The sequence below is a fragment of the Rhipicephalus microplus genome, unplaced genomic scaffold (genome assembly GCF_043290135.1).
Source record: "Rhipicephalus microplus isolate Deutch F79 unplaced genomic scaffold, USDA_Rmic scaffold_65, whole genome shotgun sequence".
Taxonomy (NCBI): Eukaryota; Metazoa; Arthropoda; class Arachnida; order Ixodida; family Ixodidae; genus Rhipicephalus; species Rhipicephalus microplus.
The window spans coordinates 1,270,801-1,414,979 of NW_027464638.1; the positions used below are offsets into that span (position 1 = coordinate 1,270,801).

Below are 144,179 nucleotides of genomic sequence, written 5' to 3' on the forward strand. Positions count from 1 at the left end.
TCATGTCATATGCTTCGAGCAACATGGATTCAGGGCGCATCATTCGACCTCCACTGCTGTACTATCACTATCACAAAAAATTAATGCAGCAATACATAATAACCTCCTTGTAGCAGTAATTTTGCTTGATTTAAAGAAAGCATTCAATACGGTTGATCATGATATCTTATTAATGAAATTTAAACACCATGGCTTTCACGGTAAAATATATGACTTATTTGCCAGTTACATGAGCAAACGACAACAAATGGTCATCATGAGTAATCTTACCTCCTCCTCATTAAATATAAACACAGGCGTACCGGGTCCATTCTCGGACCCTTGTTGTTCTTATTGTACTTAAATGATCTACCAAACATTCTAACATCATCAGAGACACTAATGTACTCAGATAATACAGCTCTTCATAAATGAAAATTTTATTGAAGCACACTAAGAAACAAACAGACAAAAGAGGCTGACAAAGGACAACACTTGCTATCACAATTGAAAGTTTGTTATTCAGAAAAAAGGTATTTAAAGCGTATACATGATCTTTCGTGCATGTGCATTAGAACAGGGTGCAACAAAAACCACTCTTGTCAGGATTACAAAAAATTGTACATATTATATATTATTTGTTATATTTTACAAGTACTAAGTGTCGCGATACGCATACTCTTTATCATGCAGCACAATCGTAGCTTGGCTAACACAGTCATGTCTCCTCTTGAACTAGCCCAACTTGCCATCTTGCTGCAATACAGCTCTTATAGTTACTGCCGAGAATATCAAAGATCTAGCGCTTAAAATTTATGCTGAACTAAAAAATATTTGTCAGTGGTTCTCGGCGAACAAATTGAGAATTAATGCTAAGAAGACTACATATACTCTCTTCCACTCTCGTTACAGAGATATAAGTAACGGGCCCATGTGTATTAATATAAGTGAATGCGTACTTGAGCAGACAAAACATTTTAAATATTTGGGAGTAATTTTCAATTGCCATTTAAGGTGGCAAAACCATATTACGTCAGTATGTGCTAAACTACGATATGGTTGCAGTATGCTATTGATTGTTAAAAATTATTTTCAAAGCAATACTCTCCGAATGCTTTATTTTGCTTTCTTTTTTTTCATTGTCATGTATCATATTGCATAAATTCATGGGGGTGGACTTTCAAAACATATCTGGAACCCATATGCATTCTGCAAAAACGAGCACTTCGAATTATAAATAATGCTGGACATGATGATCATAGTGCGCCATTGTTTCATAAAATGCAAATAATACAAAAGACCGCTCTTACTGTCCATAACATCATTCGTAACAATGTTACCTTTTATATATCGATATTTTCATCTTCCTCCTGCCTTACCAGACGCCACAGTAAACAATTTCAATCTTCCACCTATTAATAATGTTTATGCACAGTAATTAATACAATTTGCAGGTGTTAAGATCTGAAATGATATTCTGTATCAAATAAAAGAAAAAGTTTTTCCTGTGTGCTAAAAAAGTACTTTTTTCAAAAAAATTAAGTTACATCAGCACACACATTTCCTGAATGACGTATTGATTGTATATTGTACTTGACGTTGTTCTGTATATATTTATATTTGATCCAACGAATAGAAATATTATGTTGCATGCATATCCATGCCTTGTTACGCGGTATTGCTATTTCCCTCGGAGCATGCTTTTAAGGCAATGGCACTATGATTTCTTTTTATGTTTTGCATCATTTATTTTCTCCCTATGAATAAAGTGTACTTTTAACAGCTGCTTTGTTTGAACAAACCTGTTCCTTTAAATGTATATTTCATTAGACCCCTTACTAGCCAGCGGCTATGGGTCTAACAAGTGTTGTGTATTTTCATGTACTAATAAGAACTTGTATCAATAAATAACTTGAAAAGAAGGCAGCAAAACGGGAAATGGAATTGGGGCATTTATACATAAAAGTATATATAACATTTATAGTCAAAAGGGAAAGTAGCTGAGCAGATGACACTCCTTGGTTTGGTGTACTTGTGGACGGGAGCAAAGGCCAGTGAGGAAAACCAAGCAATGATGGAGTGTATATCAAAGAAAATTGAGGAATTAGGAAGAGAGTGCGAGATGATTATACTAGGAGATATGAATGTGCACATAGAAGATATAGATGGGTATACTGACCGAACAGGCAAAATGATCATGGATGTGTGTCAAAGGCATGACTTGATCATTTGCAACAGTACTGAGAAGTGTGAAGGGCAAATAACATGGGAGGTAGGAAGGCTGCACTCGACGATAGATTATGCACTACTGTCACATAGAATGTATGATAGGCTCAGGGGAATGCACATAGATGAAGGTGGCTCCAGAAGTCTGGGTAGTGATCACAAACCTATCAAGCTATGTTTTGGAAGAGCAGTGAAAGTGGGAAGGAGACAATATGAGCAACTACAGGAAAAATCTTATTCAGAAAAGCGAATAGAAATAGCTACTAAACAAATTGAGAAAGTAATCAATCACTGAGAGTAATAAAACAGTGTAGATATACATGAATCTAATTAGACTATTTGAGCTAGAGCTTGCTCAGGCACGTGACAAGTCACCCCGGAAAAGGAGACACAAACCTAAGAGTTGATGGGATGAGGAAGTTAAGAGAGCCATAGCAAAGACAGATGATGTTGAAAGAAAGTGGGACATCTTTCTAAGCAGTAGAAAAGAAGCATCCCTTCTTATCAATCAAAAGATTAGAACAAATGGGGCTCAGTGGCTGGCAGAAGTACATAAAAAGTATAGAAAGGCAGCTGCAAAATTTTGGAACCATCTAAACTCCCTAAGAAATGAGACAAGCCTAGAGCAGAGGTTTATAACTACAGCTTATAGTGTTAGGCTAGAAGGGGACAAAGTGATTTAATATGTAAGAACAAGGGTGACAGAAACATTTCAACAAAGCTGTGCTATGCACATTGATATACAAGGATGGATGAAGTAGCACAGTGGCTCCATTTTCACAACAAAAGAGGGAAACGTCTGAGAAGAGGGTTCCTAGTAGTACATCAAGAGGCCCTGATGGCATCCCAATTAAGCTGATAAAGGAATTGGGTCCCAAGTCTAAGCAGACTTTGAGAGAGCCAGTGAGCAAAACAACAATCGATGGTGAAGTCCCTGATGGATGAAAACTTAGCAGAATGAGCATGACCTTTAGAGGGGACAAAGCTGACATAAACAACTATCGTCCTATAACAGTGACATCAGTGGTTTACCGGCTGGTGATGCAAATTATAAAGTAAAGACTGCAGGCATAAATAGAGAATGAGGGGGTGCTGGGGGAATTGCAGAATGGGTTTCGAAAACAAAGGAGGTTGGAAGACGATCTGTTCTCACTGACGCAGTGCATCGAAATAGCAGAAAAGGAACACAGGCCCCAGTGGCTAGCATTTTTAGATATCAAGGGAGCGTACGATAGCGTGGTTCAAGGGGTCTTGTGGGGAATACTGGACACAAGATGTATAAGAGGGAGTCGCTAATCTTTCAAGAGGTTATTTATAAAAGTAACAAGGTAGTTATAAAATGGGAAAAACAGGGATCCGAGCCCACAGAGGTGAAACGGGGGCTTAGGCAGGGGTGTCCTCTGTCACCCTTGTTATTCATGATGTACCTAAAAAGATTAGAGGCCAAATTAGAGGGAAGTGGACTGGGCTTCAACCTCTCTTTCATCAGACAAGGAAAACTCATTGAACAGGCACTACCAGCATTGATGTACGCAGATGACATAGCGCTAATGGCCCACAAAAAGGAATGTTGGCCCAGATTGATGAACATCTGCGGAAATGAGGGAGATAGTTTAGACTTCAGATTCAGTAAGGAAAAATCAGCAGTCATGATTTTTAATGATAATGAAGGTAGTAAGCTTATAATAAAGGAGGTCACGCTAGAGATAATGAACAAATACAAATATCTGGGTGTATGGATAAGCAATGGGACCGAGTACCTTAAAGAACATGAAATATACATAACAACTAAAGGTAACAGGAATGCAGCAATGATGAAAGATAGGGCATTGTGGAATTACAATAGGTATGATGCGAGAGGAATATGGAAAAGGGTCATGGTTTCTGGGCTGACATTCGGCAATGCGATCTTGTGCATAAGATCAGAAGTTCAAGCAAGATTAGAAATTAAGCAATGTGGAATAGGTTGGCTTGCTTTAGGAGGTCACGGGAATACACCAAATCAGGGAGTGCAAGGTGATATGGGATGGACATCATTTGAGGGCAGGGAAGCTAGCAGCAAGATAAAATTTGAGAAGCGATTGAGAGAAATGGGGGAGGGGCATTGGGCTAGGAAGGTTTTCCGCTACTTGTACATGAGGAATGTCGATACAAAATGAAGGAAGCGAACCAGTAAATTTATGGGTAAATACTTAGATAAGAGCAGGGGGCTAAACCAAAAAGAACTATCAATTAAGAAGAAGGTGAAAGAAACGGAGACCGACATGTGAAGAATTGACATAATTGAAAAGTCTGCACTAGAGATCTATTGAACTTTTAAGCAGGAAATTGCCAAGGAAAGGATCTATGATAACACTCGGGGTAGTTCTCTACTGTTTGAGGCCAGGAAGGGAGTATTGCGAACCAAGACTTATCGGGCCAAATACGAAGGGGGAGACACAGTGTGCAGTACGTGTGGAGAGGAGGAGAAAACTGCCGAACACCTGATAATGTTCAGTAAAGAGCTTCACCCTTTAGTTCAGGATGATGGCCTAGAGTTTTTCAAAGCACTGGGGTTTAGGGAAAGGGAGGGCAAAGTCAATTTTAAGTGGGTAGAAATGACTAGAAGGAGGTTATCTGATTGGTGGCTAAAATCAAGGTACGAGTGAAAATTAACTCCTTCACTGCAAGTACCAGTCCTCAACTTAACTATTTAAAGGTGGGGGAAAAAAGATAAATCTAGTCTGCGGATCACTAAGTATGATGGCTAGGTGGCGTTAGTCGCCACCCCATCTAAAGGGTACAGCCATATCCATCCATTCCGACTAGGGTCACATAACACCTGGGTTGGGTGCCTCGATGTGCTTTTTTTAATGTTGCTTCTTTGGAGAAGGGTGGAGACACTGCTTTTGTGCGATGCAAACTACAAATTTTCACACAGTGTTGCCAACCCAAATTTATCCCTAAACCAGAAATCTCCAGATTTATCCCTAAATCTGGAGATTTTTCATTTCATTCAGGGATTTGGCGTCTTTTTTGTTGAATTTAGAGATTTTTATAAGGCTGTGGAAATCTGACATTTCGCGGCTCGATTAAAGGCATTACTAAGTGACCACTCTCTTTCAACTAGAAAGGCTGTAAAAAATGATAATTTAGGCTCGTTCATGTTATTTAAGATAGCCTTGGCGTTCTAATGAATTGTGTGAAGGGGATAGCAGTTTTGTAATGTGAGATTGTTATAGTCTGAATATTGTGGAAAATTAAGCTATGAAGTCGAAAGAGTTAAGCACGCGCATAACATGAGCTCCCTGAGTGATTGCTGCACTGTGAAACAAAAATAAATTGTGTCTTGTAGTGCACATAAACACGTGTCAAGACTACGTTAACGCTCATTGTGTGCCTTGACCGAGCAATGTCTCCATGTGAATTACGTAGGAATATTATAGAAGAACAGAGCGAAATAAGACTGAAGATTTGGTAAGGTTGTAGGGGTTCAATATTCCGCAAACGCTGCGATGTCTGTTCTAGTGTTTCAGCCTTTTCGTCATGCCCTTTACATGAAAGCGTAAAAGTGGCGGATAGATTTCGATGAACGTGGAGCTCATCGAAAGTGCAGAAAAAAAAAGGCGTAGCTATAAGCCAGTAATAGAGCGCCCACTTACATTTTCTGAAAATATTCCAACAGGGATTGCAAATGTGGAATTAAGAATAGAGCACCAGCTGTCAAGCTACAAGCACAAGAAAGGCGCAAAAAGCTTGCGGTTGACCGAATGATCGCATCTATATCTTCAATGCATGTGCAAAGTGAATTTGACATGCAAATCCATCTCGGTGACAACAGGTGCCATTTGCAAGCAATTTATATGCAGCTCCGCAGAAAGTGTAAAAAAAATATCCTAGAAGATTATTAATGGTTTTTACATTTAACAAGGTTCAGAAGAACTTGGTCACAGAGCACACTATCTTAATACTTTTTTAAGAGTCAATTAGTCTGAATAATGACATTAAAGGTATGTTTTAGAGATTTTTTTGTAATCTAGAGATTTTTCGAGGGTCAATCTAGGGATAAAATGCCTCCATGGGTTGGCATCACTGGTTTCGCGTTCGCTGGCATTGCCTGGCATGCAGAGAAGGATGGCTTTCACCTAAATACGCGGTAATTTGGCTCAGTTCATGGCCTTTGGTGGTAGGGCTTGCAGTATGATTTTACAAATAGATTATGCACTAATTATTACGCATGAAGCATTGGATGACGAAATAAAGGCATTTAGAGAGTATCGCTCTGTCTCTCTGACTGGCTGCATAGGTCCTCGTGCTCTCGCGGCCGATTGACTTAGTTGACGAGTACCAAAATTGACCTGGCATTACAATAGAATGTAAAAAACATAAATAATTGCTCATTACATAAAATCATGACACGCCTTTAATGCATGCCATAACATATGTGACATGGTCAAGGAGCGGCCGTTTGGTGAACTTCGTGTATATCAAAATTGACGTGGTGTGGCAAGACAATGAGAAAAATTTAGATGACTGGTCATAACACGAAAACCTTGTCATGTAGTCCATAACATACATGACCCGGTCATGAAACTCTTCCGGGACAGCCGCTTTATTATTTTGATGTGCACCAATACTGACACGGCATAACAGGAACATATGGCTAACATGAATGACTGGTCATAACACGGAAATCATGTCATGGATGTGACGCGCCCTGACACAGTCAAATGTTCTAACGGGTGTTTTATTAACTTTATGTATGCCAAAACTGACAGTGCACGATAACAGTGCAACATGAAAAAAATGACTGGTCATAAAATAAAAAAATGTCAAGCATGTCATGACGGCATGACATATATGAGCCGGTCAAGGAGCTCTAATGGCAGTTTTATTAACTTGTTGAGAATCCAAATTTACATGGGATGATAACAGATTATGAATAACATAAATAGCTGATCATAACAAGAAAGCCTAGTCATGCATGTCATATAGACCACGATATACATGACCTGGTCATGAAGCTCCTAAAGCCACTTTATTGACGTGTACCAAAACTGCCATGACATAATAGGAGCATATGACTAACATGAATGACTGGTCATAACGTAAAAATCATGTCATGCATGTCATATGCACTATGATATACATGGAAGTCATAATGTTCTAATGAGTGTTTTATTAACTTCATGTATGTCAAAATTTACACGGCATGATAAGTATCAGATGTCGGAAAAAAAAATGACTGGTAAAAATACCAAAAAATGACATGCATGTCATGACACCATGACATATGTGGCCCGGTCATGGAGCTCTACTGGCGGTTTTATTAACTTGAGTACTAAAATAAAAAGACGGACGGGCAGACAGATGCATGGACACTCGGACGCGTGGACACATGAATGGATGGGCGCTCGGGCAGACGCACGGACGGACAGATGCACACACGAATGGATGGACGCTTCGCCCCACTCATCATCATTCAATTCATGGATATGCTGTGATCAATGAGTATCAAAAAGTATTGATTTGTATCGATTATTATTGATTGTTTTGACTGCATTTATTTAGCATGAACTGTGATTAACTTGCTTTGACCAAGCTTATCTAGGCTCATTGGCAAGGTAGCCAAGGCATCTATTCACTCCGCACAGCTTAATGCAAAGCTTACCATCCTGTTTGTAAGTGCAGTTTTACAAAGCAAGAATTTTCATTCAGCGAACTCATGGCACAGGAACACACAGACAAAAAAGCACGCAGCATGAGCGCTCGTGCACTAACAACTGGTCCCGTGCTCCAAGTTCACTTGAACGAATATGAACTACCAACGTACCAACTACCACATACCTTTCTATTATGAAGCAAGGATTTCCTTAACGGCATTTTAAGTTACAGTGTTAAAGCGACGAAAACAGAAGGGACCCTAACGAGCACTGTGTGCATCGTTTTCGCGCTAACCAAAAATTTAACCGTACCAACTAGCCCAACTTTCAATGCTTTAACAGCATGCACACTGACAGTGATTGAAAATGCACAGCCACACGCTGGACATGTCAAAAGCTAACCTTGCATATCTTGGTGCTGGCAAAGGTGCAAAAGCCGAAATACAATTTTGAGCAGAAAATTGTTACTTTTGAAGCACTAAACTCCCAATTTGGAGCAGGTTACAGGGAAAAAAACTTGCATTTTTCAACATGAAATACCAAACTTGGAGCAGTATGAAAAAGGTTTACATTTAGAAAAAAAAATGTATGAACCATTCAACAAAACCTAAATCGTGCAGTGTGAACATGAGCACTGCTATTTCAATGAAAGTAGTATTCTGAAACACCCCGCTGAGCAATGATTAAGTCCTTATTAGAATTTGCTACAGCTTTCGAATCATTTGACAGACTTTGTGAATTTAAATATCAACCTGCCAAGCTCACGACCTTGAAATTTTGGAGATTTGTCAAACCAAGGAGCATGGGTGGCAAAAAAAATATGGCGCATTATTTAGTTTGCTTTTTTTAGGGAAGCAGAAATGTCATACATTGCTTCAAATGATTGTCAGTAGCTTATTTGGTCGCCAGTAGTTATACAGGTACTCAGAATTGTGCGGCGTACAAACGCATGAGTAACTGAGCAAAATGTGCAATGTCCCACTGCTAACAGCCCCTTCCAAATATCAATGCGCTTTTCTGCATGGCACCAGTGTACTGCGGCGAAGGTGGCTTAAGCAAAATTAGAACCTTTAGAGCCAGGTTGTACGAGACAGACACGTCTTTCCAGTAACGTCTACTTTATTCTGGCAACCAAAGAGTCGAAAATAGAGCAGGTGCATGCAGTGCACCAGAAGTTGCAAGAGTGAGAGACGAAGGAGAAACAAGAGAAGAGAACAGCACGTTGCCCGGAATGCTGCTCCGCAGGTTTTTATGACCAAGCGATGCGCGGTGGCGGCATTGTCGCTACATATTGCTCCCCCCATACACAGGAAGCTGGTGCGACGAACAATTTTCAGTTGAAGTGTCATTGCAGTGAATGCGGCACAAAAGTGGGTGGTGACACTGGCGAAGAGCCCCCCCCCCCCCCCCCCCCGTCCAGCAGAGGGAGGCATGGCGAGGCAATTAAGATCCGACGCTTCACTGAACGCTGCCTTGAGCTGCTCGAGCGAGATTGTATCGCCTGCCCCATTGATATCGACGAAAAAGTTAGCAGGCCAGCGCTCTAACACACGGAAGTGGCCGAGGCAGTGTGGTTGAAGCAAGGCGCGCACAGGGCCGTACCACACGAACACGTGTGCCGCTGTTTTTAGGTCCTGAGTGATGTACGCTGCACGTGGCTGGCTGTGTGTAGGCTGCAGACGAATGTGTCGAAAGGCGTCGCGCAGCTGGTCGACGTACTCTGTTGCTCTTAGCTGGGAGGAACTGCCGCTTTCTTCGAAGAAATCGGCAGGCAGGGGAAGCGAAGTGCCATAAACAAGCTCGGAAGTGGAGCAGAGAAGTCCTCCTTGAAAGAAGATAGAATTCCGAGTAGCCTGAGCGGGGGGCGGTCAACCCATCTGTCGGGGCAACGGTGTGTTGTGACTGTGAGTGCTGCTTTGAGGTGCCGGTGGAATCTTTTGACGAAACAGTTTGTTTGCGGATGGTATGATGCTGTGCGCAAGTGTGAAACACCAAGAAGTTTCAGGAGCTCCAAAAAGAGAGAAAATTCGAACTGGCGACCTCGGTCCGATACAATCGTTGTCGGACAGCTAAATAGGGATATCCAGGTAGCAACAAAAGCTGCTGCGACGGTAGCTGCAGACATGTCGGGCATAGGAGTCACTTCCGGCCAGCGGGTGAAACGATCTACACATGGTCAGAAGGAAGCGATAGCCTTAACATGGGTGTAACGGGCCAACAATGTCAATATGCACAACGGCGAAATGTTCGTTGAGTTGCAAGAAGGGCTTTAATGGAGGAACGGGGTACTGTTGAACTTTGGCGGGCTGACACGATGCACACTCACAACCTGATCTCTGATGTTGGCGTTTATGCCGGGCCAGACAAAGCGTGAAGAAACAAGCTTTTGGGAAGTGCCAATTCCGGGGTGAGAAAGGCTGTGATAGGCGTCGAATATTTTCTTACGAAAAAGATTGGAGAAATAGTCTGGATGTGCCTGTGGAGGAGTCACAAATAATTGGCACATCTTCAAAGGCGACGAGTTCGAGCTGAAGTGATGTGGACGCTTCGCGTAGGTGTTCAAGCTCAGTGTCTTTTAACTGGATTACAACCAGATCCTGGAGTTTGAATGGAAAGGATGTTGAGATGGAGGTTTTGGAGCGACTGTGGGTGATGACATCCATGCGACTGAGAGCGTCAGCTGGCGCGTTGTCAACACCGCTGATGTGGCGTATATCAATTGAAAACTCCAAGATGAAGGCGAGCTGGCGCATCTCACGCTGTGCGTATAGTGAATCAGATTGGCCGATTAAATAGGTGAGAAGTTTGTGATCAGTGAAAATTGTAAATGAGCAGCCTTCAAGTAGGTGTCGAAAATGGCACACGGCGAGAAAAATGGCAAGCAACTCATGGCCGAAAATGCTGTAGTTTCTTTGGGCAGAGGTCACACGCTTGGAGAAAAAGGCAAGGGGCTGCCACTGATCGTTCACTTTTTGCTGAAGTACGGCCCCAAATACAGAACAGGATGCATTCGTCATGAGTGCCAAGGGTTAACTAGGACTGTGGTGCGTCAGGAGTGTGGCTTCAGCCAAAGCGTTCTTTATGGAGTTGAAAGCTTCTTCCGCCGCAGCGTTCCATGGTAGTGCAGTTTCCGAGGGCTTGCCACAGAGCAAATCGTCGAGGGGCTCCACCAACGTAGCACAGTTCCTAATAAATCAGCGGTAGAAATTTACAAGCCCTAGAAACTGGCGTGACTTGGTTATTAATGTAGGCTTGGGGAACTCGACGATTGCTTGCACTTTGTCAGGAAGGGGGCCAAGCGATTCCACTGCTGTCCAAGCGATGACCCAGAAAATCAAGAGATGACACTCCGAACTCATCTTTTACAGTGTTCACAACGATTCCGTTGGCCGACAGGCGCTCGAAAAGTTGACTGAGATGTTGGAAGTGCTCCTCGTGAAATAAGCTTGCCACCAGCAGGTCGTCGACGTAGGGGAACACAAACGGCAGACCACGTATGACCGTGTTGATGAACCGATGGGACGTTAGTGCAGCATTACGGAGGCCAAATGGCATTCTCAGGTACTTAAAAAGGCCAAATGGGGTGGTAGTTGCCGCCTTTGGAACATCTTCTGCAGCAACAGGAATTAGGTGAAAGGCTCTGACTAGGTCGATTTTAGAGAACACTATTGTGCCATGTAGAGCCACAGCCCGGGCTAGACTGCACCTGCGCGCTTTCAACTGTTTCGGCGAATTTGACGGTTTCGGCGCAGCTTGGCGCAACAGTCAGGAATTGTATCAAATTGGTGCAGCTGTTACACTCCTGAAAAAAAGGAAGGAAAAAAGAAGAAAGAAATAAAGGAAGAGAGAAGGAAAGAAAGGATGAAGAAAAAAAGGAAAGAAAGAAGAAAATGAAAGAAAGACAGGAAGGGAAATAGAAGGAAGGAAAAGAAATTAGGAAAGAGATGGAAGGAAAGGCAGACAGAAAGAATGAGGGAAAGAGAGAAAGAATGAAAGAAAGAAATAAGGATAGAAAGAGAGAAAAGAGAAAGCAGAGAAAGAAGGGTGGAAAAGAAAGATGGAAGGAAGAAGAAAGAGAGAAAGAAATGAAAGAGGGAAAGAAAGAAATAAAGAAGGAAAGAATGGGGGCAAGAAAGAAAAAGGGAAAGAGAGATAGAAGGATGGAAAGAAAGAAAAAAAGGACAGAAAGACAGATTGAAGGGAGGAAAGAGTAAGAGAGATAAAGGAGGAAAGGAAAGAAACGATGGAAAAGTAGAAAAAAAAGGACAAAAAGACAAAATGAAGGAAGGAAAAATGGAAAGAGATAGAGGAGAAAAGAAAGAAGGAAAGAAAGAAAGGATATAAAGCAAGAAAAAGAAAGAAAAAAGTAAGGAGCTGTCTATGGGATGCCAGCGGTCGCATTTCACTTGAGCTTCCCATTTTTTTTTCTTCGCTTGCTGTTCCGAGAAAAGCGAAACATCCGCTGGCATGTGAACCAGTACACAAAGGCACACAGGAGCCTGTCACAAGAGCAAAGGACCACCCCACTTGGGTCACGCCCCCTAAAACTTCGCTCCAGCGGTCCCTGCCACCTCGGGCGCCTCCATTGCTGCGGCTGCCACCAACACGGACGTTTGTCGCGTCGCCGTCAAACTTCTGCCGTTTTGGGCAGAGGCGCCTGACGTGTGGTTCACTCAAGTCAAGGCGCAGTTTTCCACGGCACGCATCACCCAGGACCGGACGCGCTATGACTATGTCGTCGCCCATCTAGACTCTCGCTATGGGGCTGAGGTTCGCGATATACTTGCGAATCCTTTGGCTGATGACCGTTACCTACACCTGAAGAGGGAACTGATCCGCCGGCTCTCACCGTCACAAGACGAGAAGGGGTGTCACCTACTCCAGCACGAAGAACTCGGTGGCCGCAAGCCATCGCAGCCGCAAGCCATCGCAGCTCTTGCGTTACATGCGTGACCTTTTGGGCAGCACCCAAGTCGACGAGTCCCTCCTCCGTATCATCTGGCTTCAGCGTCTACACTCACATGCGCAGGTCATCCTCCAGGTGCAGCCGAATCTGCCGCTGGACCAGCTCTTTCACATCGCTGATCAAGTCATCGAGATTCCGTTGCCAGCATCGCCTCTCACCGTCAACGCCGTTGACACCCGACAGTCCAGCAGCGAGCTCGCGCACCGTGTCGACGAAATCACCCGTCAGCTGGACTCAATTCAAAGGCACCTGGATCAAAGCCTGAAGCTGCGTCCACAAAAGCGCTCCCAAAGCCAAGACAACAACGCCACTTCATCGCACGGAAACGGTAACGGCCCCTGCTACTACCATCGCCGCTTCGGGAACAAAGCCCGGAAATGTCAACCACCTTGCTCAGCTGGACATCAGGGAAACTTCAACGGCAGCCCATAGAGATGGCCGCGAGCTGGCAACTTAGAGGCCGTTGCATATTCGTCACCGACCAAGTCACAAAGCAGCGGTTCCTCGTCGACTGTGGCTCCGACATCTGTTGCTTTCCTCGAACCTTCCTGCGTGACAAGCGTCCTTGCACGTCCTTTGAGCTCAACGCGGCGAACCATTCGACCATCAAGACCTACGGCTCGATCCGCCTTAACATCAACTTCAAAAACCTGTGTCGAGATTTTTCATGGAATTTCGTCATTGCCGACGTCGCAGAGCCGATCATCGGGTCCAACTTCTTGGCGTACTACAATGTTCTACCTGACTGCCGATATGACCGACTTATCGACGCTACAACAGGCCTCTGCACGCCGGGCCAACGTGCAACCACCAAACAGCCTAACGTCAAGGCACTCACCATTGGGAACCAGTCGCCATACCATGGCATCCTCGCAGAATTTCCCGACCTGACTCGACTTAGCGAGCATCCGCGAGAGGTGCGCCACTCAACCGTGCACTACATTCGTACTACTCCCGGTCTCATGCTGCGCCTGTCGGCTAGCCCCGGACTGCCTACGAATCACACAGGCCGAATTCGAATCCATGCTCCGTGAAGGTACTGCCCGCCGCTCGGAGGGACCTTACGCCTCACCGCTTCATCTGGTACCAAAGAAGACCAATGGCTGGCGCCCCTGCGGAGATTATCGCGCCCTCAACGCCCGCACCGTCCCCGACAGGTACCCCGTCCATCATATACAGGACTTTGCACACCGCTTAGACGGCAGCACCATCTTCTCAGTGGTGGACCTCGTAAAGGCCTACACACAAATTCCTGTAAACCCGGATGACGCCCCAAAGACCGCAATTATCACGCCTTTCGGCCTATTCAAATTCCCTTTCATGAGTTTTGGTCTCCGCAATGCGGGGCAAACCTTTCAACGCTTCATCGACGACGACGTCCGCGGCCTGGACTTCCGTTTCGTCTACCTAGACGACATCTTGATCTTCTCCCGCAACAAAACGGAATATCGCCAACACCTTCGTCAACTGTTCCAGCGCCTCGACGAACACGGCTTACGCATAAACGTTCAGAAGAGCACGCTCGGCGCCCCCGTCGTCACGTTTCTTGGCCATGAAATCTCTTCAGAAGGAACTAGACCCTTGCCTGACCGCATCCTGGCCCTGCAAAATTACGCGCTTCCTGCCACAGCAAAGGACCCCACCGTTTCCTGGGCATGTTCAACTTTTACAGGTGCTTCGTGCCTAAAGCGGCCACATATCAGGCCCCTCTCCATGATGCGTTGGTCGGCCAACGCGGCAACCATCCTGTCACTTGGACCCCAGCCTTAACGCAAGCATTCGAAGACTGCAAAACTGCCCTCTAAAACGCTACGCTGCTCTCCCATCCCAAGCCAGAGGCGCCCCTGTGTCTTCTCACAGACGCTTCTAGCACCGCCGTCGGAGCCTCTCTCATGCAGCGTGTGGGAAACAACTGGTGCCCCTTGGCGTTCTTCTAGAAAAAACTCTCTTCCCCGAAGCCACCCCCGCCTTCCAGCAGCATCGGCGATGCAACCCCGCCCCCTGCGGAGACGACCTGGCCAGCCTACTACAGAGAGCTCCTCGCCATCTACGAAGCAGTCCAACACTTTCGCCACATTCTCGAGGCACAGCACTGCACCATATACACCGACCATAAACCTATCACTTATGCCTTCTCTTAACGCCGCGAAAAACTTCCATCGGTCTAGCAGAACCAGCTGTCCTTAATCGCTCAATTCACCACAAATATCCGCCACATCAGCGGAAAGGAAAACGTGGTCGCCGACGCACTCTCTCGCGTCTCAGCTGTCGAGCTACCAACCGTTACAACCGACACCAAACTCCAGCAGCTCCTCGAGAATGACTCTTCCCTTCAACTTCAAAAAGTTACCATCCCTGGGTCAACGGACGCTCTCTACTGTGACATATCAACAGGACGAGTGAGACCATACGTCCCTTCTTTGCATCACCAAAGCCTCTTCAACCAGTTACACAACCTCAGTCATCCCGGCATCCGAGCTTCTACACGCCTCGTGACTGACCGGTACGCGTGGCCCTCAATGCAACGGGACTGCCGTACCTGGGCACGCACATGCGTTCAATGCCAGCGCGCCAAAATCGCCCGGCATGTCACGTCGCCACTCGGAGAATTCCCCCTCTCGACGGAACGGTTACAGCACATCCACATCGACATCATTGGCCCCCTCCCACCAGCCAGCCCTTACCGCTATTGCCTCACCGCCATCGATCGTTACACTCGTTGGCCCGAGGTGTGGCCGCTCTAAAGGATCACAGCAGAAGACGTCGCATCAGCCTTCTTCTCCGGCTAGGTTTCATGCTTCAGCACTCCTCGTCGAGTCACCACCGATCAAGGAAGGCAATTCGAATCTCAACTCCTCAGGCTCCTCGGGCTCTCCACCGGGTTCGAGCGTTCACGGACAACTAACTACCACCCTTGCGCAAACGGGATGATTGAACGGTTTCACCGGCAGTTCAAGGCAGCCATCATGTGCCACCCTCACTTAACCTGGCTCGAAGCCCTCCCCGCCGTCGCTCTCGGTCTGCGTGCAACTTTCAAGCCAGACATTCAAGCCACGCCTGTGGAACTCGTCTACGGGGAGCCGCTTCGCCTACCTGGAGAACTCCTCTCCGCTCCGACCTCTAATGTAACCAGCTCGGACCCTGCAGACTTCGTCGCTCGACTCTGTCGCACAATGGCCGCGCTGCGCCCCTCACCACCAGCGACTCGCCACACCAAGCCGACCCCGTTCGTGTTTAAGGACCTAGCAACATGCTCGCATGCCTTCCTCCGCGACGACACCGTACGCGCACTTTTCCAGCCGCCTTACTCCGGACCTTACAAAGTCATCTGTCGTGACGACAAAACATTCACCCTGCAAATCAGTGGAAAGGATGTACGCATTTCCATCGACCGCCTAAAGCTATCATACATCCTTTCCCAGGAGCCTACCAATCCCCGCACGCCTCTCGTAATTCGCCGACAACAGCCCGCAACGCCTAGGCTCGCACCCTACACCACCCGCCTTGGACGCCAGGTGCGGGTCCCCAATCGTCTTCAACCCTGACGGCTCCTATCTGCGTGGGGGGGTGGTGTGGCAAAACGGGTCGGCGCCGCTTCTGCGCCTGCGCGTTGCGGCGATGCCTCCAAACACGGGCGCCGGTGATAAGAACACTCTCGCCCGAAAGAAGCAAGAAAACTGTGTGTGTGCTCCGATTCAGCGACAGTCATTGTAGAACCTTCAGTGCAAAAACATTAAAGTTATGTTATCCCACAGGCACTTCCTCAGCACGACCACTGACTGTGTGCGTCACCGCGTTTTTTTTTGCGGCATGCCAACTCACGCTCATGAGTACACACTCACGTACACACTACTCACACTCATGTGTACTTATTCACGTTCATGCTCACGCCTACTCGATCACCCTCATGTGTGCTCACTTACTTTTACACTCACGACTACTCAAAACTACGAGGGCTCACTCACGTCGACTCACACTCACAAGTACTCACCCACATTCATACTCACAACTACTCACACTCGGAGTACTCACTCACGTTCATATACTTACTCCTACTCACACTCATGAGTACTCATTCACGTTCATACTCACTCCTCCTCACACTCATGAGTACTCACTCACGTTCATACTCACTTCAACTAACACTCGAAGTACTTACTCAGGTTTGTACTAACTTTTACTCACACTCTGAGTACTCACTCATGTCCATACTCACCTTTACCCTCAGTCACTCTTACTCACTCACATTCATAATCACCCCTACCCACACTCACCACATTCAAATGAATATGAGCGAGTGTGAGTGAGTGTACTCATAAGTGAGTATGCTGAGCTGTGTATATATGTATATTTTTGTTGTACTGTAACTCCCATTCCATAGAACATGTGAGCCTCTTCAATTTTCACATGTGAGCGCTTGTAGGTGTTTTTGCAGAAAACATTTATTTTTGTAAAAGTGCTAATATATACTTAGGCTCCTTTTCAGCGCACATTGACCCCGAGTAGAAGCAAAAATACTTAGCCGTGGCTCAGGCATTGTAACGTGGCTGTGACATTGAAGAATGAAACAGTTGGCGAGTGTAAGATGAAACTATTTATTTGGGTGAACCTTTGCCCAAGAAATGCGAAGTTGGACTACAAATGACACACACTGTGCACTGATAGCCTCGCACAGAGTGTGAATCGTTGATAAACAGATCATTGCGGGGTCGTGCTGTCTTTGATGCTTCATGCATTGAACTTTCCAGCCTGCCCCGCCCCGATGGTCTAGTGGCTAAGATGCTCGACTGCTGACCCGCAGGTCACGGGATCAAATTCCGGCTGCATAGCCTGTATTTTCGATTAAGGCAAAAATTCTGTAAGCCCGTGTGCCCAGATTTGGGTGCACGTTAAAGAACTCCACGTGGTAGAAATTTCCGGAGCCCTCCACTACGGTGTCTCCCATAATCATATGATGCTTTTGAGATGTTAAACCCCACATATCAATCAATTGATCAAACTTCCTCGCTGAGTCAACTTCGTCCTGCCATACCAATCACGAAAAAAAAGTCATAGCTTTGCCGCAAAGGTGAAGCAATGAATGCGATAGCAACGAATTGAAACGTCACGTGAAAAATGGCAAGCAGATCGAAATGTGCCCTACATTGCTCATGCACAAATGATGCACAAAACGTACGCACAGGTACAGATGAACGTGAATAAGTGTCTCAGTTGTTACTTTGCCGTGTCTGAAAAGTGCGCTCTTTTCGCAAATCCAGACAGTGCAGCGAGTGCAGTAACCTTTGTGCGCCCGGTAACTACAATCGTTCCGGTTAAAGCCCAAGGCGTACGATTCTCCCCACCGCGAGATAAGCGCGCGTGCGCATAAGCGTCTACCAGCACCCCAACCCCCCCACCCTCTGCAGGGTGTTATGCCTGCGAGTCCGCAGCAAACGTCCATGCCTCGGAAAAAAAAAATCTTTGTCAAGGCCAGCACGCGAGCCCGCCTGACGCGATGAACAGCTCAACGGTGTCAACACGCGACGGCACCTTTCTGTCGCCCACGCACAGTGAGTCACCTCAGCAAGCGAGCCGTCGAGCAAGCAATCGGCGTCTTCCTGCCTGGGGGGGGGGGGTGACGCAATGCCTGGCGACGTCACTTGTCCTTGGGTGCAGCCATCTGCAGCGCAGCCTCTCCAGATTCGATGAGAAAGAATGACGCGGCCCAGCGGCGACCCCATTGGAGGATCCTGACCTTACGACCAGCGGCGCTTCGGGTTGGACATTTGGGTTGGACCCGGTGCATATAAAAGAAGCCCTGCGGCGCGTTGCGAGCAGCAGTCCTATGTTAGCAGCAGACATGTGTGTCAGAGAAAAGAGCTATGTGATAGACAGTGGAGCTGTGTGTCAGAGAAGAGAGCTATGTGATAGAGAGTTGAGCTGTGTGTCAGAGAAGAGAGCTATGTGATAGAGAATGGAGCTATGTGTTAGCAGACCCATTTGAGAGCAGACCTATGTGTTAGAGAGGAGAGCTCGGCTCTTCGAGTCTCTGTCAGCCCCAGTGCCGAATTCGTAACGCCTCTGTATATATGCTGTACATAAACCTTGTTTAACTCACCGTCGTCTCGTCCACTCGTCTATCAGCTCTGCGCAGAAGCATTCGCGAGCTGAGAAACCTACGCTACCAAACGGCTGGTGACCTTCTCGGCGGAGTTCGAAGCAGTGGCGCCTTCGGGACCGTGTTGGCGTCGCCGTCTTTCGCAACAGTGGTTGCAGCGGTGAGATTCGTAGCGCTCTTCGTAACGTCGTCGGAGGCGTGCTTCGCAACAAGGGCAAAGTATGCGTGAGAGATCAATGCATGAGCACGCATTGCTGCGTCGTGACGATCTGACGACGCAGGCTAATTGCGCCATCTCACTGGTACTGCTCAAAACACGATAATCCCCCCGAGATGGGCATCGCCAGCGGTAAGTAGTAGATATAAAAAGATAGCCGTTTCAACGATGAAGGAAGTGCTACTTCGTGGCTCAGTGGCTAACGCCATGCACACACAAGCAAGAGGTCGGACGTTTGATTATACGCGCCAAAGACTTTTTCCAGACTATTTTTCTTTCTTGTGTTTTAATATAGCACATAGATACATATACATATAGAATGAATGACGGGAGACGACGACGACGGAAAAAGCCAGCCGAGAGTGTCCATATAATTGATATCGCATTAAAATCAGCGCAAGTGAAAAAGAAACTGCCGTTCAAGAGTTCAAGTGAATGAGCCGTAATTACGACGAAATACTATTCTTCATAACCTTTAAAACTTTAAAGTTCTTGTACGTTTTAACAGTTGACAGCATGACCCGATATAAACATAAGAATATGAGCATCAGGTGGACCTTTACAGCTCATTGACAACTTCACCTTGTTCACCGAGAGGTCGGCATACATTGCGTTACCGAACAATTTCAGCTATTGGGCATCATCTATGGCTTTCATTTATCGTTTCTATTCCTAATTACTTTTTTAACTATATGCGACACTCCTGCTTTTGTATTCAGTGCAGAATTATGGCTCGCAAGTTCAAAGCACTTTTGAAATAATTTCTTTCATTATTTCTGCGCTATACCTTTATAGTTCTGTCCACATGGTGCTTCCGCGACATGTTCACCCAAGGACATCACAGTTTCTGCGATTGTGCAGCATGTTTCTTTGCCTTATTTTGGACATTATATATAATGATCTTTGCTCAGTTATTGACATCGATTGCATATTTAAATGCACGTTTGCAAGCTTTTGTGTAAGCATACTGCTCACTGTGTTTCCGGTGGACTAGGTTTTGCCAGTAATCGAAATGTACTTTCCCATTCTTGTTTTTTCCTGGCCGCAGCATGAGTGCAAGGAGATTAACATTTTTGTTTAAAGAATCTGCAATAAAGTAGTTGTCCTCGTCCTGGTTAATTTGTGGGGTTTGTTATTTTGTTATCAGGCTCTTGAGTTTAAAATTAATGCAGTTTCAAAGATTATATAATAATCCTGATATTTTGTTTCTTTCACATATAAAAAAACACCTTAATTGAAAAATATTGATGACAGTTATTTCTGAAAAGATTTTGGGCGCATGCCATCATAATATTTCTTATGAATATTTTTTCTTGTTCTAGATCATGCGCCACATTCAAGAAGTGATTTGCAGTATCGAATACAAATTGGTACTGATAATGCATCTGTTATTCATGTACTTAGTGTTTCGAAAAATTCAATGAACAGGCCGTGCTGGAATGTAAGCCTCCTTCCCCCCCCCCCCCCCCCGAACAACATTCCTGGGGACACCACTGGTAGAGTTGGCCTTGGTAAGCAGAGTTGAACAAATCAAATTCATTGGCAAAAAATACTACATATTTATTGACTCTTTTTCATGTTTTTGATGTAAGAAACTTGGTTCCAAACACATAAAATAAAGCCATAAAATAAGCAACTAAAATGCACCAAGAGGTAATCAAACAATATTACTCCATAACTTGACTATTACAGTTGCTGTGTCACCAAGTTACTGTGGTACTTGTATTATAAGCTCTATAGCATTATCAGAACAAAAAACCAAGGCCCTTAGCTGCATTGTCTGACATTCTCAGATACCAAAAAACTGCTCACTAAATATTAAAGATAAGTATCACAAATTTAAATGATCAACATAGAGTACAAAGTCATAGAATGTCTCTCAATGAAATGGAACATGAAACCTGGATGAAGAACAAGCACATAATTTACATTTTGTCTTCTACTCCTTCCTTTTTGCACAAAACAGTAATGTCTATCACAATGCACTAGACTTCAATGTCAAAGGCTTTGCAGATGATGACAAAATGGATGAGATTAACACATTAGAATAGCAATGCTCCTTCAGATAGTCAGGACCTTTCTCTTCATACTCTGCCCTTTTGATAGCGAACTTGCTGAGAAAATCTCTTTGCATAGCACATTGCCTTGCACCTCTCCAGCTATCTGAAGCAGGGTTTTCTGAAAATGGGAAAGGAGTTTTACATAAGTAGGGCAGCATTACTAATAATGTGCAATGGCAGCATAAAAACAATGCAGAGCACTTCTGCAGATAAAACAAATTTGGGAACACGGAAGTCCAATCGAAACATAGGATTCCAGATGAAACGAAAGCAGCTTTACCTTGTAGCCAGTGTTCTGACAAGGCGACATTTATTTACCAGGTTGATCGAACATGCGTGTCCGTACTATATTTTTGTTTTGTCTCATTTTTTATATGCTATGTCAGTATATTTGAGGTGCACGGAATCGAAAACATAATTTCCAAAAACTGACCACAGCGCGCCAAAAAAGATGTATGAAGGTGACAGCGCCCGCGTCTCGCTATTCCTTGCCACAACGTTTTTTTATTTCGGATGTGAAATAAGTGCACACTATAAACGTTATATCAAAAATTTTCTATTCTTGTTTTAATACACATCACAGTGAATTATAACCATGCTTTTTTAAAGCTGTCTACAAAACCAAAAATTTATGAAAAAATGGCATACTCGGTCAAAATAAAAAAGTTTGGTATCTTTGATGCACGTTGACACATTGCTTATTTCACACAAAATGATAGTTATAATGCGAGAACTGAACGATGACAAAGAGACAAGAAGGACACGAGCGTTTGTCTCTTTGTCGTCGTTCAGTTCTCGCGTTATAACTATCGTCATGTCATACCAACTAGCCGAAATGCCACACTTCTAAGTTCAGGCAAAAATTTTTAAAAAGTGCCAATATAGAGCAATATCTTTTTCAACATTCCTACAACAGATTGTTTCCTTAGATGCAGCATGATGGAAAAAAAAAGTCAATGAAGCCAATTTTTTCAAAAAGAGCTCATTTTTGAAAAAGGAAACAAAAGAAAAACCCCGGTCCAAATTTTAACCTAAATTTTTATCCAAGTTTTCTTATGTCACTCAATACATGGTTTGAATAATATATGTCCTCATTTGCTTTGTTCATGAGATACAGCAGGCCAAAGTGGCCTTTGCTGAGGGTGCTTGGTTCATGGCCCTTAATGGTTGTCCATGAGCCTGCATTCTATGACCCTGCATGAGCCTGCTATGTTGTAACAGTGTTTGGTGTGGAAATCTCAAGGTGGCGTCTCTGTCCACATTTTCTTGTATACCGAGCATCATGTCGCAGTAAAAGTGGTGTTTTTGAGATCGTGAAATGATAATTCACTAACATGCGAAAAATCGTTTTGCTTTTTGATGCCCCTTTAAGGATTTGTTCTAGTTTTTGCAAGCATTAAAGACGGTCTACTTCAGCGACTAAAAACAGTTTGAGGCCAAAGTACCATAATAGCTTTAGAATTCAGCTGCACAACTCAACAGCACCTTGGGGGGGAAAAAAAAGACAAAAAAGGCTCAGCAAAAACATAATGGTGAATTTAAGTGCAAAAGGAGCCCTGACTACGTTTTATTATACATAGAAGAGGATCTGCTGAGCTTCCAGGCAGGTCACCCAGCCTCTATCTTGTACGAATGGCAAAGTAGCCAGCACATTGTTAATCACAATGTTACCTTCGCAAAGCAGTTATATTTGCTAGCATCATCACTATTGGGATGAGGCTAACACCCCTGTCACATGGGCCCCCGCGAACACCGTTTAGCTCCTTCGTCCTTACGACAAGGGAGATGCAGTCCGTGTCACATGGCAACCCTTACGCAAACAAAGGTAAACGGAGCATTTCGCAAAGGACGTTCGACGATCTCCCTTTGTAGCGGAATAAAATACTCTCGTTGCCAGTATCGGCAGGTCAGAAAAAAATTTTGAGCACTAAACTGCCGCAGTGACAACAATAAATACATTTTGGCAATATTAAACGTTCTTTTGTTGCAGTACTCATAACGTGTATTTCTTTGGCGCATTGTGGAGGGCATCGTCCATGCATGTGGTTGTTGTCGCCGTGTTTGCGAGGACCCGGGAGCGGAATGGCTGACAGCGCTGCATCATTGTCCTCTGCTTCGACGACTGCAGGAATGGGTAATGGGACCAGACCTAATTCAAGGGTGACTTGGAATGCGCTCAAGAGGGAAGGAAACACAAAAACTTTGGTACACGGGCTACAAAACCAACTAGTCGTCGAGCACAGCGCAATTATAAACAAACATAGCGTTAGGCACAAGGTGGCCAGTGTCGCTGCCAGCATTGCTACAAATAGCGAATGTGTTTCTATTTGAAATAATCTTTAATGCTTTGTTGCCTTCAGATGTATTTAATATTGTGTTTTTGTAAAAACCGCATAAGGAAGGTTGACAAAAAAAGCACCCAGAGATGAAATTGGGATACTTTTGTGAAGCTCAAACAGTGCCGTCTGAGCTCCCTCGCAGCAACTATTGCAACCTTGTCATTGCCGTGTGACACTGATACAACTTCATCTCCGTCGAACTAACTAGTGGAGCTTTACATTGACAGAGTTTAACAGAGTTCGGTGGTGGCCGTGTCACAGGGGTATTAGTCCAGCAACTACTGTGATCATTTAGTTTCAATGTTTCCTTGATTCTGAATTTCAAGCATATGTGACCAAGCACACTCTACTTACTTGCTAATGTTATTGTGAAGAGAGACTGAAAGGGACGCATAGCCAGGAGTTCTGCACACAAACGTTCACGAACACCTGGAAGCTGTGCTGGGCTACCGGTCACAAACACATTCTGCAAAAAGAAACCCCAACACATGGTATGCAACAGTAACACTGAGAAATCGGTGTGACCAGAGAAAGAATTACTACGGAATGGTTACGTACTTCAGCACGTATTATAAGCTTGAGCCCTTCAATAAGTAACTAAATAAACATTGCAACATTAGACTTTCCTTGAGAGCCCTACCAACTTTTATTTCAATAGCATACAACTAACTTAACCAGGCAGCAGGCAGCACTAAAGTGCATTGAATTCCAACTGCAACAAACACATCAATGCACAAAAGAAAGTTATATATATATATATATATATATATATAAGGAAAGAAGTGTAGTGTATAGCCAAGGGCTCGTTTTTCCGTGTTTTTACACAATATTAATGAGATCTAACAGACAATAATGCCAAAGAAAGTATAAGGGAAGACATTAGACCGAATTGTAATGTGAATAAATAGGAGCCGCCGAACACATGAGGGTCGAGTTTTTCACTAAGGTGAAAGTCTCAAAGGATCAACACAACTAGTAGAATCGATTTCAGTTAAAACAACTTGCGTATGTCGTCTTTGGACACACGTGAATAAACGGGACGGCGCAGCTGGCTGCCGCAAAAGCGCAGGTCAAAGCTTTGCTCAACACTAGATTCTTTTGGCAGGAACGCCGAAATGCGTCTGGCCCCTTTTTATTGCGATAGCAATTATATAGACAGTCCAGGCTTTTTTTCTCTTTTTTTTTACCGTCGCCACCATTGTCATTCTTCACTGTATATGTATACGTACCTATATGTATGAACACTTAAAGAAAAAAAGCCCCCTGCGCTCGCTGCCGCGCTCATTGTGATGCGCCGACGCTTGCTTATCTCTCCCGTGTACTTTGCCCCATGGATGGATGGATGCCTGTGCAATCATGTGCCTTCGGCTTTGACTGAAACGAAAGTGTTAGTTGCCGGGGCCACAAAGGTCACGTTCTCTGCACAGGCCCCTTTTGCGAAAACAGCACGCTTTATTACACAGCGAGGTATAACAACTGGGACACTTGTTAGTTTGTACTCATCTGTACCTGTGACTACGTGTCATGCATCATTTTTGTTTAAACAGTGCGTTACGTGTTGAGCGGTAAACGTTGTTAGTTCGCTCTCGTCCTGCAAGTATCGTTTTCGTGCGTCATTTGTGTGTGAGCAGTGCGCTGCACGTTTCGATCTGCTTGCCGTTTTCAATAATACATTCCAAGTTGTTGCTGTCGCACTTATTGCTTCGCGCTTGCAGGGAAACTGTAACTTTTTTTATTTTTACGTATTTACTGCCTTTAACCTACCGCTGCGTGCCCTCGGAGCTCATAGATCGCTATCGTGTCGCCGCGACCACGGTTTCGTTCGCAGCGGTTGCGGCAAATGGTAGATCATTTTACAACTCCCATGCGCTTGGCTGCGCACGCGCCTTCAAAAATAAGTCGTTTTATGCCATCTAAGATAGCATCTGCCGCAGAGTTTGCGTAAAGCAGTGCTGCACTGGTTGAGCGCACACTTTCGGGGTTCTGTCAGTTACGTCGTCATCATACATGATCGTGTCAAGAGCGACCGCGGTTTCGTCCACAGCGGTTGTGGCAACGGCAATCACACGCACTGTAAAAGACAGTGCGTGCGCCGGTCGCACGCGTACTTGCGAAGCTTCGAGTACGCTGCTCTCGGCCATCGTTCGACGGCTTCCGTACTAAAGTACGTATCACCCGCCGCGATTAGGAAATGTTTTCGGAACGTTCAAATATAGGCCCAATGAACATAGTGGAATTCGGCTTGGGGATTTTCAAGCATTCATATCTGCCGCGGTTTCGCATCACTGAGATAATACTCTTCGTTTACATGAACGCCTTTTAAACTCATAATAAAATGGGGTAGGTTCGAAAAGCCTGGAGCCGATTGAGCTGCTTTTTTGTCAATGCCGCCAGATCACGCACAGAAATTTCGATTTCTGGGAGATTTTAACGACAACCGTACAACCTGAAAAAAAACGGTCGAATTCCGGGTGTCTCCCGGCCAATCCGGGATACTTGGCAAGTATGATTCTATTTTCTGAATTAATTAGTCACTAACGAGCTTTTTACTATATCATAAAAAGAAGAAAAAAAGGAAAGATTACAGTATGTTGTGGTCAATAAATGACAGTGCAGGTGTGCTAGTTTAGTTTCCATTGTTGATATTTTTGTATTGCTCTGTGTGTTACTGCAAGTTGATAAATATCTTATGTGCTCCCAACTCTGGCCCTTTCATTGTGTTCAATTGCATAAGAAATAATTAATCGGCTAGTCAAAAGTCCCTGTCACTGTCAACGTGGTAGTATTTCAGCTAAATAGTGATTCCCATGGTAGTGTTTCATGAACAATATGCAGCACAGTGGCAGTTAAATCAATACAAAGAGTATGGAGGGGGTTGAATTCAACCGATGACTTATGTCCTCTGCCTTCTTTTTTAACACTTCATGGTCATGACTTACAAGAACAAAAAACGTTTATAAACTTGTATGGTGCCTGAAGATAACACTATTAAGAATAATGTAGTTATGTAAAGCATGTAAGCAATGTCTCTTAGTGTGATATGCCCTAGAACCTTACATCTGTTTTGTCAACACTTACAGCAGTCATTCTACTGAATTAAAACGAAACTATCATAATGAACAATTATTAGCATGACACTGCTTCAAAACAAAAATAAATAACTACTGTTTTTTGTTTTTTTTCTTCTCGCGAACGATGCAGTCATATTGATGGAAACATGGAATACAAAAGTGAACTTATTACCTGAGCCAGGAAAGACTGCTGTTCTTTAGTGTATCTGGAGAACACAAACTCCAAGGTCTCGGCAACGCCTGCCTGTTCCACGCCAATTATGCTTGGCTGAAAAAGAATCTCTGTTGCCCTGGAATACATACACAGAAGAAAAAGCCACAGTAAGCAATCTCTAAATTCTTGAATTCTTGTGACCTTTTAATGTTATGCCTGAATCAACAAAACTTCATTACTGAGTCAATTTTCAACACTAGTACAAATGCGACTTGTGCTTATAACCTCGACAGCGTTTGAAAACAGCACAGAAAAGCACTGGGTATGTAAGGTTGAATCAATTTTTACTTGTCTCCCAGATTATTTTATGACTTGTTGGAAGCACACTGACAACATAGAGAAAAGCCCATTGCACCCCTTTTGCCTTGTCTCTCTGCTGCTTTTACTAACCCACATAGAATGCAACCCATTCCCCAGACACGCAGGAAGGGCCATCGATCTGTCTTGACACGAGGACAACCTTCTCGATCTTGAAGCAAAGAAAGGAGTAAAATGGAAGAGTGGCGCCGAAAGAGAGATGCCCTCTCTGGTGTGGCCTGCCTACGTTACGGTCACTTATTGACCCTCACGCATGATCGATTGACCTCATCACTTGAAAAACCTCTGACAGTGAAAGCTTTGTTTGAGACTTTTTTAAAGCAATTTGAAGCTTTGCATCAGATAATAGCAAAATTGAATCGTAAATGCCTAAATGTGTTATATAATTAATGCTGGCATCAATAATTCAGACTGATTCTGCATAAATTCAAAACGCCCACCTAAATACCATGAGAGACTGGTGCCCCACTGTGGAGAAGCATCCGAGACTTATGTAACTCAAGCTCTGATGCCGCTGAACGCGCTGTTTTCAAATAGAGAGACCCGTTGGCAGTGAATAATGAAATGATGTGGGTGCTTTGAACTTGTCCCCTTCAGAAAAAAGAAAAGCCTTCCTGGTGTAAGCACCCAAAACCACCTTTAAGAGCAGCCCAACTACCAAGTGGGAGGGGTGACAAACAATGGTCCTCGCCCGGTGCCAGTCAGGGTATTGCACGCGCCCCGCAAATGTTCTCCGACGTCGACAATACTTGCCTTACTCATGCAATGTCACGCGAGGCCTCTGTCTACGTCAAACCAGAGATGATGTCAATTGGTGCTGATAACTGAGACGAGCGCTTGCCCTTGCTTTAAAACCAAATTCAATTATTTTAAAGGCAATGCTAGTCACTAATAATTGGTCAGAAGTTCCACCGCATGCAAGACTGTCGACAACATAAGCATATAAAGTTTCCAAATCTGGTGTCAGAGGTTCTCTAAATGTACCAGTTGAATGAAGTAAGCCTATTTTTATTGCATATATAGAGTGGAGTTCAACCAATGTTGTTTATTTTACTTCTCTAGTAGCAATGAATTGTTATTTAAATATGCACTGCAGGTTGCATGCATTATTAGATTAAACCCACCATGGCTGTGATTGCTTGCACTGCGGGTTGGGGATGCAGGATCTACGAACTAGATCTGATCAGGCAACCAGCAGGGTCAATTCAAACAACAGTGTACTGCAACAAGAGCAATAGCAATACTAACAGACATAGAGGAAACATGCTTTCTAACTAGGATAACTCAGCTGACTTGGCAAAGCAACGAGGTTGCCCCACATTGGTAGCAGCCAGCTCGTATCGGTTTCAGTGGTCCACATTGCACCAGGAAATACAAGTTTATCTTGGGCACACTATTTCATTTTTATTTTTATTTCCTTCTGCAAAGTGGCTTTTCTCCCAGCAAGACAGACATCCTCCCTCACGAGTATGCCGGAAGGGGAGCACGTGTTGCAATGTGACAAGGGTTACAAAGACACTAAAGAAGCGTAGCGTATCTTTCCCCATGTCACTACTTGCTTCTCTTCAATGCAGGCTGCAATATGTGATTGCGGCAACATGGTGAACTTCGTCTGCATGTGGGGTACAGACAGACTATTATGTCATGAGCAGCTTTTTTTTTTAACCAAAATGTTTTTGTGTTTAGTGCACACAGGCATGGTCATATAAAAACGCCTATTAAGGCTTGACATTTCTTAGAATAGAAGTTAAGAATGTCTTTGTAGTGTGTATTCCATGGGATGTGTCATTGCTGCCAGTGGCAAGGCAAAAGGGGGAACCTTAAAAGTAAAGTCTTTTTGGTTAAGGGAAAAGATTACTTCAAAAACATTTTCAAAAAGTTCTGAGTGGATCTTAAAGGGACACTAAAGGCAAATATTAATTTGATGTTGATTGCTAGAATAGCAGTCCAGAAACCTTGTAGTGCTACTTTTGTACCAAGGAAATGCTTTTTTAAAAATAAAATCACATTTTAGTGATTCGCACGGCATTAGTGCACTTCAATTCACCCGCCTGAAAATGGGCCTCGTGACGTAGGAGTTGCCTTGCCTAACGTTGCCCGCCTTTACTGCATGGTTGCCGACACTAGTAAGAGCAGAGCGAAAGTAGCGGGAGCCACAGCAGCAATAACAGCCACTGAAGGTTGCCACAAGAATGTCGATGTTCAACCTGAAAATGAGACATTGGCTCGCGCAGAGGCATGGCGGTCAGCCGCTCCGAGTGTAGGGGTTCGTTTCGCAGCATCCAGTGGAAAGCCGCGTCTGTTTCTCTGCTGCTACTCAAGCGTCGTACACAATTCATCACCATCATCGTCAGCTTGACAACACCCACTGCAGGACAAAGGCCTCTCCCATATTCCGCCACTCAACTCGGTCCTGTGCTTGCTGCTGCCACTTTATACCCGCAAACTTCCCCATCTCATCTGCTCACCTAACTTCCCGTCTCCCCTCAACCGCTTGGCTTCTCTTGGAATCCAATATGTGATCCTTGATGACTAGCAGTTATCTTGCCTTCACACTACGTGCCCAGCCCATGACCATTTCTTCTTCTTGGTGTCGACTATGATGTCCTTAACACCCGTTTGTTCCCTGATACACACTAATCTCTTCTTGTCCCTTAGGGTTACACCTATTATTTTTCTTTCCATCGCTCACTGCGTCGTCTTCAACTTATAAGTCTAACCCTCTTGGTCATTCTCCAGGTTTCTGCTTCGTAGGTAAGTACTGGCAAGATGCAGGTATTTCTACCTTCCTCTTGAGGTTTAGTGGCAATCTACAAGTCGTGGTTTGAGAATGCTTGCCGAATGTGCTCCACCTCATTTTTATTTTTCTAGTTACTTCAATATCGTAGTTCCGCTTCGCGGTTACTACCTGTCCTAAGTATGCGTACTTTTTTACAGCTTCAAGTGCACTGCTACTTTTTTGAAGCACTGTTCTCTTCCGAGGTTGTTGTACATTACTTTCATTTGCTGCAGATTAATTTTAAAAACTACCTTTCTACTCTAATTGTCTAACTCCATATCATGAGTTGCAATTCGTCCCCTGAGTTAATCAGCAATGCAATGTCATCGGCGAAGCCCAGGTTACTAAGGTACTCTCCATTAACTCTTATTTCTAAGTCTTCTCATTCTAGGCTTCCGAAAACCTTCTGTAAGCATGCAGTAAATAGCATTCGGGAGATCGTATCCCCTAGTCTTACACCCTTCTTTTTTTGATATTGTTACTTTCTGTATGAAGCACCATGGTGGCACTTTATCCTCTCTAGATTTCTTCCAGGATGTTTATATGTGTTTTGTTGATGCCCTGATTCCACAGCGTCTGCATGACTTCTAATATCTCTTCTGAATCAAATGCCTTACCGTGATCTATGAAGGCTATGTATAATGGCTGGGCGTATTATGAGCATTTCTCGATCACCTGATTGATAGTATGAATGTTGTCGATTATTGAGTAGCCTATTCAAAATCATGCTTGTTTTTTTTGGTTGATTATATTTTAATGTAGTCTTAATTTTGTTAGCAATTAACTTTGCACATAGCTTGTATACAATGGACAGCAAGCTGATCGGCCTGTAATTCTTCAAATCCTTAATGTCCCCTTTCTTATGAATTAAGATGATGTCGGCATTCTTCCAAGATTCTGGTACCCTCATCGTCAGGAGACACTTCGTAAACAGGGTGGCCAGTTTTTCTAACCTAATTTGTCCTGCGTCTTCCAGCAGATCTGATGTTACCTGATCCTCACCAGCAGCTTTGCCTCTCTGCATTCCCTCCAAGGCTTCTTCTGACTTCTGTTATCACTGGTGGGATGTCATCTGGTTTACTGTTAGTTTTTACATCGTAATTGTCCCAGCTACTGTACAGATCTCTGTAAAGCTTTTCTGCTATTTTTATTAACTATCCTATCTATGTTCGTAGTTACTTTGCCTTTCTTATCCCTTAGTGCATACATCTGGTTTTTGCCTATCGCAAGTTTCCTCTTCACCTCTGTGACGCTTCTTCCGTTCTTTAGAGCATGTTCAATTCTCTATTTTACATCTTCTTACATCAGATACCTTAAGCTTATTAATCAATTTCAAAAGCTCTGCCAGTTCTATTTTGTCTGCTGTGTTTGAGGCTTTCATGCTTTGACATTTCTCAATTAGGTTCTTGGTCTCCTGGGATAGCTTGCTTGTGTCCTGTCTAACTACTGCATCTCTAACTTCCACTGCACACTCTGTAATGATACTCGTTAGATTATCATTAATTGCATAAACGCTAAAACCGGCTTCCTCGATAAGAGCAGAGTATCCATTGTGAAACGAGATTCTTAATTCCTGTGCTTTCCCTCTCAGTGTGGGGGTACCCACGTTAGCGCAGCAAAAGCAGACGTTTACAAATTTTGAGTGCGCATAACACGTATAAGAGCATATTTTTAACAGTTAACCTTTGACGGGAGGGTAAAATAAGGCCTGCACGGTGGTAGAAAATTCGTTAATGCGGGATCGCTGTCCAAAAACATTTCGTTGCTGCGAGATACATAATACATCAGCTTCTATGAACTTTCGTCAGCATCCGGAAATATGGTATTTCGTTGCCGCGGGGATTTCGTACTCGCGGGGTTTTGTTATTACGGGTTTCGACTGTACATCCCATTTAACACCCTCTAGTTCCACAAATAGCTCAGCTAGACTTGCCTGACTAGATAAGGTTCTAGAGTTAAACGTTGCCAAGTTCAGGTTCCAAAGCCGGCCTGTCCGGACCAAGAAATTCTTAGCACCCTGTGCTGCTTCGCAGATCTGACCACCACCACGGTCAGTTGTTTCGCAGCCACTGGGGACTGAGGGCCGAGGGTTAATTGCCGTATATATGTGGGAGTTAGTGGCCAGATACTGCACCAAGGTGAGGGAGTGCGTTATCAGCGGTAGTTACCAGTAAGACCGCACCTCAGGACCCTTAATGTAATTCCATTGTCACGTGAATAATTTAAAAAAAAATCCATTTGGGGAATCGCACAGCGCTAGGATTCAAAGCGCGGACCTTTTTCATGCAAGGCTGATACTCTAACCACTACGCCATCGTTGCATCTGAATGCGCATATATACCCTATAAAGTGGACGGGGGGATGACCGCCACTGTAGCTCAGTGGTAGAGCAGCGAATGCATTATTTGAAGGTCGCAGGTGCAGATCCTGCCAGTGGCAAGTTATCTTTTTGTCCACTTTTCTTTCTTCACCTTTACATTACAATTATTTCGAATAACATCCCCTTACTTTTCCTGGCATTATTGTTTAATAGTTCTCATTAATAAGCTGTGACGATTTTACAAAAATCGGGACAAAGAAAAATGTGATTCAGAAGCACAACCACATATGCAAGAGGCCCCAATTTTTTTTTTGTGTGTGTGTGAGAGAGCAATTTTCATACTGTGAACATGACTCAATGGTACTTCAGAGTCTTACTTCACTAAAAGGGAAGAAACTTTCAGAAACCCTACATTTCCACGGTTGACATAAAATTCACCATGAACGAAGCTGTACTTGACTCCATGCCAACATACTAAAATCCCTGCATTTTGCATTTCCTGGCAACCACAAGTTTTCATGTAAACTTGCACCTTGTAGCAGCACAGCATACAAACAAAAATAATAAAATGACTGCCACAGGTCATTGGTACTCTGAAGAAAAAAAAAGGACATTTCACGACAAGAGTGCGCAAAGGTTTTAAAAAGACAGTTGTATAGGCTCAAACAAACCTGATCCTTTCCGTTCCTAGTTGAAGTTGATAATGCTCTGCAATGCTTGTACCTACTTGATCAGCACCAAGTTGTTTTCTGAAACAAAGACCAATAATGAAATTGTTCAAGACACCATGCTACCTCAAATTAATAGTGAGGCCCTCAATAATATGTATCACAGGCAAACAAAAACTGTGGGTTCCACTTAAGAAAACAGCTACTTTTTAGGACTCTCTCAGACATACAGTAGGATCTCGATGATACGAATTCGAAGGGAGCACGTAAAATATTCGTACCATCCTGAATTTGTTTGAACCAAAAACTCATGAAGGTGAACAAGAACTTTATTGGGGTCAACTACTTCTCACTGAAAAAAGTTCATGGTGCTCTTTCGAACTTTCCTGCCTTCACTGCCTCTAAATAATTAAGTGCTGCGGTTTCCTCACTCATGCTGCTGGTGCTTAACTCTTGTGTTACCACGCCTATTCAAATCGATCACCAGTGATCGACATTGTGGATTGTCGATTTTGGCATTTTAAATTTGCTTCTGGTGTTCCCAGCACTTTCTGGTATTTAGTCCAGCCACTCAACTTTCAGGATCAATCTGAATTAGCCCGTTTTGGCAACATGGTGATTTTTGGCAGACCTTTGTGCACGCCAATGTGCGTGTGTTGTTGGAAATATGCACAAGGCTGGTGAACTTGACAAAAGTGCATCTCCCTTGTGATTATGCTACTGTAACATCGAAATTATGTAATAAAAGGATCTTTGCAAGCCAAATATTGAATTAAAGTGTGAGCTTTGCAATTTGGCAGTGTTGAGCAGTAATAATTGCCAGGAATTTATGCCAGCTATTCAATAGAGAGCGGTTGCTAGGAGTCGGGGAAAATTTATTATACAAATAATATTTCCAAAGGTCCGCCGCATGTTGAAAGAGTTGAGGAGGCCTTCTCAGCCAGTTTTCAGCAGCTTTGGTTTTGCTTGTATTGTTATATTAGACACAGGTTTGCATCTAGTATCACTAGTCGCTCCTATGGCGTCATCGTCACGCGTGCATGGGCGTGCACTAGCGCTGAAAAACACACGTGCCGCTCGAAACTGCCACACCTGAATTGAGTGAGGAGAGTTTAGAGTTTGAGGATGACAGCACCTCAGCTTTAAGTTTTATGGCTACGGTGTTTTGCGTCAGCCTCAGACATCTGCTGCCGTTCATGGGTTTGTTTTGTTTACGATGTCAAGTTGTCTCCTCCTCTGCATGTGCATAGCTGCGGACCTTTGTGCGCAATCCTATAGTTAGTCTGGTTGCTTATGAGGTCGACACTTCACCAGGGAGCGGTGTGCTGGCGCCAGCTGCAGAGCTTCTCCTAACGACATCAAGACCACGGGAGCACATCTTGGCTCTGACTATGGAGCAGTACGAAACATTTTAGAACTGCGGGTGATATTCTTCTTTCTTTGATACGATGTACAAAATGCTAAGAAATATGCTTGGATGCATATCTCAACCTATGCAGAGTAAGCTGGTTCATGGATAGAAGTGACGCTAGACAAAATAGCAAAGTTCATAGGACATTTGATTTATAGAGGAATTTTTCACATCATGGGCATCTGCCTATATTAAAAAACCTGAAGGCTCTTATCACAAAAAAAAAAACACCGAGAAAAGTGTACGAGTTCACTTGTGTCTCCCAAAAAACCAAGCAAAGCTTCACCACAAGGCACAAGCAAGGAAGCAGCACCTCAGTTCTGATTTTCTTTGTCTATTTGAATAGAAACATACTGTTCTTGGGTCATTTATCTTCAAAATGTATATTCTCAATATTATTTGTTATGAATATTTTTGTATTTAGTGTTTTTTATTGTACTGTTTACCAGCTGGAAACCGAAAATCACACACTTTTCACATTTTTATTCACTCCAAAATATTTTTGTTGCTCCAGAGCATATATTTTTTGGAAAGAGCATTTCATTGAGTAAAACTTGGTATGTTGCAATGCGTGCTTTAGTTCTTTTCAAACTGACAAAAACAATCTTCCTGAGACATATAAAGAATAACCATTTTCACATAACGAAAGAGTTAAAACGCATTGACATTTGACATCAAAGGGAGGGAAAGCGGCAAAACATATTAGAAATTCACTCGCTTCGCTGCTTAAGTCGCCAGAAAAACACCTCGCGAGGTCGGCAAAAAAAACACAAAAAACAAGAAAACAGTCACACGGGATAATTTAAGTGAATATGACAGAGTGGCCGTAAAACCACATTCGCACCCGTCGAAAATTATCACATCTGTTCTGCCGACCGCCACCGCCTTCACCGCTTCGGAATTCATTCCATTTGGCACATTTCCTGAGCATTAAAATTCGTACCGAGTTCTAGTTATGCATTCAAAGCAACAAAAACAACAGTTTACACTTGTACAAACATTGTTTCAGGAGATATGCCAGCAGAAATGACACAAGCGGATGCACCAGCAGCGGCGGCGACAGATTCAGCCGGCGGTAGAAAAGCGAGACAGGTTACGGCATGCCGACTCACTGCTGCTGCACCTTCTTCTACATCTGGTGTTCGCGGTAACCATAATCTAAACCAAGCTCTCGATGAACGCATCCTTGTCAAGTCCGTGAGCTTTGTCGTGCTGTGTGGGTAGTTCGCAATTGCGCAGGCGCGAGCCACCGGCGATGCCTTTGCAGCCACGTTCAATTTGCAGCTCGTTTACATTACCTTGTTTGAGAGCTAATGCAGCCAGTGTAGCGAAAGCCACAAAGCTAAAAGGCGATCTGCTATCGCGTGGGGGAAAAGTTGGTCTCGGGCCGATTTATTTCCGGCCACCTAGGTGGCGAAGCAAGGGAAATTCTCGTGAGTTTTGCCACGTTCACTGCCTTCATGGCCCAGTGTGAACAGGCCTTCCTCCCCCAGACAAGCCAAGTTGTGCAGTTCACGCGCAGCGGTCAATCGCGCATTAATATCATTCGCGGTGGCTGGAGAAATCGTTGATGTAACACCGAATCAACATATTTTATATAATATAATTCATTCAAAGCAACCTTCGAATTTGCATCATCGCGAAATTCATATCAACCGTAATCATATCATTATGATTCTACTGTACCAGAAAATTTCCCAATATGGTAGTTTAATTATGGGAATACTTTGGGTCTGAATTCGCATTTGTGCTTCCATGCCTTTTAGTGTATTTATTAGCATGCTGGCTCTGATCCTTTGGCTATAGTATCAGGTCTAGCTGCTTCTGTTCAATTCACAAAGTAGCCTGGGAGTAGCCATAGTAGCCTGGTAGTTGCATATGATTCACTAATAATAACTGATGGGGTTTAACGTACCAAAACCACAATATCATTATAAGGGATGCTGTAGTGGAGAGGTTCGAAAGTTTTGACCACTTGAGGTTTTTCAACATGCACGTAAATCAAAGTACACATGACTCAACCATTTTTGCTTCCATCAGAGATGCGGCCTCTGTGCGACCTTCAAGTCAGCAGTCAAGCACCATAGCCAATAGACTACTGTGGTGAGTTACACATCATTCATGCCCAAGCTGAACTTTATAATGAGTAGAAAAGTAAAACCTTACTTTTTGAACTCCCTCTCAAACTCGGCAATAATCTCTTCCACCTCTTCTCCTTCCTCTGCATAATCTGCATCGTCAAGCTCACTGTCCGAAAACTGGGACTCCTAAACATTTCAAATAAGAATGAATAAAAATGGTGCCCCCATAAAATAATGTGAATACCAGCTACTGCAGACAGCAAATGCTGTATCATTTCACACTCACCCTCTTTTTTGATTTTCCTTTCTGACCTGAAAAAAATAAATAAATAAAAATATGCCCACCTATATAAACAAAATATCAACAGGCAGCTAAATATATGTCAAGAAAAAATGTTAAACAAGAAAACAATGCAAACATGCTGCATCATACAGTTCACCTAAAAAGCACAGAATTTCTTATATATACCAGCATTGTGTGCACGCTCCAGAAACATTTGCTGTTGCAGTATCTTCTTTTCTTTCAGATCCTGCAGAGAGCAGAGCCATAAACATTACCCAAGATCTGCCAAGGCTGTCAGAAAGCAGTGCCCTTTTTCCCCCGAAGTAGAATTCACTGCTTTGTGAAAGAGCATTGTAGGAACTTGACAAAATTATAAAACAGTCTAACCCGGTATTAAGACCTAATTTAGGTGATGTACATAATGCCCATGAATAGTAACACCTTGCAACTTGATGTACTATTTGAATGGTGAAAAAACATGAGAAATTGACAAAGCAAATGACACAAAAAACCATATCCTATACCTTTTCCAATGCTGTTACATACACTATCATTTTTGCTTGTTTGTGCTGTGTTCTCATTCAGAAAATAACGAGAAGGCCACATTGCAGCAAGTTCATGAGGACTTTGACGTATCTTCCAAGATTCACTGCAAACACAGTCCTACAAATAAACGGAAGAAATGATCGAAATCCAGGAGTCTCCTGGCCAATCCAAGAGACTTGGCAGGTACATATCTGTGCCAAATTTTGCAAAACTTGATGCCCAAAAAGTAAGGATGTGCAAGAATGAAGAAAAAAAAAGGAATGGTGCATAAAATGTACTAACCTCCCTTCTCTTTCTAACCGCTGATATCCATGCATCAGGTTCCGTAAAGAAACGAGGATCTAGATCTGAGCAAAATCGCTTCATTGCGCACTCCTGTCATGAACAAACAAAAACAAAATCATTTACAAATGGCAACCTTACTTTACCATAACAGTTCAGTTCAAGTTAAGACATACTAAAAAAGAGAAGTAGTGCCTTCCAGTAACATGCAAGTATACACAACAGTTTGAAAAAGAGCCAGCAGAAACAGAAGAAATGCATGCCTGTGCACAAAAGTTCATACCTAAATGCAGAAAGCGCACAAGAAGTTTGAGCGCTTTGCAGCATAAGCATTCAGAGTTCAGTTGAAGAATACATTCTGCTTGTGGGTGGACAGGAATATGAACATCGATCCCTCAACTACTCCAGGCTGCATGCTTTCACAACTCCTGCACTACTAAGTTTTGTATACAACAGTGGCTTACAATAGTACCATTAGAGATGGAAATTTTTGAACACGCAACGCTGCTAGAGCCTGCAACACCCTGTGTTTACACATTTTTCATCTCTTCGAGCTTCCATATTTTCTTGAACTTCTGCCTTTCTTTAATGATCCTATTAGCGACATTGTGGCAAGGGCTGCATGCACATGCTAGCAGTTAATAGGCAATTATAGTTTAACGGGCTTAGAGGGATAGCGGCTTACCGGGATGGAAGTGCCTATGTGCAGTAACGTATGTGACCCTTTTTTTTTTTTTTTTCAGATTTAACATTACCGTGTTAGTGCGGTTTACGTACTACAAGTAAAACATGGCGGCATTTTACACAGCCGCTTTGATGTAATTTTGGCATAGTTGTTGAAAGATTCACTTTGTTCACAGCAAACGACGTTTTAAAATGGCTTCACTTGCTTTCAGTTAGGGTAGATGACAGAGTATTATGGGTAAGTTAGCATAGCTTTTGAGAGAGCTTCTCATTTCGAATGTTTCTAGGCCTAGATAGAAGATCGATGTAAACAAATCAGCTACATAAATGTTTTTCCTTGTGATTACTAAATAAAACTTATAACATTGCATTACGTGGTGACACAGGCAAACATTCTTGTTTTCTTTTCCCCCTTTTGACTGTTCTTTAACTTGCTCTCTGATAGGTGGCGCCACCGTCCAAACTGGGGCACGCACGTAAACAACGTATTCGCTATCCCGCTAAACTATAAGGTGGTGTCTGGAATGAACATGTGCGGCATGGTAACGCTTTTCCCTTAACCCCCGCTATAACGCTAACGGTAAAATATAACTGTCTAATTACATTACATTTTTACCTTGGGAGCCCTTGCCAAGATATTTCTTGCGAATAAAAAACAATACTGGCCAAGAATCTCATTATTAGAGGTTTGTTCTGTATCGGGTTTTCAATGATAAAGTCAAGAATAGGTTTGTCTCATTCTATAATAATTTGACTTTGCACACTACCAAAGTTTTACAGATAAGGTCTGAGGGAATTAGGAGAAGAATTGGAAGTGACCTTCGTTCGCATTCTTCTTGTCATCACTGTCCCAGACACTGCTAAGCCACCATCATCCAGATAGGATTAACCAATATAAAGAATTTATGATACACAAGAATGTAAAATAAATAGTAAATAATTTTCTACAACTGCTTCTTTCCGTATCATGCAAATGTTCCCAGTTATTCCCACAGTTCAAGCAGAAAGTTATTTTTGTGGAACACGAGTGACTTGCCATGAGATCAGGGTCTACATTATTCCCACTGGCAAGCGTATTCTTCACTTGCTGGACTTGTCGCCGTAGCTCGTTGATGACAAAGCCAAGCTCTTCAATGCTGGAGAATCCCAACTCTTGCAATGTGCTCTACAAAAGGCAAACAACATAGATGAGTTGCAGGCGCAAGAGAACATAACATAAGTTCATACTGTTTATTAAATATTAACTTCCTTCAGTGAAACACAGATCTATTCTTGTTCAAATTGCCATGAATAATTACGTAATGCTTTCCCACTCATGTGCAACCACGCTCACTGATCAACAATTGTTGATCATTGAGCCATTGTTGATCAAAAATAGTTGAATGGTTGATGAAAAATGGATGAGCTTCCCATGAAAATACTTAGGTTGTCAGCCAAGTCCATGTTTCGAAATGCACCCTTTTCGTAAAAGGGCGCCCCAAGCAATCTTTATGCGAACTACTTCAAGCAGCCATGCATAGGGTGCTGCGGCAGACGATTCTGTATGCGACTAAAGTGGCTGTCTAGCGCGACAATTTGCTAGCGTGACAGCATGCCTGCACATTGTGGATTGTGCTGCAAACGCATTGCTAAAAATAGTTGGAGAGTGCTTGTCCTGTTCCGATGTGTCACCATTGAGCCTGCAGCGATGAGATAGGAAAGGTATGTGTGACACCCCAATGTAAATAGCATCCATGTCGCATATCTGCACACAGTGCTTGCATTAAATGTGATTATGGTCATGGAAGTGCTAGGCCACGTAGGCACACTGTGGATTTGTATGTAAAATGCTTGTTTTCACGATGGATGATGCGATAGCAACCACAGTAGGTTCATTACAGTAGTCTTCGTACTTAACACTGATGACATGGAATACCAACATCGCTAGCTTTACGGGAAAATGGGAAGTATTTTACTGGCAGTTCAACGCCACGAAGCCTGCGGAATAAAACTTGCAGTCTGTTGGTGTAGCCGAAAAAGTAGAACATGGTAGCGAGAGCAGCGATCACACCAAGCCACAGTAACAAGCGCATACAGTGCACTTTGCCACACAGAATGCTGTAGGCCACCATGTTGTTGTGATGCCTAGGCAGATCTGACTACACTCAGTTAGACACATCAAGTGCAATTCTGTTGAAGCTGTGCAAGAAGTTCGGTCAGCAAAATGTATAAATACATACATACATGTTTTCTTCAGTTTACGCAATAGTTAATGCTCGTGTGGGCCAAGCCTGCGTGTGAGGCGTCGTGGCCGACTACAAATGAAATATCTAAACAACGAAACATCCAGTGATGCAAAACACCACATTAAATGCCATATAACTAGGCTTGCGTGATTATTTAAACGCTTCAAATATTTTCAAGAATACTACAGTATGCAAACTCAATACGATTCGAACAAATAAACGTATATTAACCCAGCTGTAACCCCTGTAAAGGTGGTTTTATTGGAGCAGAGGAGTGCTAAGCCGCAAAAACACCTGTGTACATTAGTTTGCATGTAACCCCCTGTAAAGGTGATTTCACAGCAGTAAAGGAATGCTAAGCCATGAAACACTTACCCAGGAGATATTTGACTGCCACAAAGCTTTACTTCAAGGTTAAAAGCCAACTGCAACAAAATTTTACTTGGGCCGAAACGGCTATAAATACGTAGTATTGTCACAAGGACACAGGGACGTGGGCACAAAACAGGGCATTTACTTTCGGTACAAAAGGCCAAAAGTGAACACCAGAGCACGCGCCCACAGAACTACTTCATTATCCTCCTCAGAGGCTGACCACTATAGTTGCCAGCCTACCTTGTGTCGATTCCCCCATTTCCAAGAGCGACCATCCCGGTCGATTGACTACGATGCTGGAGATGACCATGGAGAAAGATGGTCACATCAACAACAACAAAAAAAGAACCTGCACTGTTGTAGATAATAAATAAATGTTCGAAGTGTTCATAACTCCGAACGTGGTATGGTTTCATCCGTACTATGTGGACTACTTCTGGACGTGGACGTCGTCGGTTTAAACTGGTATGAGAGCTTTGAAAAACTACCTCATAAATTATGTCACTGAGGCAGCGCACAACTTTGTAAGGGCCAAAGTAGCGTCATAATAACTTCTACGAGAGCCCACAATGTCGGTTCGGTGTCCAAACCCATACATAATCGCCTGGTTAATAGTGGACGTTCCTTCGACCTTGGTTGTAGCGGCGAGCGGCGGTATCTTGCTGCGTGCAAATGCGGTTCCGTGCAAGCGGGCGGGCTTCCTCAGCTTTCTGAAGAAAGTCGTCAACGCTGTCATTTCCGCTGGTGTCTTGGTCTACGGGTAGCATAGCGTCTAATGGTGTTGTGACGTAACGGCCACAAACAAGCTTGAATGAGCTTAAGTCTGTGGTCTCTTGCACAGCAGTATAAGCAAACGTATTGTGATGACGCGGAATCGACGAGCATACAAAGCAAATTGAACAAATACACTTTATCGATCAAGGGACAAAGACTGCAACGTCTTCTTCGTCTCAGCTCTCGGCCAAGGACACTCGCCCTGCTTCGTTGTCACCGCTACTGGCACATACACGCGTCATTATTCGCCCTTTAAAAAAACATCGCCCCGATGTTAAACCTTCCAAAAGCAAGGTAAAACCAAAACTGCAGCGTTAGTCACTGAAAGTAAGGCTTCATCCGAAGCACGTGTACAATCTCTAGTGAATGTCTGCGGCGCTTTGAACACTGAACGCCGTCCGGAACAACCTCGTAGTTGACGTCACTGATGCGTCGCAGAACCTTGTACGGTCTGTCCGAAGTACTTTTGCAACAGCTTTTTGGAGAGCCCACACTGACGAATAGCTGTCCAGACCCACACTTTGTCACCCACGTTGTATGTGACGGTTCTGTGCCGGAGATTGTCACGTTTGGCGTCATCGTCTTGTTGTTTGGTTATTTGCAACCTGGCAAGTTGTCTGGCTTCCTCTGCTCACTGGGTAAACTGTTCGACGTCCGTCTCATTACCATCATTTTCATGAAGGAGCATCGCGTCTAACGTTGTCTGACTTCGCGTCCGTAAAAGAAACTGAAGGGTGTCTTCCGAGTGGTCTCCTGACGAGCCGTGTTGTACGCAAATGTGGCGTAGGGCAATATGTCATCCCAGTTATTGTGCTCTACATCTACATACATGCTTATTATGCCAGCTAGTGTCTTGTTGAGACGTTGGGTGAGCCCGTTGGTCTGGGGATGATACGCCGTTGTCTTCCTGTGAGCTGTACCACTTAGTCGGAAAATGGTGTCTAAACGCTGGGCCATGAACGCAGTACCTCTGTCGATGATGACTGTTGCGGGAGCACCGTGTCTTAAAACGATGGCTTCGATGAAAAATTGCGCCGCTTCAGCTGCTGTTGCGCGTGGCAGACCGCCTGTCTCCGCGTTGTTATGCCTGCGAGTCCGCAGCGAACGTCCATGCCTCGGAAAAAGGAAATCTGTGTCAAGGCCAGCCCGCGAGCCCGCCTGACGCGAACAACTCAACAGCGTAAACCCGCGACGCCGCCTTTCTGGCGCGCACGTGCAGTGAGTCACTCGAGCAGCCCGTCGAGCCAGCAACCGGCGGCGCCTTCCTGTCTGGCAGGTCTGACGCAATGCCTGGCGACGTCACTCGTCCTTGGGTGCAGCCACCTGCAGCGCAGCCTCTCCAGATTCGATGAGAAAGAATGATACGGCCCAGCGGCGACCCCCATTGGAGGAGTCTGACCTCACGACCAGCGGCGCTTCTGGTTGGACATTTGGTTTCTCAAAGAATCCACCCGGCGCATATAAAAGCAGTCCTATGTGAGAGCAGACATGTGTGTCGCAGTAGAGCTATGTGATAGAGAGTTGGGCTGTGTGTCAGGGAAGAGAGCTATGTGATAGAGAGTTGAGCTATGTGTGAGCAGACCCATTTGAGAGTAGAGCTATGTGTTATAGAGAAGAGCTCGGCTCTTCGCGTCTCTGTCGGCCCCAGTGCCGAATTTGTAACGCCTCTGTATATATGCTGTACATAAACCTTGTTTAACTCACCGTCGTCTCGTCCGCTCGTCTATCAGCTCTGCGCAGAAGCAGTCGTGAGCTCAGAAACCTACGCTACCACACGGCTGGTGACCTTCCCGGTAAAATTCAAAGCAGTGGCGCCTTCGGGACCGTGTTGGCGTCGCCGTCTTTCGTAACAGCGTATCGAGTCAGGTAATCTGTGGCGACAATTATCCACCTGTTTTCAGTGGCAGACTTTGGGGAGGGGCCCAGAAAATCCATGCCAATTTGTGCGAACGGTGTCGCCGGCACTCGGACAGGCTGCAGCAGGCCGGCTGGTTTGATGGATGGTGGTTTACGACGCTGGCAATCTAGACACGCCTGCACGTAAGTTTTGACAACTCCGGCAAGTCTTGCCCAGTAATAGTTTTGCCTTATCCTCGCCAATGTTCTTGCGTAGCCCAAGTGACCAGCAGTAGGTTCGTTGTGGCATGCTTGCAGTACCTCACGGCGAAGCGAAGAAGGAATGACGAGCAAGCAGCTGCTCCCGGCGGGTGAGGAGTTCTTCTTATAAAACATGTCATTTTGCAAGCAGTACGACGGCAGCCCTCTCGAAAATAACTTCGGCACGTTATTCGTTCGCCCTTGTAGGTAATTTATGAGTGGTAGCAGTTCAGGGTCGTCTGGCTGCTGTTGAGAAAAGGCGGCAGAGACCACAATTCCCAAAAAGGGTGTGTCGTCATCTGGGGATGCCGTCCCAACAGGAGAGCGAGAAAGACAGTCGGCATCAGTGTGTCGTTTTCCCGACTTGTAGGCAACAGTGAAGTCAAATTCTTGGAGCCGAAGACTCATTGATTGATTGATATGTGGGGTTTAACGTCCCAAAACCACCATATGATTATGAGGGACGCCGTAGTGGAGGGCTCCGGAAATTTCGACCACATGGGGTTCTTTAACGTGCACCCAAATCTGAGCACACGGGCCTACAACATTTCCGCTTCTATCGGAAATGCAGCCGCCACAGCCGGGATTTGAACCCAAGACCTGCAGGTCAGCAGCCGAGTACCTTAGCCACTAGACCACCGCGGCGGGGCTGGAGCCGAAGACTCCAGCATGCAAGACGGCCAGACGGATCTTTCAAGTTGATTAACCAACAGAGCGAGTGGTGATCGCTGATAACGGTGAATGGGCGGTTGTACAAATAAGGACGAAACTTCAGGACTGCCCACACTATTGCAAGACATTCTTTCTCCATCGTAGTATAGTTAGCTTCTGATCGGGACAGCGTCCTGCTGGCGTAGGCGATCACCTTTTCCATGTTGTCCTTCGACTGTAGGAGCATTGCTCCAAGACCCACATTACTGGCGTCTGTATGTAGTATTGTTGGCGTGTCTTCATCGAAGTGGTCAAGCACGGGCGGTGTTTGCATGCGCTGACGAAGCTTGTGAAATGCCTGCTGCTGGTCTTCGTCCCATGTGAAGGGGATATCTTCTCAAGTAAGCTGTGTCAATGGCCACGCGATGCGCGAAAAATTGGCAATAAACAGTCGGTAATAGGCACAGAGTCCCAAAAAAACGTCGCACTGACTTTTTGTCTGATGGCAACGGGAAATTCGCTACTGCAGCAATTTTATCCGGGTCGGGTCGGATCCCTTGGCTACTGACGACGTGACAGAGGAATTGAAGTTCGTGGAAGCCGAAGTGGCACTTTTCGGATTTTAGAGTAAGACCGGCCAAGCGTATCGCTTCAAAGACTGCTTCAAGCCTTCGTAAGTGTTCCTCGAAAGTCGCCGAAAAGACAATCACGTCGTCGAGGTACACCAAGCAGGTTTGCCACTTAAGTCCCGAGAGAACCGTGTCCATCAGACGCTAGAATGTTGCTGGCGCCGAACACAAACCGAAAGGAAGTACCTGAAATTCATAAAGTCCATCGGGCGTAACAAAGGCGGTCTTCTCGCGATCTCTCTCATCCACTTCAATTTGACAGTAGCCACTTTTCAAGTCTGTGGACGAAAAGTAGAGTGCGTTTCGTAGTCTATCCAATGAATCATCAATACGCGGCAGAGGATAGGCATCTTTCTTTGTGATCTGACTTAGCTTCCGATAGTCGACGCAGAAACGCAAGCTGCCGTCCTTGTTTTTTTTTTGACGAGTACTACTGGTGATGCCCAAGAACTGTTAGATGGCCGAATAATACCATCTTCCAGCATCGTTTTCACCCGTTTTTAAATTGCTTCATGCTCTTTTGGGGCGACACGATAAGGATTTTGCCGGATGGGTCTGGCATCGGAATCCGTGATGATGCGGTGTTTCGTCAGTACCGTTTGACGAACTCTTGATGTGGATGAGAAGCAGCCAAGGAACTTGTTGATCAGCGTGAGAAGGCGGTCTCGCTCAATGGGAGATAACGTTGGACTAATGTCGACAGATGTCGGTGTAGTGATAGTAGACACTGCTGCTTCTTCCACTAAATCACAATCTTCTATTTGAGCGAGTTCGTCAGAATAGGCAATAGCTGTACCTTTAACTATGTGTTGGCGTTCTCTGCTGAAATTTGTCAACAAGAGTTCAGTGCATCCGTCAATAACAGTGATGACAGCCCTGGCAATAGAAATGCCGCTAGTGAATACGAGCCCCTTGATGTTTTCAGCTATGCCAGTACTGTTTTGCAAGATGTCGCAGTGCACGGATACAAGGGAGCAACTTCGTGGCGGCAGTATGACGTCGTCATTGGCAATATGGAAACGAGGTGGCTGGTGTTCCTCATCAGTAGCAGTGTGCGAGTTCATAGCCAACGTTATGCTTCTTTCGCAGAGGTCAATCACAGCCCCGTATTCGCCCAAAAAATCCATTTCCGATATGAGCTGTTTACAGCACCCGTGAAGAATGACGAGGGTGGCGACAAAGGCGGAACCAGCGATGAAAATTCGGGCCGTGCACTTTCCAACCGGTGTCATCAACTGACCTCCTGCAGTTCTTATATTAGGTCCGTGCCATGGAATCTTCACCTTCCTTAGTCTTTCGTCTACCTGTAGGCTTATTATAGAAAAGTGGAAGCCAGTGTCCACAAGAGCCGTCACTTGGTGGCCGTCAATGTGAACGACGAGGTCAGCGCTGATAACGTCGGTTACGTCGGCAGTTGTCTCATTCGTCGAATCAGTCGTTGCTGTCGTCTTCTTCGGTATCGGTGGCTTCGAGCTGTCATTTGTCTGCAATGGGGGCTGTTTGGAATTTCCATTATTGGCAACCCCACCCCCCGAGGTCGCTGCATCTAGTTTCCCCATCACGGGCTAGGGGACCTGCCCCTGGTGACGTCGGCAAAACTGCGAGGATTAGGTGAACTGGCCCGCGCAGGAGATGGAGAACGTGATCTGGGCATTACTCGATTCTGCGGCGGTGTGTTCACAGGAGCGTCGTTGTACATGCGTCGATCGTCGTACGCAGCGTAATCAGGGTAGCGAGGAAATCTCGAGTACTGAGCGTTGCGATAACGGCAAACTCTGTAGACGTGTCCAGCTTCGCCACAATGAAAGCATACCGGTCGACGGTCAGCGGTACGCCACAAATTGGTTTTCGACGCTGGTAGGTAAATGGTGACTCACTACTTGGCCACGTTGTGGGGCATGTTGGCTATACGGCATTCGTCTTGTCAGAGGAATCGGAAAGGTTGAGAAAGTGGTCGGCGCTAAGAGTGGCTGTGTTTGCAGGGTTGGTGGTGGTCCAGTCATTGGAGTTCGCTGTGTCGAAGGCACGAAGACGCGGCGTCGGACTGCATCAGCATAAGTAAGATGCCGTCACACATCACCATATCCGGATGAAGAGAGAGCCTGACGGACCTCATCCCGGACAACATCGGCGACAAAAGACAGTGCCGGCGTCGGTTCGGTTGCTGGAATTAAACCAAGCTGCCAAAGCTCCTCCCTCAAAATTTCCCGGATGACTTCCTGCAGAGGCCTGTCGTTGTCGGAGAGGCTCACCGCAGCCGTAACAAGACTACTCGTTCAAAAGTTGACCGAGTTCTGCTGGCGGTACCGTTGCTGTAGGGCCCGTTGAATAGCTGTGGCTTCTAAGCCCAGCAAACAGTTGCTTCTTCACGCCTCGCATTAAATATCGCAGCTTTCTGTCTCCCGGCATCTCGGGATCTGCCCTGCCGAAAAGACGGGTCATGCCCTCGGCGAACATAGCAACGCTCATTTGGTTTCTGAAATCGAACTTCCAAAAGGCGTTGCATATTTTCCTTTCTGTCGAGACTGATAAACGTGTCAACCAGCTGGTTGCGGAAGTCGTCCCACGTAGCCAAGCTTCTTTTCCCGTCGATGTACCACGTCTGGGCGTTGTCCTTCAGGTAGAAGTACACACTCGCAAGCTTGTCTTCTGGAGTGGCCCACTGGTTGTACTTCGCACAGCGTTCGAACTGGTCCAGCCAGTCTTGGGCGTCTTCATAAGTCTCACCATGAAAGCAATTAGGAATCATGGGATTCTGTAGTGTCATGTGCACTGGAGCTGCAGTGGCCATGGTGGTTGAAGGAGGCAAGCGATTGCTGGCAGTTTCTCGCAAGGGATTCAGCTCAGGAGCCAGGCCTAGCAGACGGCGACAAACGGTGGACTGGTGTGTCGACGCGTAGTAGCGATTCTGGGCTCGAATGTTGGGTCTGCGAAGGCATGCCAAGCATGAAGACTACCCCGCACCTCTACCAGTGTGACGACGTGGGATCAACGAGCACACACAGCACCTCGAGCACACACAGCTTTATCGATCACAGGAAAAAGACTTCAACGTCTTCTTCGTCTCTACTCTCGGCCAAGGACACTCGCGCTGCTTCATTGTCACCGCCACTGGCACATACGTGCATCAGTATTACCGTATTTACACGATTGTAAGACGACTCGAATGTAAGACGACCCCCCCAAAATCGCATCTCTAAAAAAAAAAAAACAAGAATGCACGCATTTTACACAAGGGAAATTTATTCACATGGTTGCGGAGGATTATTCATCGTCGCTGGAGTCGTCCTCGCTGGTGCTGCTGCCGTCATTGCTGCTGCAGTCCCACAGCACGTCGTCGTCAAGTGTGAGTCCACACTTCGCGAACGACCGCACCACGGCATCGCGTGGGACGGCCGCCCATGCGGAGAGGACCCACCCGCACACAGTAGCCAGGGAGGCTCTCCTCACACGCCCGCTTGGCGTAAGTTCGCGGCTTCCTGACGAAATCCACTCGTTGTATTCGCGGCGCAGGATGTCTTTAAAATTGTTGACCCCCACGTCGAGAGGCTGAAGCTGCCCCGACAAAGAGGAGCTCTTCCGTCAACTACCAATACCCCCCTACGGCGGCTCTTCCATCGATTACCGGTGCTCCCTCAAGAGTTGTGCGCTCGTCATAAAGGCACTCGTAATGCGCGCAGTAGATGCTAAAAAAAGAAGAGCTTTTGTATAAGCACGCGGAAAACTATGCGTTTGGGTTGAGCGGGAAACTATTCGAGATGACAATACATGGTTTGATTTCGATGCTAAGGTACATGGTTCGATTTCGATTCTAAGACGACCCCCCAACATTGGATTGTCAAATTTGAAAAAAAGGGTCGTCTTACAATCGTGTAAATACGGTATATATGTTTATACATTTATTACAGCATTATAAGCAAACGTGACGTACGGCAAAATTTCATCCCACGTTTTGTGCTCTACATCAACATACATAGATGGCATGTCGGCCAGTGTTTTGTTTAACCGCTCCATTAAGCCATTCACCTGGAGATGATAAGGTGTTGTTTTTCGGTGGTTAGTATGCGTCAGCTTGGCGACCTGTTGTAAAAACTCTGCCGTAAATCCTGCTCCGCGATCGGTTATGAGAGCAGCAGGTGCACCCAGGCACCGCTTTGGTTTCTGCATAGCGAGTCAGATAGTCATTTGTGACAATTACACTTATTTTCTGAGGATGACGTAGAGAATGGACAGAGAATATCCATTCCCACTTACTGAAACGGTGCTAGAGGAAACCAGCTGGCTTCACAGGTGGAACTTTATGCCTTTGACAGTCACGGCAGGTTCGAACGAAGCGCTGCACGGACGAATACAGCTGTGGCCAGTAGTACTTCTGTTGTATGCGCGCTATTTGTCCTAGAAAAGCTTAAGTGACTGACAGAACGATCGCCGTGGCATGCCTGCAAAACTTCCCGACCTGCAAGACTAAGTGAGCGGCGTCTCGGAGCGCCGCAAGAATAGGCTGGGCTTGGTGACCTGTAGCGAGCAAGCGACGACGAGCGGGGCTCGTGTGACCGATGTTCGATACTGCGTCGATTCGAGATGAAACTTTCTATTTCCAGTTGTCACTCACCAGGTCGTGGTCGAGGGGCATTTGGCGAAAATCCACGGAGACTCACACGGCGGTATGGACATGTTCGGTAGACGTGTCCGACTTGCCTGCTGTGGAAACAAAGGGGCCTGTGGTCGGGTGTACGCCAGATGTCACTCTTCCTCGGTCGTGCTTCAGCGATCCAACGGCGGCTGCGAGGACTGAAGGCTACCTCCATTTGCCGAGTGCGATGCTCACTGGGGTAAAACACGCTGGGTGCACTGCACGATGGAGGACACCTAACTGCTTCCACGTAGCTCATTTCGACGCAGTGCCGCTGCTGTGGCGCCTCGGACTGTTGGGGAGCGTGAACGGCTTGTCGTAGCTCGGCACATACCATCTCCACAACGTGGAGCTGACCTACAGGTGAAGCAGTCACCTGCATCTTCTGTAGCTCCTCCTTGATGAGAGCTCTGATGAGCTCTCGCAGCCCGCTGATGTTGTTACCAAGAGTGACAGAAGTGACCTCGCTTGGATGTACATCACGATTATACTGCCTGGCACGCTGTCTCCATGACAGTGGCTTCCTCATGGAACTCCGCAAGTGTCGCAGGCGGGTTTAGAATCAGGCCAGCAAAAATCTCTTCTTTTACACCACGCATTAAGTGGAGAACTTTCTTGAATTTGGTCATCGAGGGCTCCGCACTCCTAAAAACTCGATTCATGTCTTCTATGTAGGTCGTCACCCTTTTGTTAGGGCCTTGCAACCTTTGCCTCTATAGCACGCTCCACTGTCTCTTTCCTGTCCTCTCGGGCAAAGGCCTTGAGGAACTGCCGGTGAAACTCATCCCATTACGTAAGCATTGCTTCGTGGTTCTCAAACCACGTTTTCGCGGCGTCTTCGAGAAAGCAATACACAAAGCGTAGTTTACGCTCTGGGGTCCAATCGTTGATGACGGCGACCCGGTCGAAATGCTCGAGCCAGTCGTCGGCATCTTCAAAAGCAGCTCCGTAGAATGTCTTCGGCGTCTTGGGTTGGTTGACAACCAGGTGCGCTGGTGCTGGCGCGGTAACGTTAGGGGGTGTTTGGGTCATAGTCCTCGGTCATTTAGGCAGCAAACCGTGCTGTAGCTCAAGTAGTCCCTGGAGACGACGACTAGAACGTACGTGCACAGGGGTAAGCTCGGCTGAGCTACTCGATGGGCTTGCATCTGGGGTGCTCTCTGAGGGCCGTATCATCTACCGCACCCAGCACTTCCACCAGAAAATGTCACAAGGACACAGGGATGCGGGCACAAAATAGGGTGTTTGCTTTCGGTACGAAAGGCCAAAAGCGAACACCAGAACATGCGCCCACAAAACTACCTACTTTGTTATCCTCTTCAGAGGCTGGCCACTATAGTTGCCAGCCTACCTTGCGTCACTATATATACGGTAAATTATGACAACCACAGTGAAAAATGTTGCAGTCACGTATTTAATTTATAATTGGTACTTTGATTGCCAGCAAGCAGACGACGCAGAGCTCTAGCGGTGTGCCCAGGCAATTATGAAACAGAACCGGATATGACGATTACTACAGAACGTCGCCACGTCGCTCCTTGTGAGCAATCCTCCCTGCCACTGAATCGATGCTTCCTGCGTTGAAACCACTTTCAATGCAGCGCATTTGAAACGCGTCTGGGTGTTTGTACTGCCTTGGCACTGCCTAAAGACAGCCCGTTCAAAATGCCTTCAGCTGCATTGAAGTTGATGGCAAGAAAAGTTCAAGTCAAGCAGAATTTCTGAATACGGGGGTGAGACACTGCAAACCCACCAGCCCGGACCAGCGTTCGATAAGAGGCATGTTTACGCAGCTTTCTTAACATAGAAAAAACACACACACTAAGGGGCGCGGCCGCGATGTGTGGTCGAGAAGTGCAGAGCAGACGATTTTTCTGTCGTTAACCTCACTTCTGGTCAGCTGTAATGGTGTCGTTTTTTTTTTTCTAGTTTCGGTCTCAAAAACACCGTCGTTTGCAAGCTTTTTCTAAGGTAAGCGCTTGTATTTCAAAACGCCGTTTGACAGGCAGCACTACCTCTAGCTAGACTACCTATACATTGACTTTTTGCGGGGTGCCAAATTTCGTTGCAGTTGGCCTTTAAATAAGCATACTATTCTCACATCGATTCATCATTTTCTCAAGTTTAAAAGTTGTTACACAGGCTTACATGCTGGAAGTATAGTAAATTTTGAAATGTAACGTATTTTACAGGTTATCACTTGTATTCTACCAAAAGTCAAATCCCGCTACGATACAAAGGCCCACTTTCTTTGAGAGTTTAAAAAAATGACAGGCCTTGCTCTTCAATATTTAAAAAAATATTGTGCACATTAGTTAGGTCATGACAAATATGCCCATTTTAAAAACGATAGTCTTTCTTAGGGACCTTCGACGAAAAAATTTTGGTCTGTCTGTCTGTACATTTGTCTGTCCGTCATAACGATACCTCAAACGGCATCAAACGGCCGACCCCATCCGCAGCGCCCACCAATATTGCTCAAGATTTAACATTCCTACTTGTGCGATTGTCAATTAAAAAAAAACAAGTGTTGCACATATCTGAGGTGCCATAACAACGCTTCAAAGTTTCGTATGTCTGCCTTTATACTAGAAGAGGCACAGAAGTAACTCTAAGGAATGTAGCGTTTATCGCACTGCTCTGACAGTGCAACGCGATGCTCAAAAAGGTGTTTCCAACGCTTTGCTACAACGTCACGGTGGTGGCACCGGCCCGTCGCTTTGCGTTCTACACCTTATCACCTACGAGACTGGCGCGCATCTTTCTCTGCGGGCTGCACACCTTCGTTTTTGAAGATAACTGCCAGATGGCGCTTGTGTCCGGCGTGCCACAATGCGCTCGTTCGCCTCCGCTACACGCTCGAGGCACTCTAATGCAGCGCCTCCAGAATACCATTTACCGATTTTCTTGCGCAGAACATGAAATAAACATTTTGTCCACTCTCTCCAGACGCAAGACTATCGTCTTTCGACGACATTTGTGGTGCAACATGCAGATTTGGAACCGATTTTTTCTTATAATATGTAATATATACTCTTCGACTTCGATTCGAAATTATTCGACCAAAATCAGTATTCGCTTCAAACCTAAAACTCACTATTCGCATAAGCCTCCACATAACTGATGTCTGAGAGTTCTAATTACGGCACGAATAATCCTTATGTATTACTCAATCTGAAAAAGAAAAGGAAATCCCAGTCTGGCAGTACAGTCATTGAACTATTACAGACACCCCTTTTCTCAGTCTCGCTAGACTGTACTGCATTGCAACTGTTGTATGGGACAGAGCCCGCAAAAGCACTTGGCATTGGTTATTCGAGACTTCAGGCCTGGCATGTTTACCTCATTTTGCAGGCTGACCACTATTGTATTGATCATCAGCAATGCTGCTACAGTTACACGGATGTAAATTGCCATCAGCAGCTTCTAGCTCTGACGAGAAGTATTCGTTGTTGCCGGCTACTGAGACAAGGCTGGATGGGCTAGCGTCCCGGTCGACGAGTCATTACAACACCCAAGTCAGTTGTGTTACCTTTTAAAACAAGGCCCGAGCACATTCAACTATAAAAATTTCAGAGATGGTGAAATGCAGCCATCTGGCACCTCGCACGGACACACTACACGTACAGATAGCCACACCCCCTTGCCCTAAACATGACGGTTTCTATCCCAGGACTCTATGAAAAATCGAAAGTGACGAAAAGCCTATCATCACCTGGGCTTCTCTAACGTGCACCCAGATCTGAGCACATGGGCCTACAGCATTTTAGCCTCCATCGAAAATGCAGCCATCACAGCCGGGATTCAATCCCGTGCCCTGTGGGTCAGCAGCAGAGTACCTTAGCCACTAGACTACCACGGCGGGGCATTTGTTTGATGAAATATTGCAGCTTTGATTTATCTGAACATTAACATTTTTAACAGCTTGTTCCTAAAAATCCCACAATAGCCTTTCATACACAAGAAATATTTTTTTTTAGTTTACAAATATGCAACATTAAACTATGTCCATGGCTTGCAGTACTATATAATGGCATAATAGTGCAGCTCTGCCCTGCCGTCTAGTTTCATACTCATCTATTATAAGAGGATACTTCTGCTAGATTTCTGACCTGAAATGTCGCCTCATCTTCATATTCCAACAGCTCCTGAATACTAATCAGCTGCTGCAGCTTTTCTTCATCATCTGCAAGCTGCAAAGAGACAAATACTAAATAAATCACAGGAAGTACGTGGCCACTTTCACTTATATGTCTGCAGCACACCATTTATACACACTGACCGTATTCTGTTTCTTCTTGGCTATGGACTCCTGTACTCTCTTCACAATGTTGAAGCAGATGTCCATTTTCCCAACTCCAGAGCCGCCAACAGCACCACTGGAAGTCTGAAAGAAGGGTTGAAACAAAAGCACTTTTTATTCACACTACTAAGGTGTTGTCATCAGCACATATACAAATGATATGTAGCTTTGACAAAATACAAGAAAAAGAGAAATGGTGAGAGTTAAAAAGCAAAAGGTAACACTTCTCAAAATATACACTGGATTGGATTGATGGATGGATTGATATGGCTGTACCCTTTAGATCGGGCTGCGGGTAACGCCATCAAGCCATAATACTTAGTGAACCGAAAAACTAGATTTATTTTTTTTCCCTTTAAATAGCGAGGTTGAGGACTTGTACTTTGCAGTGAAGGGTTTATTTTCACTCGTGCCTTGACTTTAGCCATCAATCAGATAACTTCCTTCTAGTTAATTCTACCCGCCTAAAGTCTATTTTGCCCTCCGTGTCCCTAAACCCCAGTACTTTGAAGAACTCTGTGCCATCATCCTGAACTATAAGGTGAAGCCCTTTACAGAACATTATCAAGTGTTTGTCAGTTTCCGCTTCCTCTCCACAGGCACTGCTTACCGAGTCTACCCCTTCGTATTTGACTCGATATGTCTTGGTTCGCAATACTCCCGTCCTGGCCTCAAACAGTAGAGAACTACCCTGACTATTATCATAGATCCTTTCCTGGGCAATTTCCTGCTTAAAGTTCGACAGATCTCTAGTGCGGACTTCTTAATCATGCCAATTCTGGACATATCGGTCTCAGCTTCCTTTACCTTCTTCCTAACCGATAATTCTTTTTGGTTTGGCCCCCTGCCATTTTCCAAGTATTTACCAGTCATTTTCTCGTTCACTTCCTCCAATTTGTATCGACATTCTCCATGTACAAGTAGCTGAATACCTTCCTAGCCCAACGCTCCTCCCCCATTTCTCTCAATCGCTTCTCAAATTTTTTTTGCTGCTAGCTTCCCTGCCCTCAAATGATGTCCATCCCATATCACCTTGTACTTCATTGTACATTGCTACACATGTGCAGTGCCACCTTTTAAACCTAGCCTGCATTATAATATTTATCACTTAATGATCACACTTTAAGTGCAAAAGCATTAAAGAGCCCATGCCAGAGAAACTAGTGTCGGTGTCATTCGTTGTGAGTTAAAAATCCAGCAGAGACAAAAAAATAAAAATTATGGGTCTGAGCCAGAATCAAACTCAGGCCTTTTGTGTGCCAGGCGGTTCAGCCACTGGCAGGAAGGACGAGTCGCCTTAATTTGGCATATTCAATGCCTTAATGTATGCTATATCCCCATCTTACCGCAGCTGATTTTTTCTGTTCATACCAGCATATTTTAGAATTTTCCAAAAATTGCATGGCCTACCGGACTCCATTCCTTCCTTTTCATGAAAACAAGGGTATGAGCTACACTCGTTTGCTAATTCACACAGCAGTCTTCTCTCCTGACTTTAAACTTTTATTCTTTCTTTTTTTGCTTATTGCATAGTTGTGCGCTTTTTTTGCACAACTATGCTTTGCTTTTTTACTTATTTTGCAGGACAGTAGGTAGCTGATGGTCACATGTGACCTGGTAATTCCTTCCATACAAGATCCCACTTATTTTTGTTTTTCTGTAAATTTTTATCTATCCCCTTTATGAGCAATTTATGAGCAAGTGGATACAAGTTGGTGATAATTATTATTAAAAACCATCAATCAGGACAAGCATGAAAATACAGATGCAATGATGCTAAGAGACAGACTACTACCACCTCCGATGAGCAACACTCTGCACAGCTTTACACACATTGGACAAATGTAAGTAGTACTTCTTCAAATGTAAAATACTTGACCAGATATTTCTCTTAGTACAAAACTAGAGAAAGGAGACAGAAATGAAGCAATATTCTCACCATGTTGTATGGAAGTTGAACTTGTCGACAATGCTTATCAAAATAGTCAACATCAGCCCACTTTTTCAGTTCTTCAGAGTAATTCTCTGCGACGTAACAGTGCTGATGAACCAAGTGCTGCAAGCAACAGTTTTGTTTTTTTAATTTTATTCTTCAGCAATCACCACGAAACCAGCTGCCATTCTAAACTGAAAAGAGCTACAGGTAACCGAAAAGCCATAGTGCAAGCTATCTGGCCTAATCTAGGCTCCCTCAGATGCACAATCACAGTACAAGAAAACAGTCTCCTCAATCAAAGATTGCGCAGCTGTGCTAACCTGAATCCTACCGTGCTGCTTTGCAATCATTCTAGCTACAGATGCTTTAGCCTGGCAGCTTTTCAAAATATATAGAACATGTAGAGTTCACAACCAGAACAAGACTCTGTGCTATAGGCCGTGGAATTGCCCATGATAAAATTACAGGGGATGTTTTTACAATCACGCAATCAACCAATGACCACATCCATGCCACCAACTGTGTAGTTCGTCAACAGGTGAGCAAGCTTTGCCTGTCTTTGAAATGATTGTTTGTAACGAACTACTGCTCTAAAAGCGACTTGGGTTATTCTGCGCCAAGGGCAAACTGTCATGGGGGTCAAAGGTAAAGGGGAAAAACCAGCGTTAGATCCGTTGACATAGCCTGCTTCATTAAAAAAATTCATAACATTTGAGACAGGCACAAGTAAATCATCCCCTAAAACAATGAATGGGTGTAAAGGTGAGTGCGTTCTATATAATCCCTAGAGGTGTTTCGGTCTTTGCATTTCGATAGCAGGGTATCTGATTAGAATGTGCTATAGTGTCAGTGGAGCATAACAATTTTCACATATTGGCTTTGCTTCTTTTGTGAGTAGATAACTGTGTGTAAGGTATGTGTGCCCTATTTGAAGTTAGGCTAATATCACCTCAATGAAGCATACTAGGTAATAGCACGTTTTCAATTCACCTAGAACTGAAGTGATGAGATGCAATTTGCTATACTCAGTGACAGCTTTTCTTGACAGCAGCATGGAAGCAATAGAACTGAAGAGCATGAGTGTTATCATGCAAAAAAATTGTGCTTAAGTTTACTGATAGTTTTCTCATCAGCCTAGCTGAAATGAATGCTGCTTTATTTATCAAGAAATTCAAATTGTTTCGGGAAGTTGTTGATAAAATACAGTAAAACCTCCTTAATTTGAAGTCATTTGGGCCATGAGAAAGCTTCAAATTAAGCGGGTTTTCGAATTAACAGAACATACAAAAAGTGGGATGCAAGGAACTTGGAACTATTAAAAGTATTCGGTGCTCGTCGTTTGCTGTGCCAGCTAGCTTGCGGCTCCAAAGGTTATGTTTTCTAGCAATACCTCGTCTTTATTTTGACGCGAACATGGAAGAATGGTGGACCTTGCTGCTGCCACCGAAAAAAAAAAAAAAGAAAACACGGTCGTGACCGAATTGCGCACCTGCTGAAAACAAGACATCTTCACTGCAACACAGTAGTGACATGCGGCAGCATATCGCTTGCTCCCTGCTGCGCCAACACGTCGTGATGCGACCATTTGCACATTATTTCTATTATAATTATGAATTGAATAATGGCCAGAATGGCGAAGCTCACAATGTGTTTTGGCTGGAAAAAATTATCTTTGAAACTTTCTATTTAGTTTTCGAAGTAGGTGTTGCTGGCAAGAACTCCGCCAGCATATAGTGGTTTTGGGACGTTAAACCCCACATATCAATCAATCAACTCCGCCAGCAGTGCAAAGACACAAATTGCTGGAGCAACCAGCAATCGGAGGTTCGCATACATCGCGATTTCCGTTAAAGTGTCTTTTATTCTTTACAATCCCAGGAAGAATGGGTAAACCATGACCCGTTGACGTTGCATGACACACAGTGGTGCCCTCGTGTCACCACTGTGTTGCAGTGAAGCATAGCTCAATTTCCACAGGCGCACGTTTTGGTTGACCATGAAACCGTTTTCTTTCTTTTTTTTTTTTTTGTGCTGGAAGTAGTGAGACTGAGGTGCTTCAGGTTCCACTCATTAGTATCAATACGTTGCATTGCCTTGTGGCAATTAATGGCCGTCATTTCCGCAGATTCGCGGTGAAATTGGCATCTGGAACTGGCACATGGCACCCAAAGTTTTCGAATTAACTGGACTGCTGCCAGCCGCCACTTCAAATTATCCACTTAAACTTAAATTGCAAAATACGGCACCGCAGAAATCCTTCAAATTAAGCAGGATTTCAAAATAACCAAGTTCAAATTAACGAGGTTTTACTGTACAATTCATACTCAAATTTTGGCAGCGCCAACTAGCAGCACACAGAAAGCGGAAACAAGTGCAGACTGAAACTTGGATTAATTCACAGAATATATGCCCGCAAAACACGAATACAAGAAGGATGTATCCACCATAATCAAGCGTCATCCAGAAACAAGAATTCACAATCTGTAGTGATGCAAGCTAATTCCCAGCATGAGCATTTATTTGAAGATTTTTGTCTGCATAACAACTATAGTTTGTTTCTTAATTTATAATGCTGGTTACTCATGTTATTCCTATGTACTACAGGATGTTAATTTTGTTCTCCTTTTTTGCACGAATGATATGTATCCTGTGACACCGTCTCTGTAATGACCCCAAGCACGGGGTTAATAGTATCAAACAAATAAAATAAAAAGCGATATAGAAGGTGAGCTGACATAACTTCTCTGAATAAATCCAAGTTTCAGTCTGCACTTGTTTGTGTCCTCTTTCTGCGTCCCCTAAGTTTGCGCTGCCAATATTTAAATATCAATATATACCAACTAGCCAGGCTTTCAAGCCTTCTAAAATACAATTATTGCTCACTTTACAATAATGCCTTCCTTTTCTTTCAACTTCATAGACAGCACCACCTTTTCAGCACACCCGTTTTCTAAACTAAACATGGCATCCATGACGTAGTGGGCCAGCGTGTGGCCGCAAACACGCTCAGTTCTCCAAAGCTCGTAATATGGCACTAGAATGTGCACTCCAACAATCAAAATGTTTCTACCATTCCCATTTTTCGTGTATGTGTTTTTCTAAATGCATTAACGATGCAAACAAGCAAAATCAAGCTCATTCTCAAGCTGCAGTACTACTTGTGAAGCAACGCGAATGTCTGCCTCCGTAGCATTCGCTCCAATGTCAAGACAAGTTGCCGCCGAGTATAGTACAGTTCCTGTTCCATAGCCTCTGCCAGTTCTCGCTCAGAATTCTGCGAATAGCTCGAAGACCGTCCCTCAAAGGTATTGTTATGTTTTGATACAATTTGAAGTTTGGCACTAGCAGACCTCATTTCTGCCTTTTCATTTCCTGAAATTTCTTCGTAACTTGGAACCTAACAAAAACTAATTGAGTGGTTTAGATTACACCTGAAGAACTTGGAGTAAGCTTAAACTTGACCTTCAAGAGTAGACTGCGATAGCGTAATTGGGCCCCATGTGCATCACCTTCTCAATTGCTGGCCTAGCTTCAGTACTTGGTATATGCCTCAACTACACCATATAAAAACAAACAACTGTGCGTGTAACAGTGGCCATTTCCAACTATCCTAGGATATGCCTACAGAAAGTACTGTTACACTACGCCGTAATTCTTCCGTTTGCAAATCAGCAAAGGGTGCACTACACAGAGGTGCAACAACCAAAATAGAATTAGGAGAAATTTTTAGAACAGCATAATGTTACTTTTGGAGCACTAAAATGCAAATGTGGAGCTGATTATGGGGAACAAAACATTTATTTCAATCACGGAAGATCAAATTTGGAGCAGTATGAAAAAGGAGGTTTACATTTAGATTAAAAAAAGTACAAACCACTCAACATCCTCTAAATCGTGCAGAGTAGGCATGAGCACAGCTAGTTCAATAAAAGTAGTATTTTGAACCACCCCATTCAGCAAACAATGATAAAGTCCACATATGCATTTGCCACACCTGTGAAATCCTGACAGACTCTGAGGATTCAAATGTGGATCTGCAAAGTTGGCGACCTTGAGATTCGGGAAATTCACAAAACTGAGAAATAGGGGCGACTAAAAAAAAGTTATACATCATTTCCCCCTACAGGCAACCATGGTGAGACGCGAAAGCATTGCGGGGGCTTCGTGGTCAACGATGACTCTGGCAGCAAAATCGCATTGCCTCGTCACTTTGGGATCGGAAGCTGCTGCTAGAAGCTACCATTGTGCTTAGACTTCCTGAGCCCGCAGTTCGGGGTCGTCTTAATAATGCTGATGCTCCATTTAAGCGTGCTATGCTTGTGTTGCTTTCGTAGAAGTTTCCTGCCGACGTTGACATTTACGTTCAGCTTTCCTGACCCGAAGTTCGTGGTCAGCTTGCCGATATTTTCAGCTTCTCTGATGAGTAAAGGAAAGGCACGAGGCGCGTGCTGATGGTGCACGAGAAAAAAAAGTCACCCCGGGGCATGCACACCAGCCACTTCGACGCAGGAGATTAGTAGAAAAAGAAAAAAAAAAAACTCATGGCACGCGACCCGAGCCATGAGCACGCGACCCGAGCCAGAAATATCCCAGTGGATGATCTGGCACTGTGCGTTTGGGCTCCGAGCTGCGAAGACGTGAAGAACAAGCGTCGCTACAGCAACGGGAGCAGCAGAGCCGCCCGTTTCTGAAGATGTCGGCGTGAGAAGCCCCGAAAGTGGCTGTCGACCTTTGGGGGTCCCGAGTGAGGCTGCCCGAACTTGCCTCACCTTTGCCCGGCAGTTCCTTTGACTTTCAGCTATCCCACTTCGCACCAGAATGGCAGCAGCTCACACCAGTCAGTAGAGTGGACATGTTATCAGGGGAGTCCATGACGAGCTAGCCTAAAAATGCTGAAGATTGAGGCGAGGAGCGGGACACCGGCAATGAGTACGAGCGGCTGGTTCGATGGGATGGACCGACGGTGACCGTAAGAAGTGGAGCAGCCCATCAACAATGAAGGACTTGACTAAGTGTCAACACAGCAAAAAGCAACGAGTCGCAACGCGATGAACTGTAAGAGCCTTCCATTGTTGAGGCGCTATATTGGGATAGGACTAGGGGCTAGTCCTAACCCAATAATAACCCAATGTAGTAATCAATTTACACTGAGCTACAGTCAGTGTGGGTTTGACTATGTATGCGAATTGTTATTGAGTGTTATTGAGTTAGTGATTTATTGAGTGCTTTAACACAAATTCTGTGTATTGGTTTTGTCCCTTTAGGGTATAAAGTGTATTTGTCTTGCCACGCACGTCTCCGGTTTCTTTCAAATCTATACTTCGCAATAGCTCCTGAGATAAAATTCCTGAGAGCTTCCCGAGCCTTCTTCTGCTCCGCGGCGGTGGCGCTGCCGCTGCAACTAGTGCTGATGCTGATGTTGTTCATGGTTTTGCACACCATTGCACAGAGAGAGAATAACAGAAGCACAACAAACACGCGCTTTGTACTGCGGTGTGACACTTCCGCCGCCTACCAGCGTACACTTAGAGAGAGGGGGAGACAGTGAGAGTTATATGAAATGATTTGCTGCGCCACATCTGCGGTTGCGAGGGGGAGTAGGCGAGCCCACACACGTGCGAAGAAGAGAATGAGGGAGAGTGGTACATGAGCAGTATGGGTGCAGATGCCGAAGAACGGACACTGCCCCGAGGATAACATGCTCTTGTATCTAAAAAAAGTGGCACGCAGTTTTTTTTTATTTTTCAGGGCAGCAGTAATGTCATTTCCAGAAACTTTTTTAGACATCAGCGATAATATTACTACTCACAATTATACAGCGTATACACGCATGAGTACTAATTGAACAAACTGTGCTGTGTCACGTGACTTGTAACAGCTCTGCACAGCTCTGCACAAAAATGGGGAATTGTATCAAATTGGCGCAGCTGTTTCACACCTGACTAGGCATCCGTAAGGCAACATGTGAACCTAAGCAGCTGTTCACCCTGTTGATGCTGTTGTAGCTAATAATTTGAATATGTTAAAACGCTTTCTCATGGGTGCACCTTTAAAGCACCCACTCATTGTTCAAATCACATGTTTTGACGCCTAACGTAATTTTACCGCTCTGCCACACAATATTCAAGAGACTTCTTCCTCTACATGACATTCATATACAATAGACTCTCTATAAATGAAACCTGAAGGGACCAGATAAATATGTCTCGTTTAAAATGAGTTCCGTTTACTGAAAGATGTCCAGGGGAGCAGAATGCAAGACCAAAACCAATCTTGTCAGAAGCACTTGTTCCACTTAAGCAGCAGTTCCGCTAAACAGGTTTCAGTTTACTGTGAGTCTACAGTGTTATTTTTTTGAAGCAATTCGCAATGCCCATGGGTTATAGGTGGCGGGCCATGCAATCGAAGATGGCTGCGGGTGGAGGGTCATCTAAAGCCCCTGAGACTTCACAAAGTAGCGACACTCTCCTCCTCCACACGCTCCTTTGCACTCGCATTTCGAACATGATGCCACCTGCCTTGCTCCTGCGTAGAAGGCGCCCTTTTGCAAAGAGAGCGCTTGCTTGGCAGGCAGTGTGCTGAAACCATTCGCGACAGTCGTCTATTCATCCTAAGATTATCTTAATGAGTGTAACATTGGTCTATGACAGCTCTATTTGGTGCTACGTAAGGTATACAATATGTGCAGAGAGCATTCATGGGGACTGTCATGCAGTGGAAGCAACAACTCGCATTGAGCGTAGATGCCAATTCAGTGTTTGGTAAGGCATCTAAGGCTTTCACCTCGATAATGTGTCAGAAAGCGTACATAATTTAAAGGGGTCGTGAAACAAAGATGAAACTTCCCTGTTGCAATTTCCCTGATTTAATAAGGATTAAACATACCAATCCCAAAATATTTCAGTACAATATCCATTCTGTAATTAATGACGGCCATTTGAAATCGCAGTTTTTTGGGGATCGCTAGCGACGATGCGCGACCATCGGCCGCTATAGACACTAATATGTTACATCAGTGAAATGTCACTTTAAGAGAAGTTAAAAACACAGCGTTCGGATTATTTTGCTAACAGAGCAGTTTTTGCGCTTTCAGTTGTATGTCGTGGAATTACAATGAGTGATCTGCCCAGTAGGCATCCAAAATTTGCTGAATGCAGCTGCACGGCAACCTGACCAGTCTGGCGACCGCAGCTAGTGGCAGGGTGGGAGCGTGACAAGGGGTGCTACTGGAGGGCACCTGTTGCAAGTTTTTTCCTCACTGCTCTGATAGCCCCGACCGCCTTGGTATTTGTGGATATCATCGTTGCCGGCAGCAATGGAAAACATTGGATAAACTATTTCTGATGAGAAATAGCTCATGATTGAATAAAGTGATGCTTGAAGTGTGCTTTTTCTGCAAGGCAACGTCCGTTTCCGAACTACCAACGCGATACTGAGCCATGATGGAAGGCCATTTCGCAGGTAAACGAATAGTGGCACTGGCCGTCTCGATGAACCGGCTGGCTTCAATCCCACCTTTGCTCTTTACTTCGAGGCCGTCAACAAAACTAGTCGCACGGGTAAAGCATCATATAAGTGTACAAGTTTTTACCGTGTCGGCGAAAAGAAGTGCTCGACGATGAGCTTACATTGGAAAGCGAGCGGCGCTACTGAGAACGTCGGCCTTGCTAGGCTTACGCTCGGAAGAATGAATGTGGCCTGTGGTGATGTTTGTCGCTCGCGAAGACGCAGCTTTGTTAGCAATGTTATTAGACAATGAACCATGACTGTGTGAGGTTGTTTATTCTGTGCTTGATATAGAGAATACGATGTCTTCCGAGTGTGCAAGCTTAGGTGCTGTAAGTGGGTGGAGCCTGAGCAGTGATGGCTCGTTCGCCCCATGTGTCGTGAATCGTCGTTAAGCCGCATGCGGCGTCGCACGCCGGAACGGATGCTAAATCGCATTATGTATCCAGCGCTTAGTCCTCGCTACATCAACCATGTGCGTCGTCAGACAGTGCAGCACGCACAACAAGTGCAAAAAACGTTCGCTCTCACAAGCGGCCGAATGAGCCACAGCATGGAGCAGTGCTTTGGACTATCTACTGCGATGGCCCCCCGATGATATGGGCCCACAGTCGATACTCATGGTCGGGGCTTCCGCAAGCAGAGGTTCTGCCATGTAGTCTCGATACGAGTGCTTCTAGGGCGCAGGCTTCTTTGCCGTTGTCACCACCGCCACCGCCTTGCACTGACGATGGCCGATCTCGAACTCACATGATTGGGTCAGGGTACAGCTCAAAGCCCAAAAGCTGACTCCGCTTAAGCAGACGATGTTGTAGTTCGGGAAAGTCGGATGGTGGTGACGGCACCAAACAGTATCATGCTACGAACCAGTCAACTAAAGCTCAAAAACATCGCTGCGTCACCATGTTTTGTCGGCGACAGAGAAACTTCACTGGCTGTCTTAAAGCGACGCCAGCTGCACAGTGACAGGGACGTGAGCAAGGAAACGAAAATTGTGCTTTTTTAATGTATTTGTTAAGCAAAGACGATCAAACGAGTTGAGGTATAGTATTGAATGGACTGCCAGGATTCTGAAGACACACATAGTTTAAAATTTTTGGAGAACGTTCCACGACCCCTTTAAAGTTGATGCATATGAACAGCTGCATTTTTTCGTGAAGTGGTTAGACGCAGCAATCATATTTTGGAAGTGTGCCTTGTGGATGCACCTTACACACAAACTGCATCGCTGAAAAAACGAGCTAGCATATGAATGAACTAGCATGCCACCGTACGCGATTACTTCACGAGAGCTCAAGTCGTGGATATAAACCTTCACACGAAATAGCAACTAAACTGTCATGCAAAATGGCATGCATATGTATGAGGTTCTTAAACAGTGGCATCTCTCATAATCATATGGTACTTTTGTGACGCTAAACCCCACATATCAATCCTAAACGGTGCACCCACCCAACGACTCTATAATATGCACGCTTTGCATAGCTGCCCTCACATCGCAAGTTCGCCGGCTGATCAGTCGCGCAAAAGAGCACAGAAAGCAATTTTCTCTGAAATATACAAGCACGCAACAAAAACCAACGGAGAGTACCAATCTTGACGTTCTTGAATTGCAGTTTTCCTTATTTAAAACAGAAGTGCTGAATCTCTGCAATTTCGCTATCACAATTTCGATTGTCTTTCCGCATGCATACTAAGCGCACAAACCAGTACCGCGAACTCAAACCAGTCAGCCATAACGACAAGCAGAATACATAAAAAGTGGTATGTTCATTAAAAACAGTTCCCATTGGAGTGTTAATGAAACCTGAGTAAAAATGGTGACATACTGCACAATTAACTACGATTTGTCTACGGCATTAGAGCAAGCATCGAATTGAGCAAACATAGAAGCATATTCATAGTGAGAGACATGCAACTGACTTCGCAAAGTGGATACGAAAATGTCAGCTTGAAGTTCTCACTTCCTATTCTACGCAACCGTGGCTTTTGTTGCAGCTGCGCTTAACAGGCGGTATCATGAGCATTCGGCTGTCACTAGGCTTGTTCTGGCAACAGAAGATGCAACAGCTGCCCACGGCAATGGACAGAGATGCCATTGTTCGGTGAAACAGCACAGCTTGCACGTAAGGACAAGTTTGTATCCGTCAAAACAGCTGCGCTGTAACCCAGCGAGTCGCGCCTTGAGAGCAAATATGGTAGTCGCGTATGACTGTATGTTAACAAACCATTCTTCATAACACAGAGCACACAAAACACGGGACAGAAAGAGACAAGCACTCACTATCAACTGACGTTTTATTGTAGAATCAAAGCGTATATAAGCATCCAGTGAAGCTGCAATAAAGAGAAGAAGAGATAAAAAAAAGAAAACCAGAACGAAAAAGCATGTGTCTATGCCAAAAGTTCGTGTTTTTTTACAGATAACAGAATGGACGAGATACTGACGCATCTGTTACCTGCCCTCAATATCTCTGCCACCTCTACGATTTCTCTAGTCGTTTTTTTTTTTCCTGATGCCGATACAGTACAACTGTCTGACTGAATAATGGAACACACTGTGGCCTTGCAGCAGCATTACTGCAAGGCCACAGGTGGTCATTCTCGCATAAAAATAAGTTATACATTTATAAATTACTTACCCCTACATGTAACTTGCTGAATTCAGATATTCGCAGATGACTGCATGATTTACCATACCATTAGTAATAGCACAGACACAGATTCATTGCAGCAAAACCTCAACGATGAGCAGTTTTGGTGTTCCCAGTGGCTAACGAAGCCTAATACGAAAAAATATACACAATAACTAAAAGCCCTATCAAAACAGTCAGATCATTCAAATACTTGGGGGTCTCGATTTCATTTGATCTTGACTGGGGTGCACACATCAACCCCATACTCTCATTTTCAAACCAATCACTCGGCTTTTTGAGACACCAATTCCGTCATGCCCACAGGACGTGAGACTACAAGCGTACGCATGACTAATCAGACTTGAAGTCAAATATTCTTCACCAATATGGGACCTATATCAAAAATACCTCATCAATGCTCTTGAGTCTTTTCAAAATCGCGCAGCAAGGTACATTCCTTTATCTTACTCATATGATGTCAGCATATCCACCCTAAAAGAAAAATCTGGGTTATACTCACTCTTGCACTGTCGTATAATAGCCAGCCTTGGTCTCTTTCATAATTTTTTCTACACTTCCCTTAATCAGATGCCGTACATCACCACACCCACAAGAATATCGCAACGTACTGTTTTAATACAAGGTCACCATTTAACCTGTGTGTTTATTCCTACGGTTTCTAGTTGTCCTCGTGTTATATTTATTTGTATAGTATTACTCAAGTGCAATATTTTTGGTAGAAACATTTATTTACTACCAGTTGTTTTTCTTATTGTTATCCAATTGATGAACTCTTTAAGACATTCATTTACTTAGCACGTGTTATCATTTGCACGAATCGCAGGTTATTAACTGGGTCATGACACCGAATTTTCAGCCTTAATCTGTGTTGTGTGGGTTCATTCTTGTACGTTCATAGACAAGCTGGCGAAATTTGAGTGAATTCGGCCGAGCCGCTAATTTATAATGGAATATTTTTATAAATGAGTGCGCGGCCTGAGAGTCGGGCAAAGCTGGCACGCTCGCTAGCCGTGAGGTTACGAACTGCTTGCTGGGCGAGCTGCTGCATGGTCTGCATTACGGAGGACAATCGTGTTCCGCGGTCAGCTGCGCTTGCAATTGAACGTTTTCTTCGTTGTTCAACTTGCCACTGGAACTAAATTATTTCCAGGGGCTGAAACAATGCCACTGCTTCCCCCATGTAGTGCTGGTACTTGCAGCAAGCAATTTAGGAGGTCAAAAAGTGTCTTGTGAATGTGCAATGTTGGTGTTTGCCCCTACGGATAAATATTTATTGAAACTCTTCGCAGGTAGTGCTATGGTTGAGCGTCACATTTGCTACTTTTTATTGGAACCGAATGCAATTGACATAGTTAAAGCAAAGATTCGGCCAAAATGTATATCAAGAGTAACCCTAGCATCACACTTACATGCCGTTCGCTTCGGCTTATGTTTACATATGCCGCACAAAAGAAGCGATGGAAAAACAGCAGTTTCAACGCGCAGCATTGCTACGACCAGTTATTTATTATGCTCAACACTGAAAGTCGTACATGCACGCAGGGGCGTAGCCAGAAGGTTGCACACCGTGCCCGTGTACCCCCCCCCCCCCCAATTTTTTCTCTATGGCATAGAGAGCGAAAAATGACTGTTTTAAGGGGGTGCCATTCCCGAAATAATGAAAATGCCCCCCCCCCCCCCTTGTATGCATGCTAGCCCACCAAAACTTACACGATGCTGTCGCTGCATACAGTGATGACACCGGTAACACATTGCAACACTTGCAACCCACTGACACGTGCGGACCACGTGGCAAGCAACACTCGCAACACTGACCGCGTGCAGAAGGTGCTGTTTGGTAGGAAACGACAACACTGCTCCTTTGGCTTGTGACGTCACGCAGGCCATGACAAAATGGCAGTCGCCGGCTGTGGGCGGAGCTTAGAGCCAATGACTTCTATGGCATGTTTTGGATTGAAATAAACTCTTACAGTCCAGTTCTCACGCATGTACAAGCATGCTTGTCCCTCTACCTTCGTTTTTTGCTGAGAACCATCAATTGTTGGGTGACCACGTCATGACCCCTTTAAGGTACTCTCCATTAACTCTTCTCTTCTTCTCAATATGGGTCTCTGAAACCTCCTGCAAACACGCTGTCACAAACAAGCCCCCAAGAAAGCGAGCGCCTCCAGATTCTAACGGCTATGTGAAATATAGGCACCGAACAGACGTGATAGACTCCAGCGTAACGAAGAAAAAAACCATCAAAAGACGCCACACGCGCGCCGATTTCCCCCCTTGAAAACACCGCCGCTATGCAAACCAACCTCCTTGTATCTATCGCCGAGTGATCTCTTGAAATATCGAGAAGGAAGAGGTGAGTCACTCCCTAGTTGCCCCGTCACAGGTCGCAGAGATTTCAAAAAAGGTACCGCCCCTTCTCCAACTTTGGCTGTGCAGTGCGCAGGCAATACTTCCGAGAACCCAGGGCGAGCGTATATAGGCAGCCGGCGGAGGAAGGCCAAGCAAGTGATAAAGAAGTGTTTTCCACCTGCGGCTGAAGGCTTGTCTTACAAGCAGGACATGAGGGTGTGTTTACACTCAGCGAGCGAAGACGTGTTCTGCAGTAGGAGCGCATGAGTGGCCAATGTGTTTCTGGTGAAGAAGTTTTTGTTAATGATGTTTTGTCAGTTGACGGCACGAGAGTTTTCTGGAAGAGAAACCTCAGACTCAGCACGACGACAACTGGCACTGGACTTCGAATGTTTTCTTGAAGAGAAGCATTCAAGCTTTATTCCAAGAACTTTGGACTGAATACGTTTGACAAACATTTTAGTTTATAAGTGTCTTGGTTAGTTAATGCAAGAGATTGCATTGTAGCACGTGTTGTTGTTTGTACCCATTGTTTTGAGTGTATTCGAGTATCTTGTGATTGGTGTCCTACTGTATCTGACAACTGCCGAGTGTACACGTTTGTGTGTTGATTGTTTTGCCTTATTTGAGAATATATTTCTGGTTTTGTTATCAACTCGCGGCTCTGCGATGTTTTTTGGACCACATCCAGCGTTTGCTGGCACACCAAAGGGACCAATACTAAATTGTCCACGCTTTCGTGGTGAAGTTCGGGGGGTCGCTACGTCAACCCTCGGAATCAGCCCGGCGATTGCCTCCCTAATTAAGGGACCAGTGAAACACGAAGTGAATAACATTAGAGAGATCGTGTCTCCCTATCTTACACCTTTCTTTATCGGGATCCTGTCGCTTTCCTTATGGAGAACTATGATGGCTATGGATCCACTATAGATTTCTTCCAGTGTGTTTATATAGGGTTCGTCGATGCCCTGATCCCGTAGTGCCTGTATTACTGCTGATGTCTCGACTGAGTCAAACGCGGTCTCGTAATCTATGAAAACTATGTATAGAGGCTAGTTGTATTCCGCACATTTCTCTACTACCAAATTGATAGCATGAGTATGGTCTATTGCGGAGTAGCCTGTAAGAAATCCTGCTTGGTCTTTTGGTTGATTTAACTTTAATATCATCTTAATTCCATCAGTGAGTTATGCTAAGAGCAGCAAGTGAATATTGGTACAGTACAGCCACTCCATACTATGAAGCATGCGCAGTAAACACTGAAATTTTTTTTACCGTTTCCTACAGATGGCGTAGTGGTTAGAGCATCCGCCTCGCACGCAAAAGGTCCGTGGTTCAAATCCCAGTGCCGCGCAGTTCCCAACCGGATTAAAAAAAAAAATCCGCGTGGTGATGGAACTGCATTACGAGGCCTGGGGTGCGGCCTCACCGGTTACCACTGCCGGGAAAGCACTCCCTCACCAGAGAAGGATTGGCCACCCTGGTGCAGTATCTGGCCGCTACCTCTCACATGCATATGTCAAATTCTATCAGCTATCATTTTTCTAAATAGTTTGTAGAGAATGGACAGTAACCTGAGTTTGTAATTTATCAAGTCCTTGACATCTCCTTTCATATAGATCAAAATGATGTAGGCATTCTTTCAAGTGAACTTGGCGGCACCGACCAGAGGACGATGCTCATCCCTTCTTTTCTTGTGGTGCAGGTTTCCCTGTGCTTTCAACTACGAGTACGGCTACAAATGCACCTGTGAAGGGGAACATGCCGACAAGAACAGCGATAAGGATGACAAGCGAACAGCAAGCATGGCCAACGATCGAGAATGACACATGCCCGCAGCGTAGCTTCTACGTCACCGGGACGATCACGCCATCTCGTCAAGGCAATGGACTCGGCTATACAAGCATAGCTCGCACGCAAGAGCCCTTCAGTGGACTTGGCGGCACCGACCAGAGGACGATGCTCATCCCTTCTTTTCTCATGGTGCAGGTTGGTGCTAACATCCCTGCTTATTCTATGCGAAATGATAATGTAACTCTATTGGTGCTGCCAAGTCCACACTTCTTGATCCTTATGTTTTATGAGTGCTATAACGTGGTTAAGATGCGCTTACTAACATCAGGAGATGTCGAACTCAATCCAGGCCCCCACTCAGACTCCAATACGCAATCCAGCAGCGAGCTTCTGAAAAAGATTCTTAAAGAGCAGGCTACAGCAAACAAAACATTAAAAGAGCTGGTTGGCAACATTAGAAAGATAGAAATAACTGTTGATAGTATGGAGACTAGGCTAACTACAATTGAAAACGAAATGTCACGACTTAAAAAACAGGAAGAAAAAATAGCCGCGCTGGAACGAAATCGCCTCGATACGGAAAAACATATTCACGAACTAACTATGAAGCTTGATGACCTAGACAATAGGAGTCGACGCAATAACTTAGTCCTTTACGGTATCCCAGAGGAGCTCGAGGACGATATGAAATTACTTGAACACACCGTGACGCATAATATCTTCAAGGAGATATTGGGCCTTGAGGTCAAATCCCTCGAACGCATACACAGAATAGGCACTTGAAATGATGACCGAACTCGTCCAATAATTATCCGATTCTTTGACTTTTCTGAGAAATCGAAAGTCCTTTCTAGTTGCTCCAAACTTAGAAAGGCAGATCGTTTTCTATTTCCGAGGATTTTCCGAAAAGAGTGAAAGAACCAAGAGCTCGATTGTGGCAGTCTTCAGCAAGTGACAGAGCAAAAGGTGCGAAAGTGAAATTGATCTTCGACAAGCTAAAGGTTGACGAAGAAATATTTACTTGAAACCCAATAAAAAATGTCAGGATTGAACTAAAGCAAAATGTCCGGTCCAATCGGAGGGCCAGCACCACTTCATCCACGCGCAGAGGACGCAATAAAAATAACACGAAATGACAGCACACGGAAAAAACAATCAGAGTTCTTTCTCTGAATGCTCGGAGCGTTGTCAATAAATTCAATCAACTAGAGCAGTTAATCCTAACACACCAACCCCATATTTTAGTAATAACTGAAACGTGGCTGCATCCGGGAGTGCAGGATTCTGAAATAGTTCCACCTTCATACAGACTACTTCGTAGGGACAAAGAATCAAGAGGAGGAGGAGTGGCAGTCGCAATTAAAGATAACTTAAAATGTTCTGTATTAGATGATATTCCGGACCACGAAAGCCTATGGTGCAGAATCACGTACGGTGACAAGAGCGTAAGAGCTCCGAATTCAGAACCAGAATACATTGAAAAGATGCACGACTATCTTTCAAGGCACACTAATTCAAGATCTAAAATTATCATCGCGGGGGATTTCAACTTACCCGGAATAAGCTGTAACAATCCTTCGCATGATGTACGGGAAGCACGAAGCTCTGATCTACTGTTGTCCACCGCGTTCAGTTATTCATTAGATCAACTGGTTACTGAACATACCCGAATAACTGCATCTTCATCATCACTCCTTGACTTAATATTTGTGAGTAGCTCGCTACACGGATGCACAGTGTCCACAACAAATGACATTTCAGATCACAAAGTGATCATCTTGTCCTGTCCCCTATCAACAGCCCGAAAACACAAAAAACCATTGCCAATATACGTAGCAAACTATGCACATGCAGACAATCCTGCCCTGTTCAGCTTCCTGGAGACGAATTTTGCGGCCTTCAATGAATTCAAAGATGTGAACGAACTATGGTCATGTTTCAAACGCATTGTTTCTTTTTGTGAAACTAATTTTATACCGCAAAGAAAAAAGCGTATTATTTCAAGTGTATTATTTCTCGAGTAACCCTTGGGTTACTAGAGAAATAATACACTTGAAAAGAAAAATAAAGCGCCGGCGGAAAAAAGGGAGGCAACGCTGACACCTACAGCCTTATCTCCACTTTACAACAGAAGGTCACGGATGCGCAGTCACGCTTCAACGAAGTAACTTTACCTTCCTTTACGACGCACAGTCCTCAGAAATTTTGGCGACACTTAACTGACAAAAGCGAAGCCATTTCACAAATAAAAATGCCCGATCGCATTATTTCCAAACTACAGGATATTGCACAGGAACAAAACGTGTTTTTTCAATCTGTTTTCACTAAATCTGCTTCTAATGCCCAGCTAGAACCATATGCACTGAGATTACCCATGCCGCAATTGACCATAAACGAAGAAGGTATCTTTTGTCTTCTAGAAAACCTAGATTTGAAGAAATCTCCAGGTCCCGACAATATCACAAATTCATTTTTAAACCGATATGCCACATGGGTAGCTAAATATCTGCATAAAATATTTGTCACCTTTCTTGAGTCAGCGACGTTACCAGACGATTGGCGCAGCGCTAACATAATTCCGTTCCACAAATCGGGTTCAAAATTTGAATTAAATAATTATCGTCCAGTCTCACTAACGAGCACTTGTAAATCAATGGAACATGTAATCTTTAAAGCCATAATACTGCACTTAGAAAACAACGAACTACTTTACAGCCGGCAACATGGATTTAGATCAGGCCCTTCAACTGTAACACAGCTCACTGAACTGAAAGATGAAATTGCTACTGCAATTAATGATGGATACCAAATAGATGTGATTTTTTTAGGCTTTTCGAAGGCCTTCGACATCATTCCGCATGAAGATTTACTCACAAAGCTACTCGCATTTGGAATAGACAGTAAAATAATTTCCTGGATCTCCAGTCTACTAACAAAGCGAACACAACGCGTGAAGATTGGAAAACATGTTTCACAACAACTTAAGGTTTACTCAGGGGTTCCTCAGGGGTCCGTTCTTGCTCCAATTTTGTTTCTTATGTACATTAATAATATTCATTTCAAGGTTCATGGAACTACTCAAATGCGTCTGTTTGCCGATGACTGCGTAGTATATAGTGTAGCCCGCCATCGGAATGACCAAATTCAACTGAACAACTGCTTACAGTCTATCTGTTCGTGGTGCAATACATGGGGTATGAGACTTAATGCATCAAAAACCAAGTGCATCACATTCACCAATAAAAAAATTTTCATTGATTTCACATACCCTCTTGGCAACATTGCACTCGAAAAATGTCATCAGGTAAAATACTTGGGCCTTATCCTCACCTCAACTCTTAACTGGGATCCTCACATCTCCTTCATCTGCCAGACTACCGAACGCAAGCTATCATTCTTACGAAGAATGCTGCACAACACTCCACCAAATTTCAAATTAAATGCCTATAAAACACTCATCAGACCATCATTAGAGTATGCTGACTTAATCTAGAGCCCTAACCAAAAACATCTAACTGAAAAAATTGAGCGCATACAAAAACTAGCGGCTAGATTCATATATTCTGTCTATTCTAGACAATCCACCGTCTCTGAATTATTAGCGAGAGCAAACCTTGAATCACTTTCAAAACGAAGAACTGTTTCAAAGCTTAAATTCATTTATCTCCTGTACAACGACCATTTCGAAATTCCGAAGTCACGTTATTTGCATCATCCTTTCTCACATTCATCAAGAACAAACCACAGAAAAACAATTCAACAGCCTTCTAGTTGCGTCAACCTACATAAACATTCGCTCTTCCCCTCAGCAATTTCTAGGTGGAACAAGTTGCCTGATAGTGTTGTGCAAAGTAGCACCGTGGAATCCTTTGTTTTTAAAGTACAAGCCATTGATTTTTTGTTTATGACTGCTTTTTTTTTTTTGCCTTATGTAACCACTCCTGCAAGGGCCGAGTGAGCCTGCAGTATATTCAAATAAAAAAAAAAGATTCTGGTACCCTTTCCATCAAGAGACACTTATTTATTATTTATTTATTTATCACATACTGCTGACCTGTTTACCAGGTCTTAAGCAGGAATGGGCATACAGAAATGTTTACTACAAAAAACATAATTGATATCACACAGCATACTAACAGTGGTTACAATTCAACACTTTTGTACTAGTTTACAAACAAACTAAAGAAAAACACTACAACAATGGCATAGCTTTGCTGACTTAAACATACTAAAAAATGGAAGCATTGTGTAACTCTGGGCTGCATGACTATACGATAACTGTTAGTGGTTATTGAGAGCATGTAGAAATAAATCAACTGTTGGACACTGTACAGCATCGGGTGATGGGCAATTCCACTCACGGGTAGTTCTTGGAAAAAATGAATAGCTGAATGTGTCTGTGCGGTTTACATAATCTAAAACTTTCTTTGAATGATGTGAGCGCACAGCATATTTACTTATTTGTCTAATGTGCACTGTTTTGTTGATACCAATTTTGTTGTGGAAAATGAGGTAAAAAAGCTTCAGCCTCTCTATTCTTCTTCTCTCCTGCAGTTTTTCGAGATCCGCTTTAATTAGTAGAAGTGAAGGGGAAGTACGCCAACTATAACAATTAAAAACAAATCAGACAGATTTTCGTTGGACCATTTCTAAATTTTTAATATTGAACTCAGTAAAGGGATCCCACACTGCAGCTCCATATTCTAATACTAGTCTAATGAAAGTTTTGTATGCGAGAAGTTTGATGTGTGGTGTGGCATTCACAAGCCTCCTTCGCAAATAGCCAAGCTTTTTCATTGCCTTTTTTTCAATATATTCTGTGTTCATTCCATTTTAAGTCTGATGTGAGTATGAGTCCTAAGTATTTGTGTTTAGTGACTTCGGATAACGCATGACCATTAACGTGATAGGTAAGTAGAAGTGGCTGTTTCTTGCGCGTAACCTACATTGCTACTGTTTTTTTTATAATTATTGTCATCTGCCCATTTTCACACCACGTTTGTAGCGTTGCTACTGCAGTATTTAAAGATTCTTGATCACTGTAACTATAAATATAAATAAGTATATAAGGTGGCCGGTTTTTGTAACGCAATTTCTCCACCATCTTTCAGCAGGTCCGTTGTTACCAGCGGCTTTGCCTCTTTGCATTCCTTCTAGGGCTTTCCTTACTTCTTCTGTCATTACTAGTACTATGTCGAATTCCTCTGGGCTATTATTGCTTCTTATAATATCATTCTAGTTGTTTCGTGTTCAGTACAGCGCTCTGTAACACTTCTTCACCACCTCAACTATCCTATCCATATTGGTGATGAGAGTGCCTTCTTTGTCCCTTAATGCATACATCCAATTTTTGCCTATGCACAAGTTTGCCTTCACAACTTTCAGGCTCCTGCCACTTTTTACAGCCTACTGAATTCTCTCCATGTTATACCTTCCGATGTCGGCTACCTTGCACTTATCGATTAACTTCGAAAGCTCCACTAGCTTTATATTGTCGGTTGCATTTGAGGCTTTCATGTTTTGTCCTCTTAATGAGATTTTTCGTCTCCTGAGGTAGTTTGCCTGTGTCCTGTTTAGTGAATGTACCTCCGACTTCCATAGCACACTCTTTGATGATATTAGTAACATTATCATTCATTGTGTCCACGCTAATGTCGGTTACCTCGTTTAGAGCCTCAAATCTATTCTGAAGCGAAACTTTGAATTCCTGTACTTTCCCTCTCCCTGCTGGATCATTAACTGGCTTCTTGCGTATCAGTTGTGCCTTTGCTTTTGTAAATCTAAGTGACTACAAGCTCCTATCATTCTATGGTCACTGCATCGGATCTTGCCAACTACTACTACATCCTGTACAATGCCCTGAAGGCATACAGAATGAAGTCTATTTCATTTTTAGTTTCGCCATTGGGACTTCGCCACGTCCACTTATGGTTAGCTCGTTTTCTGGGAAAGGTATTCAAGATCTGTAAATTATTACGTTCTGCCAACTCTACCAATGACTTCCCTTTGGCATTTCTAGAGCTGACGCAACATTTCCCTATTAGTCTCCAGCTTATTTCTTGCCTACTTTGGCATTATAAAGTCGCCTATCAAAATAGTATACTGTGTTTTTATTATTGGCTGACTCTACGTCTTCGTAGAAGCCTTCAAACAACTGATCATCATGGTTCGATGTAGGTGTGTAGGCCTGTACCACCTTCATCTTGTACCTTTTCTTAAACTTCATTACGATACTTCCCAACCTTTCACTGACGCTATTAGTATTCCTCAATGTTGCCAGTGATATTCTTGTATATGAGAAACCCCACCCCTAGGTCTTTTCTGTCAACTAATCTATGGTCGCATAGGACGTGTCGGTTCTTCGGCATTGTATAAGCCTCAAATGTTCTCTTAACTTTGCTGAGCCCTACTACATCCCATTACACAGCCTCTAGTTCCTCGACTAGCCCAACTAGACTGGCCACACTAGATAGTGTTCTAGCGTTAAAGGTAGCCAAGTTCAGATTGCAGTTGTGACATATGCTGTGCCAAACAGTTCTTTTCATCTCATTCGCTGGAGCAAGCAAAAGAGAGAAGGGTGAGATAGGCCCCGTTTAGAGTTGGGCACATGTATATTTGGGCAAAACATACATAAATGACACAGCAGAATGCAAGTAAACCAAACAAAAATTCCAAAGAGTAAAAAAAAAATTTTGATAGGAAAAAAGGAGAGAGAAAGAAATAAGAGGGAAATAGGGCGGCTTAAGCGACGCGCCTTGAAGGTCGCGGAGGGATACTATTCGTGAGTTTGGGTGCAGGCCATTACTTGTAGTGAAAGGGGCGACTCCTGCAGAAAGAGCCCCTGATCCGGCCCCTTCTGTGGTCACTTAGGAAGAAGGAGAAACAGGTGTTTCATAGTCCCTTTAGAGTGGGCCATCTAAAGTTGTAAAAAGGGCAACAGCGAAGGCTTGCTATGCGCACGTTTTAGAAAAGTCATGCTACCACAAGATCCAGGCCAGTTTTGATAAGCAGGTAGAATGCCTCACCATTGCTGGATACCCATGTCACGTGATGACTGCTGTGGCTTAATTTTCGTTAAAAGAACAAGAAATGAGTCCAGGTTTACCTGCTCAGACCAATGAAAGTAGGCTGCAAAATAAGAAGCACACAACCTAAAGAGGATAACCGGCAGATGTGACGTTGAGGTTGTTTTTTTCTGCCCCTGAGAAGCTGGCTAGCATGAGTAGAGCTATCAACTTAGTAGCTAGGGAGACCACCACCTGCCCAAATAAGCATTGGAATAAGTTTGTTCCATGCGTACATGGTGTGGTGTATTCCATACCATTGTCCTGTGATAAACAATACATAGGGCAAACTTGGCGATGTTTGAATGAACGTCTCAAGGAACCCACTTACAGCGTTTCCTCGACGGTGTCTGGCCACCTAGGCATTCAATGCCGAAATTGTGGGTGTGCCCCTGATTTTCAGTCATGTGCAGTTGTCAAGCGTCATCGGCACCAGCTTATTCGTGAAATACAGTGAACTCGCTTCAATGAAAATGCCTCATTAACGGAACTAAACGGGCTCATATGGCTCGATTTCTATGGGTTCCGCAGGAAAATTCATCGGTTAAGCGAAACAGAGCTTATTCGTGACCTACGGCTAAACGGCACCAACTCTAAACACATCATAGACTCGCTCATGCCAAAGGTAGTCTCACAACCATGGCAACACCTCGATATTGAGACAAACCAATCCAATAGCCATTCTCGCTTGTGGGAGCCGAGTCGGCGAGTCAATTGTGCATTAGGCCTATTTGTGCGGCTAAGTGCAAAGAATCACGGTGTTATTTCGGCCCTATGGAAAGGAAGCGGCCGCACCATGCGCTCTCACTTGAAAAAAAACTTCAAATTCTTCAGGAGCTCGATCGAAGCGGCCTGCCCAAGACGGAGATGGCGAAAAAATACATTTCGAAATCGACGCTGTCGCCGATCTGGAAAGACAGAGAAAAGATTGAAGGCACTGTTAATAACGGGACCTTTACATCTAAACGGATGCGGACGATGCCTTATGAACAACTAGAAAAAGTTTTTTTTTCTGTGGTTCAAGCGTGCACGAAGTTCCAACTTGCCCATAAGCAAACCTATTCTCGAGCAGAAAGCTCGAAAGATCGCCATGCAAATGGGTGTTAAGGACTTTGTTCTAAGCGACAGATGGCTCAGCTGCTTCAAAACACGCCATGGCCTAGTCTTCAAAGCAATCTCAGGTGAGAGTGGTGCAGCCAACAGGGACATTTGCACCGACTGGCAACAGGGGCGGCCTAAGTAAATTTTGATGAGCTTTGAGCCACGAGACATCTTCACCGTCGACGAGATGGGTATTTTTTATAAGGCGTTTCCATCAGACTCTCACCTTCAAAGGCGAAGCCTGTAGTGGAGGAAAACACAGTAAAGATCCCATCACTGTGCTGGTGCGTGCAAACATGGCAGGGGATGAGAAATTGAAGCTGTTGGTAATAAGAAAATCAAGGCACCCACGTTGTTTCGAAGACATTCAACACCTTCCCGTTGCGTACCATGCGAACGGAAGAGGGTGGGTGACCATGGCCATTTTCGAAAACTGGCTACGGGAGGAAGACGCAAGATTTATGAGGCAAGGCAGGAAGGTTGTCTTCATCGTGGATAATTGCCCAGCCCACGGTCAGGTTCAAGGCCTCCAAGCCAGAACTCTGGAGTTTTTGCCAGCCAATGTAATGGCAGTGATCCAGCCAATGGATCAAGGGGTTATTCAGAACATTAAAGTTCATTACCACAGACGATTGCTCCACCAAATGCTGCTTAGAGCAGGCAGCGGGAAATGCTATAGCATAGATTTATTGGCAGCCATCCACATTTTGGCTAGTGCCTGGGAGCAAGTGAAGGCAAAACAATATGCAGATGCTTTCACCATGCTGGCTTTCAAGCGCCAGAAAGCAGTACCTGATGAAGAAGAAAGCCCTGCTGATGCCTACATTGAGACAGTATTCAGTCAGGTCGTGCCCTCTGCCTCTTTCACGCTGCAGGACTACGAATCAATAGATGAAAATGTTCCTCAACAGTCACTTGTCGTGAAGTGACTGTTGAGGAAATGATTGCCAAAGTGCGAGATGAGGATCAACCTGCCAGCGATGAATGTGATGACAATACTGCCAGTGCAGTGGTGCCACCAGACCGATCAGCTAAAAAGGCTGAACTTTTGCAGCGCTATTTTGAGCATGAGGCTTGTCCAGAATTTCTAGCTAATTTGTCAGGCATGGGTGCGTACCTTACAACTCAAGCTTGCCAAACAAACCACTCTTCACTCCTTTTTTTTTTTTCCTCCTACTCATCCTCATGAGTAAGGTGAAGTTTGTGCAATTTGAATAAAGGTGTTGGTTCACTAAATAGATGTACTTTGCTTAAATGAAACTTATGATAAATGGAACAGTTTTATGGATCACCTTTGAGTTCCGTTTAAGAGGAGTCGACTGTAATAACAGACCTTTATAGTGGCAAGAAACCATCTTGTAAGCTCAGTCGGACAGGAACAAAGAAGCAGCAAGTACATTCCTACTGTCCTCTAAACTGCAGTACAAGTACTATTTTCATTTATCAAGCTTGACTCGGTAGCCATTGTTTTATGCCTCTTAAAATTTAGACTCTGGTCTCAAAATTCACAATGCTAATCATAATGACATCATAAGACCCCAAAACAGCACTTCACCCTTTCTGCCTTGCTGGCAAATATAGCAGTCACGAATAAGAATGCCTCCCACAGTGAACCTGTCCTCATTGTGCCATTGTGTTTTGCCTTTCTCTAATTTTGCCACCAGAGGAATCCACACATGAAACATGGCTGGTTCTTTGTAGCATGGTAATGAAGGAGCACAACAGAGTAAGTACTTTTACATCTCATCATTAAATAGCTCTGTTAAGTTTTGCTTGAAGATGTTCTCATCCGCGGGCTTTGAAGATGAAAATTCAGATGATAGATCAGAGTGAAGCCATGTAGCAAAGACTTTTTCAAGCAATTTTTTTATGCAATTCGTAGAAAGAAAATGCTACTGCATTAAAAGAATGTTGCTACATCATACCAAAAGAAAATAATACACACTGCGCAGAAAAATGGGCTTTGGTGAATTTGGTGCAAATTTCTTTTCTTTTGGTACAGAAACATCGAACAGCTTGTCAGGTTACTACACTGTACAGGCATATTACATTCCGTGTTACATAATAAGTAACTGCATGAACTACCACTGTAAAGAAAGCAATGACCATGGCCAAAAACTTCAAACAATACTAACAGTGCAAAAGGATGCTACCTACCTCAGCTCTGCTCAATGTCACAGCGGCAGACAGATGCGGGTGCTTCAACTGCAGGAGCCGCTGCAAGTATACTGTTATGTTGTTTCCACCAAGACTTATTCTTTTGGCATTCTCAACGTCAACTCGTCCATTCAGCACAGGGATGATGTGTGTTGTGTGATGTCCAAAAGACAACACCATTGCATTCTCTGAACCGGAAGAAAAAGATTGGCCACTGTTCATATGATGAAATAAATCCAACCGTATGGTGCACTTCTCAAGAAACTATGTGCAAGACTTACTTCAGAACAAAATTATGACTTGCTATACATTTCGACCAGAAACAAAGGAAAATGCAGCCGTGGTGAAAAAAGGGGGAAAAAAATGCCCAATGAGACTGCTCAACCTTGCCACAGGAAAGTGGTGCGACAACTGAGTGAAACTAAGGCTGTTTAAATAGACCAACCTGTTGCTCGAAAACTACTCTGAAAGTATTCTCATGCTTTATTTTTCTGTTCACATTGAAGTTCATGAACAAGAAACAGACCACACCCTCTAAAATGCAAGTGTTACTACTTGGACCACAAATAAAGTACAAAAAAAGATAATTATCACATTATCTTGGCCCTCTGTCACATTAGCACCAGTAGCGTCACGGAACATACTGTTACAAGGAAATAACAGAAATCTACTACTATTAAAGCTTTCCAGAGCTTTGACACACATAAGGAGCGACAATTGGGCAAGCTGGTATGATTTCATACTACCGAAACGGCACCACAAAGGAAAACGAAAGCATGCTTTCGTCATGGAACGCTGTGCAAACATACTGTTAGGAATAACAGCAATTCACCCCTACTAAAGCTTGCCAGAGCTTTGACACACATAACACAAGGACCAACAATTTGGCAAGTTTGTATGACTTTATACTATATTGAAACGGCACCACAAAGCAAGATAAAATCACGAGAAAAAACCATGAAACACAAGCGCCGGTGCTTGTGTTTGACGGTTTTTTCTCGTTATTTCGTCATAGAATCCTGTGCAAACATACTGTTAACAAATAACAGCAATCTACTACTACTAAAGCTTGCCAGAGCTTTGACCCATATAACATAAGTACCGACAATTTGGCAAGTTGGTATGACTTCATACTATACTGAAATGGCGCCACAAAGCAAGAAGAAATCACGAGAAGGAACCACGAAACACAAGCACCGGCGCTTGTGTTTCGTTGTTTTTTCTCATGCTTTCGTCATGGAACCCTGTGCATACATACTGTTAAGAAATATCAGCAATCTACCACTACTAAAGCTTGCCAGAGCTCTGACACACAAAACACAAGGACCAACAGTTTGAAAAGTTGGTATGACTTCATACTACACTGAAACGGTGCCACAAAGCGAGACGAATGCACGAGAAAGAACCATGAAACCCAAGCGCCGGCACTTGTGTTTCGCGGTTCCTTTTTGTGCTTTTTGTCTTGCTTTAAGGCGCCGTTTCATGCTTTCATCACAGAACCCTGTGCAAACATACTGTTAGGAAATAACGACAATCTACCACTACTAAAGCTTGCAAGAGCTTTTACACACGTAACATTAGGACCGACAATTTGGAAAGTTGGTATGACTTCATACTATACTGAAACAGCGCCACAATGCAAGACGAAAGCACAAAGGACCACGATACATAAGCGCCTACACGTGTTTCGTGTTTTTTGTTTTTTTTTTTTTTTAGCTTTCACCATGCTTTGTGGCGCAGTTTTAATAGTAGGATAACATAAAGTGGCACATTTTACAGTTATATCAGAGTCCCTTAATACCGTTCTGGTCACGAAACTTCTCCGTCACTCTATGGGAGAGCTTGATATGGTGCCAAGAGCGGCCGCTACGCGGCGCAAGCCGTCCTAGGGGGGCCATCGCCCCGCTGCGCCCGGCGGAACGCACTGGCCGCGGCGGCATCCCGAAGGCGTTGTGTGGTGGCAGCTCGCGGTTTCTGCATCAGCGAAACGCGAACTTCATGTGCCAGTGCACCGTGCTCAAGGTGGACGGCATGAAAATTCGAATGAACAATGCCTAAGACGTGCTGTGTGACGGGTTGCAGCTCCGGATACCGAAGCAACAAAGAAAAGGCGTCGCTCTTCTGTTTCCCAAGTAGCGCCGAACTCCGAGAGAAATGGAAGCGAGCTATACCGCGGTTGGAAGCTGGCGGTTTCAGCTTCGAAAGTAAGAATGGCTAGCACTGGCCAAGCGGCTAGCACTGGCATCAAAAGGAACTTCCAAATTAGGCTGCTGTACTTCCGTTCCCGGAGAAATCATGGGTTGTCGGCCGGTAAATAATAATGCCCTAAACAGTAAACACAAGGAAACGTCAAGCGGCGGGTGTCCCGTGTAAACTGCGTAGAAAGAAGTGATCAATCAAATGTTGGGCACGTTTAGAGCGGTCGCGAAAGCTCTCGGCATCGAAAGTCCCCGCGTCAAAAAAGCGATCGGCGCTCACAAACGTGTGTCCAAAACAACTGCGCATTTGGGTATAAACTCAATTGAAAGGTCTAGAATAAAACTTCTGGCTCAACCATTCAGTTCATTTGAATACTTGGGTAGTAGCGCGCGAGAGGCGAGCCGGATATAAACCAATGTGATTGCTCCTGTACTACCCAGTCGTGTTTCATTTCGTTCACCTTTCTCCCGCTATCAGCGGCCCTACCAGAATATAAAGCTCACCTACCGCATAAACATAATCGCCCTTTGGCCGGGCGCAAATACAAACATGTTGTCGAGCAGATCAAGCAGTAGCTGCTCGCATCAAGAGCATGGAGCATAAGCATCGTCTTTCAACACTTGCGAGCTATAGCTCGCAAGTACCGCTTCGAGGCATCGTAAGTATGCATATAATTGGGCTATGAGACAATTATTGACACAATGCGTTATCGCGCGGTGTGAGAACACTTTTAATGCGCTGCTGTTTATAAGGTGGGCCCGCACTTCCAAGTAAACTACGCGAGCATTCCAAAGTAAACAGCTCTCATTCGTCGTCGACACTGGATCCCGTTTCAACTTATTTATCTGGTGGCATTGATGCGTTCAGAGACGTTTAAAAAAAGGTAACAGTAAGAACAGCACGCACATAATCGCGTCGAAACGTCGGCCGCAGTGCGCATACAAGCCCAGCAGTGGCGGCGGCTTGTGGCCCCCATACGACGGGTGGCGCCTCTAGCGACAGATTTTGTCCCTATATCAACCTTCGGGCGGAGTTTCGTGACCAGAAAAGCATTGAAGGACTCTGGTTATATGAAGATACTCTGTGCAACGACATTTTATTTTAAAAAACTTAGAATAAGAGAGAACTTAGCTAGTTGGTAAGTATTCATTCGTGCAAACACAGACACAAGAAAGAACTCAGAAGTCAGGACACCACAATGCCGCAAGACAGCAGAAGCGTGTTTGTGGCATCTTGACTCCTCTCTTGAGTCCGTGTTTACATGACCTGCCTATTAGAAGGAATTCTCACTTTGCATCATTGCTTTGAATTAACATTGTTCTTTCGTCCTGTCAGGTGAAACTAAAGTTTTTCAGCTACCAGTTAAATATTAATGTGGATATTACTGAATTAAGGGCTTATTAAACACAAATCTCTTCAAACAAGTCAAGTTCCTCTCCGCAAAACCCTAAATGACAAAATCGGATGAGACTAGAAAGCTGCAAAAAAACTGCAAATTTTTCTGGAAGTTTGGCAGGGCCAATATCACATCAACATGAAAAAAAATTACGGCTGTGGATAAGTGCGTGTACATATGTCGGCAAACTCATGAGTCGACTTAGACTCTGATCGAGCCGCGAGTCCGAGCGAGTCCGGGTGAACAATATTTAGGAGAGCCTGAGTCCGATTGAGAAAAGTTTCAGCGAGTCCGACTCCAAGTGAGTTTGGTTGAGGAAAACTTTGATGAGTGCGAGTCCAAATGAACCCTAAGGCGAAGTATATTTCTTGAGTGAGTCTGACAGAGCTCTACATTGTTTTGCAGCCCTGTCTTATTATCTACTAAACTTCAGTATTACTACCGCCCTTCATGTGAACTCACATTTATACTAATTATGTCTACTATACATCAATGCAGTATCGTTAGTATGCGAGCTCAACATTAATTGGACAGATGCATTTGTAATGAAGGGAGGAAATCATCCCTCCAATTTTCTTTCATATGAAGGCCTTGTAAAGAAAACATCTTGTGAGACATCATTTTCTATAAAAAGTTCCTTAGTGGGTTGCAACCACTTAGAGTTCCTACTTAAACATACCGAGATCAAAAGTGCCAAATAGAGCAACGATCATGCAAGATGACATAGCATTGACGCCTTGAACAAAACAGTTAATAGTATGCTAACAGACTCACGAGTTCACTCATTCAGATTCACATCAAACTGACAATCATGCCAAGGAAAGTATAGGGGGGACATTAGTAGGCATAATTGAATGTATATGTAATTTTCTACCACTTTTCTTTCTTTACATTAAAATTACTCCTAATAGCATCCCCTGTACTTTCCTTGGGATTATTGCCTGTTAGACCTTATTAATGTTGTGTCTAACAAAGAAAACGAGCCCTTGAATGTACACTTCTTTTCTTTAGATTCAGATAGAGTTGTGACTATGAGTATGAGTGAGTTCAAATGAGTAATATTTTGGAGAGTCAGAGTACGACTGAGTAAAATTTTAGTGAGTCTGAGTTCAAGAGAGTCCGGTTGAGGAAAACATTGGTGAGTCTGGGTGAGCCCTAACGTAGAGGTATGTTTCATGAGTGAGATCTAATTTATTTGCCGACCCTGTGTGTGTACCATACATTAAAATACTGTGCGAGAAAAAAACAAGTTTATGTGCTTCCTGCATGTAACTTGAAAACATGCTAAATTACTTTTGCTTTCAGCCCTTCACTTCGGTGCATAACAGGGAGGTCCTGGACACACTCCCTCTCTCTCTCTCTCCGTGTGTGTGTGTGTATACATATTATATATATATATATATATATATATATATATATATATATATATATATGCCAGATTCTTTGAACGTCATTCACGCTGGACCAGACGTATTGTATGCAAGAAAGAGACGACGAAACTTTCGTGGAAGCGTCTTTACTAAACCTTTTCAGCTGGTGGACCAGCCTTCGTGTATATATATATATATATATATATATATATATATATATATATATATATATATATATATATATATATATATATATATATATATATATATATATATATATGATATCTACCTGACAATAATGCCAAGGAATGTATAGGGGAAGTTATTAGAACCAATGTAATGTAAATAAGAAGAAAGAAAAGTAGGTGAAAAAACACCTTGCTGTGAGCAGGCAAGTTATTTTAAAATAACTTCCTGCTCACGGCAAGTTAATTTTTCACCCACTTTTCTTTCTTCCTATTCACATTACATTGGTTCTAATAACTTCTCCTATACATTCTTTGGCATTATTGTCTGTTAGATCTCATTATTATTGTGTCAAAACACGGAAAAACGAGCCCTTAGGTAGGTATACACTTCTTTCCTTTATAGTGTGTGTGTGTGTGTGTGTGCACGTGCATGTGTGTGTGCGCACGTGCGTGCGTGTGGACGTTAGGCAGGTTTGGAGGGAGACGAGGAGGAGGAAGTTGTTAGAAATAAAGAAGATGGCTGACCCCCCAGCCTAGTACTGTGTACTATTACAAATTTATTTTTTATTTTCTTCTTTATTTCTAACAACTTCCTCCTCCTCGTCTTCCTCTAAACCTGCCTAACGTCCACGTTATATATATATATATATATATATATAGCTTTTTTACAGCCATTTTCGGTTCACAGGAAGCATGAAAAACACATGCACCTTCCCTTCAATATTGCATACACATGTGTATTTGTTGTATACATTGTACACATAGAATATATGCTATCTGTACAACTGTTTAAACAAAATCGTCTGGGCTCTTTCTACATTAAAATTTGCTATGCGTCTCCCTAATTCTCAAACAATATAGTGGGTCAGCTTATGGAGATTACCAAGAGATCAATTGGGCAAGATCGCATAAAGTGTACCAGCTAGTGAAATGACATTGACATAATGATCAGTATACGGGCCGTACTCAAAGTATCGTGAAAGGCAAAACTCTCGCCTGTGTGACATACGGTCTTATGTGTTCAATAACTGAATCGTAATCATTAAAATGGCCATTGGAGATATCAAACATCACAGAGCACAAGAATTAACACACTGTACCTGTGCAGGGCCACTGGATCTTTGCACCTTTGCATCACCAGCTTCTATAAAGGGGTTACGGGCTTGGCTACTTGAAATACAAGAAGCATTGACATTCTTTCAATGCTTCTTGTATAATTGTTTGAAGCAAAGTATAATATTTTAAGGATGCAGCCTTGCATCAAATGTATCTTTGTTTAGTGTCTAACACATAGCACTTGAAGAATTCAGCTGTGGTGTGCTGCCACACAATAATCCAAACGAGTAATTCACGGCCAACGCTGCTGGCACTTTCAAACTACAAAAGCATACTCAAACCACATCTAGGTAATGCTCGTTGAAACCTCAAGCATTGAAAATGCTGTGCACATCCTTAAGGATTCAATACTAGAAGGCACCATCCATGTCATTGAAATTGTAGACGTGAAGCACCAATCAATGGTGATGAGGTGTGTTTGTTTATTCCAGGCATGTCAAGAACCCCGTGATATCCGACAAAAATCCTAGATGGCGCCATCACTTTTCTGGTTAAGCTCAACAACCAATCAGAGCCCACCAAAGGCGACAATTTAGTGGTTGTATCCTTTTACAATAGTTTCTGAATACGTCCCCAGTTCAATGCAAAATAAAGGTCAGCTACAAATGCATAGTTACCCGATTTCTTGGAGCAGTTGTGGTGCAGGCTGAACAATGCATCAATGCCGTAGAGTACTTGGGGCACACGATAATGTTCGAAGAGCAGTTCAGACATATCTGTAAGGCAGTGTTTATGCAAATGTTACCTCTGATCACCAGGAAATAACGACGGCACTCACTCTGGCGGTAGTAACTAGGGTTGCCAATGACCTCTGTCAATACGATGGGGTGGTCAACTCTATTTTCTGTGGGGATACCAAGGTGGCTGAAGATGTGGTCAAAGATATGCTCCTAGAAATGCAAGCGGGAGTACACGGCAGTATAACATCTGACAGCGTTCAATTGAAGTTTAACTAATTCATTAAAAACCGCTACAGAAAAAGTGCACCTGTATGTCAAAATGTGTAACAACGTTTCGGTCGAACTGGGTCTTCAGGAGCCATCGCACAGCCTCGACGTTCGCTATGTCGTTGCCAACTTGCACCTCGCTCTCCTGCAAGCGAGATAAGCAGTTTACTTAGACGTTACGCATCAGCCCTTAAACTAAAACATGCTTGCTTGCCTTTTTGCCCCTTTGTTTGGCTGTTATGTTTTTAAATATCATTCGCGGTGATTCATCAGAAGCCCAGCCAACTCGGCACTCGTAAGAACCTGGAAACAAACAGTTAGCCGGGTATTCAGCAAATGCGCCACGGTCGGAAGCGCTGATCGTAAGCAACGATGAGAGTGCTTCAACGGTCAAAAGGATTTTAGTGCAATAGCAAATCACGATCAGAAACGCTCACCATTATCGATGACAACTGGTGTTTTCCGCAACCGAACTCCATCAGTGTAAGTGAAAAAGTTGTCCGGCTCTTTGTTCATATTCGGAATAGAATAAACATTTTGTGAAATCATGGCAAACAATTGTCTCAAAGACGGCTAAACGTTCTTGCGCGGGTTTCTGTTGATGCTCGTCGTATGCACAAGATACAAAACCGCAAGCAATGCTGACATCGCCAGCTAAATTCTGTTTGGCCACAGAACACCTGGCCTGGCTAGACCAAGGAGGATACATAAAACTTGCTGGAGTGGAAGCCGCCTATGCGCCGCTACGGGAGAGAGTGAAGCCGCGCCGAGCGTGCGGCGGCCATGTTGCTAGTGGCAGAAAAGAGCCGAGCGCTGCAAATTTAAGCTTCATCGCGCTGCGGGTGAAGTGACTCGTGTGTTTATTAAGCAACGAAAACAAGTAATTCTGGTTGTAAATGTTTATTGCGACTTGTACGCAGCCAAGTGGCATGTAGAAAAATCCATTAAAGTGCATATGCATCAAATAGTGATGCCTAAAGCAAACACATCATCGAAAACATAGGTGCCCTACAGGTGGTTGAAAATTATTGCCCTTGTCAAAAGTGGTCCCAGCTTTATTTTGACCGATTCTCGTTATTTTTTTCTTCGTCATGTGTTGTATCCTCACTTTTACTTATTGTTCGGTGATTTGCCTGCACAAACTGTAAACCTGATTATCAAGCGTATCAAAGTCTAGGACGTGCTGCTCTAGTTTATGGAACCAGTTTTTCTCGGAGGAAGCTCATAGAACTTTCAGGATGAGGTGTTTTGCTCTTGACTTCACCGTTGTGATGGAATCACATTCAGCCTGTAGCCACCTCAGTCCTCGACTTCTTTACAGAGGCTAATGACATCTCACGACGGTGAAACAAGACCACCTCGCCTCTTACATTTAATTAAAGGTGTCAGCTCATCTGAGTGCATGACTGCTATGCACTCTTCACAGGTAGTTGCAGTTCGACCTTTCGAACAATGAGCCTTCTATTTATTTTCCAAATACTGTTAGCCTTTCGGCTGTTACAGGGGTGGGACATACTAAGAATGTATGGCACCGCGGAACCGACAAAAGCAGAAAAGCTTTCGGGCTAGTCAATGCGATGCGTATTGTCGTGGTTATCGGGCTGCAGGACTGGGGCCTTGTGCATGTCAGTGAGATTGCTTCATGGGTCTACCATGGCTGCAGGAGTCGTTGCATTCAATACGGAGAGAACATCTTGGGAGCAGTGTCCAGAACTTCAAGACGTGACTTCCGTCTGAACCAATAGACGCTTGTATGCAGCCATAAACTGCGAAGCTGTTGGGTTGTTGTTATGGCCGCCTCATCCACGTATTGATTCAAAGAAGTTTTCGGCATAGTCTTGACTGAGTTTGTGTGTCATTAAGTATTTCAGCTGACCCTGGCTGACAAGTCTGTCAAACATTCTTTCCGTGCTTGCCACGCGTATCCAAAAACCAATGAATCCGTTTTTTTTTTCAGTCCTTCTGTCACAGCCGGATCTTTCAGCCCGTTTATGTACGCTCGAGTCTCCGCAAAAAACGACTTCCAGAGTGCTTCGTTCCCCTGCCGAAGAGGCGCTTTGTACGACCTTGTCAGCGGGTTCCTGGAGTTTAAGATGTCAAACAAGCGATCAAAAGTTCTAATAAACGTAGATCTTGTGCTGACACTTTTGAATTGCGGCAGCTTTAGCTTTTGTTCGCAGAAGTCCAAAGCGTCGGCAACTGAGGCATTCGATCAGTTGTACAGCATATCATACCATCATTTTCTTGCTTTTCCCATTGGACGTGGACTTTCGTGAGTTTGTTTCCGAGCCACAACCCTTCTTCACGTTGAAGTGCCTTCAATGCCACTTCATAACCCCATTTCACATGCTTCCCTTCAATGTCTAAGAGGTCAAAGCACTCTGGCGCGAAGTGCCTTGAGCGAAGTGATCTCAGATTTCAGTCTTTCGCATTCTACTTCTCACGGCGAACAGCCCACTCCCAGAGGCTCCACGTTACGGGATCTTTAGGAAACCTGTAAAACAAATCCGGACTGTTATGTTTTGCACGCTTAATAGCTCCCTTTAGTAACGAGCGCAGAATGGCTATGTCGAAAACGTTTTCGTGTACGTACAGGTGGAATGTGAGGCCACAACCTTTTTTCAACCTGTTGGCACATCCGTAAACGACGCAAGAGGCAACAATTGTAAACCATTTGTCTTTACATGCCGACAAGGTGAAACAAGAACGAACGAAATCAGCAGCTCGCGATGGCGCCGAGCACGCTTTTTGCCACTGGCAAGATGGCGGCACTGGTTTCACTCGCACAACGCCCCTTCCACTCCAGCAAGTTTCATGTATCCTCCTCGGGCTAGACTGCACATGGATGGATGAATAGGTGGATTGATGGGCTGTAGCCTGTATCTTTTAGATCGGGCGGCGGCCAACGTCACCTAGCCATAATACTTAGTGAACCAACAACTGGATTGATCCTTTTTTTTTCCTTTAAATAGTGAAGTATAGGACTGTTACTTTGTAGTTAATGGTTTATTTTCACTTGTGCCTTGACTTTAGCAACCAATCAGATAACCTCTTTCCACTTAATTATACCCGCTTAAAGTCTATTATGCCCTCACTGTCCCTAAACCCCAGTGCTTTGAAGAACTCTGTGCCATCGTCCTGAACTATTGGGTGAAGCCCTTTACAGAACATTATTAAGTGTTCGGCCGTTTCCTCTTTCTCTCGACATGCACTGCATACCGTGTCTACCTTTTCGTATTTGGTTCGATATGTCTTGGTTCGCAATAGTCCCGTCCTGGCCTCAAACAGTAGAGAACTACCCCGACTATTATTTTAGATCCTTTTCTTGGTAACTTCCTGCTTAAAGGTTCGATAGATCTCAAGTTCGGACTTCTTAATCATGCCAATTCTCTACATATCGGTCTCAGCTTCCTTCACCTTCTTCTTAACCCATAATTATTTTTGGTTTGGCCCCCTGCTGTTTTCTAAGTATATACCAGTCAATTTTCTGGTTCGCTTCCTCTATTTTGTATCGACATTCTTCATGTACAAGTAGCTGAATACCTACCTAGCCCAACGCTCCTCCCCCACTTCTCTCAATCGCTTCTCAAATTTTATCCTGCTGCTAGCTTCCCTGCCCTCAAATGAGGTCCATCCCATATCACCTTGTACTCCCTCTTTTGGTGTATTCCCGTGAGCTCCTAAAGCAAGCCTACCTATTCCACGTTGCTCAATTTCTAATCTTGCCTAAACTTCTGATTTCATGCACAAGACCGCATTGCAGAAAGTCAGCCCAGGAACCATGACCCCTTTCCATATTCCACTCACAAAATCATACCTATTGTAATTCCACAGTGCCCTATTTTTTATCACTGCTGTATTCCTGTTACCTTTAGTCGTTACGTATATTTCGTGTTCCATTAGGTACTCGGTCCCATTGCTTATCCATACGCCCAGATATTTTTATTTATCTGTTATCTCTAGCGTGACTTCCTGTATTCTAAGCTCACTACCTTCGTTATCATTAAAAATCATGACTGCTGATTTTTCCTGACTGAATCTAAAATCTAACCTATCTCCCTCATTACCACAGATTTCCATCAATCTCTGCAAATCTTCCTTGTTGTCGGCCATTAGCACTATATTGCCATGTTCTATTTCCCAAGATTTGTTATCGTCCCAAAACACTACACGATTCTCAGCGCAAACCGCGCCTGCAGTTTTCGAGAAGCTTCCGGACTGTAGTATATATATCATTTCTATAAGATCACGCCCACTCTGCGAACGGTACAGATTATTGTGGAACCTACGCCACCGCCAACGATAACGCTAGAACATTCGACGGCAAGAGTTTAAATGCCGACGCGCTTCCCCGCTTGTCAATTGTTGATCGAAGGCCGACGCTCCGTTCGCCGCTATGAGTCCAACTGCTATCTGTGCAAGACTGCTGCTGTAATTGGACTTTCCGTTTACCGGGCACAGGTTCGCCCAAATAAACAGTTAAATCCGAACACGAAGTCTCCTGTCTTCGGCCACGTCACGACCCCGTGACATCTGGTGTAGGTGCTGTTTCTTCCATGTACCGGACGCCTCCGTCAAGCCGTGAACCCAGCCCACGTCGTGAAGACACCGACGCCAGCAACAAGCAGCGAGTTAGCCGCAGGCAACAAGGTCTGCCACCGCAGTACGGGCTTCTACTGGACAAGGCTGAGAAAACCAAGACGTTGACGTCGACCACGGCGACCATGTCAACACCGGTTCTACCTGCACCACTCCTGCTCCGGCCACCCAAAGAGCCGCCAACTTTTCGCGGTTCGCCACTGGAAGACGCGGAAAGCTGGATCGAAAGGTTCGACCACGTCGCCGCCTTCAATGACTGGACAGACGATGACAAGCTACGGCATGTGTATTTCGCCTTGGAAGATGCTGCTCGGACCTGGTTCGAGAACCAAGAGCGAAGCCTCACAATGTAGGACGCCTTTCGTGCCAGGTTCCTCACCACTTTCGCAAGTGTGGTGTGCAAGGAGAAGGCCGCAGCTCTCCTCGAAACCCGCATGCAGATGCCAAATGAAAACGTGGCGCTATTCACGGAAGATATGATTAAACTCTTCCGCCACGCTGATTCCGACATGTCCGAGGAGAAGAAGGTCCGTCTACTTATGCGAGGAGTAAAGCAGGAACTCTTCGCCGGGCTGATCAGAAACCCGCCAAAGACGGTCGCCGAATTCATTTCAGAAGCATCTACGATAGAGAAGACGCTCGAGATGCGCACGCGGCAATATAACCATAGCTTCTCGTCTGCGAGCGACTCCGGCATTCAAGCGCTAGGAACCACTGAATTTTCGTGAGACGATCCGAGCAATCGTGCAAGAGGAGCTGCGAAAATTACTTCCTTCAGCGCAGCCTCACGTGGAATCCATCACGGACGTCGTGCGCCAGGAGATCCAGCAGTCGCTGGGCGTTCCTCAGCCTCAAGAGCCGCAGCTGCAAGTCATGAGCTATGCTGCTGCAGCACGACGCCACGTCCCTCCTCCACGCGCACGCCAAAACGCCGCCCCATCGCACTTCCGTCGCCAGACGCCACCACCACCACCACCCCCACCAACGACCTACCGTTCGCCAGCGGGCCAGCGCAGTGCGCCGAGGAAAACCGACGTTCGGCGCACCCCTGACCACCGCCCACTGTGCTACCACTGCGGCGAGGCCGGGCACACTTACCGTCGTTGCCAGAACCGACAGATGGGACTGCGTGGCTTCGCCGTCGATGCACCACGTCCGCAGCCAGGGGAACGGCCACGTGACATCAATCCTGCAAATCTTCCTGCAAATCAATCCTGCAAATCTGACATCACCGACTACCTGACAGGAACTCAGTGGACACCACGAAGTCCTTCCCGTCCGCCGTCGCCCAGCCGACGCATGTCACCGCACCCCCGGCAGTACTCTGGCCCAACGCGGGGCCAGTCTCCTCGCCCGTATCCGGGAAACTAAGGGCAGCAACCGATGGAGGTGCGGTTGCTGTGCGACGAACTACCGAAGATCCTCCTCCGACGACGACGCCGCGACGGAGCTTTCCGAACACAACGCCAACCAGGCAAAGCCTCAATTACCGAAGGTGGCCTGACGACGCAACATGGAAGCAGCGAAACAAGCCGACGCCGCCGTGACCCGACGCCACGCCCTAACTGTAATGCGAGACGGCGAACTAGCGACCTGGACGTTCTTATCGACGGCCACAGTGTGACCGCTCTAGTCGACACCGGAGCCGACTATTCCGTCATCAGTGGGTCGTTCGCTGCGAAGTTACAACAAAGTTAGGACAGCTTGGAAAGGCCCTGAAATCCGCACAGCCGGAGGTCATCTCGTAACGCCTGTAGGAATCTGCACAGCGAGAGTCACCATTAACAGCCGTATTTATCCTACAGACTTCGTAGTCCTACAGCGTTGCTCAAGAGATGTCATCCTTGGCATGGACTTCTTATGCCTCCACGGTGCTGTCATCAACCTAAAAACAAAGTCGATAACGTTATCCACAGAAGAAGCACTACTGCCGCGCACGCCGTCAGGAAACCATGCCTTGAATGTGTTGGAAGAACAAGTCACCATTCCGCCTCGCTCAAGCGTCATTATTTTAGTCAGCGCTCCTAAATCACCTGATTTGGAAGGCGTCGTTGAAGGCAGTCAGCATCTGTTGGTCACCCGAAATATTTGCGTCGCAAGAGGAATTGCAGAGCTGCGGGGAGGCAAAGCAACGGTTATGCTCACGAATTTCAGTAATGAGTACAAACATGTGATCAAAGGAACAATGGTCGCATACATCGAAGAAATTGTCGAAGCCACCAGTGCTTTCGCCCTCGCCGATTCTGCGGAACCTGCTCAGAGGAACCAAGCCCCTCCCAAAGCTTTCGACGTCAATCCCAGACTTCCGAACGATAAGCAAGAACAGCTTAAGGCCCTGCTCCTGCAATACGAAGATTGCTTTTCGTCGTCATCATAAATTCGGCAGACCCCAATCACGAAACATCGCATCATAACCGAAGAAAATGCCAGACTACTCCGTCAGAGTCCGTACAGGGTTTCGACGCGAGAACGTGAGGCCATGAACAGACAAGTTGATGAAATACTGCGGGATGACATTATCCAGCCGTCCAAGAGTCCATGGGCATCCCCCGTGGTTTTAGTGAAGAAAAAGGATGGGACCCTACGTTTCTGCGTCGATTATCGCCGCCTGAACAAAATCACAAGAAAGGACGTGTATCCTCTCCCACGAATAGACGACGTACTTGATCGGCTCCATAACGCCAAGTACTTTTCGTCAATGGACCTCAAGACTGGCTATTGGCAAATCGAAGTCGACAAAAGAGACCGAGAGAAGACGGCGTTTATAACACCGGGCGGCCTCTTCGAGTTTAAGGTGATGCCCTTCGGCATTTGCTCAGCGCCTGCAACTTTTCAACACGTTATAGATACAGTACTGGCAGGATTGAAGTGGCAGACTTGCCTTGTGTACTTGGACGACGTCGTCGTGTTTTGCTCGAGTTTTGACGAGCATCTTCGGCGCCTTGAAGCTGTACTTCAAGCCATCAAGACGTCCGGACTCACACTGAAGCCAGAAAAGTGCAGATTTGCGTACGAAGAGCTCATGTTTCTGGGGCACGTTATCAGCAAGTCTGGAGTTCGTCCTGAAAATGTATGCGCAGGCGAACAAGGACAAAGAAAGGAATACAAACTGGCGCAATCTAACAACTGATTTATTAATCGAAAAACATTGACTCTTTTTAACCCTCGAAACAGCGCTCCCTGGTGACCTAAAAAAAAACACACACAATGCACTGCGCACTTACGACAACGATAACAAAAACACAAAAACGATAACAGTTTCATTGATTGACAGACAGGAGCGCGATTTCTTTTGTTAGTAAAGCTACTGAAGGGTGGCTAACACAGTTGTCTTTCTGCTTGTCTATATGATATGCCTCCATTATCTCCCTTGACGTCTTGTTTCTACTCCTATACAGCAAGGTAGTGTCGCTAAAGCAAGGAGAGCATGCGCACTCATTGCAATGCATTGCCAAATGGGTTACAGGCCGACCTTTCAGGCTTGACATATGCTCTCTTAGCCTCGTGTTAATGCACCTGCCAGTCTGCCCTATATATACACAACCGCATGATAAAGGTATGCAATACACCACACTGTGTGCACATTCAACAAACCTGAGCTTATGTCTTATGCTACATCTCTTATGTGCGTTGGTCCCTCTGTCGCATTTCTGGTTGACCAACGCGCACACTCCTCCTATTTTGTTTTTGGCCGAAAACACTACTTTCACATCATACTTTCCAGCCACCTTTTTTAATCTATGTGAAAGCCTATGTACATAAGGGACCGCTACTACCTTAGAGCTAGAACCAGTCATCCCACCTGTTTCCAAACAAGGCGCCGTTTCCCGTCTGAGCTTCTTTAATAACCTAGTGCCTACGGCCAACATCACAGAGAATGGGTACCCCTCGTCCTGGAGCCTAGAGACCTGTTCATGAAACGACGCATGAACAGTATGGAAACAGGATTTAACCAATGCAGACCGAAAACAATTTGTTATAATTCCATTCTTGACCAGCTTAGAATGACATGAAGCGAAACTCATAAGCGGCTTTCCTGCCCTAGGCGAAAAGGTCCAACACACATGATCTGACAAAAAGTCCAGCTTCAAATCCAAAAACTGTAGCTTATTTTCAACCGGTACTTCTGAAGTAAATGTCAACCCCTTTCCTAGAGAATTAAAAGCATTCAATACCGAAACCCTGAAGTCCTCTTTGTGCACATCGCACCCCAACACCAAGTAGTCATCGACATACCTGAAGACCTTGTAGACTACACCTTGTAGGCAAAACGACAAATCTCTATCTATGCTGCCCATGAAAATGTCACTAAGGACCGGCGCTACCTTTGACCCAATGCATACCCCCTTCGCCTGGATGAACGTTTTATCCCCGAACCCCACGTGAGTGTTCTCTAAATAAAAGCTCAGAAGCTCAAGAAAAGACTCGACGGGCATACCACAGGTGTTGCGAAACGTCACTTCATTATTTTCTGTTATGCACTCTAGGACACAATGCATTAAAGGCACATGCGGCAACGAGTAATACAAGTCCTGAGCGTCAATGCTGATACCCCAACTGTTTTTTCTGTTATCTGATGCAAAAAACCCCGTGAGACCCTCAGAATTAGCCAGCAGAAAAGGGTCATTTACTTTCAACGACTTCAACATCTTTTGCAGATACCCCGCAACTAGCTTCTGCCACGCCCCTTTTTCTGAAACAATAGGCCTAAAAGGAACCTCCTGCTTATGGGTTTTTGCTGTGAAAAACACCTTCAATTCCAATCCCTTTGAATTCCCAACATCCGACGCAAGTTTTTCTAAGTTGCATTTCCTTAATAACTCGACAGCCTTCCTCTTCACGCTTTCTACATTCACATGACATTCTTTAAAGCACTTTTGAATTGCCGCAGAGGCTTTATCTACATACATAGTCTCCGGTAGAACAACCAAAAAACCTTCTTTGTCCGCTTGAACAACTCTTAAGTTGTTCTCAACCAAATAACTAGCAACCCGAGCGACATTACGGCAAGGCGTGGTGCTTACCGAAGCTTTGGCGACAACGTCCACACATTCCACTACACATCTGTCTTTTTCCTTTTCGGGTACTTGCCGGGCAATGTCTCTTGTGAGGGATAGCTTGTCCACAAGGTCAAGTCTAGGCTCCACACAGAACTTCGGTCCCAACCTCAGGACCTTTTGTTGGCGCTCTTCCACCACCGCATCACCCAGGAGTAGAAGGCCTCCCTTCGGCGGATCTCTCTTTTTCCTGGGCAAGCCCCGACGCACGTCATTCCACATGGCCTCAGTTAAAATGTTCGCTTGTCTACACCACTCGCGGAAGACCTTGACGTTTAGACGCCCATCAGAAACAGACGAACACGCCACTCTTAGGCAATCCTTGAAGTGCCTAACCTGTCTTCGGCTCTCTGATCGCAGAATCTTGCTGATTCTTCTCGCATGTCCTTCCGATGGAGGCAACCACCCGCACACAAGCAGAACTTCCATAGGGCACTGTGCATTCTTTAGGAACCAGCTCAGCTTGCGGGCTCTGCATTCGCAGACCGCGATAAACGGCACCAGAACCGCCGGGTTAGATAAGTCAAAGTTAGGACATGAAGAAAGAAGGCCGGATGAACTAGAAATAAACTGAAGCAAAACTGCGATTCGGCCTAGTTGGAATCTATCCATCCTGAAAATGTATGCGCAGGCGAACAAGGACAAAGAAAGGAATACAAACTGGCGCAATCTAACAACTGATTTATTAATCGAAAAACATTGACTCTTTTTAACCCTCGAAACAGCGCTCCCTGGTGACCTAAAAAAAAAAAACAAACACACACAATGCACTGCGCACTTACGACAACGATAACAAAAACACAAAAACGATAACAGTTTCATTGATTGACAGACAGGAGCGCGATTTCTTTTGTTAGTAAAGCTACTGAAGGGTGGCTAACACAGTTGTCTTTCTGCTTGTCTATATGATATGCCTCCATTATCTCCCTTGACGTCTTGTTTCTACTCCTATACAGCAAGGTAGTGTCGCTAAAGCAAGGAGAGCATGCGCACTCATTGCAATGCATTGCCAAATGGGTTACAGGCCGACCTTTCAGGCTTGACATATGCTCTCTTAGCCTCGTGTTAATGCACCTGCCAGTCTGCCCTATATATACACAACCGCATGATAAAGGTATGCAATACACCACACTGTGTGCACATTCAACAAACCTGAGCTTATGTCTTATGCTACATCTCTTATGTGCGTTGGTCCCTCTGTCGCATTTCTGGTTGACCAACGCGCACACTCCTCCTATTTTGTTTTTGGCCGAAAACACTACTTTCACATCATACTTTCCAGCCACCTTTTTTAATCTATGTGAAAGCCTATGTACATAAGGGACCGCTACTACCTTAGAGCTAGAACCAGTCATCCCACCTGTTTCCAAACATGGCGCCGTTTCCCGTCTGAGCTTCTTTAATAACCTAGTGCCTACGGCCAACATCACAGAGAATGGGTACCCCTCGTCCTGGAGCCTAGAGACCTGTTCATGAAACGACGCATGAACAGTATGGAAACAGGATTTAACCAATGCAGACCGAAAACAATTTGTTATAATTCCATTCTTGACCAGCTTAGAATGACATGAAGCGAAACTCATAAGCGGCTTTCCTGCCCTAGGCGAAAAGGTCCAACACACATGATCTGACAAAAAGTCCAGCTTCAAATCCAAAAACTGTAGCTTATTTTCAACCGGTACTTCTGAAGTAAATGTCAACCCCTTTCCTAGAGAATTAAAAGCATTCAATACCGAAACCCTGAAGTCCTCTTTGTGCACATCGCACCCCAACACCAAGTAGTCATCGACATACCTGAAGACCTTGTAGACTACACCTTGTAGGCAAAACGACAAATCTCTATCTATGCTGCCCATGAAAATGTCACTAAGGACCGGCGCTACCTTTGACCCAATGCATACCCCCTTCGCCTGGATGAACGTTTTATCCCCGAACCCCACGTGAGTGTTCTCTAAATAAAAGCTCAGAAGCTCAAGAAAAGACTCGACGGGCATACCACAGGTGTTGCGAAACGTCACTTCATTATTTTCTGTTATGCACTCTAGGACACAATGCATTAAAGGCACATGCGGCAACGAGTAATACAAGTCCTGAGCGTCAATGCTGATACCCCAACTGTTTTTTCTGTTATCTGATGCAAAAAACCCCGTGAGACCCTCAGAATTAGCCAGCAGAAAAGGGTCATTTACTTTCAACGACTTCAACATCTTTTGCAGATACCCCGCAACTAGCTTCTGCCACGCCCCTTTTTCTGAAACAATAGGCCTAAAAGGAACCTCCTGCTTATGGGTTTTTGCTGTGAAAAACACCTTCAATTCCAATCCCTTTGAATTCCCAACATCCGACGCAAGTTTTTCTAAGTTGCATTTCCTTAATAACTCGACAGCCTTCCTCTTCACGCTTTCTACATTCACATGACATTCTTTAAAGCACTTTTGAATTGCCGCAGAGGCTTTATCTACATACATAGTCTCCGGTAGAACAACCAAAAAACCTTCTTTGTCCGCTTGAACAACTCTTAAGTTGTTCTCAACCAAATAACTAGCAACCCGAGCGACATTACGGCAAGGCGTGGTGCTTACCGAAGCTTTGGCGACAACGTCCACACATTCCACTACACATCTGTCTTTTTCCTTTTCGGGTACTTGCCGGGCAATGTCTCTTGTGAGGGATAGCTTGTGAGGGTTAAAAAGAGTCAATGTTTTTCGATTAATAAATCAGTTGTTAGATTGCGCCAGTTTGTATTCCTTTCTTTGTCCTTGTTCGCCTGCGCATACATTTTCAGGATGGATAGATTCCAACTAGGCCGAATCGCAGTTTTGCTTCAGTTTATTTCTAGTTCATCCGGCCTTCTTTCTTCATGTCCTAACTTTGACTTATCTAACCCGGCGGTTCTGGTGCCGTTTATCGCGGTCTGCGAATGCAGAGCCCGCAAGCTGAGCTGGTTCCTAAAGAATGCACAGTGCCCTATGGAAGTTCTGCTTGTGTGCGGGTGGTTGCCTCCATCGGAAGGACATGCGAGAAGAATCAGCAAGATTCTGCGATCAGAGAGCCGAAGACAGGTTAGGCACTTCAAGGATTGCCTAAGAGTGGCGTGTTCGTCTGTTTCTGATGGGCGTCTAAACGTCAAGGTCTTCCGCGAGTGGTGTAGACAAGCGAACATTTTAACTGAGGCCATGTGGAATGACGTGCGTCGGGGCTTGCCCAGGAAAAAGAGAGATCCGCCGAAGGGAGGCCTTCTACTCCTGGGTGATGCGGTGGTGGAAGAGCGCCAACAAAAGGTCCTGAGGTTGGGACCGAAGTTCTGTGTGGAGCCTAGACTTGACCTTGTGGACAAGCTATCCCTCACAAGAGACATTGCCCGGCAAGTACCCGAAAAGGAAAAAGACAGATGTGTAGTGGAATGTGTGGACGTTGTCGCCAAAGCTTCGGTAAGCACCACGCCTTGCCGTAATGTCGCTCGGGTTGCTAGTTATTTGGTTGAGAACAACTTAAGAGTTGTTCAAGCGGACAAAGAAGGTTTTTTGGTTGTTCTACCGGAGACTATGTATGTAGATAAAGCCTCTGCGGCAATTCAAAAGTGCTTTAAAGAATGTCATGTGAATGTAGAAAGCGTGAAGAGGAAGGCTGTCGAGTTATTAAGGAAATGCAACTTAGAAAAACTTGCGTCGGATGTTGGGAATTCAAAGGGATTGGAATTGAAGGTGTTTTTCACAGCAAAAACCCATAAGCAGGAGGTTCCTTTTAGGCCTATTGTTTCAGAAAAAGGGGCGTGGCAGAAGCTAGTTGCGGGGTATCTGCAAAAGATGTTGAAGTCGTTGAAAGTAAATGACCCTTTTCTGCTGGCTAATTCTGAGGGTCTCACGGGGTTTTTTGCATCAGATAACAGAAAAAACAGTTGGGGTATCAGCATTGACGCTCAGGACTTGTATTACTCGTTGCCGCATGTGCCTTTAATGCATTGTGTCCTAGAGTGCATAACAGAAAATAATGAAGTGACGTTTCGCAACACCTGTGGTATGCCCGTCGAGTCTTTTCTTGAGCTTCTGAGCTTTTATTTAGAGAACACTCACGTGGGGTTCGGGGATAAAACGTTCATCCAGGCGAAGGGGGTATGCATTGGGTCAAAGGTAGCGCCGGTCCTTAGTGACATTTTCATGGGCAGCATAGATAGAGATTTGTCGTTTTGCCTACAAGGTGTAGTCTACAAGGTCTTCAGGTATGTCGATGACTACTTGGTGTTGGGGTGCGATGTGCACAAAGAGGACTTCAGGGTTTCGGTATTGAATGCTTTTAATTCTCTAGGAAAGGGGTTGACATTTACTTCAGAAGTACCGGTTGAAAATAAGCTACAGTTTTTGGATTTGAAGCTGGACTTTTTGTCAGATCATGTGTGTTGGACCTTTTCGCCTAGGGCAGGAAAGCCGCTTATGAGTTTCGCTTCATGTCATTCTAAGCTGGTCAAGAATGGAATTATAACAAATTGTTTTCGGTCTGCATTGGTTAAATCCTGTTTCCATACTGTTCATGCGTCGTTTCATGAACAGGTCTCTAGGCTCCAGGACGAGGGGTACCCATTCTCTGTGATGTTGGCCGTAGGCACTAGGTTATTAAAGAAGCTCAGACGGGAAACGGCGCCATGTTTGGAAACAGGTGGGATGACTGGTTCTAGCTCTAAGGTAGTAGCGGTCCCTTATGTACATAGGCTTTCACATAGATTAAAAAAGGTGGCTGGAAAGTATGATGTGAAAGTAGTGTTTTCGGCCAAAAACAAAATAGGAGGAGTGTGCGCGTTGGTCAACCAGAAATGCGACAGAGGGACCAACGCACATAAGAGATGTAGCATAAGACATAAGCTCAGGTTTGTTGAATGTGCACACAGTGTGGTGTATTGCATACCTTTATCATGCGGTTGTGTATATATAGGGCAGACTGGCAGGTGCATTAACACGAGGCTAAGAGAGCATATGTCAAGCCTGAAAGGTCGGCCTGTAACCCATTTGGCAATGCATTGCAATGAGTGCGCATGCTCTCCTTGCTTTAGCGACACTACCTTGCTGTATAGGAGTAGAAACAAGACGTCAAGGGAGATAATGGAGGCATATCATATAGACAAGCAGAAAGACAACTGTGTTAGCCACCCTTCAGTAGCTTTACTAACAAAAGAAATCGCGCTCCTGTCTGTCAATCAATGAAACTGTTATCGTTTTTGTGTTTTTGTTATCGTTGTCGTAAGTGCGCAGTGCATTGTGTGTGTTTTTTTTTTAGGTCACCAGGGAGCGCTGTTTCGAGGGTTAAAAAGAGTCAATGTTTTTCGATTAATAAATCAGTTGTTAGATTGCGCCAGTTTGTATTCCTTTCTTTGTCCTTGTTCGCCTGCGCATACATTTTCAGGATGGATAGATTCCAACTAGGCCGAATCGCAGTTTTGCTTCAGTTTATTTCTAGTTCATCCGGCCTTCTTTCTTCATGTCCTAACTTTGACTTATCTAACCCGGCGGTTCTGGTGCCGTTTATCGCGGTCTGCGAATGCAGAGCCCGCAAGCTGAGCTGGTTCCTAAAGAATGCACAGTGCCCTATGGAAGTTCTGCTTGTGTGCGGGTGGTTGCCTCCATCGGAAGGACATGCGAGAAGAATCAGCAAGATTCTGCGATCAGAGAGCCGAAGACAGGTTAGGCACTTCAAGGATTGCCTAAGAGTGGCGTGTTCGTCTGTTTCTGATGGGCGTCTAAACGTCAAGGTCTTCCGCGAGTGGTGTAGACAAGCGAACATTTTAACTGAGGCCATGTGGAATGACGTGCGTCGGGGCTTGCCCAGGAAAAAGAGAGATCCGCCGAAGGGAGGCCTTCTACTCCTGGGTGATGCGGTGGTGGAAGAGCGCCAACAAAAGGTCCTGAGGTTGGGACCGAAGTTCTGTGTGGAGCCTAGACTTGACCTTGTGGACAAGCTATCCCTCACAAGAGACATTGCCCGGCAAGTACCCGAAAAGGAAAAAGACAGATGTGTAGTGGAATGTGTGGACGTTGTCGCCAAAGCTTCGGTAAGCACCACGCCTTGCCGTAATGTCGCTCGGGTTGCTAGTTATTTGGTTGAGAACAACTTAAGAGTTGTTCAAGCGGACAAAGAAGGTTTTTTGGTTGTTCTACCGGAGACTATGTATGTAGATAAAGCCTCTGCGGCAATTCAAAAGTGCTTTAAAGAATGTCATGTGAATGTAGAAAGCGTGAAGAGGAAGGCTGTCGAGTTATTAAGGAAATGCAACTTAGAAAAACTTGCGTCGGATGTTGGGAATTCAAAGGGATTGGAATTGAAGGTGTTTTTCACAGCAAAAACCCATAAGCAGGAGGTTCCTTTTAGGCCTATTGTTTCAGAAAAAGGGGCGTGGCAGAAGCTAGTTGCGGGGTATCTGCAAAAGATGTTGAAGTCGTTGAAAGTAAATGACCCTTTTCTGCTGGCTAATTCTGAGGGTCTCACGGGGTTTTTTGCATCAGATAACAGAAAAAACAGTTGGGGTATCAGCATTGACGCTCAGGACTTGTATTACTCGTTGCCGCATGTGCCTTTAATGCATTGTGTCCTAGAGTGCATAACAGAAAATAATGAAGTGACGTTTCGCAACACCTGTGGTATGCCCGTCGAGTCTTTTCTTGAGCTTCTGAGCTTTTATTTAGAGAACACTCACGTGGGGTTCGGGGATAAAACGTTCATCCAGGCGAAGGGGGTATGCATTGGGTCAAAGGTAGCGCCGGTCCTTAGTGACATTTTCATGGGCAGCATAGATAGAGATTTGTCGTTTTGCCTACAAGGTGTAGTCTACAAGGTCTTCAGGTATGTCGATGACTACTTGGTGTTGGGGTGCGATGTGCACAAAGAGGACTTCAGGGTTTCGGTATTGAATGCTTTTAATTCTCTAGGAAAGGGGTTGACATTTACTTCAGAAGTACCGGTTGAAAATAAGCTACAGTTTTTGGATTTGAAGCTGGACTTTTTGTCAGATCATGTGTGTTGGACCTTTTCGCCTAGGGCAGGAAAGCCGCTTATGAGTTTCGCTTCATGTCATTCTAAGCTGGTCAAGAATGGAATTATAACAAATTGTTTTCGGTCTGCATTGGTTAAATCCTGTTTCCATACTGTTCATGCGTCGTTTCATGAACAGGTCTCTAGGCTCCAGGACGAGGGGTACCCATTCTCTGTGATGTTGGCCGTAGGCACTAGGTTATTAAAGAAGCTCAGACGGGAAACGGCGCCATGTTTGGAAACAGGTGGGATGACTGGTTCTAGCTCTAAGGTAGTAGCGGTCCCTTATGTACATAGGCTTTCACATAGATTAAAAAAGGTGGCTGGAAAGTATGATGTGAAAGTAGTGTTTTCGGCCAAAAACAAAATAGGAGGAGTGTGCGCGTTGGTCAACCAGAAATGCGACAGAGGGACCAACGCACATAAGAGATGTAGCATAAGACATAAGCTCAGGTTTGTTGAATGTGCACACAGTGTGGTGTATTGCATACCTTTATCATGCGGTTGTGTATATATAGGGCAGACTGGCAGGTGCATTAACACGAGGCTAAGAGAGCATATGTCAAGCCTGAAAGGTCGGCCTGTAACCCATTTGGCAATGCATTGCAATGAGTGCGCATGCTCTCCTTGCTTTAGCGACACTACCTTGCTGTATAGGAGTAGAAACAAGACGTCAAGGGAGATAATGGAGGCATATCATATAGACAAGCAGAAAGACAACTGTGTTAGCCACCCTTCAGTAGCTTTACTAACAAAAGAAATCGCGCTCCTGTCTGTCAATCAATGAAACTGTTATCGTTTTTGTGTTTTTGTTATCGTTGTCGTAAGTGCGCAGTGCATTGTGTGTGTTTGTTTTTTTTTTTTAGGTCACCAGGGAGCGCTGTTTCGAGGGTTAAAAAGAGTCAATGTTTTTCGATTAATAAATCAGTTGTTAGATTGCGCCAGTTTGTATTCCTTTCTTTGTCCTTGTTCGCCTGCGCATACATTTTCAGGATGGATAGATTCCAACTAGGCCGAATCGCAGTTTTGCTTCAGTTTATTTCTAGTTCATCCGGCCTTCTTTCTTCATGTCCTAACTTTGACTTATCTAACCCGGCGGTTCTGGTGCCGTTTATCGCGGTCTGCGAATGCAGAGCCCGCAAGCTGAGCTGGTTCCTAAAGAATGCACAGTGCCCTATGGAAGTTCTGCTTGTGTGCGGGTGGTTGCCTCCATCGGAAGGACATGCGAGAAGAATCAGCAAGATTCTGCGATCAGAGAGCCGAAGACAGGTTAGGCACTTCAAGGATTGCCTAAGAGTGGCGTGTTCGTCTGTTTCTGATGGGCGTCTAAACGTCAAGGTCTTCCGCGAGTGGTGTAGACAAGCGAACATTTTAACTGAGGCCATGTGGAATGACGTGCGTCGGGGCTTGCCCAGGAAAAAGAGAGATCCGCCGAAGGGAGGCCTTCTACTCCTGGGTGATGCGGTGGTGGAAGAGCGCCAACAAAAGGTCCTGAGGTTGGGACCGAAGTTCTGTGTGGAGCCTAGACTTGACCTTGTGGACAAGCTATCCCTCACAAGAGACATTGCCCGGCAAGTACCCGAAAAGGAAAAAGACAGATGTGTAGTGGAATGTGTGGACGTTGTCGCCAAAGCTTCGGTAAGCACCACGCCTTGCCGTAATGTCGCTCGGGTTGCTAGTTATTTGGTTGAGAACAACTTAAGAGTTGTTCAAGCGGACAAAGAAGGTTTTTTGGTTGTTCTACCGGAGACTATGTATGTAGATAAAGCCTCTGCGGCAATTCAAAAGTGCTTTAAAGAATGTCATGTGAATGTAGAAAGCGTGAAGAGGAAGGCTGTCGAGTTATTAAGGAAATGCAACTTAGAAAAACTTGCGTCGGATGTTGGGAATTCAAAGGGATTGGAATTGAAGGTGTTTTTCACAGCAAAAACCCATAAGCAGGAGGTTCCTTTTAGGCCTATTGTTTCAGAAAAAGGGGCGTGGCAGAAGCTAGTTGCGGGGTATCTGCAAAAGATGTTGAAGTCGTTGAAAGTAAATGACCCTTTTCTGCTGGCTAATTCTGAGGGTCTCACGGGGTTTTTTGCATCAGATAACAGAAAAAACAGTTGGGGTATCAGCATTGACGCTCAGGACTTGTATTACTCGTTGCCGCATGTGCCTTTAATGCATTGTGTCCTAGAGTGCATAACAGAAAATAATGAAGTGACGTTTCGCAACACCTGTGGTATGCCCGTCGAGTCTTTTCTTGAGCTTCTGAGCTTTTATTTAGAGAACACTCACGTGGGGTTCGGGGATAAAACGTTCATCCAGGCGAAGGGGGTATGCATTGGGTCAAAGGTAGCGCCGGTCCTTAGTGACATTTTCATGGGCAGCATAGATAGAGATTTGTCGTTTTGCCTACAAGGTGTAGTCTACAAGGTCTTCAGGTATGTCGATGACTACTTGGTGTTGGGGTGCGATGTGCACAAAGAGGACTTCAGGGTTTCGGTATTGAATGCTTTTAATTCTCTAGGAAAGGGGTTGACATTTACTTCAGAAGTACCGGTTGAAAATAAGCTACAGTTTTTGGATTTGAAGCTGGACTTTTTGTCAGATCATGTGTGTTGGACCTTTTCGCCTAGGGCAGGAAAGCCGCTTATGAGTTTCGCTTCATGTCATTCTAAGCTGGTCAAGAATGGAATTATAACAAATTGTTTTCGGTCTGCATTGGTTAAATCCTGTTTCCATACTGTTCATGCGTCGTTTCATGAACAGGTCTCTAGGCTCCAGGACGAGGGGTACCCATTCTCTGTGATGTTGGCCGTAGGCACTAGGTTATTAAAGAAGCTCAGACGGGAAACGGCGCCATGTTTGGAAACAGGTGGGATGACTGGTTCTAGCTCTAAGGTAGTAGCGGTCCCTTATGTACATAGGCTTTCACATAGATTAAAAAAGGTGGCTGGAAAGTATGATGTGAAAGTAGTGTTTTCGGCCAAAAACAAAATAGGAGGAGTGTGCGCGTTGGTCAACCAGAAATGCGACAGAGGGACCAACGCACATAAGAGATGTAGCATAAGACATAAGCTCAGGTTTGTTGAATGTGCACACAGTGTGGTGTATTGCATACCTTTATCATGCGGTTGTGTATATATAGGGCAGACTGGCAGGTGCATTAACACGAGGCTAAGAGAGCATATGTCAAGCCTGAAAGGTCGGCCTGTAACCCATTTGGCAATGCATTGCAATGAGTGCGCATGCTCTCCTTGCTTTAGCGACACTACCTTGCTGTATAGGAGTAGAAACAAGACGTCAAGGGAGATAATGGAGGCATATCATATAGACAAGCAGAAAGACAACTGTGTTAGCCACCCTTCAGTAGCTTTACTAACAAAAGAAATCGCGCTCCTGTCTGTCAATCAATGAAACTGTTATCGTTTTTGTGTTTTTGTTATCGTTGTCGTAAGTGCGCAGTGCATTGTGTGTGTTTTTTTTTTTTTTTAGGTCACCAGGGAGCGCTGTTTCGAGGGTTAAAAAGAGTCAATGTTTTTCGATTAATAAATCAGTTGTTAGATTGCGCCAGTTTGTATTCCTTTCTTTGTCCTTGTTCGCCTGCGCATACATTTTCAGGATGGATAGATTCCAACTAGGCCGAATCGCAGTTTTGCTGGAGTTCGTCCCGATCCACGGAAAACAGCCGCCATCGCCGACTTCCCGCCACCCACTGACACGAAGGCGGTGCGCCGATTTCTGGGCCTGTGCGCCTATTATAGGCGGTTCGTGAAAAACTTCGCCCGCATCGCCGATCCGCTCACAAACCTTACCAAGGCCGACGTGGAGTTCAAGTGGGAAACGCCACAGGAACACGCTTTCCAGGAGCTTAAACATCGCCTCCAGACGCCTCCGTTACTTGCCCATTTCGACGAATTCGCCGAGACAGAAATACACACTGACGCAAGCACCATAGGTCTTGGCACCATTCTTGTGCAGAGGGCTGACGGACTTGAAAGGGTTATTAGTTACGCCAGCCGATCGCTATCCAAAGCAGAAGCCAATCATTCCACAACAGAAAAGGAGTGCGTCGCCATCATCTGGGCTACGTCGAAATTTTGCCCCTACCTCTACGGCAGGCCCTTCAAAGTTGTGAGCGACCACCACGCCTTGTGTTGGTTAGCCACCTTGAAGGACCCTTCAGGTCACCTCGCCCGATGGAGCCTGAGACTTCGAGAATATGACATTACTGTCATTTACAAGTCCGGCAAAAAACACTCCGACGCCGACTGTCTCTCTCGTGCGCCTGTCGACCAACCACTGCCCGACGACCCGGATGACGACTACTTCTTGGGAGCGATAACTACCAACGACTTCGCTGAACGACAGCGGGCCGACCCGGAACATAAGGCCCTAATAGAATACCTCGAAGGCAGGACCGCCGAAGTCCCGATGGTAGTCAAGCGCGCACTTGCGTCGTTCTTTCTACGAAACGGTCTTCTACAAAAGAAAAACTTTTCATCGCTTCGAGCTAAGTACCTCCTTGTGGTGCCTTCAGCTCTGCGACCAGAACTCCTGCAGGCCCTGCACGACGATCCGACGGCAGGGCACCTCGGTGTTTCTCGCACGCTCGCGAGGATCCAAGAAAGGTACTACTGGCCACGTCTTACTACCGACGTCACTCGTTATATGATGACATGCCGGGACTGTCAGCGACGCAAGACACCACCGACAAGGCAAGCGGGACTTCTGCAGCCAATTGAACCACCTTTCCGACCTTTCCAGCAGATTGGTATGGACCTACTGGGGCCGTTCCCGACGTCGGCTTTCGGGAACAAGTGGATCGTGGTAGCTACCGACTACCTCACCCGCTACGCCGAGGCAAAAACCCTTCCCAAAGGCAGTGCATCCGAGGTAGCTAAGTTCTTCGTCGAAAATATCGTCCTACGTCACGGCGCCCCGGAGGTTCTTATCACCGACAGAGGAACGGCATTTACTGCCGAGTTAACTCAAGCGATCTTGGCATACAGCCAGACAAACCATCGCCGAACGACAGCGTACCACCCACAGACCAAAGGCCTCACCGAGCGGCTTGACAAGACGATCGCCGACATGCTGTCAATGTACGTCGATGTCGAACACAAGACCTGGGACGCCATTCTTCCGTACGTGACCTTCGCATACAACACGGTGGTGCAGGAGACGACACAGATATCTCCATACAAATTGGTCTACGGAAGGAGCCCGGCAACGACGCTCGATGCCATGTTACTCAATATCACCGATGAAGAAAACCTCGATGTGAGTGAGTACCTTCAACGCGCCGAAGAAGCCCGACAACTCACGCGTCTCCGTATCAAGAATCAACAGAGGAACGACAGCCGCCGTTAAAATCTTCGACGACGCTTCGTGGAATACCAGCCCGGTGAACGTGTTTGGGCATGGACGCCGATACGCCGACATGGACTAAGTGAAAAGCTTCTGCGACGGTACTTCGGACCGTACAGGGTGGTTCGACGTCTCGGCCCACTTAATTACGAGGTTGTCCCCTACAAAATAACGAACTCTCAACGACGCCGATCGCGACCTGAAGTCGTCCATGTCACGCGCCTCAAGCCGTTTCATGCGTGTTAGCAAACTGAAACAGTGTTTTTTTTGTATTATTGTTGTATCGTAATTTATTAATTGTACTTTCTTGCATTATTGTTGTACCTTCATCTTTAGTTAAAGCATCGGGACGGCCCCGCCGCGGTGGTCTAGTGGCTAAGGTACTCGGCTGCTGACCCGCAGGTCGCGGGTTCGATTCCCGGCTGCGGCGGCTGCATTTCCGATGGAGGCGGAAATGTTGTAGGCCCGTGTGCTCAGATTTGGGCGCACGTTAAAGAACCCCAGGTGGTCAAAATTTCCGGAGCCCTCCACTACGGCGTCTCTCATAATCATATGGTGGTTTTGGGACGTTAAACCCCACAAATCAATCAAAGCATCGGGACGATGCCTTTTTCAAAGGGGGCAATGCCACGTTCCATTTCCCAAGTTTTGCTATCGTCCCAAAACACTACACGATTCTCAGCGCAAACCGCGCCTGCAGTTTTCGAGAAGCTTCCGGACTGTAGTATATATATCATTTCTATAAGATCACGCCCACTCTGCGAACGGTACAGATTATTCTGGAACCTACGCCACCGCCAGCGATAACGCTAGAACATTCGATGGCAAGAGTATAAATGCCGACGCGCTTCGCCGCTTGTCAAATGTTGATCGAAGGCCGACGCTCCGTTCGCCGCTATCAGTCCAAGACTGCTATCTGTGCAAGACTGCTGCTGTAATTGGACTTTCCGTTTACCGGGCACAGGTTCGCCCAAATAAACAGTTAAATCCCAACACGAAGTCTCCTGTCTTCGGCCCCGTCATGACCCCGTGACATCTGGTACAAAACTTGGGAAATGGAACATGGCAATATCATCTGCGTACATTAATGCTGGTAGTGCCTGATCAATGAGATTTCCTTGTTTGACTAAAGAGAGGTTGAAGCCAAGTCCACTTCCCTCTAATTTGGCCTCTAATCCTTGTAGGTACATCATGAATAACAAGGGTGACAGTGGATACTTCTGCCTAAGTCCCTGCTTCACCTTTGTGGGCTCGGATACCTGTTTTTCCCAATTTATAACTACCTTGTTACTTTTATAGAAACCCTTTAAAAGATTAGTGACTCCATCTTCCACACCTAGTGTGTCTAGTACTCCCCACAAGTCCTCTTGAACCACGCTATCGTACGCTCCCTTGATATTCAAAAATGCTAGCCACAGCGGCCTGTGTTCCTTTTCTGCTATTTCGATGCACTGCGTCAGTGAGAACAGATTGTCTTCCAACCTCCTGTGTTTTCGAAATCCATTCTGCAGTTCCCCCAGACCCACTCATCCTCTATCCATGCCTGCAGGCTTTCCTTTATAATCTGCATCGCCAGCCTGTAGACCACTGATGTCACTGTTATAGGACGGTAGTTGTTTATGTCATCTTTGTCCCCCTTTCCTTTATAAATAATGCTCATCTTGCTAAGTTTCCATCCATTAGGGACTTCACCATCGATTATAGTTCTGCTCACTGACTCTCTCAAAGTATGTTTAGACTTCGGACCCAATGTCTTTATCAGCATAATTGGAATGCCATCTGGGTCTGTTGATGTACTACTAGGCACCCTCTTCTCGGCTCTTTCCTACTATCGTTGTGAAAATGGAGCCATTGCACCACTTGATCCATCCTTGTCTATTGTGGTGCCTCAGGCACTTCTTAAAATTTGTATTGTTGAAATTTTTCTGTCACCCTTGTTCTTATATATTCAATAGCTTCGCCATCTTCTAGCCTAGTACCTTGAGCTGTAGTTATAAACCTCTGTTCTAGGGTTGTCTCATTTCTTAGGGAGTTTAGATGGTTCCGAAATTTCGCAGCTGCCTTCTTATCCTTTTTATGTACTTCTGCCAGCCACTGAGCCCCCTTCTGCTAATCTTTTCATGGATCAGAAGGGATGCTTCCCTTCTTTAGCTTAGAAAGATGTCCCATTTTCTTTCAACATCATCGGTCGAATCACCCCGCTGCTTAGCATGTCTGTGTTCGCTAGAGGCTTTCTGACGTTGCTTTGGCTCTCTTAACTTCCTCATTCCACCAACTCTTGGGTTTGTTTCTTCTCTTCCAGGGTGAATTACGTGCCTTAGCAAGCTCTAGTTCGAACAGTCTAATTAGATTCGTGTATGTCCACACTGTTTTATTATCCTCAGTGATTACTTCCTTAATGTGTTTAGTAGCTATTTCTATTTGCTTTTCTGAAAAAAAATTTTCCTGTAGCTGCTCATATTGTTTCCTTCCCACTTTCACTGCTCTTCCAAAACTTAGCTTGATACGTTTGTAATCACTACCCAGACTTCTGGAGCCACATTCATCTATGTGCATTCCCCTGAGCCTAGCATACATCCTATGTGACATCAGTGCATAATCTATCGTCGACTGCAGCCTTCCTACCTCCCATGTTATTTGCCCTTCAAACTTCTCAATACTGTTGCAAATGATCAAATCATGCCTTTCACACATAGCCATGATCAATTTGCCTGTTAGGTACTTATACCCATCTATATCTTCTATGTGCGCATTGATATCTCCTAGTTTAATTATCTCGCACTCTCCTCCTAATTCCTGTCTTTTGATATACACTCCACCATTGCCTGGTTTTCCTCTCTGGCCTTTGCTCCCATCCACAAGTACACCAAACCAAGGAGTGTCATCTGCCCAGCTACTTTCCCTCTTAACCATAAATGTTCCGTGCATCCCTGCTTAATTGACTCTTCGCCAACCCATACATTTATACATGAATGCACCAATTCTACCCCCCTTTTTGCTGCCTTTTGTTCTATTGCAATATTCCCATACGTAGTCCGGATTGCAAGGTGGTTGCCCCATGTCCCGAAGATGTGTCTCCACAACCCCATATACCATCAGCTCCTCCTGCCTCAACTACTCTTCTATCCCTTCCTAATTTAACCTATTCCTGCCACCCTGCATGTTAATATAGCCTATGTCTGACTTAACTCGGCCCTTGTGCTAACGTCGATTTCTTTTCTATGGACTCCATGTGGCTTGAATATTTGTGCCCCTTTAGTACCGTCTTTGGCTACACTGTGTGTCTCAGGGCCCTGGGTCCCTCTCAAAATGCTGTGGCTTGACGACCCATTCTATTACCGACCCTCCTGCCAATCGCACAACTATAGTGAATGCTATCTGTGCAAAGGGGCGAGCGCCGGGCTCGTACACGTCTTGCTTCACTTCCATTACACTGTATCCGAGTTGCCGGCTCATACCCTTGATCACATAGTTGGCCTCCACTACCCTCCTTTCAATCCCACGAGACCGCCCCCAGACCTCTGGGACTGTGCATATGGTCACATGCACACTCCCAGAGGCTTCTCGGAGCTTACGCATCCCATCCTCTAATTGTCTCTGATGATTCTTATCCTTGACCTTCAACACATCATTGAGTCCAGCATGAATAATGACATTTTCGCCCTCTATGCTGTCGCTGGATGGATGGATATGTGGCTGTACCCTTTAGATCGGGCGGCGGCTAACGTCACCTAGCCGTAATACTTCGTGAACAAACCAATAGATTTATCTTTTTTTCCCCTTCAAATAGTGAGGTTGAGGATTCATACTTTGCAGTGAAGGGTTTAATTTTCACTCGTGCTTTGACTTTAGCCACCCATCAGATAACCTCCTTCTAGTGATTTCTACCCACTTAAAGTCTATTTTGCCCTCTCTGTCCCTAAACCCCAGTGCTTTGAAAAACTCTGCGCCATCATCCTGAACTAAAGGGTGAAGCCCTTTACAGAACATTAACAAGTGTTCGGCAGTTTCTTCTACCTCTCCACACGCACTGCATACTGTGTCTTCGTATTTGGCCCGATATGTCTTGGTTTGCAATACTCCCGTCCTGGCCTGAAACAGTAGAGAACTACCCCGAGTATTATCATAGATCCTATCCTTGGCAATTTCCTGCTTAAAAGTTTGATAGATCTTTAGTGCGGACTTCTTAATCATGTTAATTATCCACATGTCTGTCTCCGTTTCCCTCACTTTCTTCTTAACCAATAGTTCTTTTTGGTTTGGCAACCTGCTGTTTTCTAAGTATTTACCAGTCAATTTCATGGTTGGCTTCCTCCATTTTGTATCGACATTCTTCATGTACAAGTAGCTGAAAACCTTCCTAGCCCAACGCTCCTCCCCCATTTCTCTCAATCGCTTCTCAAATTTTATCTTGCTGCTAGCTTCCCTGCCCTCAAATGATGTCCATCCCATATCACCTTGCACTCCCTGATTTGGTGTATTACCGTGAGCTCCTAATAAAGCAAGCTTCCCTATTCCACGTTGCTTAATTTCTAATCTTGCTTGAACTTCTGATCTCATGCACAATACCGCATTGCCGAACGTCAGCCCAGAAACCATGACCCCTTTCCATTATCCTCTCACAACATCATACCTATTGTAATTCCACAGTGCCCTATTTTTCATCACTGCTGCATTCCTGTTGCCTTTAGTCATCAAGTATATTTCGCGTTCCCTTAGGTACTCGGTCCCATTGCTTATCCATACGCCCAGATATTTGTATTTATCTGTTATCTCTAGCGTGACTTCCTGTATTCTAAGCTCACTACCTTCGTTATCATTAAAAATCATGACTGCTGATTTTTCCTGACTGAATCTAAAATCTAACCCATCTCCCTCATTACCGCAGATGTCCATCAATCTCTGCAAATCTTCCTTGTTGTCGGCCATTAGCACTATATCATCTGCGTACATTAATGCTGGTAGTGCCTGATCAAAGAGTTTTCCTTGTTTGACTAAAGAGAGGTTGAAGCCAAGTCCACTTCCCTCTAATTTGGCCTCTAATCCTTGTAGGTACATCATGAATAACAAGGGTGACAGTGGACACCCCTGCCTAAGTCCCCGTTTCACCTCTGTGGGCTTGGATACCTGTTTTTCCCAATTTGTAACTACCTTGTTACCTTTATAAATTTCCTTTAAAAGGTTAGTGACTGCATCTTCCACACCCAGTGTGTCTAGTACTCCCCACAAGTCCTCTTGAACCACGCTATCGTACGCTCTCTTGATATCCAAAAATGCTAGCCACAGGGGCCTGAGTTCCTTTTCTGCTATTTCGATGCACTGCGTCAGTGAGAACAGATTGTCTTCCAAACTCCTGTGTTTTCGAAACCCATTCTGCAGCTCCCCTAGCACCCCCTCATCCTCTATCCATGCCTGCAGTCTTTCCTTTATAATCTGCATCGCCAGCCTGTAGACCACTTATGTCACTGTTATAGGACGGTAGTTGTTTATGTCATCTTTGTCCCCCTTTCCTTTATAAATAATGCTCATCTTGCTAAGTTTCCATCAATCGGGGACTTCACCATCGATTATAGTTCTGCTCACTGCCTCTCTCAAAGTCTGTTTCGACTTCGGACCCAATGTCTTTATCAGCATAATTGGAATGCCATCTGGGCCTGTTGATGTACTACTTGGAACCCTCTTCTCAGCCCTTTCCCACTCTCGTTGTGAAAATGGAGCCATTGTGCCACTTGATCCATCCCTGTCTATTGTGGTGCATAAGGCACTTCGATCTTTGTTGAAATTTTTCTGTCACCCTTGTTCTTATATATTCAATAGCTTCGTCCCCGTCTAGCCTAGCACCTGGAGCTGTAGTTAAAAACCTCTGCTCTAGATTTGTTTCCTTTCTTAGGGAGTTAAGGTGGTTCCAAAATTTTGCAGCTGCCTTTCTGTCCTTTTTATGTACTTCTGCCAGCGCCTGAGCACCATTTCTTCTAATCTTTTCATTGATCAGGAGGGATGCTTCCTTTCTAGAGCTTAGAAAGATTTCCCATTTTCTTTCAACATCATCTGTCGGTTCACCCCGTTGCTTAGCACATCTGTGTTGCCTAGAGGCTTCCTGACGTTTTGCTATGGCTCTCTTAACTTCCTCATCCCACCAACTTTTGGGTTTGTGTCTTCTTTTCCGGGGTGACTTCTCACGTGCCTTAGCAAGCTCTATCCCAAACAGTCTAAATAGATTTGTGTACGTCCACACAGTTTTATTATCGTCAGTGATTACTTTCTCAATTTGTTTAGAAGCAATTTCTATTTGCCTTCTGTATGAAAATTTTCCTGTAGTTGCTCACCTAGTCTCCTTCCCACTTTCACTGCTCTTCCAAAACAGCTTGATACGTTTGTGATCACTACCCAGACTTCTGGAGCCACCTTCATCTATGTTCATTCCCCTGAGCTTATCATACATCCTATGTGAAATCAGTGCGTAATCTATTGTTGACTGCAGCCTTCGTACCTCCCATGTTATTTGCCCTTCACACTTTTCGGTACTGTTGCAAATGATGAAATCATGCCTTTCACACATATCCATGATCATTTTTCCTGTTGAGTCAGTATACCCATCGCCTCTAAGGCGCCGCAGCGCCGCCTAGTGGTTTCCGTGCAAACGGCCTCTCCAGGAGGACCAGCCTCTCTATTGTTGACTGCAGCCTTCCTACCTCTCATGCTATTTTCCCTTCACACTTTTCGGTACTGTTGCAAATGATTAAATCATGCCTTTCACACATATCTATGATCATTTTGCCTGTTAAGTCACTATACCCTTCGCCTCTAATAGGGTTCCTCGATGCGCGCTCTCCCCTCCACCGCCCGCGCGAATCGAGGAACCCTAGCTAGGGTGGCTAGAATGGGGAGGTGTGATGACCGGCCTCCGGAGGCTGGCCCAAAAGCGCGTTCCTGCCGCGCGGTGGCGCTGCCGGTGGGGGCGCTGTGCAACGTGGAATAGGTAGGCTTGCTTTAGGAGCTCACGGGAATACACCAAATCAGGGAGTACAAGGTGATATGGGATGGACATCATTTGAGGGCAGGGAAGCTAGCAGCAAGATAAAATTTGAGAAACGATTGAGAGAAATGGGGGAAGAGCGTTGGGCTAGGAAGGTTTTCAGCTACTTGTACATGAAGAATGTCGATACAAAATGGAGAAAGCGAACCAGGAAGTTGACTGGTAAATACTTAGAAAACTGCAGGTGGCCAAACCAAAAAGAACTATCGGTTAAGAAGAAAGTGAAGGAAACGGAGACTGACATGTGGAGAATGGGCATGATTAAGAAGTCCGCACTAGAGATCTATCGAACTTTTAAGCAGGAAATTGCCAAGGAAAGGATCTATGATAATACACGGGGTAGTTCTCTACTGTTTGAGGCCAGGACGGGAGTACTGCGAACCAAGACATACCGGGCCAAATACGAAGGGGTAGACACAGTATGCAGTGCGTGTGGAGAGGAAGAAGAAACTGCCGAACACTTGATAATGTTCTGTAAAGGGCTTCACCCTATAGTTCAGGATGATGGCGCAGAGTTTTTCAAAGCACTGGGGTTTAGGGACCGGGAGGGCAGAATAAACTTTAAGCGGGTAGACTTAACCAGAAGGAGGTTATCTGATTGGTGGCTAAAGTCAAGACACGAGTGAAAATTAAACTCTTCACTGCAAAGTACGAATCCTCAAACTCATTTTTTAAGGAAAAAAAATAAATATAGTTTTTGGTTCATTAGGTGTTACGGCTTGGTGGCGCTAGCCACCGCCCGATCTAAAGGGTACAGTCATATCCATCCATCCATGTGCTTTTCTCGCGTCGTCTTCTTGCCTCTGGGCGGGTAAAAGATTCGACCGCGCTCAGTTTTACCGCTGTAGTCTTTTCAATTATGTTGTTGACGTCGAGAAACTTGCACGTGTAATCTACAAGCGCAAACCACGCAGCCGATACGGAGCGTGGGTTTCCCGGCCACTTCTTGCGAGGTGGGCGCGCTTGTCACGCGAAAAATAGTTTAGAGGAATCTCTCCCGCAGACCAGCAGGTGGCAACAACCCTGCGTGTGTCGTTCGCATATTTGTTATACATTTTCGATTGCAATAGTACTTTAAAGAGTGGAAGTCAATGCAGTTTTTATGCAGTGTGGCAGAAGAATGCAATAAAGTACAAGACTACAAGACTGGTGGCTTGATACAAGTTTATTGGAAACAGTACTATAAAACATTACATAACACAGGGCTTCACCTTCTTGGCTTTATTCTGCACAGAATACTGGTTTAGCCCTTTCAGCAGAAAATGGACACGCGTAATGCTGTAGAACCTGACAACCGATGTTGTTAAAGAAGCTGGATGCTCACTGCAGCCAATTTGTGGCACATTAGCTGCTAGGCGCAAAAAATCCTTCACTACTTTGGTGTACAAGCACGTGGTGCTAAATGCACGAGTTAGTCTATTCTCAAGGGTTTTGGTTAGACTATATAGACGGACAGAGGGGTAAAGAAGGCCCCCCATGTCCCACTTTTTACACGCTTCTGCTGGCAATTGATCCGTCACACTATCACGTGTGACGAGGCAGGCATCCTTGCAAGCTTCGCATTGGGTTGAGAAGATCCGCTTCCTGGCTACATATCCTGCAATATAATAGGTGAGGCGGTCATCACTGCGTTCTTCAACGTAGTCAGCGTGGTCAATCGCAACCTCTGCTGCTTCGACAGGTAGTGTAACGTCGTCACAAGCTGGTGCTTCATTTTCAGACAGCAGATGGTCCTCGGACAGCAGGGCCTCCAAAAGTCCAGGAGATACGTTTGCTCCCTTGGGGCTTTTCGCCAAGCTATAAAAGCTTATGCACCTGCATATATACATGTAAATTATAAAAATTGATACTTTGGATTATATGCTTTGTATTTCAATGTACAGGACTGAAAATGCACAAGCATACTTGATTATGATAATGAACTGCGCAGGAGTTGGGTGATCGTTAGCTCCACTGGCCTGTCTGACGATACCAAAGGAACGCTCCAAACAGTCTTGACTGAGACGGGAGGTCATCAAAGACCTAAACCCAACCATTTCAGTGAGGTACTTCAGTAGGTCCTTCGCAGAGTGGATCGTCACACGTAGACCTTCTGCCGTGCTCTTGCTTAAGAAGCCGAGCCCTCCTGCATGGGCCTCCCACTGGTCGAGAAATTCCAGCATGTTGTCAAGTGCAGTTTCTTTAGTGCTGCCACGTCTGAAACATGAAAAGTATTTACGTCTTCACATGAAAATGAGCCCAGTTGGTGTACATACCTCAGAGCTTCTGCTGGAAACCGCGACGTCATGGCGTCAATTGTTTGAGCCATCATGTTGATAAATACTTTTGTTGGCTCCAGATTTGGGTACTGTTGCTCAATTTTTTCTTTGTGAAAATCCATCGCGTGCTCAACTGCGCTACTGAAAATATAAAAAGCCAGATTGACCCTCATCTTTTCGAACCCACTAGGATATATGTGATAACGTGTTAACTTGGGTGCAACTTTCAATGTGAAGGGACTGCTGTCGACCTTCCAAGTCATTGCCACATGTTCCCAAAGAACCTGCAAGAGTTCATAATGGTTAGTAAACCAGCTTTACCAGGTACCCAACATTTCAAAATATTATGAGAATAAAATAACACGCTTACTCGGCCCTTGTAGGTGTTGAAGCCATGCTTAATCATGATGTTTCGCACACATTTCGCAAGATGAGGGAAGTCCGAAATAAAATAGAGGAAGCGCTTGTCGTCGCATGGATGTGTGTGTAACCTTACATCGTACATGTTTAGCATTTCCATGAACACCCATGTTGTGCCACATGGCACGGTTCCATGACGTGCCGTCCGTGCAGATGTAGTCCACATAAAGATTAGCTTTCTCGCACAGAAGAACTGCTTCTAAAATTATCTTTGTACCGATGGTAGTCGAAGACCAAAAATGAAGTGTTTCCGAGGTACTTCATCGTTGACTATGTCCAGTTCGTCATGAGGAATGAGCTGAACCGATTCGCGTTCTGAATCGTCAATGTCCTCGCGGCTCTTCTTTGCAGGCACGGAAGAGCCCTGTCCCATTCTCCTCTTCCTCTCTTTTGGCAGAGTTTTCGTCATATACTTTGGAAGGTTCGGGAAAATTGTTAGAATAGCACTCTCCTTAAGGGCAGGCACATCGCGTGGTATATGGACCTCCTTTCCATTCACAATGTGCACGTAGTGTCTCATGATAAACCTGAAAACATAATAAAAAGTGAGCGTAGCCTCTGTAATGAAGACACTTCGGATTTCCAAGCAACGAAACAACAATTAATGCATGTGCTGCAGCGTTAAGTGACACACATCTAGCCGCGGGTCGATGGAGGCAGAACGCAAAACGCGCCCACGTGGAGCAACATGCCAATGTAAGTACAAGAACAACCGATCATCTGAATTAGTCTGGCTCTTTCCACTGCACTTCTGCTGCTCATGACCCGTGTGTCACACCGGGTCAGTGTGTTAACTTGTAGAAACCTCAACTTTTCTATATGCTTAAACATGTACGAATTCCATACGTACCTTGGGTCAAAATGCCTTTCGCAAACTGCAGAATTCTCTTGCAGTGGCTTGTCGGCCCTTGGTATGGCACGTGCCCACTTTTCAAATTCATCCTCACGGGCAGGTGCACGAAATAGAGACAGTCTTTCACCACAGGACTTGTAGCCGGCGTCGCAACCTGGCACAAAGCACCACCTCTGCGTTTTTTTTCCCCGTCAACGGCATTTTTCAGAGCGGTTCGAAAATCGACGACAACCGTTGACATCATCTCCTTCAAGAAATCGGGAAGCGATAGAAAAAGCAGGCCGTACTTCGCGAACAGCGACAGCTTACTTGCGCTGCTCCGTCACCAACGAGACACGAGCAACACATGCTCACAGTCGGCACATGCCAACAGCGCCCCAGACTGACGCGCCAAATTTTCCCCCAGCGGCGAGAACGCGCAGAGGGGCCTCGCTAGGCAAGAGGCCGCCGCCGCAGTCATCGCACCTCCCCATTCTAGCCACCCTACCCTAGCCTCTAAGACGCCACAGCGCTACCTAGCGGTTGCCGTGCAAACGGCCTCTCCAGGAGGACCACCCTCGTCCCGCTACTCCTATCTAGTTCACTATAGCCAAACTGCAGATACGCTGGCGTGTGTCTGAAAAGCTCCCGCCAACACTGTGCATTTTGTCACGTGGCTTTAGTTTACCTGCCGCTCCGGATTTGATCCGCCTTCAGGTGCGCTCTCGCTGCTCCTACGGGCTCCTCCGCATCTTCACGTTTTAAATAATTAGCGCATAAGTGAGCGGCAGATAATAAGTAATCAGATATTTGCGCTTAGGTCATATTATTGACATAAAGAAGTAAAAAAAACGACCCCTTTCTGGCGCCTCATAATGAAATACCTTTCGCTTGTGTTTCTGGGCTACTGGCTTTCCCTACTGTCATCAGTAGGCGTGGTGAACTCCTCAGCAAAGGGTGAAGGCGACAAACTAGAACCACCGACTGTGCTTATTGCTGTCATACTGAGGAACAAGGCGCACGTGTTGCCCTACTTCTTCGGTTACCTGGAGCAACAAAGCTACCCTAAATCAAGGATAAGTTTGTGGTAAGTAGGTGGTGCGACGCCGCAGGTATCATGCTACCGCCGATCTTAAGTCAGCTGTTGTGCAGTGTGTGGGTAGTTCGCTAGAAAGGAAAAAAAAAAAAAGGTGTCGCAGAATTTTTTATTGTTGCTCACCCCTTGGTACACGGCTCGATGCGATTCCCGCGTGTAATAATTTGCTACGGGCGATTGACATACTTTTTCCATTTAATTGCTAACGCGCGCCGCCAGTTAGAGATTAATTAAACGCATATCCCTTAATGATTCTCCTTCTTTTGTTGGCAGCATGCTGCGAATTTTCGTAATAGATAAATACAGCGTAGCTATTGTGTTCGCAGGTATTAGCGCAGGTTAATGTGCGCGCGTGTCGTCTGCTGAATCGAAAGTGAAAAGGGAACTCGTGTTAAAAAAATTAGCCAAGTTTAATTTCACTACGTGGCAACTCCTTTATTATTTTTTGGGGGCTATTCCGTCTGGACCTTAATCTTTTTCACCATTTATAGAACGATTGCCGAGGCATGTGGAAACAAGAGCAGAGATAGAAACTTGAGTCGGGCGGCGGAGGATGAGAGATTAGAAAATTTGCAGGCATGGCGGATATGGAGCCGTGGATGTGCAGCTGATGCAGTGATAAGTTGGAGGTCACTGAGGGAGCCACTTAGCCTGCAGTGAACTTAAACAGGCCGATTACGATAACGACGGGTCATATGATGGGACATTTCTATTTTAGGCAAAATAAATAAGTTCAAGTGCATTCAAAAAGGCACACATGGAGTTAGCTTCATGCAGGTGCCGTTTGACCAAATAAATCTTAACCACAGAGTTACTTATTAAGATGATTTCTATCGTAGTGTTGCTTCATTTAACATCCCCTAATATGTGGCTTACAGTGTGCTGGTAAAGACAGAAGACAGAAAGCTACATGGTGGTGTAAAGGCAACATTTGAGTGCTGCAGTTCTTTTTGCATACTTGAACATGTAGAGAAAGTTTTGAGGTCGGAGATAAACATTGCAATGCGTCCACACCATTGTGTAATTATTTGGGCCTAACACCCATTTAATGCTTACTTTGACTACAGGCTGATATATTGCACATGATAAACATGTGTTCGTGTGGTCCACTAAGAGGTTTTTTTTAGCATCCTGTTTATGATGAAGCAGTTGAGAAGCACGTAAAATTTGCTCTTAATATTTTGAGCACATTGAAGTGCGCAGAAAAAAAATACATCTGTGTCACTAATGCCTTTCCTAGGAAAACACTGCTGCATAGCACAAAAATTCAAATAAATGTGTATTTCCATCAGTGGCAACATGAAATCTCTCTAAAAAGAAAAGAAAATAAATTTGCAATTGCTGTGTGTCATGGTTCCTTACCAGAGACCAGCTTGCAGAACATATGTGCGACCTAATGTTTCTTGGTTTAATGCAACAAAAATAAATTTGTTTGGATAAATAAGGTTAATTGGGATACTTATAGCTGCAGTGTTAAAAAGAATGCTGCATTAGCTTTGTTATGAATGGAACATATATTGACTGGTCCTATAAACATTACACTAGAATGCTGAAACAGAGGCTGCATTTAAAAATTCTTTGGGCTGCAAGTGAGTCCTATACACTTGTCGCAGTTGTTGACTGTGGTTATATACCCTTCAGGTGAAAATTATGACAAACTGACTGCAAGTGTGTCAAATACATGCACTTTGATTCCAAGACACTTGGCATTTTGTTGCTAGAAAGCAAATGGGGTAATATGTTGATTTTTCAATTTTCACTAATAATCCTTAGTGTCTAAGTAAAGACCTATATATTTTGATGTCAGTCACATATTATATATTTCAATAAAAGTCGTTATAAGCCTTGCAATACATGGGCCACTTGTACGAATTATATTCTTTCCGAGCAAACAAAAATTAGAATTTTAGTGTGGTTCCCTGAACAGGGCATGTCGAATGGCTCATCGAATATGGTAGTGCCTTCACCAAAATGATTTTCTGCAGCAAGATTCAGCACAGTGAAATTAAATAAGGGCTAATGGTGCATTCAGGAACAATGTACATATATGAGATTTGCATTTCAATCTAGTTGAACAGCATGTAATATGTGACAAGCGCCGTCAATACTCACAGCTGCTGAAGCAGATATGGCAGAACCCTGATTTTCTGAAACTCACTTTACTAACAAGTATAGCTTGATCTTAAAAAGAAAAATTGACCAATGCTTCCAACAACATTGTATGGCAAAAAGGAAGGCATGGAACCATTTAAAGCAGCCTATCAATTTTTTTTCTGCTAGTTTTTTTTTTTCTTTGAAAAATTGACTTGTCACCAGTCTTCTACGGCAGCTCTTGTCCCGAAAAACATGCTCCTGCTCTGCAGGAAACCTCAGCCTGTGCCCACGTTCATTGAGGTGGAAGTAATTAAGCACTTCCAACCATGGGCGTCAGCAAGGGGGTGCAAAAAGAGCACTTGCCCCCCTTAAGCCTTACCAGCACTTGCCTTCAACAAGGCTATACAAGTACTCTCCCCCTTCCCAGACACTATGCAACACTGGTTTGCACCCCCCAAGAGAAAATCGTGCTGACGACCATGCTTCCACCTTGGTAAATATAAAAGATTATATATGAGTGTGTAAATATATGAATAAAATTTTAATAAATTCAGTGCTACACAACTTTGCTGGCCATGACCTTCACAGAGGAGCTCATAAATACTTGAAAAAATCTTTTAATAATGTAGTACACTCAATGCATTCATTCCAATTTCACACAGACTGCAATATGTTTGTTTTGAAGAAAAGGTGTTTTGTGGTCTTTTAGAGACTATAGATGGTAGGCCGGCCAGCTTCAAATGAATGTCGATTTTAATAAAGCAGCTTTGTTTTCTGTATGTACTTTTAAAATTTGCACGCAGTGCTCTAAAGCACATATAGAGCATCACAACTTGCAAAGTGCTCTTTTGTTCTTTTCTTTTTGATGCTTCATGTGTTAGACATCGAATAAAGGGAGAAAATGTTGTCTAAAATCTGTAATTATTATCAATTTTTTGTGATAGGTTAAACCTTAGAAGAGAAGTGAAAATGAAAGTTTTGTTATGTGTAGTCAGTGTTATCCCAGTAATCTAGTGTGAGAACTCCATATGTTACCAGAGGCAACCACTTTTCACATAATTACTGGCTAGTGTCCCTTTAAAGGGACACTAAATAGAAACAGTGACTTCGTTTATATTGACGAACTGCACTATGAAAACTCTAATGCCAAATGTTTCACTATGGCCCCGCCATGGTGGTCTAGTGGCTAAGGTACTCGGCTGCTGACCCACAGGTCACGGGATCAAATCCTGGCTGCGGCCGCTGCATTTCCAATGGAGGTGGAAATGTTGTAGGCCCGTGTGCTCAGATTTGGGTGCACGTTATAGAACCCCAGGTGGTCGAAATTTCCGGAGCCCTCTACTACGGCGTCTCTCATAATCATATGGTGGTTTTGAAATGTTAATCCCCACAAATCAGTCATCATCAATGTTTCACTATGATAAGTTCATTAAAAGCAAAGAAAATCAAGGTTGAAATTCAATTTTTAAATTTCCTACCGAAATCTTCCTGCATGAAATCAAAAATTTCAAAATGTATTCTTCGTATTTTCTTGGCATTGGCTTGATGAAGTTTTCAGAAACTTTGTACGCTAGATATACAGCACCCACAGATGATATACTTAATTTTTAATGATTAGAAGCTATGTGAGACCCAAAATACTCCTTCAAAATTTATGACGTCTAGGTGCTTGGTGCAGGAATCTCAGGATAGCGTTGCCACCTGTGTTTTATTTGCATGCATTCTCTCACCTACTGAGTATCGTGTCATGTAAAAGTGGAGTTTTCGCGATTGGGAAATTGTACTTTAATAATACGCAAAAAATTGTTTTGCTCTTTAGTGTCCCTTCAAAGGGGCCCTGCAACTCTTTTTAAGCATGGTCAGAAAACGCTGCCGATCAGTAGTAGACGCTCCCGACAACGCATGAGCCAAATATTATAGCGCAGCACGTGGCCTGGAATTCACAATAAGTTATCAAAGTCAGCTAAAAATTGCTTTCTCTTCTCTTGACAAATGATGGAAGACGCTCAAAAATGACTCGTAGGAATCCATCTATCAGCCATTGGCCGATTTGAACATGGCTCCCTTGGTCATTACAGAGATCGCCACGGGAGGCCGTGACTTGTCCACGCGTGCCTGCACGATCACACTGAATGAAAGGGTCGCGCATTTGAACAAGAAAAAAAAAAAAGAGCGCTCAAGGTCACGAGGCATGCATGACGTAATTTCATTGCCTCTGCCATCCCTCCCTGCTTAGCTTCCAACGCTTTTGTCAGAACGAGAGAAGAGAGAATGCCATTGCAGCATGCGACAAATCTTTGTAACTCTACTCGCACTGGACGAATTTCTAAAGTTTTTTGTGGCATTGAATTTGTGAGGCAATAAGCTCTTCCAGTGAATTTATTCCATGGTTACTTGAAAAGTTTTAGGGCCCCTTTAAAGTTACATTTGTTGATGGTAGCCTTATCTTATAAAGGATTTTTTTTATTTTGGGCACACACTTTTGTTTCTACGCATGTCACCTAAAATGTATACTAACCAATCAGTTCTGAGGATATAAATATTGCATAATGCAGTTTTTTTGGTTGATTTCATGCTTAACACTACATATTATGACGACTCGGTTGTAACGAGGTTTATTGGTCGTGAACTCGGGAACGAACAAGCGCAACAGACCCGAAAAAGAAGCGCACGTTCCAAGAAGATGATGATTGTCAGCCAGAACATATGATGATGATTGACTGCTGTTCAGATGAGGGTGAAGCGCATAATAGATGCCTACACTGATTCACCCCCCCCGTGGGAGCGGCCAGCCTGGCCGCTGCGGGGGGGTAGTCAAGGTGACGAGGAACGTCGTGTGAAAAGTTTCATGCGGGAAACGTGTATAATTTCAGTGCTGCGGTAATGGCGGTCAGTTGGCACGACAAGAGGCGTCACAATATTTACTATTCCAACATAAAACTTCCCGTTAAGCTATCACTAGCCTGACATTTTGGTCTCTTAAAACATCTGCATAGTAGTAGCATAGTGTGGATGAATGAGTTTATCAACTGGACAAGCAATATGGACCTGTTAAATTGTTAAATTGAAGTATTGCAAAACATAATTTACCAGCATAAAATCAGTCAGGCTTTCAGTGTTTGTTTGGTGTACACGCTATTTTGTTTTATCCTAGTGTGGCTCTGGTAAATCATGCTGGGCATGTATATTTTTGCACATGTTCATAAAATCAGATAGCCATGAGCTAACACGATGTGCTTGGCAGGTTTATGGATTAATATCTACTATTTTTCTGCAGGATTTACACAGACCATAATGTGGACCAAACAGCTGAAATTGTTGACACCTGGGCTGAGGCAGTGTTGAACGAGTATCACAATGTCAACTTGACTAGTGATGATGGTGAGGCATTCTTTCCTGATGAAGAAGGCTCACAGAAGTGGACGGCACAACGCTATTGGCATGTGATACGACTGCGTGAAGAAGCAATCCAAGTTGCGCGAACATTGTGGGCCGATTTTATCTTTGTAAGTCCTGGAAGATATGTGCAGCAGATTCTGAGAGCACGTGCAAGAAGTGCATGACATTTTTCTGTAAGCTCTAATAATTATTGCACAGAACATAGCTTTAACAGTGCTGAGTAACACGAAGAGAGACTAAACTGACAAAAGATCATGGAATTACTGCATAAAAATGCTGTTTTGAAAGTATTCTAAAAATTGGTAGAGTTGTATCTCTTCCAGATAAGGCATTTTCAATTGTGATTGAGCCTGATTGGGATTGAACCTATATAATGATTCGCTATGCCTTTCAGTTTTTGGAAATAGGCCTATAGTGTTAAGAAAATTACATACACGTGCTTGATTGGGACTGAAAATGCACCATGTAACCAGGAAATTACATATGACTTTATCAAAGTACATAAAAGAATAGAAAAAAGTGTATAATAGTTGTATAGTGTATAATAGTGTATAATAACTCACCAAAATAAAGAATTTGCATGAGGTGGCTTAAAGCTGTTTGCATTATTAGAAAGGTATTGTTTTTTTGTACAATCTACTCACCATATTCTTAATTCAGTCAGGACCGAATTTTAATCACATACTCATTATCGTGTCTTGTGGGTGAAAGCTATTCCCTATTCCTTGCATAGAAACTAAAATAATTAACTGGATGTATAAACTAAATACAAGTTTTCTTTTAATGCTAAATATACTTAAGTTGTTGCTTTTCTTGCTGTTTTTGGCTTGTGTTAAATGGACTCATATGAACAGTAATGATTAGGTTCAACAGAGATTAGCCTTACATTTTATTGCATGAAATGAAACATTCATCAAAGTTAAGGAATAAACTTGTGAAGGGGGATAACTCCTTGCCCACATTCCCTTACTTCTTGGAACCCTTGTTAGCATGCTTTACTCAAATGTTTTCATTTTTGTTGGTACTACGTGAGTGTTCCATGATCAACTCAGAGGGACAGAGTGTAATATTAACCCGAAAAATTTTCGTTGTAGCAGATTCATTCTAGTCTATTAATTGTAATTAATAAGAATCCCCAACTCACTAGTTTATTGTTCCTTATACTGATTTTCATTCTATTGCATTTCAGTTCCTTGATGGTGATGCCATGCTTTCAAACCCCAAGACGATACAAGATCTAGTTGAGGAAAACAGGTATGTTGTGAACAAGTAGTAGCGCTTCTAAGTGAAATCCATAAAACTGGTGATGAATTCCCTTGTGCAGCAAAAGCTATGAGGAGGCTTGTGTAGTGCACAGCTTACTATCAAAATCACTATGATTTACTGAAGAATTTAGTTAAAGCTAAGCTTGCGTATTTCTTTTCCAGGCTTTTTTCTCTACTTTTTTTTTTCAAAGCAGTACAGGGTGGAGGGGGGAATCGACAGTATACAATAAGACTAACTGGTTATTTAGGTGATAAGAAGTGAAAGAAAAGTAAAGTATGTAGAACGGTACGTTTTATCTAGGGTAATTAGACATTCTTTTATGTTTGACGATACAAGAGGGTAAAAGATCCCTTGATTAGAAGGGTTGAACATAATCTGAAAATAGATATACATATATGTAAAAAATGTATTCCTCTTCACATGAGTTTTATACGTAAACATTCAAGTTTGTGGTTATGATGCCTTTCCTAAGTAGCGAAACCAGTGCTTTACAGAGCTGAAGTTACGGTGATGCTGTGGTTATTGGGTCATCAGTACACTGAATAAAACGGGTATTCAAAGAGTGCAGACTTCCATTACATAGGTGCCTTGAGGTCTTGCCATTGGTGCCCAGGGTTGCACTAATAAGTGAAAGATATATGGAAGCATGTGATTATTTGAAAAGCAAGTTGCGAGCATTTATATTCTTCTTGTGTTCTAAATGGCTGATTGACATCAAACTATGTGCTCCTACCATTAGTACCATTATTGCTGCATTTATCTGTCTTGCCATTGGTCTATTCAAACTTCAAGTAACAAAAATTGGCACCTAAAATGTGTTGGAAGGCCTTTTTAGTTTAAGCCACGAGACGTCTTGATTTAGGTAGGACATGTCCTGGTTTTGGGGCTGGGGTCCCGCTGGGCTGACAACCTGCTTGGAAGATGGTGTTTTGTCTCGCTTTCGGCCAAAAGCTGGCTCATAGTTGCGATTAGCCAGCCTGGCCGCCACACCCTTTTTCTATACTGTGCCATACACGGCTATGATCTGTTTTCTTTCTTCTTTTTTTTCCTCTTTTACTGTTTTTCTTTATCTTTCATTCTTTCAATCTTTCTTTCTCCTGCCCATAGCAACGCGATCAAATGGCGCCCATATAAGCTTGTTCAGCCCCCACGCCTGCGTAGCCGAGTGGTCATGACGCCCACCCTCAGACCATGCCGGGTTCGAAACCCACCTGGAAATTTTGTTGCACTTTATTCCATTTTTCTCCTCTCCCACTCCACTTCCCACCTCCTCTTCTTTTTTCCCCCTCTCCACTTTGCCTAGCAGAGTTTTCACCTAACGCTCACCATCCTCCTCCTTCTGGAGTCCTTGCCTCAGTACACCTGCTTTCACTGGACTTTACTCTCTCCCACATCAAGCTCCAACCTCCTTCCAAACCACTCTCACCTTCTTTCCCTCCCACCTGCTGTACTTAGTGGTGGGGTTTGCGCTATTCCCGTGGCGCATACACGCTCGAGTTGCGTCATCATCATCATCAGCCTGCTACGTCCACTGCAGGACGAAGGCCTCTCCCATGTTCCGCCAGTTAACTCGGTCCTGTGCTTGCTGCTGCCAATTTATACCCGCAAACTTCTTAATCTCATCTGCCCACCTAACCTTCTGTCTCCCCCTAACCCGCTTCCCTTCTCTGGGAATCCAGTTAGTTACCCTTAATGACCAGTGGTTATCCTGTCTATGCGCTACATGCCCGGCCCATGTCCATTTCCTCTTCTTTATTTCAACTATGATATCCTCAACCCCCGTTTGTCCCCTAATCCACTCTGCTCTCTTCTTGTCTCTTAAGGTTACACCTATCATTTTTCTTTCCATTGCTCGCTGCGTCGTCCTCAATTTAAGCTGAACCCTCTTTGTAAGTCTCCAGGTTTTTGCTCCGTAGCTAAGTACCGGCAAGATACAGCTGTTATATACCTTCCTCATGAGGGATAGTGGCAATCTACCTGTCATAATTTGAGAGTGCTTGCCGAATGTGCTCCACCCCATTCTTATTCTTCTAGTTACCTCAAGCTCGTGGTTCGGCTCTGCGGTTATTACCTGCCCTAAGTAGACATAGTCTTTTACAACTTGAAGTGCACTATTACTTATCTCGAAGCGCTGCTTCTTTCCGAGGTTGTTGTACATTACTTTCATTTTCTGCAGATTAATTTTAAGACCCATCTTTCTGCTCTCCTTGTCTAACTCCGTAATCATGAGTTGCAATTCGTCCCCTGAGTTACTCAGCAATGCAATGTCATCGGCGAAGCGCAAGTTACTAAGGTATTCTCCATTAACTCTTATCCCTAACTGTTCCCATTCTAGGTTTCTGAAAACCTCCTGTAAGCACGCGGAAAATAGCATTGGGGAGATTGTGTCCCCCTGCCTTACACCCTTCTTGATTGGTATTCTGTTGCTTTTTTTATGAAGCACTATGGTAGCAGTTGATCCCCTGTAGATTTCTTCCAGAATGTTTATATATACTTCATCTACGCCCTGATTCCGCAGTGTCTGCATGACGGCTGATATTTCTACTGAATCAAACGCCTTCTCGTAATCTATGAAGGCTATGTATAGTGGTTGGTTATACTCTGAGCATTTCTCTATTACCTGATTAATAGTATGAATGTGGTCAATTGTTGAGTAGCCTGTTCGAAATCCCGCTTGTTCCTTTGCATGATTGAATTATATTGTTTTTTTTACTCTGTTAGCAATTACCTTTGTAAATAGCTTGTATACTACAGAGAGCAAGCTGATCGGCCTGTAATTCTTCAAGTCCTTGTCATCTCCTTTCTTATGTATTAAGATGATGTTAGTGTTCTTCCAAGACTCTGGGACCCTTCCCGTCAGGAGACATCTCGTAAACAGGGTGGCTAGTTTTTCTAACACAATCTGTCCTCCATCTTTCAGCAGGTCTGATGTTACCTGATCCTCACCAGCAGCTTTGCCTCTTTGCATGCTCTCCAAAGCTTTTCTGACTTCTTCTATCATTACTGGTGGGGTGTCATCTGGGTTACTGCTAGTTCTTATAGTATTAAGGTCGTGGTTGTCTCGGCTACTGTAGAGATCTCTGTAAAACTCCTCCGCTATTTTAACTATCCTATCCATATTGGTAGTTATTTTGCCTTCTTTGTCCCTTAGTGCATACATCCGACTTTTGCCTATCCCAAGTTTCCTCTTCACTGCTTTGACGCTTCCTCCGTTTTTTAGAGCGTGTTCCATTCTCTCCATGTTATACCTTCTTACATCGCATACTTTACGTCTATTAATCAACTTCGAAAGCTCTGCCAGTTCTATTTTGTTTGTTGTACTTGACACTTTCATGATTTGACGCTTCTTAATAAGGTTCTTCGTTTCCTGGGAAAGCTTGCCAGTGTCCTGTCTAATTACCCTGCCTCCAACTTTCACTGCACACTCCGTAATGATACTCGTCAGATTATCATTCATTGTATCTACGCTAAGGTTGGTTTCCTCACTAAGAGCCGAGTACCTGTTCTGCAGCGACACTCTGAATTCCTGTACTTTCTCTCTCAGTGCTAGCTCATTGATCGGCTTCTTGCGTATCAGTTTCTGTTGTTCCTTCTTCAAGTCTAGGCGAATTCGAGACCGTACCATTCTATGGTCACTGCATCGTACCTTGCCAACCACTTCCACATCTTGCACGATTCCTGGGTGTGCAGTCATTATAAAGTCTATTTCGTTCTTATTTTCGCCATTAGGGCTCCTTCATGTCCACTTGCGGTTTTCTCGTTTTCGGTAGAAAGTATTCAAAATCCGCAAATTATTGCGTTCTGCGAATTCTACTAGTAGCTCTCCTCTGGCGTTTTTAGTGCCGATGCCATAATCTCCTACTGCCTGGTCTCCAGCCTGCTTCTTCCCTACCTTTGCATTAAAGTCGCCCATCACTATAGTATACTGTGTTTTTACCTTACTTATTGCCGATTCCACGTCTTCATAGAAGCTTTCAACTGAAGCGTCATCATGACTGGATGTAGGCGTGTAAGCCTGTACTACCTTCATCTTGTATCTTTTATTGAGTTTAATTACAATACCTACCACCCTTTCATTAATGCTATAGTATTCCTCTATGTTGCCAGCTATGTTTCTGTGAATCAGGAACCCCACTCCTAGTTCTCTTCTGTCTGTCAAGCCCCGATAGCAAAGGACGTGCCCATTCTGTAGCACAGTATAGGCCTCATCTGTCCTCCTAACCTCACTAAGCCCTATTATATCCCATTTAACACCCTCTAGCTCCTCGAATAGTACAGCTAGACTTCCCTCACTAGGTAAGGTTCTAGCGTTAAATCTTGCCAAGTTCATGTTCCAATGGCGGCCTGTCCGGATCCAGAGATTCTTAGCACCCTCTGCTGCGTTGTAGATCTGACCGCCGCCGTGGTCAGTTGCTTCGCAGCTGCTGGGGACTGAGGGCCGTGAGTTATTTGACGTATGCATGTGGGAGGTAGTGGCCAGATACTGCACCAGGGTGGCCAATCCTTCTCTGGTGAGGGAGTGCGTTCCCGGCGGTGGTTACCGGTGAGGCCGCACCCCAGGCCTCTTAATGCAGTTCCATCAACACGCAGATTTTTTTTTTTTTATATCCGGTTGGGAACTGCGCGACACCGGGATTTGAACCATGGACCTCTTGCATGCGAGGCGGATGCTCTAACCACTACGCCATCGCCGCACCTACCGAGTTGCGTATGGCCCCACTATTAAATGTGGAATTTTCTATCACGGCTATATGGTGCATTCCTTCCATCATTTCACGACCCCCTTCCCCCCTTTGCGTCTTGCTTTGTAGTCTGCGAAATGTAGTCACTTTACTGTACATTGAGCGGTACTTATGGACTATCAAAGTCAGTTTTGGCGTTAAAAACCATTAACGAAGTGGAGTGACATTGTGTTGCACTGTGAAAAATAAGTCTGATGTTGAAAATACCTCTTTTTTGTTTACTCAGACAGTATTATCAATTGTGCTGTGTAAAGCTGTACTGAATTCAACCATTCAAGAAAGTTTCTGCCAAATTTCATAAAAACAATTGCTAGGTTTGACCTTCGTTGGTTCACAAAACTGATGGAACAAACTGAATTATCCTGCATGTAAAATAAAGAAGAGGCAGATAGGCAATGAAGCACACCATTGCCTTATCTTCAAGTATATTTGCTAAACTCCAAGATGGCCCCAAATGAAACACAAACTCACTTTTTATCGTTTAAAAGTAAAAAAGTAGTGGGTAGATGGCTGTAAAGAGTTTAAACAGAAAAAAATCTAATCTTGACTGAGCCAGAAAACTTTTCTGAGCCAGAAAAAAAAAACGTTAGCCATTGGTTTTGGTCATTGCAAGCTACAATAAAGTGACAACAGAAAACTTTGCCTTCATGAAATGGAAATTTGTTTACTCCTAATGTCCACTTGTCATGTCGTTATCAGACAACAGTTGCTATCTGTGGTCCACAACATGTTTTCTATATGATCGATTGCACCTTTTGCAGTTTTCAAACGATTGTAGAACAATGACATATGATGTAGCTATCTCCTAGACTAATTTAATTGTTCTTCCTGTGATGAATGCAGTTATTTAAACACCAAAAACTTGTAATGTGACTTTTCATAACAGATAAAACCACATGTTTCGAAAGAGTGCCACTAGAGAAATGACTGAAGGTGTCATGTAATCATCATAATGCTACATAAAAACTTGTTTTGTTGCCATCTTATGATGGCAGTGGTGATAACAATGGCAAGTAGTCAGTCAGGATTGCTATGAATAGGGTCTTGTATCTTATTGCAGACAATTTTGGGACCATGTTGTTAAAAAAGAAAGATATGAAAAGTGTGTGCTAGAACTGCTAAGTTCTGTGTAATCACTCATTGTGAGCTACCATTTGGGATCGAATTGACAAAAGAATTGAATTAGCCACAGTCAAATTGATACAGGATAGTAGTAGTATGTAATAGGTACCCTAATGTCACAGTTAGCAGTGCTTTTTGTCTTGCCTTAATGTCAGGGTTTTTCCTGTATTATAGTGCCTGGAGTAGTGCTTTTATTAGAAAAATGTACATGCTTTAGTCTGCTATGAGTCCTAGAGAGGTGATAATATCTTAATTTTTGTTTAATTTAAATATTGAACCTCTGTTTCTTATTTGGTCCAGCTATAGTAAATAATAGATATTGATTTTTTCTTTAAAGTAGTAAATTGAGTTTTAATAACTCGCTGTTGTTCTAAGAAGACAGTTCTTAATTCAGCACAATTGTACTGATTTTCTGTGGCAACTTTTTTGATGCAGAAATAGCTACACATATCAACCATGCTAGTGACATTGATATTCTTGGCTTTCCTGAGCACAGATGAAGTATCTGATGACAATAATGACACAACATCACATTTCTTTTTTTGCTCTGCATAAATATTTTTAATATAGCTTTTTGTGTTCTCATATTTAATCAAAAACCTCTTCCACAGTGATGCATTACCTTTACACGAGCTCAAAGGCTACAATGCTACAACTATTTCCTTTTATTTTACCATTGCTTGTCATTTGTACCATTTGACTGGTGCCAGGTATCAAGTGCTTGATCGGATGCTGGTAGTCACTGAATATTTTCACTCGCAGAACAATCATCGCTCCAATGTTGGACTCCCGCAGTGCATATTCGAATTTCTGGTGTGGGATGAATGAAAAGGTATGTCTAGCTGACTGCTTTATTTATTTGTATCATTGTTCAAGCATTGCAAAAGCTCTTACTTAATAGGCAAGAAAAGTGCATTACTTAATGAACCGATATAAGATCTTCACACAAATTTCATGAAAGGCATTTTTATCTCCTCAGTAGCATAGACGCATAATAGTATAAATCTGGTTGAAGGACTGATCTCTTATTGTGATAGTGATTATATGGACACTCTAAGAATCATTTGCCATTGATGTCATATGCAGGGTGCCCCAGCTATCTTTAGCCAGAGCTTAAAAATATGCAGACACATGCAATGATGACACGATCAAATGCATGTTGCTGACAGCTGCTGGGAGTGAGTCAGACTATTTTTTGTGTTCTGATCGTCAGAAATTGACCAGAAATTTTAGTGAAAAAAGTTATTTGTTGGTTTGTTAAACGTACGATTAGAGAGTTTCAAGCTTTATATCTATTAATATTTAGTGTTTTTTTGCCAACTACCAATGCTCGTGAAATAAAAAAAATGCCACATGACAAGCCTACTCGCGTGCCAGTGTGCGCGATTATTTCAGTGCTCCCTAACATTCAGCGTACGAACGACCATAGCATTTCCCTGATTGAACTGCCTCGACAGGGCCATGACTATGGTGGTGGCTTTGTGATGAACATATTTTGCTGTCGGCCACAAAAGCAATAACCGCTGTGACTGCTTATTGTTGTCATGAACCGGTGCGAGGTAAGTGTATCGTTTGCACACAGACATAGGCAAGGTGTGTACATTCGTACACAGAACGATAAGGAGCACCAGAATCGCGGTGGCTAAGCTGTGTCGGTCGGTTTGTCACGTGGTATTTTTTTACAGTGAAAGCTGCTGTGAGATCACAACTCGGGTCTTGCGCAGTGCCGTAGTTGTCCGCCACCACTGCCGGTGTCCGTAACCACATCGTACGAAATTAGCGAAAAAAACCTAGTACCAATGACACAGTGGGGCTCGAAACCCGGTCCGCTGGGTGCCAGCTCAGTATTCTACCACTGAGCTACGCTAGTACTTGGGACTTGTTGTCAAATTTGCCCTAGGCAGGCTTGATGTCAGGAAAGAAATTGCGTTATTATGAGTACCAAAGCGTTTTAGAACAGTAAACGAACAACCAGGCATCACACAATGCAAACCAGGCATCACACAATGTAACGAGTGGGTCGTCCAATGCTCAAACCCGCTACAAAAGCTTGTTCTTTAACACCTATTAACTGTGGAGCATACCCACTTAAGGCATAATTCCTCATCGTCATCAGCCACTGCATGAACAATTGGCACAGAATTCCTCATAATAGTTTAGTGGATACCACACGTCTCAGAATAATGACGAAGGATAGCGTAGCGAATGCCAGGATACTACCCTAAAATTTTTATTATTAATGCCGTAGTGGGTACCCAGCTAGTGTGCTTACAGGAGTTAGCCAATTAATTTAAAAAAAAGCTCTGAAAGGCCGCTCTTCTTGCTTTCACTGTAACTGTGCTGCACCTTCCGCGCAGGCCTGGCGTTTTTTATGTATTTTGCGGGAATGTGTAGTTAGCACAAAAACACCAATAATTAACAGATATGAACTTTGAAACTGTCTATTTGGACGTTTTGTGAACTGATCAACAATTTTCTCATTGGAATTAATCTTCGCTGCTTCAAAAGTTAGTCTATTAAAGGGGCCTAATTAAACAGTTAATCAGAACACAAAAAATAGTCCTACTCACTCCAGGCAACGGTAAGCAAGATGCATTTTGTCGTGTCATCAATGCGTGTGTCGGCATGTTTTTAAACTCTGGCTAAAGATAGCCGGGGTGCCCTGTCTATATAAGTCACAAAGGGAAATAATCATATAAATTTGTCAATGATGTGCAATTATAATTGCACGACCGACCTTTGGTTCTGTGGAATGATGTGAAGCTAAGGGTCGGTGGTTCATCACTTTCTTGTCATATGCAGTTCGAGTTTTACATAACGGAGACGATGCAGTTCTTGTACACTGGGCGAGGTCAGTTCAGACTGTGGCATTTTGCCCTTCAAATTTGATGATGCAATGATGACACAATCTTGAATGATGTACAACTTTCGTGATTTATAATGGGTATGCCATAAATTTGTAGCTACTACAACTTTCTAAGATAAAATGACTCCTTGCAAGTCAATAAGAAAATCAAGTTTTTGCTAATAAGTCACACCAATGACTTTATAGTTGTGGCTAGGTATTTCTGCCTCTGTATAGAGTTCACGTGCGAAAACAACAGCAGCTTTACTGTGATGAAATTTTTGTAAAAAATTAGTTTCAGAAATAAAACACCCTGTGTGCACTGGTCGCATAGCTGGTTTTCTCATTGCGTCATAAATCCCTATGCATGCTGTTTCTCCATCTCCGACTTGAGGTTTAACACCTTTTCATTGGCCACTATGACATTCGTTAACATAAATTTACTGATAAGTTTCATGCCACATTTTCACATTCTTTCCACTGTGAGTCAAAGTTTTTCTAATGTTTCGAACATTTTTCTTTTTCTTAGTTCTTCAAAACCCTCACATGAAAATTCAAAATGCAAGTCTTCTCGAATGATCGTTAAGGTTTCCTGCGCCGCATAATTATACTTGGTTGCTTTTTATCTGCCGATACAATTTCTTGGTTTCTTGGGTGCAAAGAGAAATCGAAATGCACGTTTTGCAATGGCATCACTTGTAATGTTTACTGTTCAGCCTCAAACATCTCTGCTTAAAATTACCTGCTCTTTTTTATCGCACTGTCACCTTTGGAACAGTGTGCTACCATGTTGGACGTATCTGAACGTATTTGTGCATGTGATTTGATACTCAATAACCCATCATGAGTGTTTATTGCACCTGCATGATAAAAAACTCCGGGATTGCATCGAAGGCGCAGCACAGTCACAGAGAAAGCTAGAAGAGCTGTCTTTCAGAGCCTTTTCTGAACACTAATTGGGTAACTGCTGCAAGCACACTTGCTGGGTACCCACTACGACATTAAGAATAATGTCTGGGTAGTAGGTCGGCATTCGCTATGCGATTTTTCGTCATTCTTCTGAGAAGCGTTGTGTCCGCTGAAAACTCGCAAAGAGTTTTGGGCCAATTGTTCATGCAGTGGCCGACCAATATGAGGAATTATGCCTGAAGTGGGTATGTGCCACAGTTAATAAGTGATCAAGAACAAGCTTTTGTAATGGGTTGGAGCATTGGACGACCCACTCGTTACGCTGTTTGCATTTTGTGACGCTTAGTTTTTCTTTTACTGTTCTACAACGCTTATTATGCTTATTACTCATATTAACGCGATTCCTTTCGCGACATGAAGCCTGCCTAAGGCAAGTTTGCGAACAAGTCACAAGAAACTGTGGCTTTAGTGGTAGAATACTGGGCTGGCACGCAGCGGACCCGGGTTCGAGCCCCACTGTGTCCTTGGTGCTATGTTTTTTTTTCTTATTTCGTGCGATAGTGGCTACAGACACCGGTGGCGGCGGCGGACAACTACGGCGCTGTGCGTGATCCGAGTTGTGATCTCAGAACAGCTTCCGCTGTAAAATCTGCAGCAAACGTCTGAGATGTGCATGAAAAATATGAGATGACACAAAGTGGCCAAGACACATTGTGATCTCTTGAAACAGTATTCATTTTTTTTTTTCAGTGTAGAAAACCATGGCCTTCAAGATAGGCATTTCTCACTCATTGTCATTTTTAGGGTTGCGAGTTCATTGCAGCATTACATGTGATTGCCAAACTGCTGTACAGTTCATCTGCCATATTAAAAAGTTCAAATAAAGATTTCTACTGCACCAAATGCATTTGAATTTTGCCAACTTGATGTGAGACATGTATGGGGTAACACAATTTGCATGATTCAGGCTCAAAATTTTGGTGTCATGGTCACTATAGGTACAGTCAGCCAAATATTTACCTATCGTGCATGTGTGGCAGTTTTTTTTGTGTATCTTTGCCATACAGCTGAATTAAGTTTAAAACAAGGCATGGACAAGTGTATTGCCACAAAGCACATGTCCACAAAGCAATTTTTTGTAACGTTTCATAATATGGCGCTGACATACAGAAAAAGTGGCCGCTGTGCACAATAGCTTAAGTTTTGGCCGACCGTACTTGTGTGAATGATGGCAGCGTGCAAGTTTGTAGACATTATAGTTTTCTGCTTTGGCCTGGAGCTCTTTCGTGGTTTCTAGAAACAGCACTCATCAGCAGCATGTATGCATAACGGGCCTGGCAATTTCCTGAGAAAGTACTGCGAAGTGCTCGTGTTGATTTTTTTGCATGACAGTTACTTTCAGCAAACTTTATTGGGGAAGTGTAATTAACATTTCTATTATCTTTTAGTCTATTGATATGCCATTCTTGGAGTGCTCAGTGCAACTTTGTTGGCAAGTGTTCGGAACTATACTTGCAGTTAAACTCCTTTTCAGCGAACAGTTTGCCTAGTCTAAATTAGTTTACCAAAATAGGCTTGTGCTGTACTATCATAATGAAACAAAATGCAAGTTGAAAAGTACACATTGGACTATCATTTATGTTTAGAGGGGTTGTGAGAAGAAAGTAGAGTTGCCCAATTGTAATTTTCACTACATTGGCACTGGGCACACCAATTCCTAGATATTTTAGTTAAATATTCAGTCTATGATTAATAACTCCTCTTTGAAACTTGTGCTTATAGAACGACAATGTGGTCAGCCTCCATTGGCATTAGCGTGTGGCATCAACTTAAGACACTTTAAATTGTAAACATATCGTTAACTTTTGTTGCTCTAAAATAATTGATGAATATGAAAGGTAGGAAGTAAAAAAACAATATGCCAATTTTCGTGCTCACAATACTGCTCAAAGCTCAAAAGTGGTCTTGCCTGTTCTATCCTTCTTTTTAGTACGGTGGACAGTGCCTTGCAGCCGTTTCCAAGCAGCTGCCAACATCATTTGACACAATAAAGTACCTAAGCAGTACAGTGATGAGTGCTTTCTCACGACACCTGTTCACAACACTGGGCTGGAGGCATGTCCTCCGCGATTAGTTTGGGCAAGAGACTTTCTATTGAAGGAACAGTGACATTCCAGGCATGTAGTTAAATGAGGCGCTGTTCCAACAAACGACATTGCAGCTCGGGAATGCCTGTCGCTTTGGGATTGCATAGTTTTTGCTCGTGATGTCATTACAGAACTGCAGTCGAAACGGTATCATGCTCCGATTCTTGGCCAACTATGCTTTAACTGGTCTAGGATCGTCACCATGTCTTCTCAACGCCAAATTTTTGATTGGCTGGTTAAGATGATGTGGGCTGTAGAGTTGAAGGGAATGCGAGCTGGCAAATCGAAATTGTGCTTTTATAGCTATTACGTCAACCCAGGCGATGAAACCAATCAACTGATACTACTATTGAATGGATGACAAGGATTACGAATAAACACCTCGTTCAAAATATTTGTAAAATGTTTCACGACCCCTTTTGTGTTTTATGATAATGTGTGGTTGTGACACAATTTCGGCACGAACTTGCTCTTGCCATAAAACTGGATTCTGGAGCATCTCTGGATTAGCAAAGTCAGTGTATAACACACCCGAAAAATGTTGTTTTGTTCAATGCATTTCTTCCTGTTTTATTTCAGTGTAACAACACATTTAACTTTTGCTGTGTACATGACAGTTGGTATCGCTAAACACTTGTTATTGCGTGTGGGGAAGATACTTGCTGTAGGGGAAAACTCAAAGGTTTATAATTCTTTACTCCATGCAGGGTTACTACGAGCGTACCGATGACTACATGCCAATACTCGAGAGAGAAAAAGTTGGCGTTTTTCCTGTGGTGATGGTCCACTCTGCAACACTGATCAACCTGAATCATGCCCACTCCCGCAAGCTAACTTATGACCCACAAAAGCTAGAAGGCTACACGGGACCAAATGACGATGTTATCACCTTTGCACACTCAGCCAAATTTGCAGGTAAGGCCTGTCAGTTAGGTGCAGTGAAATTTGGTTGACCGGCAGCTTCTTGAGTCACTAGCATGAGGGTGTGGGTTTGATTTTCTGCTGTGGCAGTTGCACGTCGGTGGGGGTTAAATGCAAGAATGCCCACGTATTTAGATTTAGGCCCACATTAAAGAAACCAGGAGTGGGGAGAATTAGGTAATGTGGAGTCCTTCATTTTGGCGTGTCTCTTAATCATATGGTTTTAAGACATAAAATTCGAGTTGTAATTCATTAAGTATTTTTAGCCACTGAAGTAGTCGAAACCCTATAAAAAGCAAGTGGAATAAGTGTGTACTATAGTGAGCACAATTGAAGTGTTGCAAAGAAGTGCCACGTAGCCAGTTCATGACACGTTCGGAAAGCTACAAGCAAAGAGTATGTGTTTGAGCCTATGTAAATGTTTATCCAGTTAGTTACCCTTAACGACCAGTGGTTATCCTGTCTACGCGCTACATGCCCGGCCCATGTCCATTGCTTCTTCTTGATTTCAGCTATGATATCCTTAACCCCCGTTTGTTCCCTAATCCACTCTGCTCTCTTCTTGTCTCTTAAGGTTACACCTATCATTTTTCTTTCCATTGCTCGCTGCGTCGTCCTCAATTTAAGCTGAACCCTCTTTGTAAGTCTCAGGTTTTTGCTCCGTAGCTAAGTACCGGCAAGATACAGCTGTTATATACCTTCCTCTTGAGGGATAGTGGCAATCTACCTGTCATAATTTGAGAGTGCTTGCCAAATGTGCTCCACCCCATTCTTATTCTTCTAGTTACTTCAATCTCGTGGTTTGGCTCCGCGGTTATTACCTGCCCTAAGTAGACATAGTCTTTTACAACTTGAAGTGCACTATTACCTATCTCGAAGCGCTGCTCTTTTCCGAGGTTGTCGTACATTAGTTTCGTTTTCTGCAGATTCATTTTAAGACCCACCTTTCTGCTCTCCTTGTCTAACTCCGTAATCATGAGTTGCAATTCGTCCCCTGAGTTACTTAGCAATTGAATGTCATCGGTGAAGCGCAGGTTACTAAGATACTCTCCATTAACTCTTATCCCTAACTGTGTCCATTCTAGGCTTCTGAAAACCTCCTGTAAGCACGTGGTAAATAGCATTGGGAAGATTGTGTCCCCCTGCCTTCAGACAGGATAACCGCTGGTCGTTAAGGGTAACTAACTGGATTCCAAGAGAAGGCAAGCGGGTTAGGGGGAGACAGAAGATTAGGTGGGCAGATGAGATTAAGAAGTTTGCGGGTATAAATTGGCAGCAGCAAGCACAGGACCGGGTTAACTGGCGGAACATGGGAGAGGCCTTTGTCTTGCAGTGGACGTAGTCAGGCTGATGATAATGATGATGATAAAATGTCTATCATACAAAGCAGCCTTGGGCTCTTTTTGTGGATTCTATGATTTGAAGTTAACAGGAAATGACCCTTTTTCCACTTTAGCAATTTGCAAATGCCTGTTAACTGTCGAACATGACAGATGTTTTTATATAGTGAAAAGGCCATTCATAAATTTTGCAATTTTGATTGGTTGCACATAACACAAATTATACATATCTTTAGATGGCACTGTATTACTTCGTCTAAATTTAGGCAAAGCAGTTTGCTATTCAGACAATTTTACCATGTTTACACCTCTACAGGCCCTGTAGCACTTTTTTGAGTTTGAATAGAATAGTCTTGCTGTTAACCCATGACATTGCATGAATCTCTTGATTGATATGTGGGGTTTAACGTCCCAAAACCACCATATGATTATGAGAGACGCCGTAGTGGAGGGCTCCGGAAATTTTGAGCACCTGGTGTTCTTTAACGTGCTTCATGCCTTCATGAATCACATGCCACAAAAATTTTCAGAATTGGTCAAGTACGAGCAGAGTTACAGGGATTCGCTGCATGCTTCAAGTGTTGTCTCTCTTGTTTAATGCCAGCTGACACGCTGAAAGCTATGCTAGAAAGGGGATGACAAGGGGGTGAGAAGAGTTGTCCCTTTGTCAGTACCTTGAGCACTTTCTTTTCTTGCTTTTCTTTGAATGTGTTGCTTATATTCAATGTGACCACGAGCACACTCAGGTGTGAGGTACCATTTCGTGGCAGCCGCAGTAACTATGCAACAAATCAGCCAATAGCCATGGATGGGGGTATATGGTGCATAAATTCGGGTATATGACATCATCTGCATAGAGAAGAGAGAGTGATTTCTTGCTGATTTCAAGAAATAATTGAAAATTTTGGCCGCACGCTGCATTATACTGTTTGGCCTGGGTGCTTTCGAGAGCCTTGATTACTGTTCGGCAGCATTTTCTGACCATGCTCGAAAAGTGTTGCAGGGCCCCATTAATTAAGTTGAACACTGTGTCTTTGAAAGTATTACCTGCATTTTTTAAACTATGAAAAGCATGTCAAGTAGGAGAGTACCTTGTATCTTGGTCTCTCTGTATCTGAGAAACCTTTGTAGTTTGTTGCATGTTTGTATGTTTGTGGAGAGATTAAGTTTGCCAGTGAGAGAGAGAGAGAGAGAGAGAGAGAGAGAGAAGAAAAATATCAGAAAGGTAGGAAGGTTAACAAGACTAAGTCCAGTTTGCTACCCTACATGGGGGAGAGAGAAATGAGGGAGAAAGAGAGGGGGAGATGCACATTGAACATAACACACACACTGCACACACAGTTCAGGTTTCACAGACAGTCGCACAGTGACTCAAGAATTGTACAAGGGCTCGTGTGGCTTTCTGGGCTGAAGTACGTGAAAGCCACGCTCCCAAGATCTTCTCCAGAGTAAAGGCTCGATCATTCAGCCTCCTTAAGGCACACTGAAGAGTCTGGCAATCTTCTTCAAAAGTCTAGACAATGGCATAGGACATGTTCCAGAGTTTCTACACAATGGCAGTTATCACAGAAATGTGACCTGCCCCTTTGATGTGCCAGCCTTGGATGAATCACATAGTCAGCACAGTCACATTTTGTGATAATCCTCCACTGCACTAAAGTTGAGTTCAACTTCACAAGTTTGTGGTACTTCCTCCAAAAGGCAGATGCATGCAAGCCTGCACCAAAGGTCATGCACTCTATATCGATGTCATGAGCTGGATAGCTGGTGCTGCGTAACCTTTGGAAAACATGACCAAGTGCAATGATCAGCGGGACTAAATCTTCAGTTGCGGACTCATCTGGGCAGGGCCTATTTAGGCTTATGTTGTGCCCAACTATATATGTGTGTTTTACGGTGATGACAGTTAAATACCTGAAGATTTACTTGTTGTGCCTGTTTGTCTATTCAGTTCATTACACTTGCAAGTAAATGGTCGTTCATATATATATATATATATATATATATATATATATACATACATACATACATACATACATACAAATTGACCTTGGCCGAAACCACTGGTATT

The 144,179-nt window shown here is 44.3% G+C and overlaps 3 protein-coding genes and 2 long non-coding RNA genes across 9 annotated transcripts in view; 3 read left to right on the forward strand and 2 right to left on the reverse strand.

Annotated features, from left to right (window-relative positions):
* Positions 1-403: 403 nt before the first annotated feature.
* On the reverse strand, positions 404-9,243 carry LOC142790038 (uncharacterized). Its single transcript, XR_012889369.1, has 2 exons — positions 5,847-9,243; positions 404-5,508 (listed from the first exon to the last, which is right to left on the reverse strand). It is a non-coding gene; the product is annotated as an uncharacterized LOC142790038 (long non-coding RNA).
* A 6,497-nt stretch (positions 9,244-15,740) lies between these two features.
* LOC119162137 (uncharacterized) lies at positions 15,741-16,358 on the forward strand. Its single transcript, XM_037414607.2, has one exon. The coding sequence runs from the start codon at positions 15,741-15,743 to the stop codon at positions 16,356-16,358; it is 618 nt and encodes a 205-aa protein (XP_037270504.2).
* Positions 16,359-20,823: 4,465 nt separating this feature from the next.
* On the reverse strand, positions 20,824-88,350 carry Arp5 (Actin-related protein 5). The gene is made up of 18 exons (XM_037413801.2): positions 88,091-88,350; positions 87,868-87,956; positions 87,694-87,798; positions 87,485-87,596; positions 87,324-87,422; positions 80,438-80,625; positions 55,810-55,926; positions 53,850-53,954; positions 53,680-53,760; positions 39,220-39,348; positions 37,500-37,592; positions 36,858-36,918; positions 36,675-36,700; positions 36,474-36,574; positions 32,900-32,977; positions 26,770-26,887; positions 23,881-23,992; positions 20,824-21,305 (listed from the first exon to the last, which is right to left on the reverse strand). Exons 1-18 carry the CDS (start codon positions 88,200-88,202, stop codon positions 21,103-21,105), a joined length of 1,929 nt encoding a protein of 642 aa, XP_037269698.1. The 5' UTR covers positions 88,203-88,350; the 3' UTR covers positions 20,824-21,102.
* Positions 88,351-99,991: 11,641 nt separating this feature from the next.
* LOC142790036 (uncharacterized) lies at positions 99,992-106,745 on the forward strand. The gene is made up of 3 exons (XR_012889368.1): positions 99,992-100,740; positions 102,578-103,349; positions 105,193-106,745. It is a non-coding gene; the product is annotated as an uncharacterized LOC142790036 (long non-coding RNA).
* Positions 106,746-120,869: 14,124 nt separating this feature from the next.
* LOC119161362 (glycosyltransferase 25 family member) overlaps positions 120,870-144,179 on the forward strand; it is a 230,211-nt gene continuing 206,901 nt past the window's right edge. For 3 of the 5 annotated variants that reach the window (XM_075885037.1, XM_037413800.2, XM_075885038.1), the window contains exons 1-5: positions 120,870-121,314; positions 126,695-126,923; positions 128,006-128,070; positions 134,709-134,778; positions 140,555-140,762. In XM_075885037.1, coding sequence (XP_075741152.1) covers positions 121,103-121,314; positions 126,695-126,923; positions 128,006-128,070; positions 134,709-134,778; positions 140,555-140,762 — 784 coding nt within the window. In that variant the 5' untranslated portion in view covers positions 120,870-121,102. The remainder of the gene's footprint in view (positions 121,315-126,694; positions 126,924-128,005; positions 128,071-134,708; positions 134,779-140,554; positions 140,763-144,179) is intronic. The other 2 variants (XM_075885041.1, XM_075885040.1) reach the window with 1 other exon arrangement.

Bases quoted from the DNA above. Each gene is read 5' to 3' on its own strand.
- LOC119162137 (XM_037414607.2), top strand. From the start codon at position 15,741: ATGATTGAACGGTTTCACCGGCAGTTCAAGGCAGCCATCATGTGCCAC.
- Arp5 (XM_037413801.2), bottom strand. From the start codon at position 88,202: ATGATTTCACAAAATGTTTATTCTATTCCGAATATGAACAAAGAGCCG. The intron at 55,927-80,437 runs GTAGGTAGCATC...TGTTGCTTGCAG, and splicing joins TGACATTGAGCAGAGCTGAG to CACTTGGTTCATCAGCACTG. The intron at 36,575-36,674 runs GTGAGTGTGAAA...TGAAATGTTTAG, and splicing joins AAGGAAAATCAAAAAAGAGG to GAGTCCCAGTTTTCGGACAG.